The 142488-nt window shown below is 38.6% G+C and overlaps 10 protein-coding genes and 1 long non-coding RNA gene across 17 annotated transcripts; 7 read left to right on the top strand and 4 right to left on the bottom strand.

Annotated features, from left to right (window-relative positions):
- Window positions 1-23613: 23613 nt before the first annotated feature.
- On the bottom strand, window positions 23614-26436 carry LOC309693259 (E3 SUMO-protein ligase ZBED1-like). Its single transcript, XM_082512321.1, has 3 exons — window positions 25079-26436; window positions 24650-24902; window positions 23614-24486 (listed from the first exon to the last, which is right to left on the bottom strand). The coding sequence occupies exons 1-3, from the start codon at window positions 26194-26196 to the stop codon at window positions 24070-24072; spliced, it is 1788 nt and encodes a 595-aa protein (XP_082368447.1). The 5' UTR covers window positions 26197-26436; the 3' UTR covers window positions 23614-24069.
- A 5486-nt stretch (window positions 26437-31922) lies between these two features.
- Window positions 31923-38185, top strand: LOC309693126. Its single transcript, XR_014272581.1, has 4 exons — window positions 31923-31944; window positions 36915-37093; window positions 37175-37403; window positions 37476-38185. It is a non-coding gene; the product is annotated as an uncharacterized lncRNA (long non-coding RNA).
- An 8743-nt stretch (window positions 38186-46928) lies between these two features.
- On the top strand, window positions 46929-50400 carry cdcp2 (CUB domain containing protein 2; the record flags this gene model as incomplete). Its single annotated transcript, XM_082513830.1, has 6 exons — window positions 46929-47025; window positions 47225-47572; window positions 47988-48329; window positions 49317-49670; window positions 49786-49964; window positions 50095-50400. The coding sequence occupies exons 1-6, from the start codon at window positions 46959-46961 to the stop codon at window positions 50398-50400; spliced, it is 1596 nt and encodes a 531-aa protein (XP_082369956.1). The 5' UTR covers window positions 46929-46958.
- Window positions 50401-50525: 125 nt separating this feature from the next.
- tceanc2 (transcription elongation factor A (SII) N-terminal and central domain containing 2) lies at window positions 50526-53805 on the bottom strand. 2 transcript variants are annotated; one of them, XM_082514330.1, is made up of 5 exons: window positions 53776-53805; window positions 52050-52172; window positions 51832-51973; window positions 51369-51562; window positions 50526-51053 (listed from the first exon to the last, which is right to left on the bottom strand). In XM_082514330.1, the coding sequence occupies exons 2-5, from the start codon at window positions 52146-52148 to the stop codon at window positions 50865-50867; spliced, it is 624 nt and encodes a 207-aa protein (XP_082370456.1). In that variant the 5' UTR covers window positions 52149-52172; window positions 53776-53805; the 3' UTR covers window positions 50526-50864. The 2 variants fall into 2 exon arrangements, with proteins under 2 accessions (XP_082370456.1, XP_082370455.1); XM_082514329.1 differs by lacking the exon at window positions 53776-53805 and adding an exon at window positions 53660-53767.
- tmem59 (transmembrane protein 59) lies at window positions 52999-57030 on the top strand. Its single transcript, XM_082514328.1, has 8 exons — window positions 52999-53233; window positions 53456-53561; window positions 53795-53889; window positions 54181-54333; window positions 54467-54539; window positions 54678-54801; window positions 54932-55049; window positions 56283-57030. Exons 1-8 carry the CDS (start codon window positions 53078-53080, stop codon window positions 56433-56435), a joined length of 978 nt encoding a protein of 325 aa, XP_082370454.1. The 5' UTR covers window positions 52999-53077; the 3' UTR covers window positions 56436-57030.
- Window positions 57031-58233: 1203 nt separating this feature from the next.
- On the bottom strand, window positions 58234-61537 carry lrrc42 (leucine rich repeat containing 42). Its single transcript, XM_082513857.1, has 7 exons — window positions 60797-61537; window positions 60574-60705; window positions 60379-60500; window positions 60171-60256; window positions 59977-60090; window positions 58777-58861; window positions 58234-58699 (listed from the first exon to the last, which is right to left on the bottom strand). Exons 1-7 carry the CDS (start codon window positions 61183-61185, stop codon window positions 58410-58412), a joined length of 1218 nt encoding a protein of 405 aa, XP_082369983.1. The 5' UTR covers window positions 61186-61537; the 3' UTR covers window positions 58234-58409.
- A 118-nt stretch (window positions 61538-61655) lies between these two features.
- yipf1 (Yip1 domain family, member 1) lies at window positions 61656-65557 on the top strand. The gene is made up of 10 exons (XM_082513858.1): window positions 61656-61755; window positions 61934-62079; window positions 62195-62349; window positions 62433-62513; window positions 62604-62691; window positions 62851-62967; window positions 63759-63925; window positions 64104-64286; window positions 64898-64977; window positions 65274-65557. Exons 2-9 carry the CDS (start codon window positions 62046-62048, stop codon window positions 64955-64957), a joined length of 885 nt encoding a protein of 294 aa, XP_082369984.1. The 5' UTR covers window positions 61656-61755; window positions 61934-62045; the 3' UTR covers window positions 64958-64977; window positions 65274-65557.
- Window positions 65558-66714: 1157 nt separating this feature from the next.
- LOC309693761 (uncharacterized protein) lies at window positions 66715-67745 on the top strand. Its single transcript, XM_082513278.1, has one exon. It carries the CDS (start codon window positions 66986-66988, stop codon window positions 67742-67744), a length of 759 nt encoding a protein of 252 aa, XP_082369404.1. The 5' UTR covers window positions 66715-66985; the 3' UTR covers window position 67745.
- Window positions 67746-68130: 385 nt separating this feature from the next.
- ndc1 (NDC1 transmembrane nucleoporin) lies at window positions 68131-79587 on the top strand. 2 transcript variants are annotated; one of them, XM_082513275.1, is made up of 18 exons: window positions 68131-68273; window positions 70724-70844; window positions 70930-71031; window positions 71554-71728; window positions 71818-71944; window positions 72476-72584; window positions 74629-74680; window positions 74800-74932; window positions 75476-75568; window positions 75667-75748; window positions 76033-76194; window positions 76317-76568; window positions 76821-76933; window positions 77337-77387; window positions 77974-78037; window positions 78129-78229; window positions 78461-78621; window positions 78726-79587. In XM_082513275.1, the coding sequence occupies exons 1-18, from the start codon at window positions 68235-68237 to the stop codon at window positions 78787-78789; spliced, it is 2001 nt and encodes a 666-aa protein (XP_082369401.1). In that variant the 5' UTR covers window positions 68131-68234; the 3' UTR covers window positions 78790-79587. The 2 variants fall into 2 exon arrangements, with proteins under 2 accessions (XP_082369401.1, XP_082369402.1); XM_082513276.1 differs by lacking the exon at window positions 77337-77387.
- Window positions 79588-80870: 1283 nt separating this feature from the next.
- Window positions 80871-90018, bottom strand: dcaf8 (DDB1 and CUL4 associated factor 8). The gene is made up of 13 exons (XM_082513277.1): window positions 89744-90018; window positions 89170-89243; window positions 88975-89070; window positions 88156-88811; window positions 87486-87626; window positions 87298-87392; window positions 86933-87043; window positions 86658-86788; window positions 86110-86217; window positions 85855-85985; window positions 85202-85321; window positions 84306-84422; window positions 80871-83326 (listed from the first exon to the last, which is right to left on the bottom strand). Exons 2-13 carry the CDS (start codon window positions 89204-89206, stop codon window positions 83219-83221), a joined length of 1851 nt encoding a protein of 616 aa, XP_082369403.1. The 5' UTR covers window positions 89207-89243; window positions 89744-90018; the 3' UTR covers window positions 80871-83218.
- A 1710-nt stretch (window positions 90019-91728) lies between these two features.
- LOC309693534 (guanine nucleotide exchange factor VAV3-like) lies at window positions 91729-142152 on the top strand. Of its 5 annotated transcripts, none has more exons than XM_082512849.1 (28): window positions 91729-92230; window positions 95419-95535; window positions 103644-103702; window positions 104319-104384; window positions 104911-105028; window positions 106009-106098; window positions 106463-106531; window positions 106621-106724; window positions 107089-107188; window positions 107477-107572; window positions 111222-111290; window positions 111769-111855; window positions 113080-113165; window positions 113652-113784; window positions 117194-117303; window positions 119179-119280; window positions 119771-119862; window positions 121245-121288; window positions 122269-122293; window positions 123621-123751; window positions 127408-127473; window positions 127704-127738; window positions 127880-127996; window positions 133225-133312; window positions 133816-133945; window positions 137925-137978; window positions 139467-139615; window positions 140230-142152. In XM_082512849.1, exons 1-28 carry the CDS (start codon window positions 92027-92029, stop codon window positions 140269-140271), a joined length of 2583 nt encoding a protein of 860 aa, XP_082368975.1. In that variant the 5' UTR covers window positions 91729-92026; the 3' UTR covers window positions 140272-142152. The 5 variants fall into 5 exon arrangements, with proteins under 5 accessions (XP_082368975.1, XP_082368972.1, XP_082368973.1 ...); XM_082512846.1 differs by having other exon boundaries at window positions 137925-137984; XM_082512847.1 differs by having other exon boundaries at window positions 106006-106098.
- The last annotated feature ends 336 nt before the right edge of the window (window positions 142153-142488 follow it).

Here is a 142488-nt window from a genome sequence, read left to right as displayed (position 1 = left end):
CTTATGGTTGACCCACTAACTGCAAAGTGGCCAGGTCCTGTGGCTGAAAAACAACCCCAAACCATCACCTCCAGTCCTGCGCAGTTTGTGCTGATATGCTCTGGTTTTCACCAAATGTGGCACTGTGCATCTCCACTTTGGTCTTGTCTGTCCAAAAGACATTGGTCCAAAATTCTTTGAGTTTATTCAGATGCAACTTTGCAAACCCAAGCTGTGCTGCCATGTTCTTTTTAGAGACAAGACAGTTCCTGGCAACCCTTCTAAGTAAGTAATACTTCTTCAGCCTTTTTCTAATTGAACTTTAACCTTTAAAATGCTAACTGAGGCCTGCAGAGTCTGAGAAGTAGCTCTTGGTTTTTTTGCACTTTCTCAGAGTATTTCAAGGTCTGACCTCGGAGGGAATCTGCCGGCACATCCACTTCTGGGAAGATTGGTAACTGTGAATGTTTTCCACTTGTGAATAATCTTGTTCACTGAATAAGATTGTTTGGAAATCGCCTTATAGCCCTTCCTAGATTAATGGGCAACAGCTATTGCTTCTCTAAGGTCATTACTGATGTCTTTCCTTCTTGGCACCATGTTAACACACCTAAATACTACAGACTAGAAAACTGCCAAAGCTTCTGCTTTTATATGTACTCACACTTCCTGATGATCAGGTAATCAAATGTATTTGACAATTAGCACCTGGCTGCCTACCTTATTAGTTTATATGGGAACAGTAAGGTTGTACTTAGTTTTTCACACGCTGTTTCTGCATTTTGACTAAATTCTGTTTAATTAAAAAAAATGATGTGATGTAATGTGTCATGTGTTGTTCATCATCTAAGATTGTATTTACTCAATTTCAAGACCTTCTATCAATCAGATTGCTGTTATCATGGTCTGATACGTAAAACCTTATTATTCAAAGAGAATGTACTTATGTTTTACCAGGACTGTGTCTGCGATATTGCTTTGTTCATTATGTTTACGCCTACACAAACAACAGATTCGTAATATGCAATTGTTCCCACGTTATCTATTGGTCCAGTCTTTGTGAGAGAAAGGTGTAAAGAGAGGCAAGCATGGTGCATTGTGCACATGTGCAGTATGGCTTCACAACTGAACAACAGGAAGAGGCTCAGTGTTTATAGCAAATATGCAATGTTGATAGCAGGGTCAGTGGAGTCACGACATGAATCCATATGCCCACCAGATCTGAAACAAGTTAGCAAACTAATTTAGAATCCAGTCACATCACAATCTGGTCTTGTGGACTTGAAACTGAAGGAGGATGCAGAAAGAACAGACATTTCTTTGTTTCTATAGCTTTGCTTTTATATGTTGGTGCAAAGCTCTGGACATCTGGAACTTCAGTGTCAGCAGCCTTGCCAGACTGTCAAAAGACTCAACACGAGCAACAAGCAAACATGACTATCGTCAAAAAAGAGGAATTTGGAAGCATGTTGTACATTGAAAATTCAACTTTTCCCACTGTTGGCTGTCAAGTTTTACAAGATGGTGAAGGCTGTCGCCTGCATGGAGGCATAAAAATGTAATTATTAATTATTAATACGACTACATTAGTTACAGCCAACTTTATTGTTGGGGTTGACTCTTGCAGCGTTGTTTTTAGCCACAGCGGGGACCTGTTTTCAGTGAAAGCACTCTAAAAAGCCGCTGTACTCTACATGCAAAGCCACCAAAGACAGGACACATGTAGCTACTAGTACAGATATGTGAATATCAACAAAAGAACAACCAGTCGTTCTAGTTTTGAAATGCATCCATCCAACTGAAAATGTAACATGTCACTTAGTATATTATGTCCCATAGTTACAGTGAATTCATATGCAGAACAGTGTCTATATTTTAAAAGAGAATTATACTTTTGGAAAAGCACAAAAAGTGGATTTACAAGAATAAAGTTGAAGTAGACCAGGATGAGCAGTGTTTTCAGAACTTGGCTGAATCAATGACTTTAAGAATGTATTTTTTTGTGCTGGCTAGTGGTCCCCAATGTGGAGGCTATGGAGTGTGAAATGTTTTGTGCTTTCTGTCTAAACACTGAGCTGTGTTCTAGGGATCAGTGCTTTGTTCCAAAGAAAGGAAATTACTCTCTTCACTCTGCTGGATATATGCAAAGTCTCTGTCTTTCTTTCTCTCACACACTCACTGGCAGATTATTGATTCCCAACTTCCCATTGTGTTACATAGTGAAACTGACACCTAAGTCGCAGCACAGATTATGCAGAAGTCACTGCAAATGGTAAGAGAAAGTGAAAGATAACAGAAAGCGACAACAGCAAGCTGCTCTTCTTTGTACTGACCCTCCCTCGCTAAAAAAAAAGAATTGACTTGAAGGAGAGCAGACAGACTTGCTGTTTTATTCTTCCATTGCAAAAATATCTTGCTCATTATATGACTTGTTTTAAAAGATAACCAAAGGAAGGATGCGTTGTTTATGTTATGTGACAATCTATTCATGCATACTACGTTCTTGTATTTATCTTCTCTAGTACGACTAAAAGCATAACGGTTGTGCTATAAAGTCAAAATCAAAAACTGACAACTGCTGTGTTTTATGGCCAATTTATTAAGTAGGTTTGCCACCAAGACAGCAAAGATTTCATTGCATAATAAAGGCTTTAACACAAGACTGAGAACAGGAAAATGAGAATAGAGCTGGACAGACAGACACTCCTAAAACCATAAACCTTTACATGATAGAAGGTTTGACATTAATGCTTAACTAAATAGCTTCTTCTTTTTTTTTTTTACTATAAGCATGAACTGCAACATGCATCATCTATGCAGATGCTATAAGGTTGATTAAGCAAAGTGAGGCATTATTCAGGAATAAATAAACTTAAAGAAAAAAAGAAAGAAGGAAGAAAGAAGAAATTCTGTGTTCGTGTGCCAGGACAATATCATATAGCTTCCCATACCAGACATTCTTCCGTTCAGCTGGATAAGCACAGAGGTGCTTAAGTGTGACAGTATGTATAGTTGTGTTGTAGCTGACAGCATGTACTCTGCATCCACACAGGTTTGCATGCCTCCACATGCCTGTCTTTTTTCATGCACGGATCAGCCGGGACCCGCATATCAGTACAATTATGACCGTTAGAAGACATTGTATAAGAGCATTCCATGCAAAGCTCACCATTTATTTACTTATTTGTTTTTTTTTGTTAGAACAGCCCACTTGCGTGAGAGCATCTAAATAGCAGTGCATTTATGTATAGAAAGGGTAGGTGTCCGGCTTAAAACACGCAGTACAGGAGTAATTCTGCTATTACATCAGACGGCTTATAAAACCAGTGCCTTAAATGAGGCGAGAAAATGCACTGGTTCAAGAGCAGAGCTTTTTAAAAGAGACTTATCTAAAATAAATATTCATTGCTTATATAAAATCATGTCAGTGAATATAAACTATATAATTTAAAGATTAATTTGTGGAAAGTTATTCCTTGACATATTGAACAGATTTCTGATGATAAAATCATCTAGGCTTATATTACAACACTGTTTTTCACAAAATGCAAGTGTATTGAAAAGAGAAAAGAAATGAATACGCTTCCCCTCAGTTCTCCTATGTATTAAGGCTGGGTCAGGTTTGAATTAAAAACAGTGAATGCAGAAAAAGAATCATTTCACTCATTTAGTTCTGATTGTGTGGGTGGATCTGATGACTTGCAGTGCAAGTGTTCAAACTCCTCCGTGTATGAAATGTAGCATTGCCTCCGGGAGTATGTCTGCAATTCTCCCACTTATATAGTGTGGTTCTGGGAACACTGGTCACACAGCGCAGTGTCCGTGCACAGAACTGGAGCCTACCAGTTTGCAATGGAAACCAGTCCACAATAAAAAAGGAGACAGCAGGTCACATAGTGCCCCCTAGTGTCCTGCTCATCAAAAACAGGGAGAAGTGAAGGAGCTGAAGTTGAGTGACAGGTTGAAATACAGAGTAATGTATGCATTATCCACTCAACTTAAAATATCCAACATAGTCAGAATCTGGCATATAGTTTCAGAACGGAGCACAAGGTACCTTTGTAGAAACACAAAACATGCTTGCATATTCAAAAAGGGAAAACAGCACAACATAAACATTCACTGTAGAACATTTTCTCCTTCTGCGTCGTATGTGCAGCTGTTCGGGTATCGTCCCAACCACACACCCAGGTTGACTCATTTCCAAAAGCTGCTGTGCAGAATCATCCAAAGGCCGAGAACCCACCGTGGCTCGTGCTGACTGATTTCTTTATGAAATTCTAACAATAGTTTATTGAAGGAAAAATGAAATCTATTCCTACTCCTGTGATATCAGACAAAAAGCACAAATAGAGAAGTGTTCTCCAACCTGGACTTTCTGACTAGATTTTCCTCAGAGTCACTTTGATTTACAGGAGGCTCAGGAAGTCAAAAGACTTATGAAAATCTTCAAAGAATAAATTCAGATATCATCCTAAAAATTAAAATACAGCACGCACAAACAAAAAGAGATGGCAGATGTTTTAAACTAAACTTTGAAACAAAAGAAAAATTTAAAAGAAAGGGACCAGCAATTTGTCAGCCCAACACTTATGATAATATTTCTGGTATTTGATAATAATGTGACAATTACTGTTTACTGTTTCTCTGTTTTTTATTAAGCGTACAAAAAGTGCATTTTTGTTTTTAAAGAAGCAAGAAGCAATGGCAGGAAATTGTGGATGCTGACATGCTTGTCAGATCTAATTAGAGTGCAACAACAAACTGCCCTGGTGTGGCACAGTCCTGTAAACCCATCCATTTTGTTGCTAAGTTACATTTCTCATCTTGTGAGCGACAACAAAATTACAAGTGACAATTGTTGTGATTCCCTGGAAACTCTCGGATCAACTGATAATTGGATGGTTCTCCACAAGAAAAGAATAAGCCATAGTAACATCACATGTAATTGCTCTGTGTCTCACGTTGAAGATTCATTAATGCCGGCTGGCTCTGCCGCCACCCTGTTGATGGGTTCACTCTGTCATTACAAGAACGTTGTGATCACAGGAACATTTCTCTTTCTATATTGAAAAGAGCCATACAGACAGTAATTGGAAACACAAGGTTCTGGGAGCACTTGCTAGCGCTGGTTTTTCTTTGAGGGTACACTGACAAAACACAAAAACCCTTTCCAAGGACATTAACGACACATTGAAGCTCTAACTTACATCCACTCGTTGCAATAAAAAAGGATCTAAGTAAGAAAAAAAATATTTCACAAAACCCTTTACTGGCAGATATGTTCTAAGCCAGGACAGCAGTTACAATTTCATCTGCTTCTTTAGAGTGCTTTAACTCAACAACTGCTTGTGTAATGTAGCATGAATACTACAAATTACTACATGGGTCTACCTCTTATCCTCTCAATATTCGGCTGGTGCTCTTCTGAGTAGTCAAGGTCCTTGAGCATCCATTCTCTTGCACAGTAAATGGAGACCAACCTCACTTGTATGTCCCCTATTCACTCAACAAGCCACCTTGCATTTGTCTCTAAAATGACTGTCAAACACCAGCCACGGCAGAGCAAATTAACCTTTTTGTGCTCGATACATGTTGGCTCAGTAAGATACAGATATTTAGCATAAAATAGTTTCGTGAAACAGTTCTGTGAAAAATTTCATTCACCAGCTGTTGCTGTCATTATTCAAGGCACACAAGCGCAGGCTTCTGTAAGGAAAGCTTATATTTTACAATATGCATCACTACCAGTGCTGGTGGTGTTCGATTGACAGCAGAGAAAACACCCAGTTTGATTAAAATGAACACATTTCATATACATTTCTTAGCAAATTCACTAGATCACCATCCAGGTTTGTGCTACAGCTGGCTTAAATTAACAGTAATGGTAATTACCACAATTATTTTTCAATGTTTCTGTAATTATGTGCAAGCTCTTTAAGTGAAATTATATTTATAATGGTAAAATATAACTATTGCTGTTATCCATAAATGTTCAAATCAGCAGTTTTAGTAAACTACATTATTCGTATTCTTATTAGAAGTCCAGAGTGCCAGCTCAAATGTAGCTACATAAATGTGAATTCAATTTGTTATTAATAAATAACAATATTATTTTTGTGTTAAACGCATTTTTGACAGATTTCTGTGTTTTCTTATTTTCATGACAGATGGTGTAATGAATTTGCTAACCATTGTATATCAACCTACCCTCAAACTAAAGCATTGTGCAGACATGAAGCTTGTACCTGAAGAAGACAGAGGAATGACTAAACATTTAACAATTCATCTTGAGGGAGGAATGTGTGCCCATGCCAAATTTCATGGACATTCATTCAATAAAAATCAGTTAATATCAATCCATCAATTTTATTACGCTTAACCAATTCATGGTTGCAAGAGCTTATTTCGGCTGTTACAGGGCGAGAGGCGAGGTACACCCCAGACAGGTTGCAAGTGTGTCACAGGGCGCATACAGACATTTATTCCTATTTGCAGCAAATTAACTTGTGGGATGACGCTTGAGTAACCTGACCAAGTCCATGCTGCCATAAGGAGAATATGTAATCTCCATGCAAGAAGGCTTCACCCAGCTGGTGGATTTAAACCCAGGACCTTCTTGTTGCGAGGTGACACTACTAACCATGGAACCACTGTGCCACTGACAAGTTAATATATTTCATCTAAAACCAAATGTTAATTTTATGTTATCCTCAGAGATTAAAAACAAACAAACAAACAAACAAAAAACATAAAATATCCCTGGATCAGCAATGCTAATTTGTCCATGATTAAATTATGTGAAAACTATGAATTCTACCTTGTTTAGATACATTACTAATGTTATGACCAAGTAACACAGCTAAATGTTTTTCTTAGCTATAGCTCTGCACACACTAACAGGATGGATTTACAGAAAACTAGTTTCCAACTAAAGACCATCCTTCAGTGGCCTGACACCACTCGCTCTGCCAAAAGGTTTTTATACCACATCCATCTGTGATCTTGTTCTTTATCTTTAACTTTATAAAAGTGAGATGTAGCCATTATGGTCACATTGTATGGCAGTGGCACTATTTTGTTGACAAAATCTGTGCATAGACATTATGAGGGCTGTACTACTAAACAAGTTCAACACAGGAAAAATTACTTGTTTCTGTGTATTGGTTATTAACTTTCATTAGCTTTGATTAACATGGACTGCTTCAGGGTCTGCGTGCACTCACGTAAAAAGGAGAATTTGAAATGTCATTTGACTGTTGATCTGCACAAAAGTTTTTGATTGAGTGCTCCCTAATCCAATCAGATTTATAAAGAATTTATATTTTAATATTACAGCTACAAATAGAGCTCTGAAACTTCAAACAGGATACATTTAAACAACACTCTGCTGAGGTAATACAGTGTTCCACAGCCTAATGAAGGACACACGGTTGGACACATATTGATCAAAGCTTTCCTGTAAAAAACATTTGATAAAAATGGATTTCGATGACACTGGGATCTGAACAATTGGCATGGTACGCATCAAGTAGGTAAACACATGAGTAAAGGTTTATAGTGAAAATTAAAAATTACCAAGTGATATTCTGTACCAGTTGTTGTCTTTAAAGAGAGATTTTGCTTTTATTAAGTTCAAAACAATTATTCAGTCACTACCAGGCCCAGGATCAGTACTGGATCATCCACAGACAACAGATATAACTCACTAAACTCACTAAAATGAGTCTTACTGAGCAATGGTAATTTATCATCTTGCACCCTTTTCTCTCTGCCTTCTTGAATTTTTACATTTGATCCTTATTCTGCATAGTATAGTTAAAGACTTTGTAGGATTTCACTTGCACTGGGGACTGAGTGAGATTATTTAGCCGGAGGGTTGTGTTCAATTTAAACTTTCTGGTTTTCCTGGAAGAATGGAAAGACGTTCAATTTTGAAAAAGGCTAATAGTTCATCTGGATTTTGTAGAAGTGCTACATTAGGGATAGACCCAATTGAGGAAGGCATCATTACATTTGTCTGCAGCTTCTGCAGTGAAAACGTAAGACCTTCAGACAGGGCAGAAGGCTTTAGTGAGTAAAGATCCACAGCCGATAACTCAAACTTGCTACAACTTTTGTAATTCATCTATACAGTTTTTCCATCTTCAGTAAGAAGCGAAGAACTTGTGGTTAAGTGCAACAACCAAGGTAGAGTAGTCGTCAAGCTCTGGTGTGGATTAATACACAGCTAGTTTGGGTTTTTTACATGAGGTTTGTTGACAGTAAACACTAAGCTTATCACTTTTTGCACACGCACTGCACAAACTTTATCTATGATTATCTCCCAGGCTTTAAAAGTATTTAATCACCGATAAAGTCACCTTTTAAATTCCTCCGGGAAAGATGCTGACATTGCAACAGCTTTTCCTGCTGTCCCTTAAACTACACCCACACCCATACAGACACTTTCATAACACACACACATAGAGACACACGCATATAGCTCCAGTACACCTAAAAATGTGTTGTGATTGTTACTTTCTACAAATGCATCAAGAGCAATCTAGCAGCACAGAACCAGAGAAAAACATGGAGCCTGTCATCCTGCCTGGAATTACAATATGAGCTCACCACTGGGTAAAACACCTCTAGTGGATACAAATCATCTGCTGTGAAAATATGCATGGAGGGGTAAAAACAATTCAATTTGTGTGGGTTGGTAGGGATAACCTCTAATTCAGTGTTTCCTCCTATATCCGAAATGTAAAATGCAAATGTAAAAGAGAATAATAAATGGAGCACGATAAGCAGGGGAAATTGCTGATTAGGAGAAAATTGTAACAGAGACTAATGTGCTTGGAAGCCAGCCAGTTATTTTGTATGCAGCCATCTCATCTCATTACACAACCATTTGCTATTTTGATTGATGCATGAGAGCACTGCTGGCCACAGTTTACAGTGACTGTTGAGGGAAGGAGAAATTGAAATTGTAAAACGGGACAGCAGCTGGATGAAAGTACAATTCAAAATTCCGAGCTCTTCCTGGAAACCCTGGTCTGATGGACTGCTGATGAGAGGTGCATGTTGTGGCGGATGAGCGGAGGACAGAGAGAACCCACTGAGAGGTCAATAGTTCTGCGCTGACCTGTGAAGAACTCCATTATACCTCGATCACATCTCTGACTCACTCCCTTTTTCCAACTTGTGCAGCCAGCCAATACTGAAAAGTAACAATATCATTGTTGCCAACTGGACTACAGCTGTGATTCAATCACAACCCTGTACAGAAACATATCACACTGTAATCTCTTGCCAAAAGTTTGCAAGCACTTTGGGTGTAATATAGGTTGCAGTTTGATGATGCTTGAGTCAATAAGTCACCCTTCTATTTGAACTCAAACCCTATGTTTCAGAGAAGAAAAATCTGCAAAGACTTGAAGATCTTTTGAAGCACATCTATACTTTTGTAAGATTTATTATAGGTTATTAAATCTTTCATGATCCTGATGGTTGAAGCTCATTTTGTGAAAAAGAAGTGGAGAGAATATTACTGATTGAAGCCCATTACTTTCTGTTGGGGGAAGCAACTTGTTGTTGCTGAAGCGATGCTTTGTTCAATAATTGTATTTATTTCATCTTTACTTACCTACTTACCTGCATACTTTGAAACATTGAATTTACTCTTGGTCCATTGAATCTACAAATATTTATGCTTTATAAAATGAATGCATGGAATTGGACTAACAAAGTAAAAGTTTTACAGCATTACATTCATATCTGAAGAGCCTAAGCAACAACATTCTCACTGGACACTGTTGGAAACATCCTATGAAGAACATTCGTTATATTGTGATACTTCTCAGTATATCAGTAGACTGAACATGATATAGGGAACTGTGTGCAAGACTCTTACTTGATTCTGTTCCAGTGCTTTTCATAAATGCTGATCAGCCACAACATTAAAACCACTGAACGGTGAGCAACCTTGGTTATCATTATCATTGTGATACAATGTTCTGCCAGGAAACCTTGAGCCCTTGGATTTATGGGACATACCATCTACCCAAACACTGTTGCAAACCAAGCACACCACCAATGGGAAAAGTATTCCACAATCACACTTAGGAGATATCTGAGGACACTCGGAGATTACAGAGCACTCCCAGAGGTATCATGTTGATACTTTGCAGGGTTAGAGCTGCCTTGGCGTCATGAGAGGAACCTACCCAACAGTAAACAACTAGTTTTAATCTTGTAGGTTTCAATATATGTTAACACATTATTGCAGAAGACCAATGTCCATCCATCCATCCATTCGCTTGCACTTATCCTTTTCAGGGTCGCAGCTGTCATAGGGCGAGAGGCGGGGTACACCCTGGACAGGTCGCCAGTCTGTCGCAGGGCCAGACAACCATTTGCACTCACATTCACTCCCGCATCCACACCTATGGGCAATTTAGATTAATTCAATTAACCTATCCATACAAAGCGCATGTCTTTGGACTGGGAAGAGTACCACGCAAACACGGGGAGAACATGCAAACTCCACACAGAAAGACCCTGGCCTGATGGTGGAATTGAACTCAGTTGCTATGAGGTAACAGTGCTAACCACCGTGCCACCATGCTGCCCCATGCCCAATGTCATGTTTGTTTAACAAAACAAAACATGGGATGGCGAGAGAGCCTTACAACAGATCCTTTTTCTTACTTGCCAGGTTGATATAAAAACCCATCTTGTAAGGACATGTAGAACACAGTGAAAATTTTTAATATCCTCAAAGCCACAAAGGCACACACAATTATCTCTTTTTCAGTGCTTCTGAATAGGAAATTGCAGACAGCAAACTGATCCAGTGATGTCCACAGACCTACATGGCACAGGAGAATAGTGATTCATGGTGTTATATTTGTCTGAAGGGAGATGAGCCCATGGTAATGAATGAGCCTTAAGGAGGGCTTGGCCCCCATCATTAATCTTACAAGAGTGGGCCACAGAGAAATGCAGAGTCACTCTATTAACACAAAAGAAGACATTCTTTCTGTTACGCTTCGCTGAACTCACCTAAAAAATACGCAGACGGCTTTGGAGCAATTACACGATTCCAGTCTGCCATTATCTGGTCCTTTAGTAACAAATGAAAAAAAAAAACAACTCAAAGAATCTGAAAGATGAATAACAGGCTGGGGACACCTCCCAATGGGAAAAGTAACCACAATCACAAGCACAATACTGCATTCAATTAGAATTCAAAGCATTTTCTGTTGTATCAGAAAACTAAAGGAAAACTCCTAGAAACTTGGATAAGAGTAAACGGTGTCACTACTGAAAATATTTGACTAGGCACCGAGTTGTTTCAGCTACTAAACAATGGTGCTTATGGTTTATATCCAGTGTTGGGGAGTAACGGAATACATGTACCGCCGTTACGTATTTAAAATACAAAATATGAGTAACTGTATTCCGTTAAAGTTACCGTTTAAAAAGGTGGTATTCAGAATACAGTTACTTTGTTGAAATAAATGGATTACACTGCGGTACTTTCCTGTTACATATTGTCGCGGGTCAGGACTGTTTGGGTTTTGTTTGACAGCTACGTTCTGTTGTTCCAGGCGGCAGCGTTACGGTTGCCATGGTTACAGGGCGACGCTCTCTCTCTCTCTGCGACTGTGTGTTTCCTGGGTGAGAGAGCGCCTTTTCGTTGTTGTTGTTGTGCTAAGCTAACAGGCAGAATGCTACAAGCATAGCTCTAAAGAATGTAGCATCATGGGCAGTGTAGTCCGTGTTGCAGGGAGAATGGACTGCCATACACGTTATGGGTCTGTGAGCGCGAGGAGGGAGAAAAAGGGGAGTGGAAAGGTACGAGTTGTCATCGAGGAAAAACGGGAGCTGGAAGCATGTAAATATAATAATAACCACTGCAGCCAAGAAGAGTGCCTGACAAGCCCAGTTGTAAGTAAGCTATTAAGACTCGACTGTACGCCGTGTTCGTGTTTTCCTCCGAAAACAATAAGTTCCGTTGGAGCAGTCTTTCAACGCCTCTCTCTGTCTTTCGCAAGAAAAATTGACCCACACAACAAAGTAAAGCTATTTTTCGGCTACGAGCCGACAGGGACCCCGCCGTATTAGTCAGAGGTCCCTTTACTACAGTTCGGAGTCGCGGACCTTCAGTAATAGTAATAAATCACACAGCAATAGTACATTCACGTTGTTGTAAAAAGCATGATAATATATTAAGTAATCCAAAGTATTCAGAATACGTTACTGTCATTGAGTAACGTAACGGAATACGTTACAATATACATTTTGGGGCATGTATTCTGTAATGGAATACATTTTAAAAGTAACCTTCCCAACACTGTTTATATCGCAAGGTGATGGATACCACCATCACTGCACACCTAAGGTTCTTGAGATAAAACAGCTATCTTGGAAAATGCGCCTTCAACCTCGCGCACTGTGCTGGCGTTTTTGTGGCACCCCACACTGAGGGTGATGAGAAAACACAGACAAGGCAGTGACTACTTTCTTAACACTATGAGACAAGTACATCAGTCGCATTTCCCCCCCGCATTCAGGTTTTTACAGAGAAACGCTTGAAAACTTTGAAAACTATCCAAGGGATTCCTGAGGTATTGCAGAGAAAGCTTCATTTTTCAGGAACGCCTGAATATTCTTCATAATTCCCAATCCTCTCCGCCAGCTGTTATCAGTTTTTCAATTCGTTCATTTCAATTTTTCTGTCTAGGCTGCAATCCCATGATAGGCCTCAGACTGTGAAGTGCTACAAACACTTTAAAAAGTCATCAAGTGTTGTGATTTAGACAAATCAGAGGGCAAAGTATTGTTGGATGTTTCTTTTCAAATTTAAAAATACAGTATATGAGTCTTTGATGTGCTACCTACAGACCTGATACAGCTCTCATTTTATTCAGTAGCAGCTCCTCTCAGTTAATCCATGCAAGCATGTTTGACTGAAAGGCTGCTTTTGCTATAAACCTTGGATGGTACATTTATTAGATAGATAGCATATCATTTGCCCAGAGTATTGTACTGGAGCCATAGCACATAACACAAACATGTGTTCAAAACATAATTTTCTAGTAGAATTTGTTGATGTTGTGCTTTTGGCTGTAATTTTTTTCTGTTAAATCTATCAATATGAAAACACATTCCACAAAACGCACAAAAGAAAATGCCATTTTAAATATATTCTTATTTTGTTTTTGCTAAATGAGTGCAAAACAAGAATTGAAAAGTTTCACATTAGCTTAGACACAAAAATTCTAAAATACAAAAGTAAATATGATTCTGTGACCAGTGACCATCCAAAATGTTGCTTCATAAATTTCTCCTTAGTCTCTCAGTCCCAGTTTGTCGATTATAGCTTTCAGCTGCTCCCTTAGGTCATCACAGTAGACAGCTTCTAGCTTTGACTAACACAAGGGGGATTTTTGCCTCCTTCTAGGATAAAACCAGGGAAATTTCAGCTGTTAGGGGAACATGTAAACCACCACACTACGGAACAACTTATATTTTGTTTTAACTTGACCAGGCTGTCTTGAGCATGTCAACATAACTAAATGCACAGAGCTGCCGTCATGGGATTGGCTGATTATTTGGGTTAGTGAACAGTAATAACGTGGCAAGTGAGATTGAGCACTAGTAAATTTACTGAATTAGCCCTAGTACTGTTATAAAAACAAAAACATAATTAAAAACAAGCTAAACACTGATACACAATCCACTGTACACACACCCAGATGTTGACCAAACTAATCCAAGTTTGTGTGAATGATGCTACTTGGTAAAAATCAGCAAAAAAAGACTTTGTATTCTGAAAGGCTTGCATTAATTATTTGTTACAAAGGAGTCCTTGATGCCTTGAGACATCAACAGCCAACATTTTGTTCAATAAATGCCCTGATCATTCTTGTCTGAAATTGCCATTTCAGGACTGTGGACTTGAGTTTAATACACTCAACAAAAATATAAACGCAACACCTTTGTTACTGCTCCCATTCCCCATGGAATGGACGTAGAGACCTAAAATTCATTCCAGATACACAATATAACCATCCCTCCCAAACAGTGGTCACAAATCAGTCCAAATGTGTGGTAGTGGGCACATCTGCTATATTGAGATAATCCATCCCACCTCACAGGTGTGCCACATCAGGATGCTGATCTGACATCATGAGTAGTGCACAGGTGTACCTCAGACTGCCCACAACAAAAGGCCACCCTGGAATGTGCAGTTTTTTGTGCTATTGGGGGTCTGGGGACCCAGAACCGGTCAGTATCTGGTGTGACCACCATTTGCCTCATGCAGTGCAACACATCGTCGCATGGAGTCTATCAGATTGTCAATTGTGGCCTGTGGAATGTTGGTCCACTCCACTTCAATGGCTGTGCGAGGTTGTTGGATATTCGTGGGAACTGGTACACGCTGTCGTATACGCCGGTCAAGCACATCCCGAACATGCTCAATGGGTGACATGTCCGGTGAGTATGCTGGCCATGCAAGAACTGGGACATTCTCAGCTGTCATCTGCCCTGAACAATGTGAACCATGATTCATCCGTGAAGCGCACACCTCTCCAACGTGCCAGACGCCATCGAATGTGAGCATTTGCCCACACAAGTCTGTTACGGCGACGAGCTGGAGTCAGGTCAAGACCCCGATGAGGACGACGGGCATGCAGTTGAGCGTCCCTGAGACGGTTTCTGACAGTTTGTGCAGAAATTGTTTGGTTGTGCAAACTAATTGTTCCAGCAGCTGTCTGGGTGGCTGGTCTCAGACGATCTTGGAGGTGAACCTGCTGTATGTGGAGGTCCTGGGCTGGTGTGGTTACACGAGGTCTGCGGTTGTGAGGCCGGTTGGATGTGCTGCCATACTCTCTGAAACGCCTGTGGAGACGGCTTATGGTTGAGAAATGAACATTCAATGCACGGGCGACAGATCTGGTTGACATTCCTGCTGTCAGCATGCCAATTGCACGCTCCCTCATTGCTTGTGGCATCTGTGGCATTTTGCTGTGAGACAAAACTGCACATTCCAGGGTGGCCTTTTGTTGTGGGCAGTCTGAGGTACACCTGTGCACTACTCATGATGTCAGATCAGCATCCTGATGTGGCACACCTGTGAGGTGGGATGGATTATCTCAATATAGCAGATGTGCCCACTACCACACATTTGGACTGATTTGTGACCACTGTTTGGGAGGGATGGTTATATTGTGTATCTGGAATGAATTTTAGGTCTCTACGTCCATCCCATGGGGAATGGGAGTGGTAACAAAGGTGTTGCGTTTATATTTTTGTTGAGTGTACATTTTAAGAATTCTAACTTCAGCAACTCCAGCTTCCTTTTTCCGCTTAGCAGAGCTACAGTATTTCTGTCTCTAGCTTTGCGCAGTAATTCTGCACCAGGGACAGTGAATTGGGGTGGAGAGAGACAAGCTCAGGCTGGGAATTGTTACAATTACTTTCACTGTGAAAGGTGGTCCCTGTGGAATTAATCACCCCAGGGTTCCAGCATCTTACCTGTTTAATAACCAGTTTAATCCCTTCCTCCCACGGTTCACCACTCCTAAAAAGATACGAGCAGCTGATTTTTATTAACACACACTGGTTCCATTAAAGGCCAATTAGAAGCCATGAATCAGTTGTGTGTTTGTGTGCGTGAACGCATCTGTTGTAAATCATTTGTTTGTAAACAAGAGATAAGGCTATTGAGAGCGACTTAACATAAAATATTTGCATTAGCAGTATAATTTATTTAAAAGAAACAGACACAGTAGCGTGCAGCTCAATTATCATATGTTAGTTATGTATAATATCTGTCGTCTTGCATCTCTACATTTCTTCACTTGCTGTGTATGCTTCACAAACTATTTATCCTCAAGTGACTTGAAAGGCTTAACATTCAAACCAGGAACTATGCTTAAAAAAAGGGCCCTTCTCAAGGTCAATGGCACACTTACAACAAGACTAATTGAGAATTTGATCTAGTCGCTCCAGGGGGTGGACCGAGTGCTGCTGTGAATGTTAAAGATGAGCTATCAGCATTTGATCAGAAGTAATCAAATGCTGGCCTACTTTAGGTCACTACCTTCTTTACCAGCAAACTGTGCAGCAGACATGCATTTCTGTAACGTCTGTATTTAAGCACAGTAAAAATACAGATAGATTCTTGATCATCAACAAAGAAATAAATGAATAAATCACAAAATACACTCTTAGATGACTGGACAACAGAATAATTATGTAGCAACAATTTTCTAACAAAAGAAGATAGTTGATTACAGCTGCAGCGGGACGCCCCAGTGGGAACACTGTCATGTTATGATGATGTATACATGTGTGACTACAAATTCAGTTTGTGAACAATGATTTAGCAACAGTTAGCAAACAATACTTGTTTGCTAACTGTTGCTGAGTGAATATTTGGGGAGAGTGCTCACCTGAGCTTTGAGACGAGAATAATCATAACTGCAAAAGCCTGAGTGGCGGCGACCATCTGTTTGCTACACTAAATTTCATAATATTTCATCTAAATGTTGTTGTTCAGTCAAATATCGGTAATTTACTAACCAACTACAGACTGTCATTGCCAGGCCTAGAGCCACGGCATTAGCACAGTGAATTGCATGAAGCCTTATATAAGTTGAAGACCATTTACCTGTGTATAATTGTTTGAACTGATGATCTTGGAATCTACAGGGTTTTTTTTAATTTTTTTTAGCTCCAATAGATCTTCACGGTTTGTGTAAATCTCAGTCTTTTCCATTGTTCCGAGTATTGGTGGATCCATTGAGAGCTGTCACAGAGAAACTAGCAGTTCTAGTCAATCATGATCACTAATGACGAGTTAATAGGTCTTGGGTTTGTGAGATTAATTGACACCGTAGAACCATCAAGGCCACTAATTTGAGTGTATGTATACTGTTGAGCCTCTATGTATATTCTGACCTTGTGTGGATTAGAGAAAATCCTAATTAAATTCAAACTTGTGCACCCGGTTCATCAAAGATATATTCTGTGCAATCATTCCACCCAGGAAAAAGAAAAGTTTTTAAAAAAATCATCAAAAGCCCAAAATTACCATGACATTCATGCTCAAGATGAATCCATGTAAACCTCTGACCATACCTGTACATATTTAAGCATAAATATAGAATATAATGTTAATTCCTCCTAATATTACATTAGATAGAGGGCGTGTGCACAAACTCACATACATGAAATAAAAAATCTATTAGCGAAATGCAGCTTGTTTTCAGGTAAACAAGCTATGCAGCAAAAAGTGCTGTTGTGCTCTGATTAAAGGGAGAGAGCATTGAATCTTTCATTGCAGCTTCAAAATGAACTTGAGCGGCTTTGATGTAAACTTGCTGTTTCAACCAGTGGTGGCTTGTTTGACAGGCAGCAGCCACACAGACAAAAACAGCCCAAAGTTGTGCAGAAGAAATGTGCCCCGCTTCTACAAGCTGGCAGAGTGGTAATGATTAGCTCTCTAGCAGTATTCTCCTAAGGCGAGTGATTACGACATGCTCTGCAAACTATGACACCTCTTACCTCGGAGCCCAAACAAAAAAGAGCATCCCGAAATATTTTAGAGCGCTGCTTAGAAGAGTTTGATCTGAATCGTTGTTTCTCGCCCTCTCCCTGCAAGAGTTTGTGTTTATTATTCATGTTGAGGACTTGAGGGGAAATTGGTTTTCTTAATGAAAATTACTTCCTGGGAAACAAATGAACTGTAAATGCCAGCGACAAAGAGCTGCATACCTGCCTTATGCCTTACAGCTGGGTGATCGAGTTGGATGAGAGCTGTTGAGTATGAATCATTTTTCTCAGTGTTTTCTCTCTTTTGCCCCTTACCCAGGTTACGAGCAGCTCTAAGCCTCCATGAGAGGAATAACCTGAAATGGAGGAACACTTCAATGTCGCCCTTTCCTCCTCTCGTCCACAAGTGATTATACAATTGATTTTTTTCTACCAGTGGTTCCTACTATAGGAGCAGTAATAACAATTTATCTTGGCTCCTTGTAGCATTACTGCAGAGCTGCAGTGAAACCAGAGGAAAAGTGCTGTATTTTATGATTTATGGAGGCTATTTGACCTGTGCTTATTAGAGGGATCTACTGAACGTGATTCAGACTTAGGAAATAGACTATAGGCTTTACCCTGTGATGGAAGTGTGAACAAGATGGAATAGAGGTCCCTGATGATTGAAAAAGAAACATGGTCCAGTATGAACAGTGATGTTTAAATATGTACCAGCTTTGGTTCAGCACTTTAGATGTTACAGTGACCGATTACATTCTTATTACAGGTCAATACGAAGAAAATCTCTGATGTAATCTCTCCAGTGTAGGACGTCATTGACAAATCACACACTTACAGCCCGGTATAATTTGGCGTGGATGGAGGTAAATCTGTGACTGATACATATGATCATTAACTACTCATTATCCTGATTCCTGCTCGCTATTTTTTCCTCTTTTTTAAGTATTGCTCAGTGCCATGGTTCTTAGGAGCTACTGGCTAGCGCTCATTGATTGGCATTTATGAAGCATTTTAGCACAGCAGCTACCTCCCTGCCGTCCTTCACCAAATTCAGGCCTCTCTCCCATAGCTAGTGATAATATTTAACTGCTGACCTTATCTTCTCTCCCCTACATCTCCTCTCCACCACTAAAGGGGAACATGTTAATGTTTGACACAGCTTCTACATGTAGCATGCTAATCCAACTGTGGCCCAGCTGATTAAAGATGAATATCAGCGGGATTGTAAACAGAGGCATGCCCCAGGCATCTTCAGCAATGACTACATCTGTACAGAGCCATGTAAACGGTTACACTTCAGCCAGCTATATACTAATACAGATCTTGGGGCTAGATGAATAAATCAAAGGTTCCCAAACTGCAAAATGTATTTGAGTCTACTGAAATGTTTAAATAAAAATTATTTTGAGATAAATAGTGATTGATGTGACATATTTGACAGCACAAAAATTCTACTATATGTTGTTATTGGCAAAATTATCTATTAAATTTAAATGATTTAGATGAATTTTTTAATTTAACATCTATTATTTACAAAAATGAAGACATAAAAGTCTTAAAAGACAAAAAAGGGCAGGATATAATCATAAATGCTGGGGCTGAAGTTTTGACTTAAACCGATATAAAGTAAGTAAGTAAGAAACATGTATTCATATAATGCAAAAAAAGCAAGAAAACAGTCACAATCTGCTTTACAGAGGTAACAATAAAAATAATGACAATGTCTAAGGAATGAGACGTACACACAATATAGTAAAATTGCAAAGTATCAGTTAAACTAAAACTTTCTATGATAGTTTTTAAAACAACTCATAATATAAATACGCCATTATATTATAATTTATGTCACCACTAACTGCAGTGTTTCTTTTTTCTCCTTTTTCTGTGAAAGATGTAAAAATGTACAAATATGTGTATGTAGACAGTCTGTACAGCTGCAGTTCTGCACAGAAATGTTCCTATATTGCTTGTCTTGTGCATAAACATAATGCATGTTCAAAAGTCCTCTAGTTAATTATCTGAAGTAAATATCTGAAAGCTTGAGATACTGTTCTCACTTTCAGGAGATAAACGCCTGTGCTCAAACAACATAAACATATTAAGCTTAAGGAATTAAAACTAAAGCACTATAGTTTATGCGCTCTAGTTCACCCATAGGTTTCTCTACATGCTGTTACAAATGCCTGCTCCGACAAAGATAGAATATATGCTGCCTTCAGCTGATTGATCGTGGACCACCTGAGAGTTGTGCCCTTTCTTTGTAGGCAGAGCTGTCACCATTAGCTAGACAAGGAGCACAAAAGTAGGGAAAAAATGTTAATATTGTAGCCAAGTTGTATAAAACGCCTTTGAAATTTCTCGGTCTTTTTACTTTTTACTCTTGTTTTTTTACTGCAAATGATGGTTTGGTTTGTTAATATAATCAGAAGCAGTCATTATCTCTGTAACACCAGAAGGAAGAGCACAGTGCTCAGCATCATATCAGGTGTAGTTCTCTTCTCAAACAAGCCATGGGGTGGCTAGACAGGAGAACCACAGACTTACACAGGCAGACTACTAATGAATGTGAGGAGGTGTTTGCCATCACCAATGTGATCAGTTCTTACTCATGCCACCTTCTTCCAAAACTAAACATAATACTTTGCAGGAATGAGAAAGCAGTCACATGTTTAAGCATCAGAAAGATGCTAATCATGCTCTTACCTGGGGTTTGCAGTGACTGATATAATTGAATCTCCATTTCATTAGGATGAACATAGTGTGATGTATGTAGGCAAACATGTAAATATGAGCTGGACCAGGGCATTTGTCTGCAAAAATTAAATTCCTGCCATGAGTTTGTACTTGAAATCAAATCCCCCTTTTCTATTCTCTGTTTGCAAATATTACCTTGAATTGAAGAGCAAAGCCTCTTGACTGACATCTGAAAGCATACACAGATGCTGCAGTTTGAGAATTCTCGCAAGTCAGTGTTTAAGTAGGTTTTTCACTGCGAGTTATGGTAAATTTCTCCAGCAGTGTTAGAACCTATACTAAAAGAAAATGGGTTTATTTGCAGAAAATGAATGAATGAATTATTCTGAACATGAGAAATTTGAAATACAAGAAAAACACACCTTATTTGTGTTTCAGTCATGCTTAGAGGGACTGAGGAGTACACGCACAGTTATTTACATTATCTCCCCTTTTTTATTGCCGATAAAATGTCTGCCTTGTGCACATCACAAGAAAATTTAAACTGAGTTTTGCAGCAGAGAGCATCATAATGTTCTGGTGCGTGGGAATATAAAATTCAGTTTGAAAAAGTAAATTAAATCTGGGCATTATACATTGAAAATTGAACAAGGCAAAGCTAACCATATCAAATGGCCACTCTTTTGCGTTTAGTTGACACAACATGAAATGAACTGCTGTCATCAAAGTGGCTTTTACACTCCCACAGTGCAGCAGAGGTATTCAGTAGAGAATTAAGTTCAGTATTAACATACACAATTTACAGGAGATGTGAACTGAGCAAAGATGACTCATTCATTGAGGCTTTAATATTACTTCATCAGCAACATAACAGCTTTTCACAAAAAATAGCTGAAAAGGATGTAATCTATTTAATTTTACTTATATGTCATGGAAACTGCGCAGTAATCAACACTGAAATGTAAATGTGCCAGAGTTTACTAATACTCACTCATTTTAATCAGCCTTCATTTCAGAATGATAACTGGCCCTACCTGCAAAGATGAAGAGTCTCATATCGCGTGTTAATGAAACTGCATTGCCTGTCGCCAGGTATGAGTGCAGTTTCACTAAAGCTGTACCAAGTAAGCAACAGATCATTCTCTTTGTAATTAAACTAGCAACTGCAGTGTAATTTTTTAATACTTCCCAATGGACACTTTTCTTTGGATTAGTCCTATCTTTAACTAAGTTCAGCTACTTCTACAAAGGGTGATGACAGTTCACTTTAGATTATTGTTTTACACAGGGAAGTTGGTTTTGGATGCTAGTTCAGATACAGTACTGTGTAAAAGTCTCGAGTTGCCCTTGATTTGTTTACATTTTGCTGGGAAAATTGGAAATAGGTGCAGTAATTTGTTAAAACAAGTACAAACTTGAAGTACATGAAGCAAAAATAGAGTCTGTACTATTCTAACAAGCTTGAAAGTCAGCATATAGTAGGGCCAACTTTATATTTCAATACAGCTTAACCCCTCTTAAACAAACTTTCTCGTTATTTCTTTAACGAGTCTTCAGAAAAAGTTCTTCTTGAAGGACATTAAAAGTATTTCTTTTGCATGTCGGCTGCCTTTTGCTGCATTCTGTGTCAAGATGATGCCACGCTGCTTCAGTGATGTTGAGGTGCAGGTTCTGGGAAGGCCAATGCATGACTGATAATTCAATTCAATTCAGTTTTATTCAATTCAAAGCGCCAAAGCACAACAACAGTTGCCTCAAGGCGCTTTATATTGTAAGGTAGACCCTACAATAACACACATAGAGAAAAACCCAACATCATATGACCCCCTATGAGCAAGCACTGTGGCGACAGTGGGAAGGAAAAACTCCCTTTTAACAGGAAGAAACCTCCAGCAGAGCCAGGCTCAGGGAGGGGCGGGGCCATCTGGAACGATCAGTTGGGTTGAGAGAAAAAACACAGCCAGAGATTAATAACAAGTATGATTCAGTGCAGAGAGGTCTATTAACACATAGTGAGTGAGAAAGGTGACTGGAGAAGAAATACTCAATGCATCATGGGAATCCCCCCAGCAGCTTACACCTATTGCAGCATAACTAAGGGAGGATTCAGGGATGATAGTGTTCCATTGTCCGTGTATGCTTTTATTGTGTTGGCAGGGTGTTTGGAATCATTGTCATATGCAAAAATGAAGCTGTTATCAATCAGATGCTTTCCCAAGGTATTGCATGGTGGATCAAAACATGACAGGAGTTTTCTGTGTTCATAACAGCTATGGATCCATCAGTACAAGCTGAATGTAAAATACATCAAATGTAGATGTTGCACAGATAATTTCAACTTCAAAATAAAACGTTTGGAACATTATTATCTCCTTAAGTTGTATATATTTTTTTCTTCTTAGTAAAATTGCTTATTACGTGTAGACAGAGGGACAATAATGATAATAATTTGAAACACAGTTAATGTGTGCACAAAGCCTCGGTTTGAACACTGCTTTGATTTCACTGTAATTAATCTGTTTAAAATAAACTGTTTCTTAATGGAGGTGGTGTTGTGGTTGTCACCGAGCCCACAAAAATGTACCTTTAGCATCCCCTCTATGATGTGCTCTCCATTAATTTAAAAGCAGCCACCCTCTAGATACCAGCTGGCATCTGGAACATGACCTTCTGTTGGCGTTGGCAACCAAACGAGCCGGCTTTTGCTGTTAATTAGCCTCTCTACCATTAGGCCAACAAGGAGCATCCATGCCTCAGCGTTTATGCACTCAGCACAACAGATCACACTGCTTCATTTTCAGTTTATATTTCAGACCCTCACTTGTCACAGACTCACACACACACGTCAAAACCAACAGATGCCAATATCTTCAACCGCAGTTTAAGAAGGGGAACAGCATATTAGCATAAATAGAGATTACTATGCATGACTGTCACTTCAAAGATAATCAAACAAATTAGAAAACTGTTCAAGTGTTCACCAGTGTTGGAGTGAGTCACAATTACTACTCTTTTATTACACTTTTTGTTTTTTGTTTTTTTCCGTCAAGAGCATTTCATATGTTTATGTAACATAGACCCGGGTGTTTGTAAAGGGCAACAGCTGCAAGATGCATAAGGACACGCATAAAAGATGTGTCCTTAAAAGATATGGACACACACATATATATATATCCATAGGTCCCTCATCCTATTGATGTAGCCCCTTCCGCTGATACTGTAGCTAAGATACTGCGCAGGTCCCTCAAGCTCCCAGGTCTCTGGTAGAGGACCCGAGCTTGAAGGATAAACCGCCCGCAAGGGCGTGCTGGGTGTTGTTTTTTTTTGTTTTGTTTTGTTTTTTATATATAAAATTAGTGCTGTCAAGAGATTAAAAAAAAAATAGAGATTAATTAATTATGATTTTTAATTAATTGATCTAATTAATCTCTTTTTTAATCTCACCTAAAAATAGCTGAGGAAAGCCCTCAACTTATTGTGGCAGACCAAAAGACTGATATAACAAAGAAAGTGACTTTATAAACTCATTTATTGTTTAACAAACGTTAAACAGATGCAACCATTTACATACTGTTGTATTCTTTTGTAAAATAAGTGGAAAAATAAATACAAATAAAATCAAATAAATTAAGTGCTGCAAGTTAGCACATCAGAGTTGCTCTTTTCTGAGCAATACAGCACTGAAATTCCTCTGCTTCAGATAATGAAAAATAAAACTGACATTGCAGTGCTGCAAGTTAGCACATCAAAGTATTCTTCCATCACAAAAAAAAGTGCTGAACATCAAGCAATCTATTCTAGTAGGCTACAAATGACACAGCAGCTATGCTGACCACATGTGTCTCATTTCTTCTTCCTCAGCCAGTCGCTAAGACACACCAGCCTGGTAACATTTTCTGGAAGCAAGGCTGCCCTTTTCTTTTGCACTATGTGGCCTGCAAGGCTAAAGAGTCTCTCACAGGGTACAGAGGTAGCTGGGGAGGCCAGGTACTTTTGTGCTAGGACTGACAGCTTTTCATAGACTCCTGAGTGAGCATACCACCACTGCAGGGGACAGTCATCAATACTGATGCTGGGTTCTGCTCTGTAGCGCTGCAGCTCTCCAGACTCAATTCCATCTTCTGAGTCAGAGTCAGACCCCAGAAGGAGTTCGCTCCTCCTCTTCTTCTGAGCTGGTCCATCATCCTCTGTGGAGGGCTGGAGACTATCTGCTCTTCTGGGCTCTGCTGCCTGGAGCATATTCTCCAGAATGGTCCACACCTGAATGAATGAATGAATGAATGAATGATTGTGATTAAAACTAAGTGCTTTTTTATTTTATTTTATTTAATCTTGTAAAGAACTTTGTGTTCCATATAATAAATAAAAGTTTGATTTGATAATGAATTGGACTCATTAGTCCAGCTTAACCTTATTGTCCTACCTGTTCCCTCTTTTCTCTTGGAAGACATTTCAAATCCTTAAACCGTGGATCCAATGCTGTGGCCACCTCGAACCATATCTCGTTGCCATTAGCTCGTCGTGCTGCCAGATCCTTCTGGAAGGCATTCTTGAACTTCACCACGTAGGCAGGATCATCATCAGTAATGTCCATGACACGGTACAGATGGCGAAAAGCAGGCAGCACTACAGAGCAAGAGACGTAGGCCTCACCACCCAGCAGCTCTGTCACATACCTGCAGAGGTGGAGAGGTTTGCTAAATAAACCTAGCTGGATTCATTTAAATCAAAGTGTAACTGGTTTCCAATTTAATTGTCCTTAAAAGTTCCTTGTTATGTTCATTAATTTTGATTTTACACATGTAACAGTAGTTTATATAATTAAAATGGGAAGGTGTTTATTTGAACTTACTTGCATGGTTCAAGCAGGAGCTCCAGCCTCTGCAGTTTCGCCCACTCAGCTTCGGTTGGCAAGACCAACCTGTGGTTCTGTTGGTCCAACGTAGCCTGGACAGCCTCTCGGTTACATAGGAGGCGTGAGACCATTGCGAGAGTCGAGTTCCACCTGGTGGGTACATCCTGTATAAGTTGATCGCTCTTCTTTCCGAGTGCTACTTGTTGTTGGTTAAGTTCTGTGGTACTCGCAGGGCTTTGTTTAAAATGACCAACAATCTTGCGGCACTTTGCCAGTACACCGACAAAACCACTGCTATCAAGACATACCGTGATGGTCCTCTGGAGAATGTGAGCATTGCAGGCGATGTGCTCATATGGAAGTGCTCTCATAGCAGCCAGCATGTTTGCTGCGCTGTCTGTGCCAATGGTGGATATCTTGTTTTCAATACCCCAGTCATTTGCTACCTTGAGGAACTGTTCGGCGCATTTATCAGCAAAGTGCCTGGTTTCTGTTCTCATGACGGTCAGTGCAAATGAGTTGAGGTTCCACTCACTATCAATAAAGTGTCCAGTCACCCCAAAATAGCTGTGGTTGCCAGCTGAGGTCCAGTGATCTCCGGTTATAGCAACACAGTTGGGAGAATCCTCCGCCAAAATCTCAAGTTTGTTTTTCTTTTCGCCGTCGTACATTTTGCTGATTTTGGTCGTTACTGTAGTCCTGCACGGCGGCTTGTATGACGGGTCATTGGACGCAATTTGCAACACCTCTGTCAATCCTTCGTCCTCTACTATATTTATCGGCCTACAGTTCATCGCTATCCACTTGGCAATAACATTAGTCAGCCTGTCGGTCGCAGACTTGCTCATACGAGGGGTATTCTCTAGTTTTGTTTGGCGAAAAGCTTTGCTCTGGCTTGCTATATTGCTAATGTCTTCACTGCTAGCTGTTGCTGCACTCGCGGCTGGGTGCTTTGCGTTGAGGTGATAGGCCAAACTTGAGCTGCTTCGGTGGTAAGCAAACTCCTTCTTACACTCTAGGCAGACCACTTTACCTTTGTCAATGGTGCCGTCGGGGCGTTTATGAAATACAAATTTCCCGTTCATTGGGCCAACAACTCTCAGATGCGCCTCCATATCCACACTGTAAGCTAATCACCACTTCTCACCTTGACCTCACGACGTGACTCCACCCCCAACAAGTCAAGCACAAGGAGCCCAGCACATAAAAACGGATTTTATAACATAGCAACTCTCATACAAAATCAATGACGTCAAGAGATTAAAAATTAGATTAACGAGATTAAAAAACATAACGCGCTAAATAGCATTGTAATTAATTAATCGCAATTAACGCGATAATTTGACACCCCTATATAAAATTACACGTTCCAAAAATCCCAGCACTCCTACATTGTACAACAGAGTAAGCCGCTTCACTGTTGCAGCATAGTGCATATGCTATTACCTAGAAATCACAATATGTTACATATGTTTATGTAACATAGATCATATATATATATATATATATGGTCTATGTTACATAAACATATGAAATGCTCTTGACAGAAAAAAACAAAACAAAAAACAGTGTAATAAAAGCGTAATTGTGACTCACTCCAACAAGCAGAAAAGGCAAACACAGACAAAAGTCTAGACAAGGTAATAGATATGGGCAAAAGCCGATAATCAATGTACTTCCACTGCCAAGTGATCATTACAACCACAATCACAAGACAGACCTGAGACACAGAGCTGGATTTTTCAGGGTACGGAAGGATGAGGATGATGAAAAAGGCAGCAGTGGCCAACATTTACTCCACGATCAACATTACCTCCTGATTTTTACAGTAGCTATTGATTGTCCCATCAACAGCATAAAAACTTTGTAAAAGATTTTGGTGACGTAAAAAACATTAATGCCACATGTTCATCTTTTCTACCTTAGAAAATATGAGAACTTGGTGTACTTTTATTAATATTATTCCATTTTATAATATTGCAGTGGAGTATTTGTGAGTATGGGGACAAAACAAGCTTTTGCTCTCTATTTTTTGTTAAACTTTTTGCCCTGTCTGACATTTTATGGACTAAACCATCAACCATTAAATCAAAACTAAATCTCAACCAACTCTGTATATTTTTTTATATATTTATTGTTTACTCTATTTAATTTGTAAAATATGTATACACACACACACACACACACACACACACACACGTAGAAAAACATATTTAGTACACATCCAGTAATGCATATAGTATTATATATTGTACATATATTTATTAGGCTCAGATTTAGCCATTCTTATATTTTGCTTGTTTTACGTTATTGTATTTTTGCACAACTCTGTTGCTTGTGAAGCTCGCACACAGGAATTTCACTCACATGTACTGTACCAGTGTACCTGCACATGTGATGTGACAATAAAAGTGATTTGATTTGATTTGAAAAGAGGGATCATAAACAAAATACACAAAATAAAACATACTGAGTATGACTAATGTCCAGGAAGGTTAAGTTAGTTCAGTTTCTATTGTGATTTCTAGGTAACAGCTACATATACACTATGCTGCAACAGTGAAGCGGCTTACTCTGTTGTACAATGCAGGAGTGCTGGGATTTTTGGAACGTGTAATTTTAATGGCTAAACTTTCCGCAACAACTTCCCCCAGGCTGATACTGTAGTCTTACTCGATTAAATGTTTACAATATATGAAAATGAAGAACTAAAACATCCCCCAACACTGTAAACTAATCACATTCATATCTGAGAGCCGTGGGCCTCATCAAACAAATATAAAGTTTAATAAAGCCCAATGAAATGTGATTTTCACATGGTGCCATTCATTTCCATAAGTCCTGTCTTTACTACCCTCCCGTGGCGCCTCGAGGTCTCAGTGGGGTTGTAGAAACTGGGGCTCACACAGGAGAGGAACACTTTCACAGCTCCATTTTCATTTAGTGTCATTAGAAATTCAATTCCCAGCAAATGACTTTTTAGAATTTCACAGCAGTCCCTTAAGATGTTCTTGCATGACCCACTTTTGTCTCAAGCAGCCGCGGCTTTTCCTCGGTGCCACAGTTCAGAATGTGTACGTACATTCCTAAACACATCCTCTCAGGACTTGCGTTCTCGTTTACGCGTCGTGTTTTTGTTTTTGTTTTGGACTGCTTGCTGAGTCTGTTGGGCTCACTCCAGGGAAAACTGGTCATTTGATTTTAAATTTAAATGATAATTGAGGAATGCCGTAGCAACCAAATGCAAACGTTCAGTGTAAATGTAATACAACTGCTTTGTTTTAAAGTAAATCCTTCGACTGGAGGTCCCTTTTTATTTTTCTAAAAAAAAAGAAATATTACTACTAGTATTTCTAGTAATGCTATCACTACTACTATAATAATAATATGTTGCTAATATATTACTTTATCTAAGAGCAACTTTTAACTGGTAAATCCACATATATTTCTCTCTGGTTTTGCTGATTGCACATGTGCAAATACATTATACATCAACAGCTAAGCATGCTGGGATAATGTTCTGTGATGTGTCCCATCTGTTAAAACTCTCGTGACAAAAACAGCAGATCGATCTTGACTCCTCATTTCGAGATAAGTAGAAAGTGGGCACAGCTGACACTTTAAACTTTGAGCTTAAAATAAACACGCTCACTTTTCTGTCTGCAAACAAGGCTTAATAAAGACGATGGGCTATAAATCTGGTCCTCAACGTTTTTCAATTTCCTGCATCACTGAATATCCCGTGGTAGCGGGGGGCCACCTATCCTTGGGAAATTCCCATACATAGTGATACCATGAGTGTAATAATGTGACACATATAAGACACGCAGAAACAGTGATTTCACATTGGGGAATTTGGGACACTGACCTAAAGCAAATAAGAACCGTCAGCTAAAAAGAAAGTTGACTAGTAGGACCCAAGAGGAAAGACGGGAGACATGAGGACATTAAGTGAATGATGATTCCAACAGAAATCTCTCTATTCAGGTCAATTACATGCTTACCCTTTAAAAGTTTAGGGTTAATAGAGCTAATGAATGCACCACAATGGAGTTTATGGAGCATACAGGATATCCTTGAAGTGAAGTCTGCTGCCCTCAGCTTGATCTTAAGCATCATCAGTTGTGAGCCTGCTGGCTCTGACAGGTGGTCGTGTATAGGAAAGCAGGTGATGCCCCCTTGCTTCCCTCAATGCTGTCAGTCAGTGTGACAAAGGTGACATTAGGTGGAGATCCTGCCATGCTGGAAAGGGCACTTGCACAGCATGTACATCTTTTAATAGCCTCCACCCAGATCAGACTTGCAATAGAGACACGCAAATTTACCCACTTTTGAGTGGCTACACACACGGTAAGATACAGATTTTCTTTCTGATCTAAGCACACACACACACACACACACACACACACGCGAACACATAAATATGAACAAACACACACACAATACATGAATTTAAGAAGACAAGGTGCCCTTCCCAGAAAGGAGGACAGTTAATAATAAAAGTACAGTGTGTTCCAGAAAACAATGCGCACAAATAAGTCTTATGTCTAAGAGTTACAAGTCTATTTAAAACTATAACCTTCTTCTAAACTGTAATTTCTTTCACATTGCATTAAAAGATAAATAACTCTTTTCAAAGCCAACAAATTATTTTTTTTTAACATTTTTATGACTTTTTTTCAGCTAAATGATTAATCTGCCAACTCCAACATGTTAAGCAGTCCAGAGTCTGTTATGATATCTTTAAACTGCTACAAATGATTGTTAAGTTAGCCACAAGGTTCATAACATGCGCTGTGAGGGGTGCTCAGGTTATCATTTTTATATCCTCTGCCAGCTCTTATGTAAATATGTTCGGTGGTATGTTGTAATGGGAGGTTTACCTAAATATCCTGTTTTATTGTCTGACATCCTTTTTTGTTTTTATTTATTTTCTAATGAATTAAGGTAGCACAGAGTGGCGCTATTCCTGTTTCTACAGGAATTGTGCAGCAATAGCACACCAGAAAGAGGGTTCTCACTGGGAAAATTAACAGTATTCTTTGAAGAAATGTCAAATGCTGAAAGCTCAGAAAGAGACGCTATAGAAGTTTGCACTAAAGAACAAAATGGTTTGCTCAGAGTAACCACAGTAACCCCTTTATCTACTTCTTCTTCCCATCTAAAACTTCACTTTCACAATCAAAGACCTGCTATGGACTGTAATGTCTTTTGATCGCTGTCTCTGAGCTAATTGAAACAGAATCTGTGTGCAAAGTGGTCCGTTTGGTCAGGCTTGGCTTTTAACTGCAGCTAATGCATCGAGATTTTTGTCTGCGCATATGCTACAGTCAAAAGATAGTCAGTGACACAAGGGGAGTTAGGCAGTAATGGCTCTCCCTGGAAAGGAAAAATAGTAATAGCTATTTCACTTTCTTACAACATCCCCAAAGGAGATAATACATTTTGGAATAAGGATTTTACCCTTTTTTTTAATGGATGTCAGAGTTTGTTCTTTTTAACCTTTTTATTTTAGATTTTTTTTCTTTTTTATTCAAATCTGTAAGACATAGTCTGCAATATGATAACTGAAACCAGTAAGCAAGAGTTACGTTTTTCCTATCATGTACAAAAACACCAAAGGGAATAAGTAAAATATACTGTCATGCCTAACAGATTATTTGTGCATTACACTACATTAATAATTTATTCCAGAAGTGCAATGCTTTTAGCACAAATATAAAATCCAGATCAATTTTAACAACATTTAAAAGTTGAGATGTGTCATTTATTCTTGTTTTGTAATGACATATTGGCATAAAAGCCTTGTCCGAGCATCCAGTCTTACTTACTGTAGAACCATTTTCCATGGAATTTATTATCAATCTTCTCTTTGGTTACTACCGAACAAAAAGCAGGTCTTAAAAACATCTACACCAATATTTACAGAAAAACTTTTCTAGGCATTAAATTTAAACCCAAATGACTGAATGATCTTTTAATATTATGATCTATATTTTTGTCATCTTCACCATCAAGCATGCATTAGAGAACTAGAGCGAGCATTAACAGACATACACTTTGTGGCATTTAATTTCAAATACAGCTTTTCAAACTGCCAACACATGCAGTACATTGTTTGGCACACAAACATGCAATCTGTCTGCTGGCTAATGCTACAGTTGCTATATGTCCTGGGGGTGGGGGTTGGGGGGGGGGGGGGGGGGGGTGGAAACGGTAAAGTGTGATAACTTCACTCTCAGAAATGGAGGAAGATGTAAGAAGGAGAGGATGGGGGAGATAGATGACAGGCTATTTTCAAATCTAAGGTCTGTGCAGCAAGTGAAATCTGGAAAATTGGAAACTTAGAGCTTAAATGAAATGTTCTTATTAATTGTAGATTTATTTAATCTGAAATTGGATCTGAACATTATGTCTTAAAGAAGAATATATTATATTTAATATTTAATATTATGAAGTCTTGTTTTATTCAACATTTGTATGAGAATACTTGATAGTTCAGTAGAGGCTGAACTGGTCTGTTTACAATATTATGGTACAGTTTACAGTAACTGACTGTGTTGGACCGGTGTAGGCAGTCTGTGCAGTTCATTAGCAATGTGCAGATCTAGCTCGTTCCATTTAAGAGCCAAACCAATCCTTTGCTGTTCTGATCCAATGCTCACATGAAATAGACAGCCGATCAACCCTTTTGTCTCAGTATTGGTCATAAATTTTAATTTAAGATGATCATGTGATTTAGTTTGTAAACTGCACCTTCATTCTGTCTTTATACTGGATAGGGGCGGCAGGCAGATATGATACCTCAGACTACATGCGGTTGGATAAATCTATAAAGACCAGTAAACCTCAGAGTAACACAGGTCAGCTGATCCCAACCTGTAGACAAAGAACAATCTACTGTTGCCATAACAGAATTATTGTGTAACTTATTTCTAAGTGAGTCTTTTCCACCTGCTGCACTGCTACACCAACACTTAAGGTTCCTACAGTGGACAAATCAGACTTTAAACCCTATTTTTAACCTTTCCATTCAATTTTCCATTACTGCTGCTTTTGGCAATTCTACAGGTTAAGTATGACTGCAGCTTCAGGGCTGCATGGAAGCGTACAAACAGCAGTTGATTGACATGTCTCTCACTGTCCAGTTAGTTTTATACCACCAGTTTTGAGTCATATGATTCTGACTGTTAAAAGCACTTACATCATTGTTGTGTATTTGTTTGTATCTCACTGCACAGTTTTGACAGACTGTATACTGACAGCTGTATAACATAGCAAAACATTGTGGAGTGGTCTCTGTTAAGCTGTAAAAACTGTATAAATGCAGCATTAGGTAATAATAACTATACAGTTTTTGCTACACAGAGTTTGGTGGCATCAAAAAGTCTTTTATACAATATGAACCTGATTAGTTGTCTGTTCAGGCAGAATTGAGAGCTGAGATCATCACCTAAACATTGACAGCTCAGCAGTCAAAATGTAATTTGATTGTGGCCACTGAAAACGATATAAAACAGGATTCACATTAGCAGTCATTAGCATTCACATTTGCAGTGAAGAGCTGAGAAAGATGATTTTCTGTAGTACAAGCACCAGCCAGTCAAATGTTCCAGAACAGGCACTGACCAATCAAATTGTGTATTATGAGAGATTTCAGGAAGTGCAGTTGCAGCTTGCAGTCAACACCAAAATGGAAAAGTTGATCATTTTAGAGTAATCACCCCATTTCATGTCATTATACTTAGTCACAGGCAGTTAGCAAAGCTTATGCTACTTGAGGCAATATTAGCCTGCCTGGTTAGTTTTCAAAATGTTACTGATTGCAATGATAATTGAGCCGGCAGAGATAACCCCCAAAAGTTCAGGAATGGTCTAGATCAAGCAATGATCCAACACGTATGCGTGAGTGTTAACTGATTCCATCACATGTGCCAATGTGTCCCTAAAACAGCTCTCAGCAACACTAAATATATGTGCAGAGGTTATTGTTTGAGAGCAGGAAGGCAGAGATGGGAAGGGCATAGAGCTTTCCTTTAATTTTCTAAATACAAAATACAACATCCTACGCAGACCAAATGCTACACTCTTGGAATACTCCTGGATCGCTATAGTGCTTCACACTAGCTGGACTTGGAGCTGAGAGTAACAAATCAGGATAGAAAGCTAAAAAAATATTGATAAACAAGATAAGGCTTTATTGAGTTAACTCTTTTTACTGGATTTGCTTTCATTTAAGAACAGAGAGAAATCCTAGAGATGTTATTTAAAGGATCTGCGTGCACAAACCCAAGCACATAAAACCCAAACAAACAGGACAAAAATCCTCTGGGATTATGTATATATGCACAATCTTATGCTAGGAAAAAAATACTGAGGTTCATGACATCCTTATTTTCTCTTTTCAATACTGTGGTGTTTGGCCCATTTCCCTCTTTGAGTCAGAATGCACACTTTTTGCCACAAAGGACTAGCTGAGAAAACACAGCCAAACCAAGGGAACTCACACAAGCTTTTCTAGTGGGAAGTTGATGAAATGGTTATACAGTAGTGAAACACATCCGCACAAAAGCTTAAACCTATTTCTATATTCCAATTCCTGGAGACAAAACTGATTTGAATGAGGAAGGGACATGTGGGGCATAAGATGTAGAGTAGGGAATGGAATAATCTAAACTCAGTGACCATACAACCTTTTGAAAATAATAAGGTGACTGGAGTTGTCGGTAGGCAGGCAGGGAGACTGGCAAGATTTTATCACATGAGAATAAAGGCATATTAATCATAGTCTAGGCAGATATGAGCACAACAGTAAGGAAAGAGCTTGGAAAAGGTTAATGTGTGGAAACGGGTGTAATAACATGCAGCATTGGAATACTAAAATGGTACATTCAATATGCAGCAAAGCAATCATTGCACTTTGTCACATGTCATTGTACATAAGGCAATGGTATGCATAAACTGCTGGCAAAAAAAAATGATGGAAAAAATGTACACCATCTGCCAAACAGCACGAATTTAACAATAAAAAAATAATTTGTGCGTGGGAAGCTCTGCTGGTTGAGGCTGTCAGTTTCAATCTGACTCAGCCTTTACTGCATGTCATCAGCTCTCCCTCATATTTCCTACATCTCTGTATAGAAAACTAATTTCAAAGATAATTTGAATCATCAACAACAACCTACACTTTAGGCAACTAATCCTTAAACACGAATTAAAAACTTTTCAGTTACATACGGAAAACAACAAGATAACTATTTTCATTTCCTACCAATGACTCATTTATGACCTTGATAATGACAACAGAGAGCCACTGTGGAAGGAAGAAAAGCAAAGTTAGCACAAATTAATCTAAACTTGAGTGATTCTGCTAGGCTTCATTTTGACAGTCCAGCGGGCTACAAGTACCACATCTCTGTTTCAAATGGAAAATCAAAGAGACTGTGTACTCATCAGCAGGCTACAGAGCCCCCCATCTCCCTCATTGTCTCGCGGCATGGATATTTTGGCAGCTGGCCCTTGTACTCATGGTGTCATTGCTTTCCACTAAAAAATGCAGACAAGAATTCAAAGGCCATGTTGAGACGTAGCGACATAACTGAAGCATTCACTTTTCTAGACATGCCGTTTTGCTGACACAGACAAGACTTGAGAGAGTGAAAACACCCAGAAGAGCAGGTGAAAGAAAACATGGAAAAAGTATGTTTTTATCAGTGAAACCTCATCAGCAATTGATCTCATAAACAAACCATTTTTGCCTTTCACGGCATTTCATTATAATAGCCAACTATGTCATCTTTATTTGATCAAGGATGTTAAACACAGCTGTTTGGTTCTGTCAGATCAGGAGGGTTTCAGGTTACTTGGTTTCATTTCATAGGGGGAAAAAAGAAGAGAGAAGCTATCCAGTTTTATGATGTCTCAGACAGCTCATAAAATGATCCATCAGAGGGCTGGACTTTCTCTGACACAACCCCCAAAACAACTACTTAAATCCTTCCAAACAAGCAGATATTGACAGGTTGTAACCACTTGGCTGCTCTCACCTGAATCACCTGAATTAAGGGAGCTTGTACAGTTTACCAGACACAGTCCAGAGCCATTGTGCATGAAAGAAGTTGTTGTTTAATGAATTCCTAAAGTAGTCCATTGCCTAAGCAGTCATATTTAAAATATCTCTCTATATATTATATATAAAAGCAAGTCATTTGAGGCATTTGTCGATTTCACCATCATTTCAAATCTGAGCCTCACGACATCAGCATAGCAATTTCCATTTTCTGCGGTGGAAAGGTGTTGTAATAAGCATGTCGCTGGTTCAGAAAAACACTCCTAGCCTTCCGACACAGTACTGTGCAACATCAATCAGGACTGTGGGTACTAATGGAGCTTCAGTGGTCATCGGAGAAGGGCAGCCTACTGATAGATGAGGGAACATGGCACAAACAACCCCATGCACACGCAGAAATACACAAGCACACTCCCATCAGTCTGAATGCAAAGAATAATAATGTCTTATGAGAAGCACTGGCAATCAGCCCACAGCACAGATTCACAAACATGGACAACATAGGAGTAATAAAAATACGAGAAAGAACAAGTAATATCTACTTACAGTTTTATCACACTGAAAACATTACTGGCAATGGCTGGGAGAGAGGCGATTTAATTAGACCCCTATTAATCAAAGTAATTGGTCATTCTGCATCCCAGGAGTGTAACTGGCCAATAGCTGTTAACCTTCTGTCTCTATCACTGCTGTTGTCCCCCAAACTATTAATATACTGTTGGGCCTCATTTCCAAATGACACCAGGGAAGAATTTTCCTTGGTTCCCAATAAAGAGTTGATCATTTCCAACTGTTCACGCAAGGCGTATTATTCCTTAAGAGCATGAATTGGTTTCTTAGATAAACACTCACAGTTTGTACTGCTATGTCGTACATTGCAATATTTTTGACCACATTGCTTATGCTGTACTGCAATGTTATGCAAACTGTTCAGGTGGAGCACTGCCAGCTTGGCCTTTGACAAGTACTATAACTGGTAAATTTGGTTTTCATATTGTTGACCAATGTAAGACTTGACATTATTTGCAAATAAATATGGTGTGAATGTTGAAGAAAAGGTACATTGAGGGTATTCTGCATGTGCTCAGTCTGTACATACAGCTGGTGCCCCCCACAGACTAGGACATGACTGGTAGCACTTGACCATCTGTCAGGAAGTAAAGAGTAGATTCAGGTCCAAAAAGCCACCAAGGCCAAAAAGGGTCAGCGGTGATATGGAGTAAAAATGTGGCCAAAGACAGGTCGTTATTCTGCTCAGAATAATAAATAACCTTATGCATGGGTTTTTGTGTGTGTGTGTGTGTGTGTGTGTGTGTGTGTGTGTGTGTGTGTGTGTGTGTGTGTGTGTGTGTGTGTGTGTGTGTGTGTGTGTTTGTAACAAACCTAAACTACTTGGTAAATAAGGCAAATCCCTCTGAAATTACTATCAAAATCATAATTATAGCACATTTTGAGCTACTAGTTCTAAAGACGGATCAGTGCATTTTGTTGTGCCTGGCCTCTCTGGAGGAATGGGAACTTAATCTTAAACTCCTTAAACAACAATTCTAGAGTCTTTCTGAAGGTCTTTCAAAGTTTTCCTTTGGACACTGGCTGCTTTTTCCACTCATCTTCACTCCTGTCATGTCTTATTTTTAGAGGAATGGTGTTTGTTTGTTACACCTCTTAACACTGACCTATGAATCATTCAAGAATGAAATGGATGAACTACCTTTTGGTCCTTTCTTATCAGCAGGTTGTCACAAAACACATAATTTATTCCAGCTTCTTGTCATATGCTGTGGGAGTGTCTGGTCGGGTGTGGTCCAGGTTCCTGTTGTCCATCCCCTGGGGTGGAGTTGGCCAGCTCATCACCTGCTTCCAATTTCGGGGGCTCCATCTAGAGGGTTTTTAAGCCAGCACTGCCTGCCACTCCTCGCCAGTTCATCCTGCTACCACCCGTGGTAAACTTGGACTCCTCTGTGCTCGGACTCTGTGTGCCTGGATCGTGGGTTAATGTGTTCTCCATCTCCTGTGTTCTCCAGATTCATCACCCGTCGTACTCATCAGCAGCGCTGGTTCTGTTTCCATCCTGTTCTCCAGTCTGCCTAGAACCCTAGGACCATACACTCACCTTCTCCTCAGCCTGCCCTCCAGCCCGTACTTCAACTTCCCTGGACACCTTGGAACCTGGACCAGCTTCCCCACACTCTCAACCATCCCTGGGATGCTCCCACGGCAACCCCTTCCCCGCCTAATAGCCGGTGTTTTCAAGTAAGCACAAGATTCTCCACTAGTACCACTCACCTCTGCCCTTTAATTGTTTCCCTTCTCCTGTGTTTGCAGAAGTTCCTGCCCATGTTCTCCTTGTGTTCAACGTCCGTTTCTCTGCCCTCGGGCCTCCCTCAGTTCCTGCGAATGATTTCTGTTAGACCCAGTCTTGTTTAAGTCCCTTTTCCTTTCAATAAATTGTACATAGTTCGAGCAATTGAGTCTGCTCTTGAGTCCACTGCATCCTTGTTTGTGACACTTCTTTTGTTGAATCAGTCTGACAGACAAAATAGCATTTATGTGGCAACAAAGTAATTCCCAAACAGCTATTGCTGAAAACTTGGTATATCTCAGGGAGTACAGTGTGTCCTTAAAAAAATCGGACATTAATGTATTTGGCGATTAGACTCTGATGACCCATAATGGCAGAACAAAATCCCAACATCCAGAGAAGCTTTGAATGTCCTTCAAGAAACCTGGAAAAATATTCCAGAAGACTACTTATAAAGAAATTGCAAGAAAGCTTGTCTAAGAGGGTTCAAATGATCTTACCAAATACTGACTTTCAAGCTCATTAGAATTGGTGGTCATGGTTTCAAATAACGACTGTTAGTAGAGACTTTGTGGTTTTTCTCCTTTGTTCCCTTTGCTCCTGTACCTTGGTATCGATTCCACATATCTCTGGGTGTATTTGGTATTTTGGTCACAGCAGTAGAGTTGTGGTTCACACAGCAGTCCAAAATCTCAGATAGGTGTTTAATAAGTACTTATGCGTTCATACTTATCAGACCATTCAGAGCGGCACAGTGGGCCTCTGATATCTTGAAAGGCACCACCCTGATCCGAATGGAGATGTTTAATCGAAAAATAAAGACAACCACGAAGAGCAATTTCGTGTTGATTTGCAGTTACCAAGCAAATGGACAAAAACCACATGCACAGTGGTTGCTACAACTACAAAAAATCTTCTCCTTGTACTCTTCTTTTGGTGTATGCCACATAGTTTTGGGTCACACAGCGGTAGATGATTGTCATGATCTAGTCATTGTTGTGGCCAGCCTATCAGAATTGTTATTTTGTGAGTCCCACCCCTGTTTGGATCTTTTCCTCTTCTTGTCTTGATACAAATTCAGCATGTCTATAAATAAAATTACTCAATAAAATTACTGGAAGTTGATTGCATAATGTTAATATTCAGTGCACCTCTGTGGAAGCATCTGCATTTGTTGTTTTCACTCATTTATTCAGGTTTTCAAGTATTTGTAATCACTATGAATACAACGGGTTTTGTAACTTGGCTTAGTCATTTCTGGGCATTTTATGCTTGCGTTTTTAGGACAGCATCAATACAGTACGTACATCTGAATGAATCCAACATCATTCAACTCAAAAGATTAAAAATGTGTCATAAGCGATTTAATAATTCACATAACGTCAATACTCTTACATTTGTCATCAAGTATCTAAGCTTTTTGTATCATTTATTCCCTTGCACATCCACATCATCATTCCATTTGTTCGATTACTTTTTTAAATATCAATGCCAGATCGTAGCGAGAGCTGTTTTATCTTCTGATATAACTGATGCATTATGAGTCAGATATTTAGTACCCAGTGATTAAAGGGCACTAAAACAGCTTAATCAAGTGGTTTTGCTGAGGGCCAAGATTTAAGTCTGTTTGTGTGCCTGGGTGCTCCTCTCCTCCTATGAATTCCTGTTATCTGAAGCATTTACATGGCAGTATCACTATTTGAATGAATAAAAGGCTTTTGCCTTTTGCCCAAAACAACACAGCCGTCTAGAAAGCTCAGTTGGAACTGATACACAGAGCTCTGCTTTTGATGTCATACACTGATGTGTTTGCTGTGATATTTTTAAATACATTAAACAGAAATTTCACTTATTACTGATGGGAGTGCATCATAAATGGTGCCTTTCAAAATAATTTGTTTTTTTTTAGTAAAACTGATATTGAATGGTTTGTGTTTTAGGGGTTATTAATCAATTTAAAAGACTTCCAAACTTGCATTTTGGTAGAGACATTGCCATGCTGTTTACTGCAGACAGTGCTATAGGAGAATGTATTTTTGATTGATGTAAGAGCTTATTCCTTTGATTTATATTTATTTAAACATTTAAAAAGTGTTTTTTGGTATTTGGCACTGAAGATGTGACCTGTTTTACCCCAGCAAGCTTGGATCACAAATTTACTACAACAGAGATGATGAAATTGACTTAAAAACTGACAGAGCTAACTGAACAATACATTCTTCGAAACACGTCGTTAAGAGGGCAAATAGAAAATAGCAAAAAATGGCAGTATATTATAGGCACTGTATACAAATTGCAGATGTAGCCAATAAAATGTCATCCACTGGTTTGTGAACATAAATTTTGAAGCTTTTATTAGTAATATATTGACCATATTTGTTATTTTCATTTTTTGTTCTTTTTGAGATTTTTTTTGTGTCTTGGTGACTTCCAGTTAAAACCACAACAGAACAGATATCACAATTATAGACATTCCATACATTTAAAAAATAGACATCTTTTTATCAACAGTGAGTGAGAAACCTGATATCATCTACATATTGGTTTAACATTATACCTTGTACCTCTGATCTTACAGTAATAACATAATCACCATACAGAAAGTGGACAGCTGATGCTACAGAGCTTGGTTAACAAAGTGTATTCATATGTTGTATTGGTCCAATGTCTAAACACAGATATTATAGTTTCACTTGTACAATTAAGAGCACAACAAACAATTGTGTTGGTCAGAAAACAAAATTAAAACTACTTCAAAATGTACCAGCATCACATAAATGGTGAAGAGTTCAAGTTCAGTGTCTTCATTGTTAAGCCTAGAAGACAAGACTTCAGATACCTGCACTGGCACCACCTGCCAAAAGCTTCTTCTTTTTTTTTTTTTACACCATGCTATAAACATGTTTATTCCCACTCTAAAGTTGTACATTTTAATATGGCAGTCTGTGGACACTGAATTACTATTGATGCCAGCCTTGAGCTGTAATTCCAAAAACTAATCTTTCAGCACTTCTGCTCTGGCTTCAGTTTTCAGTCCAGAAGGTTAATGCTTGCTTGGATATGGACGGGTCTAGCAAACGACAGAGACACACAAAAACATGAACTTGGCTCATTTGACAACTCACTGGCCATGCAAGAACAGTTTCCTGGCAGATTATTTTGAAGTGGGAATGAGATTTCAACTGATTACTAAAAGCCAAAAACCTTTTAGGGAAACACATAATTATGATTTCTCTGACAGATATTGTAGTATGGAATTCTATTTGTAACATAATGTCAAGAATAATTTCAATATTCACAAAAAATAGATTACTAGCACGTGAAATAGATACCATCATCATTACTCTATTGTAATGGAAGAATAAAAAACATAAAGGATTGCTTTAAATTCTTCTTTCATTGCAGTTTTCCCCCATCGGCAGTGAATGTGACACAGATTTATTGTTCAGTCCTGCTCTTTGCTTTACATTCCGACAAAAAGAGAAAATGAAATGATTACTTTACATAGCACTATAAATCGTTCTGTGGTGTGACATCTGACATGACTTCAAATGAACATCTGTTGTCTTGAACACATCCATTATGTTGATGCTAAAAGCAATGTTTTTCTTCTCTTGAGGCACATACCACAGGGAAATAATTATGCGAAGAGGCTGCATGGATGAGAACAATCATCCTTACAATAACACAATCTTCATCTCTAATTGAGACCCAAGTGGACAATGACAGAATAAGCCAATGAGACCCACTAAGCATGGTAACGACCTAAAGGGGAACGCGGTATCCAATCCATTCTTCACCTTATGACCTTATAATTTACATGACAAATAAAAATAACACAAAATGAGGCAAAAATGACCAGTTACCAAGAACTTGCAAAGTGCAAACACAGTGACATTGCAAACAAGTGCATATGTGGGAGAGTAACAGTTAAAATCACAAGTGTTACACAGACTTTAGCTCAGGATGCAACTCGAGGCACTTTAGATGTTTATATTCACACAGTAACATTATAGCATGCCATCAACTCAAACAGAGCTCATACTCACCTCACTAGCCCTTAAGCAAAATTCTGGTAATGGGCCCTTCTGTCTGAGCCTCAAGCCATGTAAACCATTTGCCATTACCACCCAGTCACACCGGACACTCTAGGCTCTCAGTACAGTCCTGCCTCCTTTATTTTGCTTTGTGTGCCAGTCGAGGAATAAGAGAATATTCAGAACAAGAGATATACCCACGAGGCGGATGCTTAACCCTTTAATTGTTTGCTAGGCATCACCTCAGCTAATATGAGTCACTAAACTGGATTGTGCTTTTTGGTTTAATGCAACCATCTGCCAACCTTTATAGGAGATATGTGTTTATGTTTTAGGTGAGTGAAATTCTAGGATTTAACTGAAATGTTATTTACTCTTTGTAAGACGCACCCTTGGCCAGGGATACAGCTTATTAACCAAATTTGGTATTTAACCAGGAACTTGGGTTTCACTGACTGCACCCATTCTACTCACAAGTAGAGGCTTCAAACCACCAATCACTGCATTCATTATTTTTGTGCAGTGTAATAATAAGGTCATTGTGAAAGATGAGACATGTTTTGTGCTTTAAGTACTTCTCACATTTCTGTCAGCACGTTCGCCAACATTCCTCTCTAAACATTTTCTTTAAATTCTTTTTGTTATTATCCTTTTTTTCAGCTGGCATAACATTTCATTTACTGTGACAGACTAATAGTATATCATTTCAGGGCTGTCATTTGGAGTGGAGGTTAAGGTAAATTTGAAATATGTAACTAATATTAATATGTAACTATTAACAATAAGTTTTACTTCTATTTGTTTAAAAACATCTTATCAGTGGTTTAGTGTTCTTATTCTAATCATACTGACATACAGTGGGGCAAAAAAGTATTTAGTCAGCCACCGATTGTGCAAGTTCCCCCACCTAAAATGATGACAGAGGTCAGTAATTTGCACCAGAGGTACACTTCAACTGTGAGAGACAGAATGTGAAAAAAAAAATCCATGAATCCACATGGTAGGATTTGTAAAGAATTTATTCGTAAATCAGGGAGGAAAATAAGTATTTGGTCAATAACAAAAATACAACTCAATACTTTGTAACATAACCTTTGTTGGCAATAACAGAGGTCAAACGTTTACTATAGGTCTTTACCAGGTTTGCACACACAGTAGCTGGTATTTTGGCCCATTCCTCCATGCAGATCTTCTCGAGAGCAGTGATGTTTTGGGGCTGTCGCCGAGCAACACGGACTTTCAACTCCCGCCACAGATTTTCTATGGGGTTGAGGTCTGGAGACTGGCTAGGCCACTCCAGGACTTTCAAATGCTTCTTACGGAGCCACTCCTTTGTTGCCCGGGCGGTGTGTTTTGGATCATTGTCATGTTGGAAGACCCAGCCTCGTTTCATCTTCAAAGTTCTCACTGATGGAAGGAGGTTTTGGCTCAAAATCTCACGATACATGGCCCCATTCATTCTGTCCTTAACACGGATCAGTCGTCCTGTCCCCTTGGCAGAAAAACAGCCCCATAGCATGATGTTTCCACCCCCATGCTTCACAGTAGGTATGGTGTTCTTGGGATGCAACTCAGTATTCTTCTTCCTCCAAACACGACGAGTTGAGTTTATACCAAAAAGTTCTACTTTGGTTTCATCTGACCACATGACATTCTCCCAATCCTCTGCTGTATCATCCATGTGCTCTCTGGCAAACTTCAGACGGGCCTGGACATGCACTGGCTTCAGCAGCGGAACACGTCTGGCACTGCGGGATTTGATTCCCTGCCGTTGTAGTGTGTTACTGATGGTGACCTTTGTTACTTTGGTCCCAGCTCTCTGCAGGTCATTCACCAGGTCCCCCCGTGTGGTTCTGGGATCTTTGCTCACCGTTCTCATGATCATTTTGACCCCATGGGATGAGATCTTGCGTGGAGCCCCAGATCGAGGGAGATTATCAGTGGTCTTGTATGTCTTCCATTTTCTGATGATTGCTCCCACAGTTGATTTTTTCACACCAAGCTGCTTGCCTATTGTAGATTCACTCTTCCCAGTCTGGTGCAGGTCTACAATACTTTTCCTGGTGTCCTTCGAAAGCTCTTTGGTCTTGGCCATGGCGGAGTTTGGAGTCTGACTGTTTGAGGCTGTGGACAGGTGTCTTTTATACAGATGATGAGTTCAAACAGGTGCCATTCATACAGGTAACGAGTGGGGGACAGAAAAGCTTCGTACAGAAGACGTTACAGGTCTGTGAGAGCCAGAGATTTTCCTTGTTTGAGGTGACCAAATACTTATTTTCCACCCTAATTTACGAATAAATTCTTTACAAATCCTACCATGTGGATTCATGGATTTTTTTTTTCACATTCTGTCTCTCACAGTTGAAGTGTACCTCTGGTGCAAATTACTGACCTCTGTCATCATTTTAAGTGGGGGAACTTGCACAATCGGTGGCTGACTAAATACTTTTTTGCCCCACTGTACAAGGTATATATATATATATATATATATATATTGGCTATATATATATATATGGCCAATTTCCATCATATATATCATATTTTCTGTGTAAATTCTCTGTGGTGCGTTTTTCCACTCTTTAATTTTATATCAAAAACTATCACTAGCAAGACAAATCTCATCTCATCTGGTGCAGTTAAGTAATGATAGTATAGCCACAATTGCCAGGAGAATGTTAATCCCTTCTCCTTTTTGTTTCATAACCCGAATAACGGATTTCATTGCCCTCATAACTATAGAGGGAGGCTTAGCTCATTATTGGCCATAATCCAGTCTGAGAGTTCTCCCAATTGGCGGCGCAATAACAAATCAGTATTGTCCTTGGTATAGAGAAGGTGGAGATGTTAACAAAATCATTGCAATGGAGAAAAAAAACAATTTCTGGCTGAAAGGTAACACTGCACAGGACTACAGGGTACAAGGCTGTAGTGGAGTGTCCCTGTTTAAGTCCCTGTTTAATTTTGCTTGATCACCACTGCTTTATCTAAAATATTCATTAAGTCAAGAGGTAAAGCTCTAAGATTTAAATATTATTAATGCACCTTGATCTCACTGTTTCACCAAAAGTTATCATTAGATCTTATCTCTACAAATATACCATGCATTAAATGACATTAAAAGACACATTACGGCAAGAAGTCACTGGATACAGTTGTACATATCATAAAACTGTGGTGATTAACTGTTTCATGTAGTGTCACATGCAGAAATTCAATTTTTCCACAACATAGTCTCTGCAATCTAACTCCTGTCAAGATCTCATACTGAGTACAGAGGTGATGACTTTAAAGGCCATAGCATATGGATTACATCATTTTTATACCCATCAATTATGGTGGCATTGCCATCCTGTAAGAGCCCACTTTAAGTAGGATAGAGATGTTTCATTATGCAATGATCACTTAGAATAACTTTGGAATTACTCTTCCCTTTAAAGAAAAGGCTGGACTCCAATCATCAAATGCCCCACCGCAGCATAACAGAAACACCTGATTCCCACAATGATTGTTAATTTTTCCATTTAACTTTTCACCTGCTTATATAAATTGGATTATGTAAACTATAAAAACCATTCATCACAAACAGCAGTTACCACCATAGTCTTACAGCTGAGTTTGACAGTCTTCATTTGGAAAAACATGTTTAGTAAACAGATTTTTGTAAAACACACACAAATATAGCATTTGCCATTGTGTGGTTTCAATTAAAAGATGCTAGACAGACTGTGGAGTGTGCCCATCAACAACAGCATCCACTCTTCACAACTGCCAAATGTCTAAATAACCACCCACTTCTGATATTTACTAAAATTGCTTCTTTTTTTTAATGTTCCTGAATATAATTTTAACACTCCTTTCATGCATTTCTGGAACTAAATCATTGAATTAAACTCTTCAGTCAAACGTCTGCTTTTGTGCGACTGAAGTTCATTTTTATTCTGCGGGAATTCAGTTTCAACCATTTTGTTTTTTATAGTATTTACTTGCTAATAGGTGATTTAATTGCTCTAAACACTCGGTATCTTTCAGAAACACATTTCACTACTGCCCAGCACCCACATCCTTGAACAATGACAAGCTTTCAGAGAGGACAGAATTAAAATTCAAAGGCAAGGCGGTTCATTTTAGTTCCAGGAACCCCTGTGCAAAAACACTTGACTGATTTTAATCACATTCTTATTTATTTCAGCTTAGAGCTTGACATGACTTTTTAAAACCCAGTGTTGATTTTCACTTTATTTTCACAGTGTAACAGCACCATCTAGCAGGTTTCTTTAGGAATTAGTGTTGCTCACTGAAGCTATTAGACACGCTCAATCTAAAAGCCTTGCCTTCACGGCACTGCTGGAATAGTAAACATTTATTTGAAGAATAGGCTTTTACTAAGAGTACTTTATCTCCCTGTCTGCTGTGCAATCACATTGACTCAGGATTACTGTCTACATGTGTCTCCACCGCTCGGCTATAAGGCTGCAAAAACAGAAGGAATGACTCATGGAATATGATTGGCGTTTGGCAAATACCACAAAATCTCTGTCTGAGAGTCGCCGCATTACTCTTCCCATAAACAGAAATTAGAGTATAAACAGAATTTGCATTAAAAAGGTTTGCATTTTCTGAGGAAAATTACCTTACTCATCAGATACAATGCAGTGGCACAGTCTGTGTTTGTTTGAATTTAAAACAAGCACATTATTACACAAAAAATGAGCCCTTTAACTTATATGAACAGAACTGCCACAAAGCAATTATGAAGCATTTGTTGAGAATAAAAGATTTGATATGATAAAGTTCTCGTCCTCCTGAAACCCATTGTTTTAAAAATTGTGCTTAGGTACAATGAGACTATTCAAACAGAAGCTGCAGGTGTGAACCTCAGTAGTAACAGAAACAATAAACACTATTTCTGCGCTTCACCTCATTATATATACTCAAGTGCATTAAAATGCAAATGCATGCTTAAGCTGCTTTAACAAACACAAAGCCTGCACAGTGCCCTTATTACTTTGTGACTGTGGGATCTTTTCTTTCACGTCACATTAATGAAGCCATTTATATTAGTGACAAATACGATCATCCTTCTCTCCTTCTTACCTCTTTATTAACTCCATTTGCAGCTGGTGTTTAGTGTACTGGGGTGTGTGTGTGTGTGTGTGTGTGTGTGTGTGTGTGTGTGTGTGTGTGTGTGTGTGTGTGTCATTAAAAATGTATAACATCTCTCCAAACAGTGTCCTGACAAGCCACTCATGCTCATTGGATATCAGTCATTAAAATTTAGCGGAAAGGCAAAGCATGGCCTAGGCAGCTATCAGGTTACTCATTCAGGCTACGGATGAATTTTTCAAAGTCCTCTTACCTCTACAGGCACCGCTGCTGATGTCTCAAGGCTGTGCGCTCTGACATTGCCGTTGTGCGTTTCTGCCGTTATTGTAGCTGGGGTGTGACAAAAGCCAAATCAGCAATAACAACATGACTCTCAGGGTGACTATACTGATTCATTTAGTACTGCTCTTTGACAAGGCTGATTCTAAAAAAGGTGAGTTGCCATTCTTTATCTTGATGGAGCAATGCTGGGAGTGCTTTATCTTGCAGGTACTGTATATAGAGAGAATGGTGGGATCCAATTGTTCAATGTCAGCTTGTAATACACTTTCACGGTGAACCATGACTTCTTTCTCTGAACTGAAATGAAATGTTTTTTCTGTTTTGTTTTGTTTATTTTTTGTCATTATAAGGAGTCAAATGTGGAGGAATCCTCTCTGCTCCATCTGGCAATTTCTCCAGCCCAAACTTCCCAGGCCTATACCCCTACAACACACACTGTTCCTGGCTAATTGTGGTAGCAGAGGGCTCCTCTGTCCTCCTCACTTTCCACTACTTTGAGCTGGAGTACCACGCAAGCTGTGCTTATGATTACATTAAAATATACAATGGCATATCTGAGGATGAAGGGAACCTCCTCGGGACATTTTGTGGGGACATCTCTCCACCTCAATTCACCTCTTCTTGGAATGTCATGTCCATCATCTTTCATTCAGACCGCCATGTGGCCTACAGGGGCTTCACTGTTGGCTACAGAAAAGGTAGCTTGTTACACTTAATGCAATGTGACAGGGATAGTTGGCCAAAACTTGAGTTGATTTTGTCCGGCCATGTTTAGACAGTTTAAGTCGTGTCTTGTAAGTGAAATTTCTTGGTTTTGACCTCACTTAAATATTGTATATTATATTCAATTAGAACTCATACGGATCCTAGTGGCTGCGTAGATGAGGCAAATTTCACAAAACCATAATGCTCACAGTGAAAATATTATCGTGTTTACAATTTAGTTACTGTTTTATTTTCTAAAAGTTGCAGAACTATTAGCATGACTAGAAATGCCTGAATTGTTGCCTAAACTTTGGACTAACAGTTAGCTATAAAAATGCAGCACACTGAATAGAAAGCGTGCATGTGATTTCCAATGCAAATCTAAATCTGCATTTTTTTCTTCTCTAGATATGTGTGGTGGAGTCCTGACTGGACTATCTGGAGTAATTTCTAGCCCAGGCTACCCCCAGGAGTATAGCAACAATGCCGACTGCTCTTGGGCCATCCATGTGTCTAACACAAGTGTGGTCACCTTGGTGTTTTTGGACTTCCAGCTGGAAAACAATGAAGGATGTAACTTTGACTTTGTAGCCCTGTTTGACGGCCCAACAGTCACCCACCGGCATCTGGGTAAATACTGTGGGACAGATAAACCCCCCAACATCATCACTACTTCCAACCAACTTCTCGTAGTCTTCAAGTCTGACTTCAACATTGGGGGACGTGGGTTCAAGGCCTACTATTATTCAGGTAGGTGAATTTGATTTCGGCTTTCTCACATCAATATGCAAAGTCCTTTTGTATTTTTTCTCCTTGAGTGTTCATGTTTTTGGTGTAAATGCAGAAACCTAAAGGTAATTTTTTTTCAATTATCAACAATTTGACATTCGACCTAAAGCAAATTATGTTTAAAAACTTCTGTTCACTCACAGAACAGAAAATCTATCTTGAAACCCACAAAAAAATCTATTTCAAAAAGCTAAAGATCAACAGGGAACATTTTGTGAGAATGTTGGATTTTAAAAAACAGAGAACAATGGATTTTATTATTGGCTAAAGGTATTGCAGCTCGACTGAAACAAGCCACAGGAGATATCAAGAGCATGAAACAATATACCCTAACAATCTGATCAAATAGAAGCATTTCAGTTGCAAAGAAAAAAATCCTCTTTCATAGAAACTGGGTAAACACCACCATCATAAACACAAATGTGAAGGTCCTTGACTGGTCTAGGGACACTCGAGTTCAGTCGAAACTGCAGAGTAACTTTTAGAAAGCTGCTCACAGACTGTGCCCATTTGACCTTGTTGAGCATAAGCCAGCTGGCAAAAAGGATAAAAAAAAAAAAAAAACTTGAAGAGACACCTGTATAAATGCCGTTTATAACCCCCAGCCCATCACAGATCTAACACAGAGAGGCAGACAACCACACACTCTAATAGTCACACACGCAGCCAACTTACAGTCACTGATTAAATCAGTCATATAAACATGTCTTTGGTCTGTGGGAGTTAAACAGAACATCTGGAGGAGGCTCTGGTAATGTCATTTGCCCATTTAAAATTTATTTGCCAGACACAGTGACCAGGATCTTAAACATAAACTTTTAGTCCGAGACTTACATGAGGCTGCATGGAGAGGATGAAGTACAAAAAAAGCCAATCATAAAATGAACGCAGTGCAGCAAGCTAACATCTGCAATCCAAATGACTATCTGATTGGCTGTACTTTAATAGGTGAGTGCCAGCAGGTGCTGTCTCATGTGAGTGGCAACTTTAGCAGCCCAAATTTCCCCAACATCTACCCAAACAACATTAACTGCCACTGGAGCATCACTCTAGCCGCAGGCTACCGCATCAAACTCTTCTTCCCCTTAATGGACTTGGAGGACCGCAACAGTTTATCAGATGAGTGCGACTATGACTCTGTCGCAGTTTATGATGGGAATAGCCAGACGGACGCTCTGATGGGACGCTGGTGTGGCAGGGAGCATCCTTCTTCTCTCGTCTCAAAGGGCAACAAGTTGCTGGTCGTGCTCAGCACAGACAGAAATGAAGCACACAGAGGATTCACCGCTTCTTATCAGGGAGGTAAATATTCCTTGTACAGGCATATGATTAACTTCTAAAATATCTTTTTGTTAACTTTTTCCATATCATTCTTATGCTGCTCTTAAAAAGTGTGATTTTTTTTCCTCAATCCAAGTGGTGCCTGTAAATGTTAGCTGCACAAGATCAGAATTCACCATTGTGATACCCCAGCAGTCCTTACCTCAGCTGGACCGTGAGAGCATCTACTTAGGAAACCCGACCTGTACAGCGCAGTTAACGACCACTTCATACAAGATAGTGGCTCAGTTTGTCGACTGTGGTACTGCCAGCCAGGTGACTAACATGTTCTCATTTACTGGCACACTATAATAGGCAGCAATTTGCCCTATTTAAACTGCTAAACAATTGTTGCAGACACTTGCGACTTGCTTCTATTAATACTGTATCTAATGATCCCTTACAGAAACATCGGAACATCACCATGCTTGTAAACAAACTCTACATTGATTTCTCTGATGGGAAGCAGGAAAATGTACAAGAATATAAATTGCAGTGCGATGCCCTGCGGAAAATAGCATCAGTGTCCATCATTTCTGCAGAGGAGCGTCGTCTGGAGGAGCAGGCCCAGCAAACTGACAATGGTAGCAGTGGCAGTGAAGGGGATCCAGAAGCTGAGCCTCATGATTTGAGCGATATTGTCTTTATTAGCATTTGTGTTCTGGCTGTTATTCTCATGGTTATAGCTATTGTTTGGCTAGTGCTTCTTTAGATATATATATATATATATATATATATATATATATATATATATATATATATATATATATATATATATATATATATATATATGTGTGATTATATTAGCTCTTCTTCATCAAAGACAGGACTCCAGTGCTTAAGTTGTCATGCTTTAAATCATGTTTCGTATAAAAATGTTCATTTACAAGACAAAAAAACAATGCACCTGTTGAAAAAGAATGCCTACATTATTACATTACAAAAAGGAATAGCATTAATATCATCACCTACAGTATTCTTTACAATGATTCATGTGCAGTTGCAAAAAGTGCTAGGCTACTGATGTGCCACAAAAAGATTTTTTTTAAACTTCTTTACAGAAAATCAAGAAAACAATAAAAATAAAATGTAAAAAAATGTGTGCATAAAATCCTTCTCCAATTGTATTAAAACTATTTTCCATATACAGCTGGCTCTACATAGTTTATTATTCTGTTATTTTTTGTATTTAGAGACCAGCTTGTTGACTGCTATTGTGCTGTTCTTCACCTGAGTTCTGACCTCAGGGTTGTGTTTGAAGGCAAACACAAGTGCTCTAACAGTCCGTCTGTATGAAGTGCTGACCAGTCGGGAGCTCTGGTGAAACACTTCCCTCTCGATGTTGTCTATAAGACCAGAATCTTCCTGTAGGTGAAAGATGAACAGAAATATTTCAGGAATGAGTCAGACAGACAACAAGTAGCTGTAAGATGAACAAGCATTCAGATACTTCTTATAAAGAACATGCCAGTGCTGGGAATGGAATATTTTAAATTAATAAATGTGCATAAGTTAAAATACACTCGTAAACAGCGATCAATAAATCATATATGCTGATTTTCAGGCTTACATTCAACATGTAACATGATAAGGAAGGAAACGGGAAGAAACGAAAATAATAAAAAAAATAAATCTTTCTAAAGCCATGTTTCACGATTGCCCTGAGATTCTCCATCTTACCTTGACCTCTAGTGCTTCAGACATGAGCCTTCTAGCGTTGCTCCTGAGTCCTTCAGACTGTTTGTCCGAGCGCACTTCAATGGATGGCTTATTGGAATTCTCCTCGATGAACGTCCTCCAGTCCGTGTAAACCTTTGCTGCCATTGAACTTACTTCGGGATCCAGATGCTTTCGCATTTTGTTGACAGTGTGACCTTAGCAGAGAGATGTTTTGATTACGTATGTGAATATTGTGAATTTGACTGGCCTGGCATTTATGAGGAGAACACTGTTTTAATGAGTGGTTTGCTCTTCAGAGTTATAATTCTCATGTAATAAGAGAGTAAAAGCAAACTCAGCTCACATGTAAGCTGTTATTCATGTTATAAAGGTTGGTTGTGCAATCTTTGAACTAAAATGGAAACTTAAATGACTTTCTAACGACAGCCCATCTGTATAAAGAGTTATTAAAAATTGTGTTTACCTATTTTCGTGGACTTGAGCACCTCCTTGGAAGGGACCTTCTTACTCAGCTCTTTCAGGGCAGTCAGCAGGTTGTCTTTGCTCTGTTCTGGCAGCTCCAGCATTGACTTGTAACGCATGATGTCCTCAATAACAACCACTCGCTTTACGAAACACAAAAGGCAAGCAATTACTACATAAATGCGTTAACACACAATACATGCATGCCTAATGTCTTACCCGTAGAGATTCAATTGTAGTCTGTTTGTACACCTTTTCGTCTGTCTTCGATTTTTTAGGTGCGTCTCCCTTAGGAAACCGCACTACAAACTTGTCCATGTTCAAAGGCAAGCCAGGAAGCTTCTTTGTAGAAAGAATGAGATTGACAAATTTTAATACAACAGTTTGACTAAAAAGAAGCCGATTTCCTACGTGGTTCAGCTAACAGCTACTTTCTGCCTTTCGGGTAACGTTGTCTAACTCAAGCCAAATTTAACTGAATAAATGCTTTGCCAGTGTTAATTATGTAATTCCGCTATAGTCTACTAAAGGATAGCTCCATATTATCGCTACAACTGCGATAAATAATCTCTTTGATAGAGCTAACAGTAGCTGGATGGCTATGGTAAATAATAGCAGTGGCAATGTTGCCTTTACGTACACTCGGAAACAATGAATCTCTTCAGCAGATTAGAAAGATGTGGAAGCCCTCGTGTACAAAATTTCAGTAAATAAATGACCAACGTTTTTGTATAATATGAATATTAATTTTAAAGTAATATAATACTATTATTATATTAGTATCATCGCTGGTATTCTCAGTAAAATGTCTTTTGAATAATTTGGCCTTATCTTCCTCTCTGACTTTTCGGATATCAGTCTTTTTTTTTATTTATTATTTTTGCTTCGGAAAACAATACAAATGAACACATTGATTTTTTTCCACTATTTATTGTTTGATTATTGTTACTGTTAGGATTTTAGGTTTTTTTTAGTCAAAATATTATTGTTGAGTATTTGTGGATATAGTTTACAAAGAAAAAAAGAAGACGGAAAACACAAACTGTTTACATTGAATACAAAATAGAACTTCTCATGTTGGAACATTGTTTTCCAAACAAGATTTTAGGGTTTTTAAACTTAGCAAAGCTTAAATTTAGCAAACTCTGAAAAAAGTCTCGCGCGAGATAAAGTTCCCGCGAGAACACAACCCGATAAGGAGAACGAGGAAGAGGATCGTGTTATTTGTTTAGGTTTTGGCAGGCGAAATGGGGTCTCTTTCCTCAATTGTCTGCACTTTGGGACTCGCCGTCCTGTTCGCAGGCACCTTAGTATCTTCAGATGTATTTGACAGCGTCTTGGGAAACACTGCGTCCTGCCATAAATCATGTGAAATGACATACAGTTTGCATACCTATCCTCGGGTAAGTTGTCATATTGAAAAGGAAAGCGACTGCTGCTACCATTAGCTAGCTTTTGCGTTTAATAAGTGGACAAGCGTGTGTTTTTTCCTTTTTTGCAATGCATTTTTCTTCAGCGAATATTGTTTGTGAAGGACAAGTTTTGAAAGTGCGTCATCTTTCAGCTGGATATCCTTGTTTGTCGAGTCATTCAACTGGTCCTCCCGTTTGTTTTTTATTGTACAGGAGGAAGAACTATATGCCTGTCAGAGAGGCTGCCGCCTGTTCTCCATTTGTCAGTTTGTCCGTGACAGCGAAGATTTAAATCAGACCAAATCCGAGTGTGAATCAAGTAAGCTATGCACTGACCCAGTTAATTCACAGCTGTGCTGTCGAAGAGGTTTGCTAACTAATTACGTGCTATGCTCGTAACAATAAAGTATTTCTTACAATCTGCTTCCGTTTTAATACATCCAGTTCCATGGTGTAAGCTTGCTCTAGAGACTCTTTGTTCTGTATCCACAATCCAGTTTGATCTGTTGGCTCTATCATCTGTTATCGCTCACCTCTTTCAAACTTCTGCAGCCTGTCACGAAGCCTACACCCAGTCTGATGAGCAGTATGCATGCAACCTGGGCTGTCAGAATCAGCTCCCCTTCGCTGAGCAGCGAAATAAGCAGGTATGACTGTGTATAACGCATTCACGCAGTGGCTTCCACAGAACCATCTGCAGTATTAGTAGTTTTTTTCATAGTTAGTTCAGATTCAGTGAATGCATTTAACTAAAGTTTAAATGCAGAGACTTGAAATTGCTTTTGCAACTTTACTGTAGGGATGGCTTTGGTACTGGAGCATGCAGCTTTCATTTAGGTCAGCTGTTTGGTCTCTCTTGATTCTGTATTTGTTGCACTTCAGCTCCCACTTTTAAAATAATCCTTTGTTCAATATGTTTGTTTGTTTTTTTCCCCCAGTTGGAGAGCATGATGCCTAAGATTCACCTTCTGTACCCATTGACTTTGGTCCGAGGTTTCTGGGATGATGTAATGAGTCAGGCCCACAGCTTCATCACTTCCACATGGACTTTTTACCTCCAGGCTGATGATGGCAAAGTCATCATTTGCCAGGTAAGTAAAAGAAAACCAACCCCCTAATCTACCAGATGCAAAACAATGCACTTCACCCTGGTAATGTGCAAATGTAATGGAGCAAAATGACTAGGAAAAATAAATAAATAAAAATCTGCCCTATATTTAACAGGCTGTACCTGAAATCAAGTTCTTCTCCCAGTTTGAACTGGAAAAATATGTTAAAGAGGAACCTCAGAAGAGCTGTAAGAGTTTCATTCATCCTCTTAAAAAATAAATAAAGTAATTAGTTAAGGACGAAAGTAGTTTTGATCTCAAAGAATGTGTTAGGTTAAGGCAGACATCACTGAATATCTTTCTGAGTTTGGTTTCTTGTTTTCAAGTTCCTGGACTGAGCAGCCCTGTATTTAAGGACTACGAACGCACTTTAATCCAGGAGAGGGACAGAGACATGGCTGGGGACCACACCTATAATGACGAATACAATCTTTTCAGCTCTCTCTCAAGGTTGGTTAGCACATTTCTGTCTACATTGTCCAAGAGGTGCTGTTACTTAACTTGAACAGGATATTAATGGTATTGAGGGTCTTGCCTTTGTGCAGCTACATAACCTTGATACTTATCCTTTACTCCTCAGGAATCCTTGGCTACCAGGGTGGATCCTTACCACAACTCTGGTCCTGTCTGTTTTTGTCCTGATCTGGATCTGCTGTGCCACTGTGGCAACTGCTGTGGATCAGTATGTACCTGCTGAGGTATGATATCTGTTCTTGTTTGTTTAAGTGGTTTACAGCAGTTTGTTTAGCACACAAGCTTAATCTGGGCGTATCTGCTATGTGTGAATTTAGTTGCTGTAGTTCTGTTTTTATACTCCGTATAAATTATTTTTAAATGGATAATTGCTTATTGTGCTGTTGCAAAGTTAAATAAGAAACTTGGTTCCACTTTCCCATCTGCATAGTAATTATGAAGCTACAGCTACGAGGTGACTAGCATATCTTGGCACAAAGGTTGGAAATGCCAGTCTTGTCCAAAATCACCCAACCAGTATTTCTAAAATGAGGATTCTCAAATTATGCCCTTTCCAGAGCCCTCTGCAGAGTAATTGCACAAATCTACATGTCATTCATATGTAATAAATCCCATTATAATGTGGCAGCACAGAATGATACCAAAGGACTATTTCTTTGTTTCCAACTCGTCTTTATGCTTTATATGTGTGCCAGTCCTTTGTGGAGTCTTCAAGGAGCTACGTGGACCTTTATCCTCATGTTATAGCAGTGTACTGTCACCAGGGGGCAGCATCAAAATATTTTGTCTCCAACGACAGCTGGTGGCAGAGCTGCAGAGAACACAGAAATCATAACAGACAAATGGCTTCTTTACAGTGAAGAGAAACACTGTTTAAAAACAAGAAAATATGATATCCACTTCTGCTTAATTCAGTTTCTTATGCATACTTTTTCATACAGTGTATATACACTTCTTCCATTTTGTGCCAAATGCCACTGTTGCTCCCTTCAAGCAGATGTTTCAGCCAGTCAGTATTCTGCCTGCGCGTACCATCATTGTGTGTTTTAGAGAAGTGCATGCAAGCATGTCTGCATTGGTCGCATACTCAAAATGCTTCACTCTGTATCACCAAAGACTGGTCTCAAGAAATGTAATAGCCACCTTACTAGACTAACACGGGCAAAAAAGTGACTGAATGAACAGAATGCCAGCAAAAATACCAGACAAAGGGCACCTTACAAATAGCGGGTGGGCTTGGTGTGTGCATTTGGGCTGAAGTTATTTCCTGAACAGTCATTTTGACACTTCTGGTTTATATATAGACCAAACAATATGGAAGCTTTAGAGATCGTGGCTGGCAAAAATGTTTTTTAAAGAATTCCTTGAATAATGAGGTTTGTGTTGACAGAAAAAAAAGAATCATCAAAACGATGTTTAAAAAAAATTTCCTTTTTTTTTTTTTTTTTTTCTTTCAGAAATTAAGCATCTATGGAGACAGTGAATACATTAAAGAACAGAAACTGATTCCATATCCAGCATCCTCCCTGCTGATCATCACCTCCAATGGATCAGAAGAGGAGGCTGGACCACTCCCTTCCAAAGTGAACCTAGGGCAGTCTAACATCTAGAACCCAAAGGGGGTTATTCTCTTTTATGTATAATCTCAAGTTGATTTTTATCCTTTGGCTTAAGACCTGTCCTGATTGTAGTCTTAAGTCACTACTTTCAGAGTCTCACTACTTGCAGAACTTTTTTTTTCCACCCCTATTTTTTTATTTTTTCTCTTTTTGCCTCCTGTCAATCGTAGCTTTTAAAGTTGGAGTGATAGTTTTTCTGTATATTGGCATAATTGAGGCATTATAGCACAGTGACAGCAGTACAAGTCAACTAGGTTTTGGGGGGTTTATTGCAATTTTGGTGTGCATTAGCTCTCTATTCGTGTGCTTACTTTATTGAATGTTTAAATTAACTCTTTGTGACTTGAAGTGATGCAAGTTTCTTCCAAACCGTTAACTTTTGATAAAATAGGTTGCGGTGGTACTGCAGACTTACCCTGTTTGCTTTTATGTTTCTACTGGGGTGATAACCTAACGATATTGAATTTTACAGCAAAATTCTCTGCTCTTTATATAAATTGATAGTGATGGTACAAACAGTAAGTCCTTCCTGCTTAACTGTTGTCTCTTCTTATCATAAGTCAAATTAAATACAGAGTGAATCTAATGTGTTTTTTGTTCTTGAAGTTTAAAATGCCAACATATGACTCCTATTGCAATAGATAATAGTTTGCAAAAGGAGTCGTAGAACTCTTGCTCAATGCCTTCACACAACTACACAGGTAGATTTTACTTTTTATTATACCACAGTAATTACATTTAACTGCAGTGGTCTAATTTGCATCTCTGACAGTACATTGTAGTGGGCACAATGTTGCCTTTTTATGTAGTGCAAGACATGCAAAACTTTCTTTTGATCGCTTATTGCTACACCTCACTGTTTTCTAGAATGGCTCTATAAAAACTCTGAGGCAAAACTGAGAGTAGCTAACACTTCCTGTGTTAGTGTTTATCTTCAATCTCTGCTATGAGGTTAAAAATTGTATGATGGGCCGCGTGTAAAGTAATGCGCCTTCACACAGCTTTACAACTGCAGAGGGGAAAAAAAAACAGATACCAAGTTTATTTGAACATTTGCTTGTATGACTACTTTACCATTGGCCTCCTAAAGCAATTTTCTAGCTACCTGATGTTATAAACATTATAGAAAGACCTGTCAATAAAATGTCCTAGAAGACATCTCAAGAGACAATTACGTGGTGAATATAAGGGGAAAAATCATGACCAAATTTATCTGCTGCTCCCTCTCTGTGGAACATGTACCATTTTTCTACATTGAAAAATGACCGTGCCTCCAGGTTTTCTGTGTGATAATTTGATTTTAGGGGGGGAACTGCACAGACTTGACACATCAAAGTCTGTTTACACGTCTGGGGCAGTATTTCTGCAGTTACATGAAAAAAGTTGGACAAAACCTTTTGTGGCATTAAAGAAATGTGTGCAACATCAATATAAATCGCCCGAAGTGATTTAAGTTGAATCAGCACCAGTCGCGCATGGACTTCCAAGTTTGAAAATGAAAGAAGAATCTAGGGTTGCTTAATTTGAAAGAAGTGGGTTTCCCAGACCGGTGAAGCCTTCTCATCATCTCTGCTTAAAGCCTGAAGTCATCACCCCCCACTGCCATAACAAACCAGAACCTTTGAGTTGAGTTGCACTGTGTAAAGTCCAGAAAAGTAAAGTTCTTGCTAGGACCCATGAGCAAAAATTTCTTCCAAACACATCCCCAAGATTAGGCCCAGGACAATAATCCACCTTGTCCTGTTTAAAGTTACTGTTGAACAATAAAATAGATAATAAAGAAGACGAATGCAAAAACAATACTTTATTGTTAAAAAATATACAAACCTTATCAATTTAATCCCAAAAGACATTTTTGTATTATAACCAGTGGAAACCATCTTCCTTCCCTTGAGTCTAAAGGCAACCTATTCATTGACATGTTCAAGTAGCTCTTCAACCTGCGTGCTAGTTTGGACGCATGCCTTAATAGCTGTTCAACAAGTCAATGTCCTCTGCAGTAAGAATTGGTGAGGACGAACATTTTCCCGGAGGGCTTTCATTTGAAGTGTCACACGTTTCCGACTGAAGCCTCCTTTTTCTGGGATCATGGCAGGGATTCTCTAAGTCATTTGTCCTGGAGGGAACCTGTTTTTCTCTTACGTCATTGTTCGCCGGTCTGTAGAAATGGAGTCTCTCACTCTTATCCTCTTCCGTGCTCTTATGAGTCAGAGGTGTTGCATTCAGTACCGTTCTGACAAACTTCTGCCTGCCAACTACAGAAAAAACAAATTTTAAAAGTGTCCAATTATTTATTTAAAAATAGGCCATCGCTGTGTAAATATGAACTTACAAAAACGAAGTGCCGATGTTCTTGAGTCTTCAACTTTTTTCTGTTTTGGCATTTGTGAGCTATTCATTTCCCACTGGTTTACAACCTGAAAACATGCCAAACATTACTTCCTGACACTTGTTATTTAAAAAAACAAAAAAAACAAAAAACAGTTGTGATCAGAAGTTTAAATCCATTCATCATGGCATGAATTTCAGGTTATTCTGAGCTTTTAATTATTTATTTGAGCTGTAAAACAGAATATGTTTTTATAGCACTCATTGACTTGACCATCAGCAGAACAATGGGAAAGTCAATGAAGATATAAGAAGAATTGTGGATTTACAAAAGTTTCCAAGGTTTCTTGGAGCCATTTCTAAAGAACTGCAGATTCCAAGATCATCAGTTGAAACAATGGTGCTTTGATCAAACTGTCGCCCCCAGATGAAATTAAATTTGTTAAGATATTCAGGAACAACCCAGAAACTACCAATACCCAAGGCTGCCTTGAACTGGAAACGACTGTAACACCAGCATCACGGTCCACACTGAAGGAAGTTTTAAATGGCTATGGACCAAGACGGTGCTGACTAAGAAAGAAGGAGGACTGAATTTTGCTGCTCCCTACATGAACAAAACCAAATGCCATCTGGAGAATTTTTTTATGTTCAGACCACACAAAGATTGAACTATTTAGCCACAATGACAGGAGGTATGTTTGGAAAAATAAAGGTGAGGCTTTCAAACCCAAGAACACTGTATCAACTCTAAAGCATGGCAGTGGTAGCATTATGCTTTGAGTCTGTTTGCTGCCAGTGGTACTAGTACACTGCACAAAGTGGTTTAAATAATGAAGGAGCACTACCTCCAAAAGTCCACCTCAAATCAACAGCTAGACGGTTAAAGCTTGCAAACAACTGTGTTCCAACAGGACAATGTTCCCAAACACAAATCAAAATTGGTTTTGGTTGAGGTGCAACTTGCTAAGGGACATTTAACCAAATGTTGGTGAGGCTGTATGTATGAATGGAATACAGAAATTCCAGAATAAATTCAAACATGTACATGTTTTTTAAAGTTATTAAAGATGTGTACAATACAGTGATTCCACCTTGGGGGGGAAATATTTTACCATCATCATACCCATAATGAGTTTATGTAAACATCTGACCACTACTCTATTCTTCTATCAATGTCAAATCCGCATTTAAACATACTTACCTGTTCAGCCCAACCTTCTGTCTTGCATCTTGAGTGATCAAAGGCAGCCAGTGGTTTCTCAGAATAAATTAGTCCTAACAGGTTCGACATTGTTGCCTTCAATCCTGTGCCAAGCTAGAGGTATACATTACATTTAGATGTCAGTATAACAATGAGCCACAGATAAGTGTTACACACAACTATTGATGTTATACCTTCAAACTGGTTCCAGATACATCAAGATTTGCAAGTTTTGGGAGACATGTGAGGTATTCGAGAGCCCTCTCTGAGATATTGTTGTCTGGAAATGACAGATTATAGCTGATCAACAATTTTATAATGATGTGAGTTTTGAATACTTCAAATGGAGGGGATGGTATTTGTGCCATCACCATGAAATCAACTAATAGTTTGGTAACCAACAGGAAATATCCAGAAGCTGAAGACAGTCCAGTCCCTTGTGCATCATACGGATAGGTGCGGTCAGTCGTTGGAGGCCAGCATCTGACAGGCTGTTACTACCGATGAAAAGTTGAATCAGGCTCCTAGAGTGGGGAAAAAAATGTTAGCAACAGCTTTTATTAAATCTTTCATGTAATTTATTTAGGAATGCAATACCTTGCCAGTGAGGTGGATGTTAGATGTTGAAAAAGCTCATGATTGTCACCCAGTTTGCAGCCAAACAAATCCAGAGACTTCAAATTATGAAATGTTTTTATTTCATCCATTCGCTCGTGCAGAAGTGGAAACCTGCAGAAATAAAAGAGGAACAACAAATGCTAGCTGTCCGTGGTAAAGAAGAAAAGGAACCTCGCAGTTTTTTGGTGGCAGTCCGACTCACCTGTTTCGTAAACACAGTGATTCAAGTACCATGCTTCCATATGCATCACTGAATAACTGCAGGGCTTTTGAAGAAATTTCTGGGTTTAAGAATACACGATTTTCCTCAGCTGCTACAAAAAGTTTATCACCTATTTGCTCAGGGAAGCCAATCAGAGAGTCTACATGATGAATATTGTCAACTACAAACAACAAAGTGATGTCAAAGAGAGATTTTGTGGTATATCGCAGACTTCCCTCTTCATTGTAGGTGAATATAAAATGCTCTTTTCTGGGCACAAACGGATTTGTCCTTCTGCACGATAACGCTGGCTTTGGCTGTGCCAGGACTATGTCACTGACACGACGAAGACTTCCTCTTTCTCGGACATAAATGGTGCTATTGTCCATAGTAAGGTCGCACTATTAAGGGCTGCACGTTAAGTCAGCAAAAACTCGAAGTAGCTCACAAGCTAGCTATTAAATAGTATCATGTCCTTGGCTAAAATTAGTATAAAAGGACACCCAAACCCTGCAGTAAAACTCTTTTACTACTTTTTTGCTCCAAATATTTCACATTTTACGGCATTTGCTTTACTACTTGTATGCATTATGACAAATATTCCGGGTTTCCTACGGTAGCCGCGGTTCCTACAGTGCAAGCAAGTTACTGGCAGCTGTGCCTGCTCACTTCAAAGTAAAAGATGGTTAACAACGAATGCTTGTTTTTTTTAGGAACTTCTTACCAAATTGCGTATTCTAAGTAACAAGAATGTAATATGAGAAAACGTGTACATACTTTATAATGAACCTCTCAGGATCTCACCAAGTAGTAGTTTAAATGAAAAAAAAATCCAAACCCTTATTTTGAAAATGTTTAGGAAGAAGTCTTGTTTACATCCTTGATCGAGCCTGCTCCCGGAAGTGCCAACGTATACGGCAGAAATTAAGTGATTTTTATGGGTTTGGAAGGATAATTTGGTAATTGATTTTCCAAAGATGATAGCTAAAACATATTTTAAAAAGACTGATACTTTTAATGGTTGTTTTTCTGTCTTAATCAGATTTTACATAGTTGTCAAAGTTGATGATCTGCTAAGTGAGAACTTGGTAGCTAACTCAGCTAACTCATAACGTCTTTTTCCTTTATTGGTTATAGTGTGCGAAGTCTTAAACATTCCCCATATCTTCCTGAGGTTAAGTTGTTGCCCTTGTGTGACAATTAATTTCCTGTGCGTTTGAGACGGACTTCGCTCTTCGAATCTTTATAAATGGCGTCGAAAAATGATCCGTTTCAATTTCAGGGTGAGTGTCAATCTTCCACTGTGTTATGGAAATGTAGTTGTTTATTTTTGTGAAAAATTTAAACTCACAAGAAGCGATCGTTGACATTTTGCATTAATCCATGTCAACTAACTAGAATTTGACGAAGCTGGCGATCTGTTGGAAGCCAACAGAGATGCAACTACCATCAGCATCGATGATGAAGATGTGAAGCCTAAGCAAAGCACTGCGACTGGTTTCTCCACTGAAGCTGATACTGAGGATCCACTTGCCAATGATGACCAGGCAGAGGTTAGGACAAGCCTTTGAATTTAATATATTTTATTAACTTTTAAGATTTAATTTAATTTTTCCACCAAATCCTTGAATTTAAGCTTCTCTCAGGGCAAAAGAAAAGTCCCTCTTTTTGGTCTTTTGAGTACTACCAAAGGTTCTTTGACATCGAGACCCATCATGTAAGTTTTTTTTTTCTAATGACTTTTTGGCACCATTTTTGCTAGGTCTCATCAGATTCCATATTTAGTGGTTTCTAATATTTCTTTCAGGTAAAGGAAAGGATAATTGGATCAATGATGCCATGGCCCAGAAAGAACTTTATTAATGTCTACCTCCGTAGAAATCCTGATCTCTATGGTTAGCTCTTCATAGTTTTAACAGATATGTCTCAATCAGATTTTTTTTGTATGACACTAGGTGTATTGTTCTTTGATGTTGTATTCTATTGGTAAATGCTATTTTCATGGAAACCCCCAATAAGGAAACAACTTACATGTGTGTAACAACTGCTTTTAGGACCGTTCTGGATTTGCACCACTCTTGTGTTTGCCACTGCCATAAGTGGAAACATATCCAACTTTTTGGCCCACCAAGGCGATCGGGACTACAAATATACCCCAGAGTTTCGAAAAGGTTTGCTCCTCTTCACTCTCATATAGGGCTTTTCAATATGACCAAAATCTATCCCGATATGAGACATTTATCGTCCCGATATAAATCACAAAAATTTTACATTTTCTGAAAATTCTGTGAATTTTGGGGAGCTCGACTTGCGTGAAGTGTTTCCAGCTGGGCGTCCTTTACCTGGAGTCGAGTGTTTTAACCAATGCATGAAACGATACATTTTTAGACATAAGTTGTAACGGCCGCCGTTTTATTTGTGAGTATTTATTACACGGCGTCTTCTAACGTTTGAGTCTGTGGTTTATTTTTTTAGCGCCTGACTCCTCTTTTTTGCTTCTCATCCGTAAACACTCTGCATACTCGTTCACGTGATTCAGTTTATTTTAAAAAGTCTCAACAGGATCTTGAGCTTTACTGTGAAAGGTTTATGTGGAAAATAAAAGAGCGGACAAGCGATGGTTTTATCATCGTTGTTGCTAACGACAACGCATACAAACAGGCCAGTAGTGTGGTTATATTAAATATGAGAGAAAGAGAGAACTTTAAGAAATTAATATAGCCACTATAGTGACCATCAAAACCATCAATGATCAAAGCGATGAAAAAAAATTGCCGTAAACAGTTTATTTTGCGACACCACGAAACAAACGATAGCGTAAAATGAAACGATAGACGTTTTTTTATATCGTCACCCGATATATATCGTTATATCGAACAGCCCTACTCTCATACACGTTTACATTAAATATGGGAGGGAAACAGCCATTTCACACTGAGTTTTGATTCTTTATGTTTTCCAGTAACCATTGCTGCAACAATAATCTTCAGCTATGCTTGGTTAGTGCCTCTTGCCGTCTGGGGTTTTCTGCTATGGAGAAACAATAAAATGGTGAACTTGGTGTCATATGCCTTTATGGAGATTGTCTGTGTGTACGGCTATTCTCTTTCAATATATATACCTGCAGTGGTAAGAAATTTTGTTTTTTTGTTTTGTCTTGTGTTTTGTTTATTCATTTTAAAGTAGTAGTAACAAATGAAGCACTATACTAAATTTTAGGCATTTATATAACCCCCTAAAAGCAGATGCATATTTAATTACATGATTTGCTGGTTTCTAGTTTTTTAACTTTATTTTCTAAATCAAGGTTCTGTGGATTCTCCCCTTTAACTGGCTGAGTTGGTGCACCATTGTGGTGGCACTCTGCCTCTCTGGCTCAGTACTGGTTTTGACTTTCTGGCCTGCAGTCAGAGATGACCACCCCAGAGTTATGATAGCATTCCTGTCTGTGATTGTGTTGCTCAACATCCTGCTGGCTGTTGGTTGTAAGGTAAATATGGCTACTTTTGATATTTAATGACAAAATAGTATTTGTGCTAATCCATCTATTTCATAACGCTTATCCATCTGGATTTAGATAACAATGATTGACTCTTTCTAATGTATCCTCTGTGATGTCAGCATGGCCTAGTTTTGAACCCACCTCTCCATTCGCCATTCACAGATCCGATCACTTACACTGATATTTTGGCATTTGACTCCTCTGTGGGTTTTTGGGAAACAAATATACTTTATAGTGTCAAGTTGAATCCCTCTGGGGAGATGTGTTTCAGCGGAAACTATGACTACATTACTACATGGTGTGAGAAAGGGCTTCTAGTAAACTTCCTATCATGAATACTGTCCGGTCCTCAGGGATATCATATGTCCCACCACATTGAAGTAATTAGTCTTCAAACTAAGCCATGTCTGAACGCTTAACAAGATGAATGGCTTCCAGAAATCCTGTATTCTTTTCTCTACCCCTGAACATTTGCTTCACACCTACTCAGTTTGGATTTCGTGCTTACCAGTTTCTCATAACATGTCTTTGCCCTGCCAGTACTCCTTTGCACAAGTTCTTTGACACTTTTTTTTACTCATTTGGGTTTTCTTTTGCAGACCTACTTTTTTACTATTCCAGGGAACAAGACGGTAAAGCCAACAAATTCGACGACATGAAAGACTTGCATTGTCTCGAGGTACCAATAGTGACACAGAAGCTTTTTAAGCTTTTACATATACACTGAAAATCTGATATGTATTTATAATATGTATCTACATTGTGTTTATTTCATTTGTTGTTTGCATATTTACACTCAGTAGTGTCACAAAGGAGGACTTTAATACATTATTGACCCATTTTTGGAGCCTTGGCTCACATGTGTGTCATTTTGACCTACTAAATCTGACACAGGACTTCCTGTACATGATTTTGCCATGCCAAGGCAAGTGTTATCCCCTTTTTGTCTTTTTCTTTTTTTCTTTGAAATTGCAGGCTCTCGTGTTGCCTTATTAGAGAGAATCAAGTTGCTGTGCTGATGAAGTCATGCAACGTCTGAATTTCACCTGAACTCGTACATCCGGTCTTAACACCTTAACCCCTGTATCCTGAGTGCGTGTTTGGATCAGCTGTGTGACATCTGAAAATGCACAATAATAGCAAGCGTGTGGGTTTTGTTTTCTTTTTACGGGTGCTGGATTCTAAACTTTATGCATATAAATGGAGTATGGTTTAAAATAACAAAAAAGGTATATTTTAGTATGACCTTTATATTTCTATAACAACACATTTCATAACTGGTGACAGCATCGATGGCATGTATTTTTATATTCCTATAATGGGAAATGAATCATTTGTAAACAGAATTTTCTGTGTAAACAATTATAGATATGGTGTGTTAACCAACGACTAGCGTTATTACACTTGGAGCTGTTGTACGTTACTCTTAAGTTTCTACAAGTCCACCCAACTAATGCCAAAGACCTGTGCTAAACTTTTAAATGGTCATGTAAGTGTTTCTGGAATTAATTTGGTAATGTTTTTGATCGGAAGTGTGGAATTTATTGATTCATGGAGAAAATAAAACATGGTTATTGTGGGAAATGCTGTATTTGAATGTCATTGTTTTATATTTCTAGTTCATTGCAGATCTTTAACACAAACTGAGACCGGTTTCCTTATATTATATAACATAAGTAGTTGCCTAATTGTTTCTTGTCATGCCTGCAGAAAATTTATATCCATCTCAGGTGTCATAGGTCAAAAGTTAATATTAATTAAATACTAAATCTTATATAGTGCTTTTCTACTCAACTTGAGCACTCAGAGCACTTTATGCAACATATCTAATTCACCCATTCACACATTCATACAAGCACTTTTTTGTATGTCTAAGTGCTTTCTATCTAACAGTCATACTCTGAACTCTGGGTGGTTGCATTGGATGAGTGCTTAAAATACTTCATGTGATTCTTCATTTTAGGCAGCCTTGAGTCACCCCGGCTTTCACGTCCATGTGCAACGTGACTCATTTCTTTGGGTTTCTAACTACTTTGTTTTCCAATACATGTCAACAATTGGAAATTTTAAATATTTAAAGAAGAGATTGTAACTAATAGGTATAAGATGAACATTTCAAAGAGATTAACTTTAAAAGTGAGCTGCTGCTACCGTTTTCCAGCTCAACCATCTAAACTGTCACGTGGTCGAGCAAACCGATAGAATCTATCGTATCACCGTTTGGATTCGCAGATCACCTGCAGTGGAAAATCTCACAGTATATATCCAAAGCTGACCACATGCAGGCACACGGTGTGTGGTCAGCACTTTACATTCAGTGAACCTACGTAAAGACTATGCTTAATATTTCCACTAATTAAGTAGAGCTACTTTTTTTTTGATTAATTAACAAAACAGAAAAAAGTGTCACTTGAACCTTTGTCAAAGGGATGGTGGCGTCCTAATTAATGGTCATTCTAGCCCCAGCTTTGAGTTACACAGGAGCTGCCTGTCAAACAGGTAACCCTATTGGAGGAATGTCACCTGCCTCAGTCTCAGAAGTCTAGACAGCTGCACATACTTGTAGATTTATCAGCACAACACAGGAGGACTTGATTTGCTATTTGTTCTCATTTTTGGGGAATGCCTTTTAATTATTTTTTATAGCTATAGACATATATATTGTGACTTGAAGACCTTTCCATAGGATGGCCACTTCAAATGGCAAAGGTGAAAAAGTGTCCAAATTTGAGATGCTGAAACTTTTGGAGAAATGCAGGAATGAAAGGGACGATGCCATGCACAAAGAAAGCGTTCTCAGAGAGAAGCTCAGGCAGTATGAGTCAAGGATGCGTTCAACAGAGGCTATGAAACAGAAACTGAAGACTCTGGCTCTGGACAACAGGGAGCTGAGGAAACAGGTGAAGGCTCTTCGTACTGAAATTGGACTTGAGTGCAGCCCTAAGTTCAATGGAAAGACCACCAAGGACATAATCAATGACTTGCATGAAAAAGAACGTGAGTGCAACTCCCTGGTGGAAAAGGCTGGAAAACTGAGTCTGACCATTGATGGCTTGACCTCAGAGTTGGCAAATACAGTCACCTCTAAAACACTTTTAGAGGATCAAGTACAGTCATTGCAGCAAAATCTCAAGGATATGACAAATAACCAGCGTCGTCTGCTTAAGTTGTGGGAAGACAAGAAGTCCCAGAGGGAACAGCTTGCCCTCCCTGCAATAATACAGAAACCTGGACAGAAGCCACCCGTCCTTAAAGCAGTTCAAACCGACATGTCCATCAGTTCCACTCAAAAGCTTCCAGCCAATGCTTTTGAGATAAAGCCATTTTCACGGGACAGTGACAAAAATACTGTTTTGGATAAACACAGTTTCCCAGCTTACGGAAACGGCTATAGTCACGGAAAGAAAGCTTTCGTGCATGATGAAGCTAAAGGAATACAGAACTGACTTCACTGACAGCTACTGACTCTGCACTTGAGATGGCAACTAATTACTGGACTAATGTTACATAATGACAGAGTAAAATGAGACACAACTTTAAAGCTGATTTATGTTCTTGTGTAATTCCATCTTGTGACAATGTTGTTTTAATAGCATTTGCATAATTTAAACGTAACCTGATTTTTAGGATCGGTGAAAGTCGACCTTTCAGGAAAACATTTGTAAGCTGAGCTTAATGTAATGATGAAATTTAACGTAGTGTACGTGTGCCAGTCAGTGAGAATTTATATGTACAATCTTTAGTTCAAGACCCAACGTTAAATCCATATACTGAATGAATATGAAACGCTGGCAGCAGGCAGGAAGATGGACAGCTTTTAATCGGGGTCCTTCAGAGGTCCTTTGAATGCATGTGGCGCGATATGGGAAACTGAGGCGTAAATAGTTTTGATTGTCGTTTTCTTCTCAAAGAGAGGCATAAATTTATCTAAACAACATGTTTTCTGCAGAGCAGAGTTGCTGGTTTATCCGCAAGGTGAGTGTTTTTCTTCTGACACCAGATGACTATTTAGAAAGTGATTTTTCGTGTCTCCTAGCTTGCTAAACTTAGATCTGTTTATGCTAGCTTCTTTGAATGCAGCTAATGAACGTCTTCAGATTTTATTTATTTACAATTATCTTTAAAAGTGTTTACAGAAAGTTGAGAAACCGAGGTGCGAATGGAGGCTATTCAAATAAAAGAAAGAAACGCGAGCAAAGTAAAAGGGGGAAAAGTGTCTTTACAAATATGAAGTTAGTAACAACTATGCAGATATGTAAGTTTCACACGTTAAACCCGATCGATAAATAGCAACTTGAGTATAGCGTGTTTTCTGGTAGCAAAAACAATAAGGAAAATTAACTTAGTGATTATTTGTATTATTTGACTGAAATATGAAAATATTTGATTCACGCATGTTGTAAACATTAACGATAGGCATCTGGGGGCTAACACTGAAAGTATATAGGCCTCCGTAGTTTCTACCAAACAATGACAGAAAAAGAATTGCTGATGTTGAATTGAAATGTTTTCACTTATTTTAAATTTATGTTACATTGAATGAAGTGAAGATGTCGTGCCAAAAATTGACTCATGTTTCTCTTTCTTTTTTCTTTTAAATTTATTTATTTATTGTAATGTCTGATATTTTGTTTTTATTGGAAAATAGGCTGTACTCAATAGGATTTATGAAGTCGTTATATATATGATAGAGAAATGACCTGTTTTTCATGTATCCTAATGACTCTGACTTATTGTACCTACAATGTGTTCTAGATTATAATCAATCCATTTTTTTTGCCACCTAAATATATTTATAGAGCTGTTATGTTACGTTTGTTGCATTTATCCGTCCCCCTCTTGACCGGATCTGGCTTGAAAAGGAAAAGTTTAATGTCAGTAATTTTTTATTTTTTATTTTAGCTGGGGAAAATAAAGAATATATAAAGTGACTTTGACCAAAAATGATTTCAGCTTCTATCTTGTGGTAGGAATATTGTTTCCTATTCAAACTGATTTGATGTCTTTCATGTAAGATATGTCTGACAGATTATTGGACAATAAGTCATCTACTACAGTTTAAAGCGCTTTGGATGCCTTGTTTATAATGGAGCACTGTAACGAAAAATAATTTCCCCTAGGGATCAGTAAAGTATTCTGATTCTGATTGAAAAGCGCTATATAAATGCAATCCATTATTAAATATGAGTAACCTTTTTTTTTGGAAGTTACCAGTAATCACTTTTACCCCTAATGTAACAGTCATTCAAAACCACTTTTAAGTTCATACCTACCTTTTCCTATAAAACAAGCCTAAAGGGAAAAACAAACAAACAAAAACAAACCAGCTACCTATATTCAACAGAAGCCACTTCATTGCATTATTATCAAGACAAAAAACTAAATTTTGAACATAACACCTTTAACGAGGCATTAACAGTTCCACATGGGTATCACTCTTTGAGAAAATTGAATTGCAATGCAATATTGGGAATGTTTGCATCTTGGTTTCAGAATTTTACACCCCAGAAGATATTGTTTTAAATTACATGCTCTCTGGAGATTTCCTTTACAACCTGATTAGCACAGAACACGTTCTGTACATGAATGTGAAATTTAAGTAAGACAATTTAAAAAAAGAAAAAAAAAGACCTTTTCATATGGATTCAAATTTCTTTTTTTTTTTTTTATAGCGTTGAATCAAGTGGTTATTCTTTCCCAATACTTGGTGATCAATAATAATGATGATAATAATAATAATAATAATAATAATAATAGTAATAATACATTTTATTTGAGGCCACCTTTCAGAAACCCAAGGTCACCTTACCAAAGAGAAAAATTATTAGAAGGAGTAATAGTCATAAAATGCATAAAATAAGTAAAAATTGCAAAACAGAACTTGACAACAGATAAAATCAGCACTAAAGCGAATAAGCCAGTTTGAACAGATGTGTTTTGAGCTGTGACTTAAATGCGGGAAGAGAGTCTATATTTCTTATGGTTGGAGGAAGAGAGTCCCAGAGCCAAGGAACAAAGCCACCACTAAAGGCTCTGTTCTCCATAAGACATGCGGGCGGAACAGTAAGATGAATAGCAGATGAGGATCTGAGAGGGCGGGAAAGTGGTGATGTGAAGCGGGTCACACAAATAGGAAGGAGCAGATTTATGGATACACTTGTATGTGAGAAGTAAGATTTTAAAGTTTATCCTGGCTTCTATGGCTAACCAGTGAAGCTGCTGAAGAACTGGGGTAATATGAGCTCTTGACGGAATACGAGTTATGACCCGAGCTGCAGAATTTTGAAGAAGTTGGAGTTGATGAAGGGACCTTTTAGGGAGACCAAATAAGAGGGAATTGCAGTAATCAATATGAGACGTAATAAGACTATGGACAAGGATGGGCTATATAATGTCTATAATGTAATAATGACTGCTCTGTTCAGGTAATTTGTTGGAGAGCTGCAGCCAGTATTGCTTGGGCTGTACTGTTGTTGCCACCCAGCACAGCAATTTTTGTGTTCCTCAGCAAGTTCAGTGTTCTCCACCCCATCCAGACCATATCAGGTGAGTCACCACGCTGCATTTTAAGATTACTCAGAGCTGAGTATGAAGCTTACCGTACACTTTTTTTTTTTTTTTTAAATTCCAGAATGCTTCTCCATGCTAACAAGTGCAACTGCCATCTTCTCTTTCATCCTGCTGTGTGGAGTGATCATCATGGTTGGTTTCTTGAACTTTGAGTATTACACAGGTGAGTCACAGAGCACTGCAAAACTTCCCTAAAGATTTTCTTTACTACTAACATGTTACGTGGATAGATCATATGTAAATTTTCATTACTGAAGCTGGAATTAATGTCACCAGTTCAGTGTTATGGTAGAGCTTATAATAAATAAAATGCTATCATTAGTTTAACAGAATTAAGTAATTTGATTGTGGACTAATGTTGTCTGTTAAATAGGGAATAGTTTGTTGAATGACACCACAACATGAAAAACACACGATCCTTCTCCCTTGGATAAAAAGATTAGTGTTATGTTTTTCTTTAAATTGTATAATAAAACAAAATGAAAGTAAAATGAGTTAAGTTTTACTTTCTTTTCAGGACAACTAAAATACCTGATTGTTTAGTACTGGTTCAACACATCCATGGGGCCAGCTATTACTTTAATAAGCTTTACTCAGGTTTTAAATGATAAGATAATATAATGGGTACTCCACTAAAAAATTGTCTATTATGTAACTTCTTTGTTGTTACTGTTTTTTCTTTCAGTCATTCCAACTATTGCATGCTCGAAAATCGCGCTCTTTGGTCAGCTTCTCCACCCTCGACAGCTTGTCAACTCCCTGGTCCACTGTATCATGGGAATGATTGTAGCTTGGTGTTCTGCCGTTACCATTGGATTTAGATACGAAACTCTTGGCCACCCGTGTGCGCAGACCGATGGGTAAGTGACTACCACACTAAGCTTTGGTGGTGAGCTTTAAACGTTTCTTCCACAGTTTAACTGCCTTCATTTATTTGCAACCCTGACAGTTATCATCAGATGTGTCTGAATGAATATCATCTCATCCTTCTGCTGGGTGGAGCTTTTGTTGGATTCTCTCACAGTCTGCTGGGTGTGATCCACAACATGAACTATGTCTCCTTCCATACTGTTCAGGTAAACAGTGGACTTTAAAATGTTCTTTGTTTATCTGTGATTCTGCCTCACATGTGACAGTGAATCAAAATTAGTATCCTGACTGCGAATAGCTCCAACATATTTTTCTGAGACAAAACAAGTAAATGAGGTGGCTGTAGCTCAGGAGGTAGAGCTGGTCACCTACTGATCCGAACGTTGGAGGTTCGATCCCTGGCTCCTCCAGTCTGCATGCCAAGCATCCTTGGGCAAGATACTAACCCCAAGTTGCTCTCCGATGCATCCATCGGAGTATGAATGTGTGTGAATGTGATTAGATGGCGCTCAGTTTGGGGTCAGTGCTTGTGAGAATGGGTGTGACTTGGTGAATGTGGCATGTTGTATAGAGCGCTTTGAGTACTCCTGGAGAGTAGAAAAGCGCTATACGAGAATCAGTCCATTTACCATTAAATCTCCCCCCCCAAAAAAATAAAATAAATAAATTTAAAAAAAGTTGCAGCTGTCTAGTGTGAGTTAATATTTATTGTTCATGTTCACTTATTATTTCCCCAGCAATACAAATACCTTCGCTTCAAGGGATGTCTTCCTTTGGTGGTTAGGTGCAGTGCCACTCAGGCACTTTACTCTGTCAGGAACTTCATCGTTGTTTATTACTTTTTGGGTAAGTAACTTTCTTATTAATTAAAATGCCATTAATGAAGCTTCACCCGCTCTATCTCTCTATCTATCTCTATATACAGTGGCTTGCAAAAGTATTCGGCCCCCGTGAACTTTTCCACATTTTGTCACATTACAGCCACAAACATGAATCAATTTTATTGGAATTCCACGTGAAAGACCAACACAAAGTGGTGCACACGTGAGAAGTGGAACAAAAAATCATACATGATTCCAAACATTTTTTACAAATAAATAACTGAAAAGTGGTGTGTGTGTGTAATTATTCAGCCCCCTGAGTCAATACTTTGTAGAACCACCTTTTGCTGCAATTACAGCTGCCAGTCTTTTAGGGTCTGTCTCTACCAGCTTTGCACATCTAGAGACTGAAATCTTTGCCCATTCTTCTTTGCAAAACAGCTCCAGCTCAGTCAGATTAGATGGGCAGCGTTTGTGAACAGCAGTTTTCAGATCTTGCCACAGATTCTCGATTGGATTTAGATCTGGACTTTGACTGGGCCAGTCTAACACATGGATATGTTTTGTTTTAAACCATTCCATTGTTGCCCTGGCTTCATGTTTAGGGTCGTTGTCCTGCTGGAAGGTGAACCTCCGCCCCAGTCTCAAGTCTTTTGTGGACTCCAAGAGGTTTTCTTCCAAGATTGCTCTGTATTTGGCTCCATCCATCTTCCCATCAACTCTGACCAACTTCCCTGTCCCTGCTGAAGAGAAGAACCCCCAGAGCATGATGCTGCCACCACCATATTTGACAGTGGGGATGGTGTGTTCAGAGTGATGTGCAGTGTTAGTTTTCCGCCACACATAGCGTTTTGCATTTTGGCCAAAAAGTTCCATTTTGGTCTCATCTGACCAGAGCAGCTTCTTCCACATGTTTGCTGTGTTCCCCACATGGCTCGTGGCAAACTGCAAACAGGACTTCTTATGGTTTTCTGTTACCAATGGCTTTCTTCTTGCCACTCTTCCATAAAGGCCAACTTTGTGCAGTGCACGACTGATAGTTGTCCTATGGACAGATTCCCCCACCTGAGCTGTAGATCTCTGCAGCTCGTCCAGAGTCACCATGGGCCTCTTGGCTGCATTTCTGATCAGCGCTCTCCTTGTTTGGCCTGTGAGTTTAGATGGACGGCCTTGTCTTGGTCGGTTTACAGTTGTGCCATACTGCTTCTATTTCTCTGAGTGATCGCTTGAACAGTGCTCTGTGGGATGGTCAAGGCTTGGGAAATCTTTTTGTAGCCTAAACCTGCTTTAAATTTCTCAATAACTTTATCCCTGACCTGTCTGGTGTCTAAATCCAATCGAGAATCTGTGGCAATATCTGAAAACTGCTGGTCACAAACACTGTCCATCTAATCTGACTGAGCTGGAGCTGTTTTGCAAAGAAGAATGGGCAAGGATTTCAGCCTCTAGATGTGCAAAGCTGGTAGACACATACCCTAAAAGACTGGCAGCTGTAATTGCAGCAAAAGGTGGTTCTACAAAGTATTGACTCAGGGGGCTGAATAATTACACACACACCACTATAGATAGTGTTGTGGAAATTTTAATTACCAAAGCCTGCAGACCAGATGAGTTAAAACAACACCTTTATTTCAGCTATCTCATGCATAAGGAGGGCCGTCAGTCAGGGGGCACTGAAAGTCGTCTCTGACAATGAACAGTTCAGGTCTTTTTTTTTATACACGGTCACAGAACAAAAGGCTTTTACAGTTGCAGTTCACACCTTGGCTCTAAACAGACAGACTCTCTATCACCTGTGTGAATCTCCCCCACTCTGGGGTCAAGCCTTCCTGTGTGAGCTTCCGCATCCTGGGAGACATTCACCAGTTTCTCACCGCCTGTCCCAGCGTGAATGAGGTGTGAACCAGACATACTAAACTAAGTAACATGAAAGCAAGACAATACATTACAGGACAATGCACTAAAGAGAAATCCCACAACAATAGATACATAGATATAGATTGTCTGGATTTTGGCTTTCTCTGCACAGCATACTGGAAGTGTTCATTATTTAAATTTAATATCAACAGGGCACATTCCAAGAACATGGATCTGTAAAACACTGAATCTTCACTTGGGCAGGTTAGTGTTAGATCATATATGATTTATTGAAAATACTTAGCAATGCTTTTTGCCTGATCAGTAGCTCGCCTCGTGCAAAACACTGCATTATCATAGTTATGTGTGATCTACCCTTCCAGCTCTGCCCACCCTCTTGACAGCATAGCTGGATTGCTGGACCTCTCCCTCCTCTACCACCTCTGGATCAGTGCCACCTTTCTCCTCTTCACTTGGTACATCATGCTGCTGCTCTTTAGGATTTTTCTCACTGAGGTATGTATCCGTTAAAGGCAAAATTTAGATCTGTAAATATTTTAAAACCAATTGTGCTGTTCAGTATATTAAGTATCCTTAACAAGTCATCGAGGGAAGGTTGTTTCTTCCTGTTTTAATACTGTGATAATTACATTTCCTAAATAAAATAAATCCTATCTTGAGTCCAGTTCCTCTAGGAACTATTGACCTATTTCAAAATTGCCATTTATTTACAAACTGGTTTTTTTTGTTTTTAAGTTGTCAATTTAGGTGTGTGTGTGTGTGTGTGTGTGTGTCGTGTTATATATCCTTCTGTCATACAGAGGTTCTGCTGACAATTTCAAAATGATTTTGGTCAGTGGAAAACAGTACATAGTAACCACAATAACATCCATAATCAAGACTGCACAACTTCTATTTATATTTTTAATAACTTGGAAACACTAGGGGGCAGCAGTGTCAAGGCAATGGGTTTCTAAGGACTGAAAAGCATCTTGACTACAGTTTCTAATGAAAGATAGTAAATAAAATGAAATTAAACATAATACATTTCTTCTGTAGGGGTACAGTTTTCCTGTGCAGTCATCTTTTACTGAGGATGCAGACCATTGCCTTCCTAAAGTACTGACTGAAAAGCAGCCAATGCTATTAAAAGTAGGTACAAAACACATTTATATTCTTGCAAACATATCCATTTTAGGTTAAACCCCACTGATCACCAAATTCTGGTGCTCTCTTTTCCCCAATTTCAGTTCCTAGCTTTGCAGGACTTGGCTCTGTTGTCTCAGCATTCTCCATTACGACGGTGTGAAGTCTTCAGTCTGAGTCAACCAGGTCTGATCATAGTTTCTTTGCGCAAAAGAAGTTTTTATTATTTCTGTTGCTGTATAGCCCATTCTTCTGATTGTGACATCAGGCATATAATATGTAGATTTTGGTAGTCAACTGTCAAGCTCCTTCTGACCTCACGTCAAACCTCAAGTTAAATCAATCACAAACATCAAACATGCAAGGCAGGAGCCACAGTTCTTTTGTAAGAATTAATCTTGACGCATGTCAGATATTCAGATTGTGCTTTTATCTAGCTCAGAATGTATTTCTTATTTATTTATTCCCAGGTGGACATCCTCATAACTGGAATGCTATCAGTAAAGAGTGCCTCTCTCTGCTGGCTGATCTTACCCAGAGACTTGTAGCCTATCATGACACTGTAGCAACCAATGGCAGGGCCAAATCACTGTCAAGTGGGAGTGAAAGGAAGACCTCTTCTGAAACATCAGGTACATTAGTATCACAGAAGTGGCTGTCCATGTCAGCCAACTGTATAACAGTATATTAACATAGTGTGAGTGTGTTTATGGTATGTATGTATATTTTAATTTTTTTGTAATCCTAACCTCAGGTACAGAAGATTTCATGAGTCCAAGGCCTACCGCTTTTATGAAAACTCCAGCTTCAGTCTTCGCTCGGTCCATTGCTGGAGGCCAGCAGAGCCCTCTAACAGCCCCATTCACCCCTGATCTGGACAGCCCCTTTATGTCTCCTGCACTGCGGCGTCTTGCTGCTCCTGTGGAGCAAGGCTCACCTTGGTATGGCACAGTGCAGAGCCCCCACATCATGAGGCGAGTGCCCAAACTCTGGTCCACATCCACAGGTGAGTAGGGAATAATGGGAGCCGTCAGGTCATTCAGATCGTACAACTGCAATAAAATGCAATGTTAGACAAAAGAGAGAATGTGTTGACTGGTACAGTTCCCCCCCTTTTTTTTTTTTTCTTTTCTTTTTTTTTTTTTTTAATGATGGCATATTTGGGGGCAATGAAGTGATACTTTTTTTTACTTTGGTTGGTCTGATAGGTTGATCCATTTTTGGGTACATTATAAGCTTTATGCTTCTGTTGATACAGATTCCCAGGTTAATGGCAGTCCCCCGCCATCACCAGCTTCAGTTCCCAGTGACAAGCAGGAACCCTCCAAACCAAGTTTTCTGGCTCAGTTCCTCCAGAACAGAAGAGAACAGGTACTAAAACCTTGTCTCAAAGCCAAATGATAATGTGTTTTTGGTCCTGCACTGTGCTTCTGACGTAAGGCTTTTCACACTTATTAATTCAGGAATAATATAACAGGAGTCAAGTGCTGTGGTCTACTTCATCCAGCTTTTCTAGTTTTCCAAAAACCTACAGTCAGGGGTGGACAGATGTGAAAATTAACAGGGATATCACAAATTCAGATGTAAGGTTCTGGGAAATGTGCCAAATCGGGAGCTTGTTTATGGTTATTGTTAGAAGTACTGCTTTTACTACAGGGTCTCGACCCAGGGTTAAGTGTGAAAAGCTAGTATTTGTGTTAGTCTGTCTTTTTTTTTTTCTTCTCTTTTTAAACTTTATCACCAAAACACTTCTACATTTAATTGTCTCATTTAGGTTAAAAATTTCTTGGCAAAGCGAGTGCTGATAGTGTATTTGTTTAACAAGGTAAGAACGTGTGGCATGTGCATGCTGTCTCCCTTAAACTTCTCCACACTGGGGGGCTCTGGCATGCTCTTATCTGGCTTGGTAGATTTTTGTCTTTTTTTTTTTTCTTTTTCTTTTTTTAATTTTTTAACAAATCTAGCGTTCTCGTGTAGTAGCCATTACTAATTTATCTCCTGGTTCTGGACCTAATGGTGGAGGCATTACTAATGCATCTCTTTTCTATCCAACCTGCTCTTCCAGTGAGCATACTAATTACCTTTAGAGCTTGAATTAAGGGGTCATGTGACAATCAGTTTAGTGCTTGGAGTATATGCTTAGAGATTTCCTTTTTCTGATCACACAGTGAGATTATGAGAGAAAAATCTCACTACTTGCATTTCCCTGCTTCCTCTGTGTAGAAACTAATGTGGTTAGTCTACTTTCTGAGGTTTATGTATATTTCTTTTAACCACACTTGCATGCTGTAGTGCTGTAGTGTAGTCACACTAAGTGTGCCCCACTAACAACTTCCTAATTTAGCATTGTGAGTCTGCATCTGTTAATTTAAAGGGGAAAAAATCCTGCTAGCTAACATTGTGTGTTGCAGCTCCCAGAAGCCTCGAGTCAGGCTCTCTTTGCTGACAGTCAGGCCCACATCTGGGCTTTGGAAGGTAGGAAGAAACTGTGAATACTTACATTTGATTTGAATTCAATTTCCATCCCGCATATTAATTTATTTTCTTTGATTTCCTTCCATTACAGGGCTCTCTTACCTTGTTCAAGCCTCATTCTCTGAAGATCAGTTTGGGGTTGTGCAGACTACATTACCCAGCATTCTCAGCTGCATGCTGGTCTTACAAGAGGTAAATTACAGTATATTATTTTACCTATTCTGGATATACTTGCTGGAGATTTTCTTGTGCTCCCTTAAAGTAGAAACAGAAGAACAGTAGAAACAACTGTCCTAATGGCTTTTCCATTAGGATAAGGAGACCATTTTTAATAGGGCCCAGTTCACTATAACGCAGGTTGATTAAGCACAATGACCATTTTAAGTAGAACATGTACAGGACAGTTGTACTTCTCGTCTGCAGGCTGTCGATCGACACTTCAAGCTGCCCCATGCCTCCAGTAAGCCTGTCAGGTCGACCAGCAGCATGGGAGACTCAACATACAAAACTCTGCGCTTTGCTCTCAGGGCCACACTAAAGACTGCCATCTACAGGATAACAACCACATTTGGTGATCACTTAAAGTAAGGCTGCTTACAATTTAAAATCTGAGTAGTATTTTGTGTGATTAAGAAAGAAAACTGCATGCTGAGTATTATAACCCTTGGTGTTTTTGTTTGATCCTCAGTGCTGTTCAGCTGTCTGCAGAGCATCAGAAAAGATTGCAGCAGTTTCTGGAGTACAAGGAGTAATGTATTTGACGCTGGCCGTGCCTTGAGATTCTTATCGATGCATAAAGATGTCAACAAATGAAAGGCCATGATAGTGCCTCTTTTAATATTTATGTCTGCACTATACCGTGGGATTATATTTGATGGTTGAGATCACATCTCTCACATGCAGGAAGGAGCAGGAAGCCAAACAGACTGAAACGGGTTGAAGGACTGTTATCTCTTGTGTTTAGGAGATATTAATCTACCCTACAGTAAAAGAGGCTCAAAATAAATAAATAAAATTTTTTCCTCACAAGGAAATGTGAGAAATTCATATATGACGTTTGTTGATTGGGATGAGTTACAAAGGGCTCTCTGTGCATCATCATCTTTGGATTTCATATTTCAGCTGCTGTCCTCTTGAGTAATATTTTTGGTGTTGAAAAGAGATGGCACGAGGGCTAACGAAGAAGCTGTCTTTGTTTTGTAATGAGCTTTTTTTTTTTTTTTTTTTGGCTTCACGGGTGTCTGAAATGGATCCTAAAAATGCATTTTCATAGATCTGGTTTTGAGTCTAATCACCTGCCTAGAAGAACTGATCATCTGTCTGCATCAGCTCAGCAAAATACATTTTCAAATTAGACACCAGCTTTTGTACATGTTACCAGTTTGTATGATTTTTTTATTTTTTATTTTTTTTATTTTCATGATAAATGACGTTATCATATGAGAGGAACAGGTTTGGTGCAGCAGGTTTTAAGCCTGGATAAATGTTGTCACTGCCAGAATTTAAGTTTCTGCTCAAAAAACAGTTTGAATAAAAACACGTGAAGATCCTTTCTCTGGTTTGGAGAAATGCGTGCTTGTCACAGGCGTAAGACGGAGAAGGCAATTGAAAGGAAAGACCATGCCAAAGTTGTCAGATATATGATGAACAAAAAGTGTAGGAGTGGAGACTTCAATCAATGCTTTCTGCTCAGGGCTACTTACCTCAGTACTGAACCCTCACACCAGAATCCCAAATTATACATTAGTCTATGTTGGTACTAATTTTAATAAACTTGAGTACAAAAGAGAGGAAGACACGCTACAATCAATCTATGAAAACAGGTTTTTATGGATTAAAAATTATATTTGGTTTTCATATGTATGTATTTTCAGTGATATCAACTTTAATAACAGGAAATTAAGTAGACAGAATTATTTTCTTTCTCTTTTTTTGCTATCTGTTTTAAGTATATTTGACAACAGCATAAGAAAACTGGAAATTCTGTTATTGCTGTGCTACCCCAATATTTTTAGTGGCCACCCCTATGAAAAAGTTCTGGAGGCAGCCCTGGTCCGTAGCTGGGAATCTCATCAATGTAGAAAAAAATCATGAAGAAAAGAGGATATCTTATGAGTCTGAAAGATCTTTGAGTCAGCAAATATGGTCTAGGTCCTCACTTTGTCTTCCTACAACAAAAAAAACACATCTAGTATGTTTGGAAAAGTTGTGTTTAAAAGAAATTCTCTGTTTAACATAAATTTTTCAAAGGCAGGCTTATAATTCTGTCCTCTGTGCATCTTATTTTTTGCAAACTGTTTAAGATTCATTATCAGTTACAATTTTTCATATTTTAGCAACATTAATGGCAATTTAAAAATCAATCTGTTAATAAACAGCATGATATTCATGATTGTACTACAATCATGTTTTATGCCCTTCTAAAATCTATGGAGCCATGGACCAATTTACCTGAATATAAGAGTCAAAGTGATGATATTTTAGATTGTCTGTGTTATTTTCATATTTGACCGAGCATCAATGAAGTGGATGAGTACATCATTAGAAATTAGTAAACCTTAGCAGTGAACATTTAAATGAGACAGTTTAAAAAAAGAGCAATAGTGATTGAAACATTCAAAACCTAAACAGGTCTCTGTGTGTCTTTGCTGGGTTCACAAAGCTGGTGTACAGCCCCACTGTTTTTTTTAATCACCCTCCTTTACAACCACCAGTTTGCTACCACAAGACACACAAGAAAGGTCTCTGCAAATCCAATGACAACATTTTAAACACAATAGGGCAAGCAAGTGTTTTAACAAATGCAAAAGAATGAGACCATAAAATGACAACATCAAGAGCACTGTTTTTGTTTATTGCACGAATCGTACTTATTTCCAACTGAACTGGTAGAACGCAATATTAGGCAGTGGTGGGGAAAAAACTGTTCATCAAAAGCTGTAATATGTATACAAGATACCCAAAATAGCCAGTGGGAACATCTGGATAGAACTGTCTCAAATCATGGATTGATATCTAGAAAGGAAACACTGCTTTTTGTTTCTCTGGGAAGAAAAAAAGAAAAAGTCAATACTTGAAATGATAGCAGTTCTGTTTATAACAGATGTCATAAGAAGAGGAAAAAAAACAGAAAATGGTCATGTCAAGACATGTTTTTCTCTGGATTTAAAAGTATTTTGTCCTCATATAGAATATAAACCTCTGGATCATTACCAATCAAATGTTCTGACATTTTTTTTCTGAAGTCGAACAGCATTTGCTAAAGTCTTTTTTTTTCTTTTTTCTTTTTTTACAGTTTTAATATATATTTATATATATACATATAAATTCAACTAACTACAGTTCTCATAGAAAATGAGAAAAGCTGGACTTTTATCGCTCTCACACAACAAATGACTGGCAAGCATATTGACTCTGCTCCTCCCCCCCATCCTCATCTTTGAGCTGCTGTCAACACAGCACAGAGACAGGAGTGATGTGCTGGCTGCTAACACCTGACCTGGCTCAGGTGGAATTCATTTTAAACCTTTTCTTTTGTTGTTGTTCTTGCCATAAGCTAGATGATACATTGGTCAGGCTTATTAAATATACTAAATGTGAAGCTAACACCATCAGGTACTTAGCATTGTTTTATACAAAGGGGATGCAACCCAGGGATGTGGCTAGGCTGGGTCTGTCCAGATAACCAAACCAACTAATAAGCACTAAGTTATAACACTGTATGTCAATTTTTTAAGCCAAATCTCAAAGCCTAGAAAACTTCCTTTCTGGTTACTCTCCACCATCCTCAGTGACAATTAAGATTGTCATACAGCTTAAACAAACATAAAATGTGATAAGTGGAGAGATTCAAATGTGCTGCTATGTGGACTGAACCAGGCTAGCCATTTCTCCCTTGTTCAAGATTCATGGCAAGAAAATGAAAGTTAATGTCCAAATTTCTTTAAGGAACCACATAAACATCTGCAGCCCTTTATCACTCCCATCTCTATTGGCTCTTAGGCAGTGTTTCAACTGCAATTAATCCAGGTCGTTTCTGGCTCTTTAAAATGACAAATTCCCCAACAGAGCCCCAAATCAGTCCTTAATTCCTACACATATGCTGAACACCTTCTACCTCTCAATTTCTGTGATCACTGAGAGGCGAACTAAATAGAGACTGAGGGAGGAAGAGGAAGAAAGAGGTGAGGAAAGGCTGGTCAAAACAAAGGAAACCACCTCTTCTCAAGTCATGAAACACTTAAGTGCAAAACACCCCCGTCTCAGAAAAAAAAAAACATTATAAAAAAAACCCCAAAAAAACCTAAACTGGATTTTCCTATCACACACTCAGTGCACATTTTGTCTGTCTCTCAAACTAAAGCATCCCTGATTCAAAGTGCACTCAGTAGTGATGGGGGCAGATGATGGAAGGAGGAGAGGAGGGAGTGGCTGAGGGCAGCATGTAGGATAATGCAGCACGTAGAGAGTTAGTACTTCTCTGGGAGCAAACAAGTGATAGATGCAATCAGCTGTTTGAGCTAACAGCCTAAGAATCAGTATGATACTGGGAGCGGGGGCCGCTGGGCTCTCCCTCAAAGTTCAAATCTTAAAGGAAGTCACATTTAGGGGATGGCTTGAGTGTATAAACCCCTCCTCAACACAGAAAAGTCAAAAGCAAGAGGTGTGTTACTAAGAGAAAGGGGATTGTGTGCTGGTGATGTATAGCTTACTACAGGTTGCCTAAAGCTGGATGTATATGTTGCCATATACACACAGTACATCATTCTGGGCCTAGACAGAGCATTTAATTGATGTATGGACAGCCAAGGACCTCCAAATGGTTCATAGGGGTGTAAAAGCAGTTACTAACCTCACCTCTTTGAAAAAGTCTCAAAAAAACAAAACTAGAAAGGGATTCTGGAAGTGTGTCTGTAGTTGCCATATGCACACTCGTAACTGCTGAGAAACCTGGTGCTAAGCATCTCTGTCACTATCACTCTGCTTCAACAGTATGTTTAAGTAAATGTGTGTTTATCTGTGTTTGTGTGTTAAAAAAGTCTGTGGCTCGTCAGTGTTTGAATGTGCCAGTGTGTCAATAGTGCTTGCCTATGTGCATCAATTCAAGGGCAATAAAGTGTGTTTATGTATGTGTGTGTGTTTATGTATGTGTGTGTGTGTGTGTTTATGTATGTGTGTGGCTCATGATGACATGCACTGGACGTGATCTGGACCTCCGTCCTCTTCATCTGAGGAATCTGGAGAACTCCAAGAATCATCTGTGTCTGCATCTGCACCCTCACGGCGGGCCTGGATTTGAGCCAGAGAAAAGTGACAATGAGCAAGTTAAATGAGTCACATGCAAACATCCTAGGGCTGTGCGATATGACCAAAATCTCATATCCCGATATAAGAATTCCATCGTCCCGATAACAATATAAATCACAAAAATTTAACATTTCCTGTAAATTCTGTGAATCTCAGGCAACTCGACTTGCGTGAAGTGTTTCCAGCTGCGCGTCCTTCACCCGGAGTCGAGTGTTTTAACCGATGCATGAAACTATACATTTTTAGACATAAGTTGTATTTATTACACGGCGTGCTGCGGGTTGCCTGTTCTAACGTTTGAGTCTAAGGTTTATTTTTTAGCACCTGGCGGCTCTTTTTTACTTCTCATCCGTAAATCATCTGCTCTTTCACGTGATTCAGTTCATTTTGAAAAGTCTCAACAGGATCTTGAGCTTTATTGTGAAAGGTTTATGTGGAACATAAACAAGCGGACACGCGATGCTGTTACCATCGTTGTTGCTAACCACAACGCATAAAAACAGGCGCTTGTCCGTCCGTAGCGTGGTTATATTACATATAAGAGAAAGAGAGAACTTTAAGAAATTATTATAGCCACTACAGTGACCATCAAAACGATGAAAAAATATTGCCGTAAACAGTTTATTTTGCGACACCACGAAACAAACGATAGCGTAAAATGAAACGATAGATGTTTTTATATCGTCAAACGATATATATCGTTATATCGAACAGCCCTAAAACATCCCATCTGTTCTTTTCAGAAAACTGAAACATTTTCAACATATTGGATTGTTACTTTTTCAGATTTTCTTCCAACAACATTATTTTTGCAGAGACATTACATAGATGTATTAGAAAATTGCTTCCCTAAAGACACTTTTCATAACTTTTTTCAAAAATATTAACTCTTCCCTGTCAATCCCTGTCCAACCCCTACCCCCCAAAAAAGAAAGTAATTTTGGACTTGTTGAGATCTCACCCTTGCAGGTCTCCTGTTTCTCATGTGTCTCATCAGGAACCACAACAGCTGGGTGTCGTACTGATCGCCGTGGCGCACACTGTCCTCGTCACGCTCCCGTTTGTTTTTCTTCATTACCTTCTCAAACAAAACAAAATGAGTGTGAATATGGAGGACAGAGAGGGTGTAATATTAGCTAACATGTCCATGTCCTTGATGCAAAGAGAGTATATGTTATAAAGTAAGATTTAATACAATTATATTACCACTGAAATTAATTTAAGACCAAGAGTAGCTGTTTTGTTACTGGTTGTTTAGCCAACATTCATCTACCCATTACAGTAGGTTAAATCCTTCATTACCATTTGTGAACCAAGTAAATGTCATTTGCTGATCTCTTTCTAAAGAATTGGTGTAATGCCTCTTCCAGACCAAACAAAAAAACGCAGCGGCCTAACAATGCAGTCAGATTTCCCGGAAGGAAGGTCTAAAGGTACTGTATGATGAAAATTTTCAATTATCACAGTGACTAATAAATAAATAAATAAAACAGTTATAACATATCTGTTTCATTCTGGGTGTGAGGCTTCCATGTTTCAACGTTGGTCCTCTAATGCTAAACAATGGGGACTTTTTACCCACAGAGTGGACAAAGTGGAGTTACACAACACACAAGCGGTCGGCTTCTCACATAAATAGCAACTGTACAGATGAAATTAGGTCTGTACACATTAGGTTTTACAGTCAAACAGGCAAATGTGTTGGGGCACATTTACTTCCGTTTTCACTTTCAGTAGTTTAGATAAAATCTTAAACTGGATTCATTAAAAATCTGTGTGAGTATCTGCAATATCACAATTACATCATTGTAAAGCATTCATTTGTCTGAATTCACACAATAAAACAGGATACAATACCTCTTTGAGACCCTTGAGTCCTGTGGGGGTTTCAGCTGTGGGGGCCCACAGTTTGATGTCATGATCCAGCCCACTGGTAGCCATACCTGGCAGATGTGGATGTGGCTCCAAACAGTTCACCTGTGGTTTTCAAAGGTCAAACGTACAGCAGATAACACATTGATGTTCTAATTTATATATAAAAATGAAAACTTAAAAGTATAAATACATAAGTCTGATGCTGCAAATTGCTACTAAAAACAAGTTATTGGAGTGAAACCTTCAACATCTAAAGCAGCGGTCCCCAACCTTTTTTGCACCACGGACCGGTTTATGCCCGACAATATTTTCACGGACCGGCCTTTAAGGTGTCGCGGATAAATACAACAAAATAAAACTAGTATCGGTACCAAAAAAAAAGATTTATTCATAACACACGCGAAAAGACTCAGGAACACCGAGTTAACGATAAAAACAATAACAAAATAACGCTGAAAATTGATAAAAACCCTGAAAACCATACATTTCAGACCTGAGCCTCAACTATCGCGGCCCGGTACCAAACGACTCACGGACCGGTACCGGTCCGAGGCCCGGGGGTTGGGGACCGCTGATCTAAAGGGTCTTACAAAGTTGTCTCATTCAAAAAAAATCTGTGGTACTTTCCCACTCACCACTCCTCCTCGGTCTCCCTCCATAAACTGGACAATACGAGCAGAGTATTTGTCCCATAGATAGATGTGCCCACAGTCGCTGCCACTGACCACAAACTCACTGCATGGCCCATAGAAATTCACCCCCTTCACTGTGAGCAAGAGGACGGTATTATATCAATGCCAGAAACTCAAAAATGACCTGCTGACAGCTTTATTTTGTAGAGTTGTCTATACCTTATACAGCTTATTTAAAATAATTTTAAAAAGTAGTACCTGTGGCATTATTGCGGTGACCCTTATATCTCCTGAGATAGTCTGCCCCATCACTGTGGTCGGAGTCAAACAAGTAGATGTCTTCATCATTGTAACTAGCCAGGAGCTCTGGACATACAGAAAATGTCAAACAGCCATTTGCTTAATTTCCTTTAATGCAATAAAGGCAGAAGTTAGTCATGACTTTCATAACTTTTGACTATGCACACATCATTTATATATGCCAAGCCAAAAGTTGATAAATTGGTGTCATTGGCACTTTATCTGACCTTATTGGTTTTCTACAAAAGATACACATTTCAGAAGAAGAAAAATCCTAGAATTTTAGTCAGTGAGCTAACTCCTAGTTCTATTTCAATGTCACTGAGATTGCACAGTGGTTGCATCACATCACACAAGAAGGGAAGAGGTTTGAACTAAAAAAAAAAAAGGAAAGAAAAAAAAAGACTAGATCGAGGAATTATCAAGGGTCTGTGTCCTTATTTTTAAGAAATATTTCTAAAAATGTTCATAATAGAATAAGAAAAGAATGAGAAAACTTATTTTACCTGTGCCATCGTGACTGTACACAAGGCAGGTTATGTTGGTTTTAGACTCACTGGATACCAGATGTGAGGGACAAAACTTTTTCAGTACACCATTGTTATCATTTTCATTAATCTTCCTCTGGTCATAGATCCTAAAGAAAGTGAAAACAAAATACTGTCAGAAGAGAAAAAGAGTCAAAGAATAACATTTAAGTGACAAAATTGTATCATACCACAATGATAATGGATTCTTTAGAGTGGGGAAAAAAGCATTTTTACTATTCCCTGGTTCATACCTCACATACTGATCTCTCCCGCCAACAGCAAAGTGGTGTGTCTTTGCTGGGTTCACAAAGATGGTGTACAGCCCCACTTTTTTATCACCCTCCTTTACAACCACCAGTTTACTACCACAAAGATACAAGGAGACACAAAAGAACACCAGTATTACCACTGATCAACCTAAAAAAAATTTTAATCTGTTTATGTGTTTTGCTCACATGGTGCGCAAGACAGTTTTGTCAATCCACAGCAAGTCTCACTCTACACTCACTGTGACAAAACTAGCTGAATGTGAAACTTAATAGTACTTAGCTGAGAGCCATTGCACAGAATTCAGTTATGTGAATACATAATGATAATAAAAAATCTTGACTCTTACTTGGCAGGGCGGTCTAGACGCAAGTCAATACCAAATACAACAGCATCCTCTCCAGCTGACAGAAAGGAGCAAGGTGAATCTGGCTCAAGGGCCAGCTAAAAAATACAAAACAAAAAATTGATATGATACCAATTCAGCTGTCTCTAAGAGTCTTAAACACCACTGGACAAAGATTTCCTCTCACAGACCTTGTGTGCAGCGCCTTTATGCTGTGCAACCCGTTTCGTGTTCTTGCAGCGCTGTGTGGCAGAAAGCTCAGCCACTCTGATCTGACCATCACGAGCACACATGGCCAAGGTGGAGTCCCCACTGTGAGGCAGGAACTTTGCCTAAATTAAAGCCAAGGGTAGCCCAATCATGCATTTTATAACCACAATTTAACTTGATTAAATTATGCTCATGAATTAGTCACTTCAATCTGTCTTGTAAGTTTGGTTTTTTTTAATAATGGATTATTATAAAATAATAAAAACAATAAATAAATCATCAAATAGCAATTTACTGCTTGTCTCTAACTTAGTCTTGTTTCCACATTCTACTTTTTTATCACTGTTTCTGTGGTATAATGATTATAGCTTCTTATAAGAAAAAGTCCCAGAAAGCTACTTATTTTGTCTCAACAACAAACAATCAAATAAGAGAAGAAGAGAATATTAAAAAACTACTCAATAATTTAAACATCATCTTATTAACTCTTGAAGGAAACTGAAGTTTTTAGAACATTAAAAACCCCCCACAGATTTTTCCTTCTGCTGTATCGAACACTAACACATTACTATTACTAACATTTATTTGGAAAAATAACTAAAGGACTAACTAATAATGAACCTCTACCGTAGTCCTATTTTTGTGTTTTACCTGAAAGACATTGCTCTTGTGTCCACTGTCAAACTCCAGTTCAGCACGCCGGATGGCCCAGTCCCAGATCACCACACGCAGGTCATCGCTGCCTGATGCCAGGCGTGTGCCTGATGGATTGAAATGCAATGTGTTGACACAACCTGTATGCCTCTCTAATCGGCCTTGGAGCTCCAGCCTTTGCACGAGGCCACGAGCCCCACACACGCGCCTCACAAACTGGTGTGAGTCCCTGCCGATCTCTCTGGAGCGCAGCGAGGGTACCGCCCGCCACACAGGACCACGCATGTCACGGAGCTCTGCCCCGAGCCATGCCTCCATAGCTTCATCATCATCGTCGTCGTCATCATCATCTTTCTGTTCTTCTTCATCATCATCATCGTCGTCGTCATCATCATCTGAACTTGAGGAGTGGTTAGTGCCGCCGCCAGGTCTGTTTCTCTTTCTAGCTGCCCTTTTCCCACCATCTTTTTCTTTGGCCTTCTCTCGCCTTCCTCCCTCGCTCTCCCTTTCACCATCCTCAGTTAAAGAGTAGAGGCCGCTGCCGTCCATGCTGTCTGTATCTTCATCCTCTTCTCCCTCCCTGGTTGTGCCCGTCTCTCCTTCTACATCTGGCATAGATTTGTCTCCAGATGCTTCGGCTGTTTCTTTGGGAGCTATGGAAATAGAAACGCCCAATATAAGGTTAAAGCAACACTGTCACATAGGGAGATTCATAAAATACATAAAGAAAAAGACAAATATGTAGATGGTTAGTCATATATAGTAGGAAAAACTCATTATGAAATTTTTCCACCATACTAAAACTATAAGAGTTACCATTTAGAGAGGAAGACTGTGTTTGCCCCTCTTTGCTTCCAGAGGCATCCCCCTCTTTGTGTCGGTCTTCTCCAGGCTCCTTTTCTTCAGAGCCACCTATTGAAGCCAAACATTTTCTCTGATGAACTCTGATGACTGCTGCGGAGTATGACACCATGCACTGCTGTCATTAGTATATAAACTGACTTGTTTTACCGTTAAGCACCGTGGATTTGCCGTCAGCCTCAGCCATTGTATCTGTGAAGTCCTGCGTCGACCCGAGGTACAACCTCGTGTTGGACACAAAAACAAAATTAATGGTGCATTGACAACTACTCAAAATCAGACTGGACAGTTTGTGTGCTATAAACGAGGCGACGCCACGGCTTTCATTTGATAAGCTCTTGCCAAATAGCGACTTGACACTATTTGCAATAGGGTACAAGTTACCTGTTAGCCCCGTAGCTTCCAAACTAACAGTCTGGCTAATTTTACAAGCTATACACCGCTGCATGTAAAGATATAAACAAACGAAGTCGTTTGTTAGCCGAATCACGGGCCTGTTTTGCTTTGTGATATTTAACTATGTATTGTCCTGTATAAAAGAACTGCTTGACTGCCTGACAGTTATTACCATAAGCTAATGCTACCTAGCAAACTCGAGGCTAACAAATGTCGAAACTAAAACACAGTTTTCTAAGTTGTGCTGCACAACTAACCAGCTACTGGTCAAAATGCAAACAAGCGGCTAGCATTGCTTATACTCGCTAACTAGCACAGCTAGCGTTACCTGTAGTCGAAGGCCCGACGAGGCGTACTTCTTAGTTTAGTCTTAATCTTTATTGCAGATTTATTTGCTCCACCTCGCTACTCAGCAAATGAGCTAAGTGCCTTGACTAGGAACTCTATGACGAAAAACACACGACATGAGGAATGCGTGCATAAAGCTTTTTTGAAAAGTCAGACTATATTGCGAGCTAGCTGCGTTCACATAAGATTGCCTGCTCTGTTTATGTTTTGACGGTTCAGCTTTTTCTTTTTTTCTTTTTTTTTCTAGTTACATTTCCGGTTTCGTGCTCGCATGTTTTTTTTTCTACCGGAAGTTTGGTACGCAGAGATTAACCATCGGCATCAACAACGACAATAATAATAATAATAATAATAATAATAATAATAATAATAATAATAATAATAGTATGAACAAGACGATATGCGCAAAAACCTTTGTCCTGTAGTTGCTGAGACCACTGGGATGGGTCATATTGACTAATTACAGTACAAGAAACAGGCAGAATCTCTTCTACAGCACACAAAGTGAGATTATCTTTAAAAAAGCCAGCAATACAATACAAGCTAGTGGATGAGAACAAGTTATATTTCATATCAACGCTTCTTTTCCTCCGCAACAGTAATAATAATAATAATAATAATAATAATAATAATAATAATAATAATAATAATAATAATAATAATAATAATAACATTGATGATGATAATAAAAATAAGAACACATTAATAATACTTAAAATTAGTTTATATTTAATTCAAGTGAACATTTAATTTATTGAACATCAGCAAAACGCAGAATTTGCAAAACACTGAAAAGAAATTGCAAATGTTTAATTATTTCATTTAAATGTTTTTCTATTGAACAAAATGTAAAGGTTATTAAGGTCAAGACCAATTGCAAACAGCAAGAATAACACCGGAGGCTACAAGGTCATATTAATAGCCTAACAAACCACTGAACACCCCCCCCAAACACTCATTCACACACTTACTTACATGTGATTCTTTAGAGCACAGAACAAAGACTGCAATGATCCAAGTTCAGTCTAACGATGATACTACTAGCACAAGCGTATTCATTCATTTATACAGTTCACCGAGATGCCTGTTGTGAGGCGACTGTTGAGTGTATGTTGCTCAGTTTATCCATATTAAATTTTCCACATAATGTAAATTAGACTCAATCCATCATGGTAGCCTTAAATTTCCAAGTCTTCTGGGTAGGGGAACTTCAGTGCATGTGGCTGATTGGGACTTTTTAATTTTGGGACCTTTTTGGTTTTCACCTATAAGGCCAAGGGATATGTGTCCACAAAGCCCGGGCTTACAAATAACACAACTGTCATAAAATGACAATTATGTCGAGTAGGCTGTAATCCACAATGATTTTGAAGAAAGCTTGTACGTTTCTGGCGCCCCCTACAGGTTGTTGTAAAATGCTCTGGCGTTATCACGGCATAAAAATCGCGATCCTTGATAACTGCACGCATGCTTATTGAGTTCTGACAAATTTCCTACCAATACTTTTGATGCACAATGGAAGCCACGTCTTTTTATATTGTTCCCTATATCAGTGCATAGCCGTCTGGCCAGTATAGGGCACTGACTGCGGTCGTCTGACTTTTCAAGTGGTGTTTATGGTGGCAGAAGAACTAAATCTGTTTCAAGTGATTTGCCCCTTGCTCTAATTGAAACATGCGAATGATCACTGACAGTTCCTCAAATACAAAGAAACCAGCAAATCTATGAGTAAATAAGAATATTTTTATCCGTTGCCTGCAACTTTAGTAGAGAAATTAAAGTTTTAAAAAAAGGTGAATCAATGTTCTTTCACAAAGATGTGGCGAACAGGAGAACATTTCTGCACAGACGTATGATTAAACAATTTCTCATGTGTTAAAAGCACAGACGCCTTACAAAGACCTGATTTTCCACAGCTTTTTTTCGTAAAATTCTGCACATGACTCTTTTCATAAATAAGGGGACATAACTAAGAAAACAAACAAACAAACAAGCAAAATAAGACGCTTAGGAACGGAAAGATTACAAAATAAGGAAGAGGAAGTTCACTCAAACACAGGGGGTTTCAGAACAGCCACCCCCATCTGTGCAGCTTTCATAAGTTGTAGCGGCTCGTCTGTCCTCCAGAGGCGATGCTGGAGTTTGAAGAGACATGAGGATGGCTCAGGACACAGCTTCTTCCCCATGCCGTGCACAGACTTCATAAGCGGACAAAGTTTTTAAATTTAACATTGGCCTGCGGTTTATTCCGCTCTTCGCCAACATGGAGTATTGGAGGCAATGTGCGATGTGGCTGATCAGCTGCAACGTGCTGCCTGCGAACCACCGGGTAACTGCGGACACGGCGCAGGTGTTCGACCTGGCGCAAACCCTGCGGGACGGGGTGCTGCTGTGCCAGCTACTCAACAACCTAAGACCCCACACTATCAACCTAAAGGAGATCAATCTCAGGCCACAAATGTCACAGGTACATCCATCATTTTATGCGCTACTTTACGAATTACTTGTAAAAAATATTGTGAAATCAAATTCATGCGTTCACTAACATGCCATAAGCTAAACCTATAGTGGTGTCCAGGAAAAGTCAGTTTATTAGCCCAATAACCACTGGTAAAGAACCAAAGTAGTTCCGCTGGTGAAAGAGGACGCCTAATCAAAAATTTGTGAAAGTGGACAAAGACATATTTGCAGCTCCTTATTAAGAAGATCAAGCTGTAGCAATTTTAAATAAGGTTCCTAAATACATGGAAGAGAAATGGTGGAAGCTATATTAGAGCGTTTTATATTTTGTTGTTCTGCCTGCAAGGAGCTACAGTAATTAGGGTACAGAAGCCTGTTCCAGTTTTATTAAAGGTTAGACTTAGGTGAGATTTTCCCTTTAAGTTATTCCATATTTTCAAAATAAAACCGCAAATTCTAAGGATTTGCAGCTTAAGGCGAGCTTTAGATTATTTCCATCTGTTACACACCGTTTTATTTGTGTCCTGTCTTATTTGGCTTTGGGTCCAACAGATAAGTTTCACTAAAGCCGTGGAGTGGCCTCTGACAGATATCTTCACCCTTTTCTTTTATTGTGAAGATGATGTTTCACTTTCCGTGTGCTGTTCTGGTGTCTTGATCTTTGTTTTTTTCTGGATAGGAGAGAAAGTTCTTTAGCTTGTGTGAAACTTGTCTGGTTTGGGAAACACTAAGAAATCGTCCAAATAGACTTCTCCTTGCTCATGCAGTAACCCTTCAGGAGCTGAAGGCTCTGGAGACATCTGATAAAATCCTGCCTTTGATCCACCCATTAGTTGGGAAACTACATTTTGTGCAGTGGCTTGCCGTTTGGTTTGATGGCATATGACATGTGTAATAAGCCAATTTTAAGCAAATTTTTATTTAAATCTCTTGCATTACTGTCTTGGCCAGTTAAATAAAATAAAACAAAACATAACAATTTAATGTTTTAAATTAAAAGCATCTTCCTTGGTGTAATATATGTATTTGCAGGTGTGCCTACAAACATAAATAAAGCCTGCCGTGGTTACCAATATATTTATACGTTTTCTGTGCTCCTACGTTACTGTAACAGCAGCACTTCCTGTTCAGCAGCAGACTCAGGCAGGTGATTAGATCTTTCTGCATCTAGTTGAAAGAGTAATGAACGATTAAAGTCAAAGAAACCGTTAATAATACACCATAAAAGGACAGTGACTTGATGCACACACACACACACACACACACACAAGAACATAAATACATTTTATGATTTGTTAGCTGACATCAAATAGTTAGGCACTAAAAGCAAATTATATACAGTTTGGTTGAAATGAGCTGTCACCATGATATGATCATCATGATGATATTTTTTTTGTAGTGATAGATCTGCATGAGTGATTGGGCTCTGTCTCACAAACTGTACTATGCACATGTGCTATGCTTTGCACTATCTGCTTCACCAGTGCCTATGTGCTTTTCTTTAATATTTTTTAAAAGAGAGTTAAAGCAAACCCAGGGCATAACAGGCCAAACAATGGATGGACATAGCCTGTAGCTGTAGGCCACTTGGCAATGGTTGCAAAAGGCATGTGTGTCAGTGGGCTCCATATTTTAAATGGCTCTTTCATTCTCATCTACTGATGGGCTATCTTCGAAAAAAGAAACAAGGGCACTGGTGAACACGACTAAAGTGTACACTGATGAAAGGTTACACCCAAGACCCGTGTTGTATGCTGAGTTTTGGTACAAATTCAAATAACAATTCACATAACCATTTTGACTATGTCAGTCATGAACAAATATGAACAAATACGCATTGGATACGCAAATACCCACTGCCTCTCTTATTTGCTTCCAAAGTTATACAAAGTAAAAGCTTTTTAAAGTAGTCTAGTTTAAATATAACAGGAAGTAAACTTAGCTAAACAAATCACAAACAGGCCACTATTAACTGAAAATGAAAAATGAAAAATAATAAACTTAAAAGGTGTTTAAAAAAGTATTTTTATTATCGTGGAGCCAGAGATTCTGGGTGTTACTCTAAATGTGAATAAAAGAATGTGCACCAGGGCTGTGACTGTGTTCAAAAGCATGAGGCTGTTGGTGGTGCAAAGCCATCATGTTCTTGCACTTCCTCCGTAGACAAACAGGGCCCCTGGGGGCGGCGGAGTGATTACAGGCGTCTCCATGATGAGCTGATGTGATAAAAAGAAGCCTATCTGTTCTCAAGAATTCCCTTACTTACTGCTTAAGTTATTAAATATTCAGTTTCTAAATCAGCCATTTCTCAGCAATGTGTTTGACAGGAAAAATGAACTGAGGCGATCTAACAGTGCTGTATACGTTTTCTTTTTAACTGAAGTGGCTCAAACTAGACAAAGACGAGTATCTTGAATTCTAAACCATAACTTTATGTCCAATGTTCCTGTTGGCTGCTGTCTTCCCACTAACACAAAGATCCTAATAGGAAGTGACACCAACAGAGAACATAGTTGGCGGTTTCATTTCACAGTATAAAACTTTCATTTTTCATTTTCAGTTTGTAGGGGCTGTAGTTTACTTTTATGTTTAGAAAAGGGACTTTAAATTCTTGGTGCTTTAAATTATGCTGTAAATTAAACTTCATTTACATTACAAAGGAGGTTAAAGACTTTGTTTTTATTTTCCAAACAACGGAAAGTACACTTTTAATGTTACTGTGGTATCTACTCATGTTGGTAGTTTAGTTTTTATTTGACTTAATTTTTGTCTGCTAGCTCTAGATTAAATGAGATCCCACGTAACTAATTCAACAGCGACAGGTATTTTCAGAAACAGCACGACTGTTATTCTAGGAAAAAACGCAAACAGTGCTGTCAGCAGTTTCGGAACATAAGATCCGTTTCTTCAAAATAATTCCAAGTAAAATTGTTTATTTAAAAAAAAGTCAGATTACTGTACTTTGGTGTTAGTTTTTCGCTATGATGAGTGTTAAAAATCTTGTGGAGATAAAACCCTCTTGAAACCTGTAATTTGTACTGAGTTCGGGTTGAGATAACCTTAAAAACAACTTTTTATGTTTTCACATATGTATTTAAACAAAAACTAGTTACAAAAAATGTAAACAATGTAAAATGAAATCTATCTACATACAACTTTTTATGTTATATAACAGTCTGTTTCTGCCCTTTGCAGTTCCTGTGCTTGAAAAACATCCGGACATTTCTGGCCTCTTGCTGTGATGTGTTTGGGATGAAGAAGAGTGACTTATTTGAAGCCTTTGATCTCTTCGATGTCCGAGACTTTGGAAAGGTAGCACCCATTTCTGTCATTATGATTTTCTAACATTGCACTATGAAACAGCCCAGTAATTTCATGTATCATGACATTCTTCTCGCCTTTCATACAGTTATTAGAATCATTTATAAAAGTCTGTAAATTAGTTTGAGTGAATACATTACATGTCACAGCACTATTACATTTGAACTGGTAATAATAACTGTGCAGATTGTCTGTCTCAGTTAACCAGTTTACAGTTTTTCTCCATTGCTCAGATATTAGACATAAGTAATAGTTCAGAGTAAGTGTTATGATAGATTTTGTCCAAACTTAGACATTATCCATCTAAAAAAAGAAAATCATTATGTAAAAAGTCTAAAAAGAGAATTTTCTGTAACGGATCTCTTTTTTTAAAGAAAGAGTCAAAGAACAATTAATTGACAAAATAATTTTTCCAGTGTTTTACAAAACAGCTTGAACAGATGATAACGTTTTCAAAACAAGCAATACGCTTGTGATGTTTCACTGCATTATTGTCTTCGTAGCTGACTTTTGGTGTAAGTGATGCCACACCTGCTCTGTTTTTCTGTCCTAATTGATCTATAAATCCTGCCAACTCTTTAAAATACAAGTCTGAGGTATGATGGAAGCATAGTGTACGTGTGCTTCTTCTCTGTGTGTGAGTCTGAAAGCGTTCGCTGTTTGCCTACCCTAGCTTTTTGAAGGGATTGGCTGACTTCTTTTTATTGCTGTGTTATTGTGGGACCTGTTTTCAGTGTGTGTACACAGCGTTACCAGGTCAGTGGGTTTGTAGTGCGCTCTGTGCAGCCACTCAGCGGACTGTCGCTTAAAGCACTTCGCCACGGAAAGCACACTTACTCTGAGGAGCCTTATTCCCACATTTCCCTATTTAAGTACACCATTTTACCTGGGGGCATTATGAGTTGTCTAAGCACTGAGAGGCTTGAAGAAAATTATAGTTGTTTTTTTTTTTAAATAAAACTATTGGAGCATATGTATTAATCTATGCTGAATGTATTTTATCTGAGTTTTTTTTTTTACCTCTGAAGTACATAAGATTGTGCTATCCATCCATGCGTTTTCTTAACTCATTATCCATTTCACTGTTCCAGAAAGGCCGGAGCCTATTTGACATGACATGGGGCAAGAGGCAGGGCAGACCTGGGCCAGTTCGCCAGTCTATTGAAGCTTAAATAGGCTTGTTTGTCTCTTTTTACATTTCTTTTACATTTAGTTGTTTTGCCTGAATGCTTATCGTGTCTAAATAATGTATACGGTATCTCATGAGTTTAGTTTGGTAAAGTAATACCATATATCTTATATACATCATAACTTAGGCATACTATATATGATTGCAATAGTGAATTCACCTCCCTCTGTAGAATGGAAGTGGTTATACGTGAACTATGAGAGTGCATACCAAGCTGTGTGTGTAATTTCTCATTCAGGCTCTCTTTTCTTTCAGTTCAGTGTTTTGTGCTCTAAAGAAGCTTCTAGTTAATCTGGCTGCTGATAATCCCACAGGGGAGGTAGGGCTTGCAAATATGTACACTACATCCAAGCCGGGCTGCATAATCTCAGCCATGTTCAAGGGTTGTCCATCAAACAAACAAGCCTCTGGAGGATAAAGATTGCACCAGATCATTGCTTTTTTTTATTGGCAGTTAGAAATACGGGTGACTGTAGGTTAAGCAGTTGGGTTGGATTGGCTCCATGAAGGGCTGTATGTCTAAAGAAGAAATGCTCAATCTCTTCTTTTTTTTACAGAAAAATCCAAAAAAGGAACATCTCAAATCTCAACCAGTGTAATCCACTTGGGGTCGAGTTGTGCCAGCTCTGCCTGTGGACTGAGTATTAGTCCACTGAATATCTAATGAGAGCTCTGTAACCTACATTTCTCAGCTGAGTTACTACAGGCTTCACTGCAGGGAGTCAAACTGACTGCACGTAGAAGGCTGAAGGCTAGAGAGATAAAGCAGAGGGGCAAGAATTGTGTTTATTTCTTCCTTCAGTATAAACTACTATTAATATTTTCACAAAACAACATTATTTTTGTGCGAAGTTCATGCAGTTTTTCTTTTTGGGAAATAACTTCACACTTTCTTCCTGAGAGTAAGATAAGAACATTGATAACACATGTCAGCACATAAAATATAATCATATTATTAGCAACCTGTTAGTTTGGCTTAAGCTAAAAACATCGAAAGACGTCAGTAAAATTCCCTACCACTATAAATAATTATCATGTTACGTATTTATGCATGGTGTATTCCTTACCTGCCTACCCCAGAACTGCTGTATCTATACATTATTATACATTCTAAACATTATTATTTGAGCTTTTTGACAGATATATTTTACATTCAAATCTTTGTAGAAATGAAAATAAAGTGTTAACAGTCTCATTTCTGGCCAGTGTCAGTGTTGTTGAGTGGTATCGGCATATCGGCGAACAGGATCGTATTCAGCGATATCAGTTTTCAGTGTTTATCTGTTGCAAAACATCAATTTTGCAATTGCAAATTTTTTGAAAATTGTGTGATAAAAATGTGAAAAACACAAAACGATTTAAACCATTCAGGTTTTTGTTATGAAAGAAATACGCTGATAGCATATGGATAACTGGAATTCTTGTCGGGGAATTGTTGTTTTAAACTTAAATGTCCATATCTGCCCATCATTTAATAAAAAAACAAATAAAACATTTATTAATTTAATTAATTAAGTGTAGGTAGGTGGACGTTACATCAAGCGATCTGTTTCACTGTTCTGCGCTAAGCTAATATTTAGCGTTTAGAAATATGAGCGCTGTCGGTCTTCTTACCTTAACTTGCGAAATGCAACCTTCATGCACAGATTATCACTGTGTGATCAGTTGGTACCATCACACACTGAAGAATGCGAAAATACCGTTTTAAATGTGTGCTTTGATGCTTAACTCTGCAAAGCTCACATTAGTGTTGGTAAAAACTAAAGTAGCCCCTTCTGAAATGTTACATTTGCATAACCCATAAAGTCTGACAATTACCAAAAGCCTCAAAAAACTCTCAACAATAATGTGTTCCTGATTATAATTTGTGTTAACGACACTACATTCTCTTTCTGGCTGTATCTTCGTAGAATCATCCTTGGGGTGGCTAAATAAATATCAGAGCATTCTCAGAAAGTTGATGGACTTTAATTTTGTTTTGGGAAGCTAATAAAAAAAATGTATATTTTGTACAGTGTGATAGACGGGAACAGCTTGATTATTATTTAAACAACTGAATATATTTACAAATTGACCATTAAAGTGACCATTAGTAATTAATTAATTAATTAAGTAACACGTTAATTCTGCACAGAATAATCTGCAAATATACCAAAAAATGTATTTGTTTCTCTGCTGTTAAATATTGAACAAATAACTTGGAAAATAAAAGAAAGAAGTAGAAAGAAATATCAGAATCTCCGTCTGCTACCAGGAAAATTATCATTTTAAACTTCGGTGTCTGTCTCAGCACAGAATTTCACAAAACAAAAGAAATATGAATTTCATATATATATTGCCAAAACGATGAAATTAACATGTCTTTTAACATGCTTTTCCTTTGGATAGAGCTACACTGTCACACTGCCTGTTCCTATTTCTGGGTCAAGCTAATATTTAGCATTCAAACTAGACAGTGGTATCAATCTTCTTGCCCAACCTTGATTATTGCAAATATATGTATTTCCTGAAATGTCAATCTATTCCTTTAACCAAACTGAAAATCTGTCATGTAGAGATTATCACTGTATGGTCCATTAGTACCATCACACCATGTAAAGTTTCACCTTTATATTTAGTGCCGTTATTTCTGTGTTAATAATAATGAAAAATGATCATTGTCAGCTGCACTAGTCAAGTAAAGTCAAAGTTTATTCTCTCTCTCTCCCCCTCTCTCTCTCTCTCTCTCTCTCTCTCTCCATATATATGTGTGTGTGTGTGTGTGTGTGTGTGTGTGTGTGTGTGTGTGTGTGTGTGTGTGTGTAAAGGAGTTTTTAAATAATTTAAGAGTTTCAAACTGGGCAGATCTTATGTGAAAACAGGTTGTTCCAAAGATTAGAGGGCCCTGCTGAAAAGGCTCTGTTACTTCTGCTTTCAAGCCTGGATCTAGGAAGATATCAAGAGCATTTGGCTCATAGATCTCTGGTATGTGGATTTTCAAAAGATCTATAATAGAAGGTGGTGCTAATCCATCGAAAGTCTTAAAAACAAGAAATAGACTTTTTAAATGGATCCTGAAATGGACTGAAACCCAGTGTAAGGAGGCAAATAATCACCTCACTGCTAAGTTGCTTCTCCTTTATGAAGTTTCAATCTTTTTACTTTTGTGCAGTTGCATAAACAAGAGAGCATTTACAGAAGTTTGATGGACCGTCTATTTTATTTCGGGGACTCAAAAACAACACAGGGCAGAATGTGTGATGAATTTATTTGTACTTGCTAAAATTAGAACAAGTTTCACAGAGAAGTGACTGCATTGCACCTGCAGAGTGGCAAACATGAACATTTGATTTCTTATCCGATGCTACAGCTCTCTGTCTTTTTCACAGTGCTCCGGGGATTTACGATAGACATCGTAAATAGGCCACACTAACCAAGGCGGTTGGTCTTCAGCTTAGCTTGTGGCTTTGCTTCTCAACTCACATGTAGCTTCAGCCAAATGGCTTTCAGACATGTCAGGTGTGAGAACAACTTGTTTTTTAAAAAAGACAGCCTAGAAGGATTTACACTTCACTAAATGAATGTGATTTAAACCAGTGTTAGATTGTTCATTTCATGTATTCACAAGAGAGCTTTCTTCTTTCTTGTGCAAGTTACACTGAATCCATCTAAAAACAGTTTGGCTTTAATATGTTTCTTTAGATTTTCAATCTTGTATTCAGTAGCTATCACTATCACTAGAAGTAAACCAGCTATGATGTGGACAAAGTGTGCAGGAGCAGGGTTACATTTACATCAGTGGTCTTAGATTTTCGAAGAAATTTCACAGAGATCAATATAATTGTTTGCATTGTGGAACGTTATGCTGCACTATGGCATCTAATTTTTTTAAGTGCAAACAGTGATGCAGGGGAAACAAACAAACAAACAAAACATTTCCAGTGCTGCAAACATCACAATGTTGCACTTTTAAAGCTGGGTACACTTTACAAACAGGCCTCTTTTCAAGTCATAAGCACACCTGGGTTTAGCCAAAGCCACAGGACTTATTCACACAGGAAGGGGAGATAAACTCAAGAGTCAAAGGGTGCTATATCTAACCCAAATAACTATCTTAGCTGCAAATCCAAAAATGTAACTTTGCGAACTTTGCAGCTTTGTCACTGGATAATTTATCATAGAGAGAAACTATGATGTGAATGAGATAACTGGTATTTATTTTACTTTTCTGTCGTAATTGGGACATTGCATTACATTGCAATGTTTCACTTGTAGAGACTTCTGACAGCACTGTAAGCTTTGGCAAGACTATATATTGACACTAACTACAGCAAGTTTAAGAAATTAATCATCTCATAATGATCAAGTACCTCAGCGGAAAGAAATAATGATCAGTGTCCATGAACTGATCTTTACAGGTCCTCTTAAAAAAATATAATTACACAGTTTTAAGTGATTTTTTTAAAGTGATGTTTCCAATCCTTTTTCTGAGTAAATATGACAAATACTTTTCTGATAACAATGTTGCACATGCATTAATATTATTAGGAGTTTACATTTTTATGTTAAGGATGAAAAGCTGCGAATTACCTGTATTTATGTCCTTGTCATGTGCAGGGTGATCATGTATTTCTGTAGTTAACATATAACTCAAAAGTGATTTAATGCAATTCTGCACACACCCTTACAGATACGCACTGTTTGAGGTGTCAGTGTAACAACATTTGTACTAATTTGACACACATTTGACTATTTTATGGAACATTACAAAGTGTAACACATGGTGTGAGTTTAACGTTCCTTCCAGAGAATTCATCTCCCTGTCACTGTCGGCCTTTCCCTCATACATTACATACACATTAAAACACATAAAGTAAATAAATAAATACAAAATTTTTTAAATATAGGCAAAGAATAACTTGTAGTTTGCGCAATGCTTCTGTGCACAGAGACTGCTATTAGAGAGTAAACTGTTACAAAAAATTCTCACTTTATGATGTGAGATAATTTAACAACCACAGAAGATGGAATTGAGAAAGAAATGAAAATCAAAGAAACAGTGAATCTGACAGCTCGGAACAGCTGCGTCTGTGTCATGTGTATCTGTCATGTGTCATGCGCTGACACATTTTGCTACTATCATGTGGTGTTTAACTAGTAGGGACCCGTTTCTTAACTTTTGCGGGTTTGTTCTCCTTTCAGCCATATAGAAGAGTCTAATAGTTGATAATTTTACTGATTCCTATCACAAGGCAGCTTTTTCCACCTGTTCTCACCAAGTGCTTTTTCACTCTGGGTTTTCTTTCTTAATATTGACTAACAGGGACCTTTAATGAAGTTTCCCGACATAATTGTGTGAATTGAAATAAAAAAATCTAATTGAATGAAGCTAACTTTTATTTTGGTGAAGGAAACTGTTGTAACTGCCACGTATACGTTAACGACTGCCTTGCTAGTACGTGGTGGGGTCTGACTTTATCTTAAGAACTGCCTTAATTCTTGATGACATGTTCAACATTCGTCATAAATTTTGGAAAGCCTTGGCGTGATAGCATCACAGAGTTGCTGCACGTTTGTCAGCTGCACATCCATAATGTGAATTTTCTGTTTCACCGCAGTTCCCAAAGATGCGCTATTGCACTGAGAGCTGGTAACTGTAGGCTATTTGAGTGCAGACAACTCACTGTCGCGTTCAAGAAACACATAAAGCGATGGACAGATGTGGCGTTTAAATGATGCTCAGTGCTTCACACCATTACATCATTAAAAGTGGTCAGTGAGTTTGGCTTACAGCTATTTACTGGTGGTTTTAGTGTAAACTTTTACTTGTGGGCAAGTGAGGTTTGTTCACATGGTCATAACATGATCTATTGTGCAATTCCATGTGGCCTCTTTCTTTTTGTTTGTGCATTGGTCTTTGCTGCGTTCATGTCAAAAGATAGATTTTAGGGATGGGATAGATTTGTATGCGTATTAATTGCAAGTGGAAAACTCATCAAAAATGCTCCTTCATTAAAGATTGTGATTAATGACACACCCAAGACATTGACTGAGTAAGCTCCAGGGCGACATAACCTAAACTCATAGTTCACTAGGTTTGTACTATAAATATAATCAGCTATTAAAATTGTGCTCCAAGTGTTGTAACAGGTTAGTAGTATTACCTTTGTGGTATTGCTGTCCTGCTTTGTTCATAAATAAATAAATGGTGGAATTACCTTCGATAGCAGAAACCATTTTTTGTTGTCTTCCTTTTGTTTGTTTTCTTTACTAAAGCCAAAAATGTTTCCAAACAGTGGCAATTTTTTTTTCTTTGGGACAAACCCCTCAAGTTGTGCATTCAGCTTAGTGTGTGAGTCTTCCTTCACAGAATAACCCGGCAACTGCCCATTCGTCCTTAATATTTGTTATATAAGAAATGCATGGGCTCAGTGTTTTCTTAAAAGCTACATTTTGCCCCTTTATGTTGCTATGGGAACACATCCATACATAATTTAGTAAAAGAAGGCTAGTTATTTAATTGTATGTTTTTGTGACAGCTCCTCTGTCTTGGTTGAAGTACACAGTGTTGCTTGCGATTAGACCCTGATACATCTTGTTTCCACGCTGGAACATTTGGATAAAAGTAATTAATTATGTGAAGCACCCATATTTGTTTCGATTTGGCTTGTTAACCCTGCAAGCTGGTATTGTTATTAAGCAGGAAATCTATCAGAGCTTTAAATCTGACTTTCATATGATAATTAAAGCTTAAATTGAAAGCTTAACTCAGTGAATCCGATTTAATTCTGAAACTGGGAATCACAATAAGTGTCATATATTTGCATTATTAAACATGTATATATATATCTCTCTCTCTCTTCAGTCAGTCCTCTCTTTCTGTCTCTCTATACCAAACCAACAAATGTAATTTCACATTTTGTTTCTCCAGGTTATGGACACTCTGTCCAAGCTTTCTCACACGACAGTTGCTCAGCAAGCAGGATTCAAGTAAGTCATCAAGTTTTCAGTAAATAGCTTCTAAGTGTTATTTCTAGGAAAAAAAGGTCATCTAACCATGTGAACTTTCCTTTCACTTATATCTTATCTCCTCCTCCTTCTCACCTTACCCACACTGCAGGCACATTTATAGCTATGTCTAATTTCCATCTTTAACAGCTGTTTTAGTTAATGATTAAAAATGTTTCTATTTATACTTGACTGTGCAAACAGCAGTGGTATTAAATTAAAAGACAAGATATAATTGTTGAGTAAGTATACAAAATCAATATGTCAAAAACAGAAATGAAGCACAGGCTGCAAAGTAGTTAAGAATAGATACTGTTGATCTCAACGATCAGTTCAGCAGTTCTAACAAGTGATCATTAATCATTTTTTAGTGTAAAATATATTTTAAACAATTGCAAGTCTTCCTCTTTTGAACAAAGTACGCTTGGTTTTATAAGTTTCCATCTTTTTCTATTAGACTGCTCTTGATATCTAAATACATGCTGATTTATCAAAAGTTATTTTCTTGTCCTAAGTTACTCAGCAGTGCTTTTCCCCCCGACTGGAGCATTTATTCTGTTAAATACTGAAGCTTATACTACTTTACTGTCACTTCCAGGCCATTTCCAACGGACGAGAGCCTACAAAATGAGGACATTTACAACAATCTGGAAGACATGATTGAGTATGTATGAAGCTTCTCTCTGTGGGCCCATTACTAGTGTTGATAGAACGTGATTATTTCACTCAGTAGCAGAACCAGCTCTGCTCATCATCCATGCTCTCCTGGGGTCTGGACACCCACATGTTTTGTTAACTGGCTTGGCTCCGTTTCGATGTTACTGTCAGAGGAAATGAATGAGTAATTCTACATGTTTTTGCTGAGTGCTTGCACACCCACATCAGGGATCTGGATGGGTGCTGCTGACAATGTGATTGATCGACAGAGAAGAGTAATCACAGGTGTATAGAGCAATTTTTGCATTACGCTCGTAGCAAATAATTTAATAATCTCCAGAATTTTCATTTCTGTGAATCATTCCTTTTGGAAATACATAATTCCTGAATGTTAAACGCAGTGATTGTTATTTAATGCTGAGTTACTCAACCGGTGTAACAAAGGTTACTTCTTGCATCTCTTGTGAATGCAAAAATTAACTGATAATCAGCAGATTTCAGTGGTGTTTTTTTTTTTTTTGTGTATGTCATAGTGAGAATGTTCCTGAGGACGAAGATGACTTGTATGCAGCGGTCTATGGCCTAGAAGACGATTATGCTGGTGGCGAGATCTATGAAGACCTCATGAGAACGGAGCAGCTTCCCCCACTGGTACCACAATTAGTCAGCGCTCACACACACACCCCTCAAACACCACACAAAACACTGAATACCTTTAACTCACATGTCGAATAGTTGGTGGGCGTTGTTGGAAACAAAATCCACAAAATCCTAATTACTAAAAGTTTAGTGCAGCTTCTTACCCGGTGCAGGATAATCCTCTAAAACTCAGCATTGCAACATCTTTACTGAGCAAGACTCATAATTTAAATAACTTACACTTCCACAGTGTAAAAAAATGTTCCAGTCATATACTAATATATAATGAGTTAAGAGATATATATGTTATAGTAGTCCCTCTGCAGCCCCTAATCTCTATAGAGTCACGTAGAAAAATTTCATGGGATTGTAAGTCCTGTGAAAAAAAGTACTAACCTGCTAACCATAAGTACTAACCACAACCTAATTGTAACCCTGACACTGAAACCACATTTTGAGCCTCAAAAATGCCTTCGAACTCGTGAGGACGGGCATTTTGTCCCCATAAGTGAGTGTGGGGCCCCACAAGTAAAGAAGCATGACAATTTTCTGTCCTCACAAAGATGTCTAAACATGTACACACACATGAATGACTAAATTACATTATAAAATAAGGTGAGATACCTTACTAGTCTGTTATTTAAATCCTACTACTTAGAATAAAGAATAGAATAAATCTAACTATTGAAACATTTTATATGGGTTATACTTGCAAATCGAAAAATCCTCCTAATTAATCCTAAAATTTAAAGCATATCAAAGGCAGATTCTTCCGATTTCTTGATAGTTTTAAAAGTATTTTAGTAAATTTTGGTTTGAAGGGACCTAATTCTGTTCTCTTCATCTATTCACTTGCCACCTGCTGCACCTTACTCTCTGTTTGGTGGCTGTTAAAACATTGCTTTCCTGTCTGCAGATAGAAATAACAAAAAGATTTTCTTTTCTTTTAAACATTCAAGCAACAGTTTCTAAGATATCTGTCTTTCTAGAAGCAAGCAGAGGTTGATATCCGAAGCTGCTGCCTTACAGAGATTAAACAGACAGAGGAGAAATACACGGAAACCCTCGAGTCAATTGAGAAGGTACTGAACTCTTGTTTTTCCTCTTTTGAACTAACAAATGATGGATTTACTGCATCATAATGCTAAATCTAATCTCAGTGACAGTAAATGCTGTAATTGTTATAATTTTATACAACACACGGAGCACAATATTGGGGTTTTTATGGGGAATTTTGGGGAAATCCCCAGTTGCCAATTCCCTAATTTGTTTGCTGTCAAACATCCTATGTGACGTGTGTAAATGGTTTCAGTATGAGTTATAAATTATTTACAAATTCACTTTCACGCTGTTTGTAGTTTCCAGCTGTACAGTAAATAAGTAAAATGGCCTAAGAAGAGGAGCTGAATTCAGTTTCATTTAGGTTTTCAATGCTTCTGTCTCCAGTATTTCCTGAACCCACTGAAGAAATTCTTCTCTACTTCTGAAATAGACAAAGTTTTTGTAAACATTCCAGTAAGTCACGCTAGTTCTCACTCTTGCCACACACAATTGAAAGATACACTTTTCTGTTCAGATACTGACGGCTTCTTTCTCTGATGCAGGACTTGGTTAGACTTCACAAGAGCCTGATGGCTGAAGTGCAGGATTCCATCTTAAACAAAAATGCCTTAAATCTCTACCAGATTTTTATCAGCTACAAAGAGAGGTATGTGAGGAATTATGAACATGTTGCATGTAACAAAAAAGAAAAGTCTCAGTTATTTGAGTTGAACTTTCGCTTGTGGAAATATGCAACTACAGAAGTGCTGATTTTTGTAGTAATTTAATTTTCATTGATTGCTATCTGCAAAATTTATATTAAAGCTGTCAGTGTTGTGTAAAAATCATTCTTTAAGCCCACACATTTTAAGTCCTTAAACTTTGTACAGGTGTGTTTCAGAAAGGTTCAGAGTATATACAGCTGTTTGAGAAATGATCCTTAACAACATGTGTGGCCCTCCGTGCACACCCAATGTCCCTTCCTGCTAGTCACCACTCATCATGACCTCATTTCCATTGAATTTTTATAGATTGCTCATTTATGGAATATACTGCAGTCGAGTGGAAATTGCCATCGCCGTTTTAGACCTCATTTGCAAAGAGAAGGAGGATGTCCGTCTGAAGCTGGAGGTGAGACATTAGAAGAAGCGGGCCTGTCTATAACATGCAATGACCACCGATATACAGATCAAGCTTTCAGTGACCTCTAGTGTATACTGTTTTCACTACACTTACACGTCTTTAGATAATGCATTATGCGCTTCCTTTGCTTCAGCTTTAACAACAATGATACTAGAATTTAAAATATATATGTTGTCATTCTTACTGCCAGTCAGAGTTACATCAACAGGACACTTAAAGTGAATGTATTTGATGCATTCTAGGTCGTACTGTTCAGTTACTACATTTTTGTTCCAGGAGTGCTCCAAAAGGGCCAACAATGGGAAGTTTACACTGAGGGACCTGCTGGTTGTCCCAATGCAGAGAGTCCTAAAGTATCATCTCCTTTTGCAGGTAGAGATGTTTGACTCACGCAGTAGCATAAAAATAACATGTGACAGAAAAGTCTTTGTGGCTTTGTCACTTTTTCTTTGGGTTAACAAGTATTTGGTATTATTTTAATATCTATGACTCACTTATCACTTTATATACATCTACATTTATACTGAGCAATTTCAGTGGAATAATTTATGTTTATGTGTAGCGAAAAATTAGTTGATTGATCCCAGAAAAGAAAGCAAAAATGTCAAATTGAAAAAAATAGGGTTGTTCCAATTTTCTCATCATTTGCAAATATTTTAAATACTAAAGCATTCATCAACTGGTCATAAAAATAGTTGTCAGTTGCAACCCAGCTTCTTGCTGGGGTGCTTGCACGGTTACTTGTTGCTATGGGAGGAACGAACATCCAGAATTTCCAGATGTTGTTTGGTTTTTCTATGTGTGCCCTAGAAAAATCCATAAAAAGTTTGATGTTTATTTAATACTAAAAATATTTTTTTACATTTGGTGCAAGTTTTAATCACTTCAGAGCGAAAAGGGCTTTTGTCAACTTTATGTTAGTTGCTCCAACTACCTTGTAGCATGTCAGTGACCACTTGAGGGCGACATCCTCCACAAATTTGATTCATTGTTCTCTCCCTTTGATATCCCAGAAGATCCACACTCAAAAAAAGTCTAGGTTATTATTTAGTTCATTATGTTAGTGCATTTTGATATATTCTCCTTTTTCCTCCAAAATTAACTGAACCAAGATTGTTTTAAATCATTCTCAGAATTTATGTAGATTTGTTACACATTTTGCAGGACGGTTGTACATAAAGTATTCATTCACATACTGGATTCCAGACTTCAAGCTTGTTAGATTCCCACAGATTTCACTGCATACTGATTTACTGTATGACACCATCTCCCCAGCTCAGTATGAATCAGAGGTCAGACTACAGCTGGCAGGATAGATGAGGGCTTTGCCTAGAGAGCTTTTAAAAAAAATTGTTGTGGAAGGTAAAGCCCTCCATGGTGAATGGTGTTGATCCTGGGAGTTCACAGACACCCCTGAGGAGAAACTGTGTGATGGAGGGACAAAAAAGAATGAAAGGGGAAAAGAAGTGGCGAGGTGGAAATTAAGTGAAAGAGGTTACAGCACAGTTAGGAAAGAGCATTGTGCCATACACGGCGCAGACACACCAGTTTGAACAATAGTCAATCTCTTATTGTGTAACGTTACCACAGAGCTAGTCACACCGAAAGTCATTCTACCACTTTTAATATTAAGCACATATAATATACATAATGCTGTAATAATGATTAAATCTTGCTAACGCAGTTTTTCTGCCACGAACATCAAACACACACAGCAAACAGAGTATCGGCGGCATGTATTTTTAACTAGCAGCATCTGTCTAGAATTAAAAATAAAATGTCAGCAGAAAATGAAGCACAATGCTAGCAAACACGTTTTCTGTTCAAGTACGTAGTCTTATTTGCTGTGGAAACAATTCACTGTGGTCTAGAATTGTTGCATGTTTTCTTTATTGCTTAACAGTTGTTTTGATGGTAATGAACCCAACGTCTTCCATGGGAGATTGTGGACAGGTTTCATCAACAGATTGATTCCCCTGTGCAGGTTGCGCTCACAACAGTAACTTCCATGTGATTAAAGAAATAGATGTTTCTGTGTGTGTGTGTGTGTGTGTGTGTGTGTGTGTGTGTGTGACATCTTTTTCTTCCTGCACTTTAACTGCTGACATTCAATAGTATTTGAATGTCAGCAGTGCCGTGTATTCATATGAGTTTTGTTTATTGCATCTAGGAAGAGAAAAACCATGCGTGTATTCATCTTTATACTTCAAGCTTGAAGAACAGAAGAACTTTAAAATTTAAAACTGTTTTATGAGTGAGTGCGAAGAGTTGTCTGTGTCTATGTGCTAGACTTGCGACCTGTGACAGACTTGTGACCTGTCCAGGGTGTACCCTGCCTCTCGCCCTAAGACAGCTGGGATAGGCTCCCCCTCCCCCGCGACACTGAAAGAGGACAAGTGGAAGCGAATGAATGGATGGATGGATGTACACTTTCAAATTTACCTATATAATGGATTTTATGAATATATTATGGAATTAATTATCTTTATCTTTACATTACTGATATTTAGATAGTGTGCAAAAGTCTTGAGCCACTCCTCAAGTCTTTATATTTTCCTTCCTCATTTATCTTTGGACATTGGCTGCTTTTTCACTCATTTTGCATCCAGTCCTTGTACCTGACCATTTTAAAAATTTATTTATTTATTTTTCTTGGCCAACTCATCAGATGAGTCAATGTTGTGTCTACACATAACAGGCAACTTAGCAAAGAACCTATTTTAAACAGTGTATTTAGGCACTTTGTTACTTGCAGCTTGTTGCAGAAGCACGCGATTTCTTGTCTGTGTAGGATCCCAGACACCTTAACACCCACTCACATCCTGGGCCTTCTGACCTCAGGAAATCACATGATAGCATGGGGCTAGGTTTCACAATGAGTTCACCCGAAACCTTGGCTGATTGTGACCTACACCTGTTTTCACACCTTGGTTCGTGTGATTAGGTTAGAGGATCACTAGGGGTCCATTGTCCCTCTTGGGGGAACACTCCCACAGGGCTTAAGTCTGGGACTCTCCAAAATTTGACCTTAGAACTGAAGAAGCTTCTTGGAAGTCTAGACGCTTTTCTTTCCAAACGCCTTAGACCACATAATTTCTTCCCGAATTTCCCCAAAATGCCAAGGTTTAGGCATAAAAAGTATTTTTAGTCGTTGAAAAGTATCTGACAGTCAACAAAGACCTGACACAACACCTGAGAGATGCAATACCATTTGAAAAGCAACTGCAACAGCATAAAAATGATCCCAAACACACTACCAATGCAGTAAAAGCATACCTGGATTCAAAAACACACAAACATTGTCAGTTATAGGCTTCCTCAGAGCCCAAACCTCAACATTAGTGAAGCAGTGTGGACTCAACTTCATATACAATGGAACAAAAGGCAGCAGCAGCCGAAGCTTGCCCACAAGATTTTAGGCTGTGTTGAAAAATAAAGTTGATCTTACCAAATATAAAATTTCATGTTCATTAGAACTGTTTTGCTTTGTATACTTTCCATGAATATTTGAACATTTCAGCGAATCACTGCACTATCCCACTTTCCATGTAAAATATAAAGTAATGAGGAACGACTCAAGACATTTGCACAGTATTGTATTTCTAATTGTTCATTCTGAAAGATCATGGACGAGAATTAAACTTACTTCATTTGCTTCAAATGATATTTATACTTTGATAAATCCCATAACCAGCCTTTGCCGAGAAGCTTTTTTTTTCATATACTCTGAAAATGAAACAAAGCAGAAGAAAGAAACCCTCCCTTTCTTTCTTCATTCATTTAATTTTGATTTCAGAGTATAATTATCTAATTACCTGATGCTATCCTGATGTTTTAACAGCTGTCCTCTGAATATGAAGGGACCCATTTGGTATAGGATGAATCTTGTCTTTCATACAATTTAAAAGTGATCCTTAATATAAAATCAATCCATGTAGTGATGCTAAATGTGCTTGCCTATGCAATTGTAGTTCTGTTAGTGGATGTAGTCTGCCACTTATTTTCTTTTCCTCTCTAACAGGAGCTAGTCAAACACACTCAGGATGCTGCTGACAAGAGCAACCTGAAGATCGCTCTTGATGCCATGAAAGTAAGTGCAGTGCTTATGGTAAATGGTACGTAATCATAGTGATTTTAGACTGTTAGCAAAAGCAGGCTGATTCAGCAGATTATTCCAAACGGTCTGTGCCATTCAGCTATCAATACCTATTAAATAAAAATAGGAAGCAAACTCAAACACACACACACACACACACACACACACAACATGACATGATGGCTTTTCTGACTGAAGAAACAAACAAGAAAAAGAAACTACAATACAAACACACATTTATCCATTTAAAGTAAAGGTGTGGAGAATATTGTCATTCACTTTGTCTCCCCATCTAATTCTCAGCACTGAAACATGCAGATATTTTAAATGGGCGATTTCCCCCAAAATGTAGCACAAAAGACATGATACTATCTTTACAAAACGATTTGATTTACATGTTTAAATTCCTTCAGACTGAACTTACAAAGCATAATATGTGTGTTTTTGTGTCTGTGTGGGTCTGTATTGTCAGGACCTGGCTCAGTACGTCAACGAGGTGAAGAGAGATAATGAGACTCTAAGGGAGATCGACCAGTACCAGAGGTCTATTGAAAACCTGGTAAAATAAAGATTTTTTCAACAATTAGCAGCAGCTGTTAGGATTGACCACATAAGAGTGTAAAATATCACTGCAACATGTTTTTTCTTTTAGAAGACATTCAGTTTTCGCAAGTGCTTAAAAAGTCCAGTCTTTGTCTAAATTTAATGTAGTCTAAGGGAATCCACCACGAAACAGAATTCAGCTCAAACATGCACAATGATAAAAGATGCCACTATATACGGCTAATAATAGAGGTAAAAAGTGTATTTTATGTATCTTTGAGGTCTTAAAAATCCCGCCTTAAACCATATCAGAGATTTAGAGAAAGATAATACCATTTAGAGCTGCAGTGATGACTATCCACAGAAAATGTATTGGGTAATAGCTTACTAAATATTTCAGTCATTCTTCTTAGGTGCGAGATGTGAAGAACTTTTCTTTTTTTTTGTAGATTTTTCAACTGTGATTAAAAACAGAATCATAATAAATGTCTGATGGGATAATAAAACATTTTAGATAAGAATGATTTAAAAGTAATCTGCATAATTATGGATAATTAATGCAATTTAGCTGCATCCACTGAAATATATTTATATTATTGTTCAGCATTACCGCTGACATTAAAATGTAAATTATGTTTTTACATTTCTGAAGGTTTCAGTAGTTGAGAGAAGCTGGTCAAAGAAAAAACAGGGAGGTTACAGAGAGTCGTGAAACCCAGCAGCAGAGACAAGAGAGCTTGTCAGATTACAAAGACCCTCATCCTTGTCTTGACCTGATTGCACATGAATGAACTTTAATCAGTGAATCAGGTGGCAGGAATCAACTGATCTAATCAATTGAATGTCCAAAAACCTACCTGATGTCTTATTGTGAATATTATGTGAAAATTTATTTGCAGAAGTTAATATTTTATGGGGATTTGATTCATATTAGTATACTTTTAGGTACTTTTATGAATATATATTGCATTCCTGAAGTAGCTGTTAGGTGTGATTAAAACCTTTTGCTTTCTCAAACTATCTTCATTTATTTTTCTCTTCTTTTTAACTCTTTAAATTCAACTTTCGCTTGGATTCCAGTTGGTAGGTCCCAGTTCTGCATCAAAATGTTGAATTAATCAGATATGATCCTTGTATGTTTTTCAAGCCTTGAGAAAGATTAACCTTGACATTTTAAGAGTTGCTTGATCTCCAAAGTGTATAGTCTAGCGTTTTTACCTCCTTTGTGTTTTGTTTGCAGAACACGCCGCTAGTCACCTACGGCCGGCCAAAGGGAGATGGAGAGGTGCGCATAGTCTCCAGTGTTGACAAGAAGAAACAGGACAGGTTGTTGTACCTCCAAGTTCATTGTTTGGGAAGGAAAATTAGGATTGCAGACAGGAAACACATGCATGTTAAATTAATTTTAATGAAATGGTTTTCAAATTTTCAGAAAAATGTGGAATTTGGAGTGAAAATAAGTTGGTTTCATTTTTGTAAATAAAAAAAAGAAAGAAAGAATCAGCAATATTGAGTTTACTGACTTGGGGTCATAGGGTTCTTGTTTTGTTGGCAACAAAAAAGAACCCTACCCTACAACAAAAGTTGTGGGATACAAACACTTTCAGGCATCCAAGAAAACGTCAGACTAAAACTGTGGTATCTGATATATTTACCTTCAGAGTTAAGCCAAATACTGGTGTCAGCTTTCTTAACCTCTAAGGCAAGAAAGTAACAACAATAAAAACAAACCTACTTTGCAACAACTGTACGTGACATATATACTCATGTTAATAATGAAGCAATGTAACACTCTGTCTTCTTATTTCATAGGCACATCTTTTTATTTGATGTGGCCGTCATTGTTTGCAAGCGAAGAGGAGACAACTATGAGATGAAAGACATACTCGACCTCAACTACTTCAAGATCACAAACAACCCCACACCTGACAGAGAGGGTAAAAAGGTCAGACACGGTGTACTATATTAGTATTTTTATTGTGTCATCTTTTATTGTGAAATGGATCTTTATCTGTCTGTAAATTACGCTAATGAATACACTAAGGAATGTTGTCATTCAGTTTGGCTGTAGCGTTTATTTGTTTTTTGGCAAACACGGATGTAGAAGCCCGTAAGGTGCATACAGTTTACACACGATGCTATCTTTCGGCTTGTGGGAACATTTGCAGGCCGTATTGTAGTGGAGTGGACTTGTTGATGTCTTGTTGATGTATGCCCACAGATGGTGTCTTCTCACTCTGCTGCTGATTGCTAATGTGAAAGTGACAGCTTGCCAGAATGAAATGGCTCTGTGGTTTTTCTCAAAGAGACTCTATTATCATCCTCATTTACTCTATTGTCTATTTTCCGTTTGACAGTGATTGGTATATTTTAGATAGGATTATTCAATATTTCTGAATTAAAAATCTCGTCTGAAACATGCAGTGACATAAACCCCTTAATGATTCTTAACATGGTCGGATACATTTCTACCCGTCATTTTTATCCTGCTTTCAACCTAAAGCTCCATCAATCACATACGACCTTTATTTAATGCTGCACAAAATGACACAGACACATGTGTAAGAATTTCTTTGTCGCAAGACTTGCACCCAAAAGCCAATAGTCAGAGAAAGAGATACTCTGTACCTACCCCCATGAACACACAAGACAGCGATATTAATATCAGGTGAAGGATGTGCGCAATCCTCCGAGGCCATTTAAAGCTACAGCCCATTTTTTGGTAGATTTCATTGAGCGTTGTGACCACCGAGCACCCTCACGGTTATCAATGATTTAACACTCAGAAACTCTTAGGACTTTTCAGAGCCAGTCACAGACAGGTAAAGCCCAACCACTTTTCCTGTTATTAAATATGATACAATCAGCTGAAGCAGATTAGACTTGAAAAAGCCAAGAGGTTTGGGAAATGATTTAAAAAGTCCCTTAATGGACCCATGGGCAAGGCACTTAAACTGAAAGTGCTGCTGTGGAGCTATTTAGTAGCTAGTGGTTGAAAAAAAAAAATGCATTTGAGGATAGCTGATTAATTGAATATGCTTCTGAAGACAACAAGCAAACAGTTGTCAGTTTAAAATTCAGAAGACGTGGTCAAGATCTGGTATAGCTGGCTGGTTTCTGGCCTAGAAGTTATGTTCTGAAATTTAGGACTTTCCGAAGCTTTCTAGTTTCTCTAAGAACGCTCTGTCTCAATGTTAACACAGCTTAAGTCATTCAGTACTCTCTGTGCAGAGCACGTGTTAAAATCTTATTGCTGCTGCTCTCTTGATGCACTGATCTGTGAGGCTGGTGGCAGCCATCTTGGCACAAAGACGTCAGTGGAGACTGATAAAAGCGTTATGGCTTTATGTTAGAAGGGTGGTGTCTGCATTTCTTTTTGCCTTGTCATTCTTTGTCTTTTTCTTCTCCACCTTCATCATCTTCTTCTCTTCTGTCATACCAACAATCTGCTTGTCCTCTTGTCACTGCTTCTCTAAACCTTTCTCTGTGGTCTTCCTCTTTTTGTCTATCTTGTCATGTCATTGTTTGAACTAAAAGAAATGTGTGATTGGCAAGATTACAAATTACAAGGTGGTTCAAAATGATGCTAAATAAAATTAAACCCAGACTGTATTTTAGATATTTTGAGATTACCATGATTCAGTAAGCCCTTAGTTGTCTTGGTCAGATACAAGGCATAAATGCTGGTGACGAGGAATAGCACCCATTTCTTAATGTGCTTATTTTCTTTAGACATGGCTCGTGTGTGATGGAACAATAAAGGAAGAATTTGGCATTTTGGTGAATGGGTTTATTTCCCCTATACTGCAGTACAGGCACCACTCTTATGTCTGTATGGCAGATATGAAGCTAATCCTGATCGACTTATCACATACACTAGAAGCACTGTGTCTGTAGCACTTCTGGTTGCAGTGGTTAGCACTGTCACTTCACAGCAAGAGGTTTCCTTGCATGTGCAAGCTTGGCAACAGACCACATGAACTGGACAGGCAACTTTGACAGGGGGGGGGGGGCATTTGGCTCAAGTGACTTTGCTTTTTCATGAAAACAAAAAAATTGCACTTGTACTTGCACTGGCACATACATGCAGTACAATCATAGATAAATGTAGCTATAGTTATAACAGTGCAAACATGGTTGTCTTTGATTGCAGAGGCAAAATAGAAAAAAGAAAAGAGAGACATTTTCTGTAGGTGCAGAAATGGATCAGGGAAATCACCAACGACTGTGAGCACACAGTGTCCTCAACACATTTCCAACGTATTTGTAGTTTTTGAGTGAAACAGCTTCACAAGCTAGTTTTAAAGCGAGATAAGGGGTAGTTCTCAAAGTCTGACCTGCCCATCGTCCTCACTTAGAAGCAACTACTGGGAGCTGAATCGATTGAACTCACACTGCAGCTTATCAGCAATATGAGTCTTTAGTTTTTCATTGCCACTTTGTATGGGTTTGTGTAACTTACAACTCAAGTGTCACTGGTCTCACTAGAGGGGCCCCAAGGACTTTATTGGGCAGGTTTGGACCCTCGAGGTCTGTCAATGTGCAGACGGTGTCACTGTGCCTGCATTGGTTTCTAAAGTACTGTATGAATGTATAGTCAGAACTATAGTTGCAGCAGATGGCATATAAGTAAATTGAATTGAATTATAGTCTAAATTAAAAAATGAGTGTAGACTAACTGAAGCTAAGGTGACTGTCTCTCGACTTGAGTTTCATATTTAATAATGTAAAAATTGTCCTGTTTTTTTCATAAAAAAGAAAAAAAGGCCTATAAACATGTTTTCCAAAAATGAAGCGCTATTTTATTATTATCGTATGGTAAACAATAATTTCAGCTTGACAAAAGACCGTGTGGGCATCTGCATTCCTAACTTGAATACAAACTCACAAACTGGAATATATGATAACCAGTAAAACAACAGCATCGGATGGAGTCACTCAGAGTTTACTTGGGTGTATTTTATTTTCCCTGAAGGTTTTTATTCAGCTGTTTTAACAGCCAGTAGCTCAGTAGTCATTCTCTGGTATTTCAGACAATGCATCCATCCCAATTACAGAGCACGATGCACTATTTACAGTTAAACGGATAACTACATTGCAACAACCTGTCATGGTATTGGGGATTTATGACATAGATGAAAAGTTTGTTCTTGCTGTGAAGAAAGATTTTCACCAACCAAACTACTGTGTCCCCCGCCACGAAAGTGTTGATTCTGTGAGGTAATTATTCCTGTATACATTTAGTCAGTTTAGCCCCACACATAAATGCTTCTGCACCCAAAATGCATCAGAAAGAAAAAGAAAACAAAACACACTAGTGAATTTGATTATTTCCTTCTTCTTGAACCCCACAGTGGTGCTACGGGTTCTATGTGACACACCAGCAGGGGCACACGGGCTTTGAACTCTTTTTTAAGACCAGAGAGCTGAAGAAGAAGTGGCTGGATCAGTTTGAAATGGCCATGTAAGTATACAGAGACATGAACACCACAGCGGTGACAGTTTGGTAGCCGTGCTGCAGAAACGTAATCACACTGGTCTTATGCGTGGGTGTGTACGCTGTTTATTTGTCTTTGTTTGCATGTGTGTTATTCCAAGGCCAAAAGAGGTGTTGACTCTTTCATGTGCACTGTTTGATCAGGTCTTAGCTGTTACCAAGCACACACTGCTGACAACAGTAAGATAACACACTCACACACACATATACAGCTGCACATAAACTGTTCCAGAGAGCTGCAGAACTACAAAGAAGTCACTCTGCCTCGATGGTTTTTCAAATCAGTGCTTTATGGAGATATATCTTTCATATTATTTTGTAACAGTAGGAAGCTTTTGCGGGCAGATATCCCATCCACATTCTATTTTATGTTGATTTGGAAGAATACTGTCTTGTTTTGACATCACACTCTGACTGAACAAATGTTTTTTTGTTGGGGTTGTATATATATGTGAAACCCAACTGTATGCTGTGGCCTTTCTAAATAAACTTCTCGGTGAAAGTATTCTTGATATGTTTACTGTACCAGCAATGCAAATTGTACAGTACACAATGTGCAGTTTTAGTACTTCTCTGTCTTTCCTTGAACTTAAACTTTATGCAGTGACGTATGAATTTCTACACTTCCATTACCATTAAGCCCCTGGCACTAAAAACTGAATGTGTAATTTCCAAAATTTAAAAGAAAAGGCTGTATCCATTTTCACCCCAGGTTTAAAACTGTTTTGCCGCACGGGCAGGGTTTGCACCTGAAAACAGCGACTTGTGCCTCTGTGCATTGAGTAATGACACCAGAAGGGGCCAATTCAAAAAGTGAAAATTGTACCTACCTAAGAGGATGTGGGCTTTTGATGAAGGACTCACTTATGGGAGCACTCAGTCTAAGCGGCTTCTGGATGGCGTGTTTAATACAAAAATGTTTTGTGTGTTTATTCACGTTCCAGAAAGGCTGCCTATTCCTGCTATTCACGTTTCCACCTCTCATGGTGCAGATACACACATGCAGATCAAAATTAGATTTGCCTGGGCTCATTCAAGTCCTCTTCATTTATTCGGATGCGTGCACTGTAGGTAAAATTGCTTTTATTTCAATCAGCTGAAGGAATAAACTAAAGATTGTTCTTCCCCAACAAAGTTGCTCTGTTTAGTTGATGAAGAAATTATTAAGAATGAATTGTATTTGAGTAAACAGGAAGAAAATTGTTCCCACTACTGAGACGCCCACTCATACAAACGTAGTTCTTACATGTTTTTAGCCATATGAGCAGCATGATCCTGGGGCTGTAGTTTGTGTTTAGAGACAATTAGCAAATATTAGCATCCTCACACGTTTAACTAAAGCTGTTTGTGCATATTCAATGCAGCTCTGGATTTTTTTTAAGCCTACCTGAAAAAGGTGCATGGGAACCATTTTAGGTGGTTTAACCTGTCGACTTCTTCAAACAAAGTATGTCAGGTGTTCAATTTCAAAGTAATGCAGGCAATGTTGTGGTCACAGCATTCAAGTACTGGCCAGTACTTGGCTAAAAAAACAGAATATTTCAGTAATAATGTGGCTGACATGTGCTAGCTTCTACTGTGTGCTACATGTGAGGAAGGACAACTTTGGACAAGCTCTAACCTGATTGTTTCAGCATTTTCAGAACACTCATATGTGAAACAGCTTACAATAGAGGTTGTGGTAAACATGAAAGCCGCAAAGCATATGGTAGCATTGTGATCGTAACCATATTCACATGCATGCTTGTTAGCATTAACGCGCTCTGGTTAAGCACAACCATGCAGAGCCGCTAGTTCATTTTAGTGTTTAAGCAACGTTTTGCTCATTTTTCTTTGTCTTAGATCAAATATCCGACCGGAGAAGGCCACCCACAACTCCCACCATTTTAAGATGCACACGTTTGAAAGGATCACTTCCTGCAGCTTCTGTCATCTTTTGCTTAGGTAAGATTAATTGTCAGTGAGCTCTTTTTGTTTTTTTTTAGATGATTATGTTTTTGGGATGAAGTTCAAACACTTGTGTACCTGAAACAGGGTTGCCATGAACTCGAACTACATGAATAGCTCAAAGATAGCAAACCATCATGTGTTATTTCACTGATAGCTCTCTTAAGATAACTTTCAAATCTTTTTTCCATTGAATGCATGAAGGAACATAATGACCCATTATATATTTTGGCTTTCAGTCACTTTTTCTGGGGAAAAGAAGGTTATTTTGAAATGAGCTTAGTTTAATTGTTAGTAGTATTATTTTATCAAGAACATGATACTGAACTGAATCTCAGTGTTTGACAGAAATCATCAGTTTTAAAGCTGAATGGTACGTGCTGTACCATTCCTCTTATCTTGAGGGTGTTCAGAGCAAATTCTAAATGTCAGTGTGTTTCTTATAAGGGCGCTGTTGTACATGAAATATATTCTGTGTTGTCTCCAGGGGCATCTTTAACCAGGGTTATCTCTGTCTAAAATGTGGCCTGGGGGCTCATAAAGAGTGTCTGGGTCGACTGGGAGTCTGTGGGAGAACAGGTGAGAGAAAAACCTCTCAAACCAATTGTTTTGCTCAATCCCACATTTTGGGTGACCCTTGTCATCACCATCATGCCACAGTTTTGATTAAAAACACACAAAATATAAACATCTAAAAGGCAAAAAAAACCATGAAGTCGACTGAGCACATTTGTGCTCCTTAGAGAAAGTCCTTTTAACAGTTTGGTCACTCTTTTGAGTTTTTTTCTGGTATAAAACACTCGTACCAGATTTGCAACTGTATAGAAAATTTACAGCCATGTGGATTTTCACAGTCATGTGAAAAATCTAAGTACACCTAAACTGCTGCTATAAGAATTAAGAGAGAAAGTAGAAGCCAGTTGCTGCTAATCAAAGGAACTTAATTAACTCATCATCTTTGTCTTAACACAATGCCACAATCTTCTCAGGAGTGGCAAATTCAAGGTCAAGATCAGACCGTTTAATACCCAAGAGAAATTTTGAAAAAACAAACCCAACCCAAAACAGAACCCCAAGAGACACATCTCAGAGACACATCACCTTTTTACGATTGGAAAAGACTAAATGAGTATGGCTCCTTTGGGAGAGTTGACAAGAAAAAGCACCTTTTCTCTAAAAAGAACATGGCAGCATGGCTTAGGTTTGTAACTTCTGGAGCGGTATCCTTTGGACAGACAAGATGGAGATGTTTGGCCATAATGTTGATGAAAATGATGAAATGACCAAAACTGGGTCATCTAAGAGGACAATGATCCCCAGAACATGAGCAGATTTCCAATAGAATGGCTGAATAAGAAATGAAGTTGGCCCAGTCAAAGTGCAGACCTCAACCTGACTGAAATGCACAATCTCAGTGAACTGAAATAATGCTGTGAACAACAGGGAGCCAAAAATCCTCCACAATGATGTGAGATAAACCAGTCATTTAAAGTTGTTGCTGCTAAAGGTAGCTCTAAAGGCTACCGATTAATTCGATGTACTTAGTTTTTCACACACTGTTACTCCTCTGAAAAGGTACAGATTATTTCTCCCTGAAGGAAAATCTAAATTCTGTATTAGTAGCAAAGTAGCAAACAAAGTAGCAAATTACAAATATTTATATTACATATAATTATATATATTACATATATAATTGTTTGCTTCATTTAGTACTTGCTGAATCTTATTCCTATGTCTAGTTGTGGGCCTGTGTCACCATTCTGGTGCTGTAGTTTGAGTTCTTTACTCTCCTTGAATGCACAGGCTGGCTAAAGCTAGCTGAGGCCTTTGACAAGCCTTCTTAACAGAAGTGCTGTGGTCTTTATGCATTCAGAGGCATGATGAGGGCTAGCAGAGGTTGACAGCTGAGGTTGCATGTCAGAAAGCCACCACGCACTCATATTGTATTCCTCTCACTGTAGCTGTTCTTCACCTCACTGCAGAGCCTGTCAAGTTGAGACCCAAGGTAAGACCCGGTCTGTTTCTCTTCTGTGACTTAGACACTTAAGCTAACATAATTATGGAGACAGATGAACTGTAGCGCCGAGCACAAAAGCACTCTCATCTATGGACACATATAAGTGAGGAATGATTTTGTGCCCATGTAAACTGATATTCCAGTGAGTTGGTCATACTAGTGAACAGTTTACACTTGTTAAGTTGATAAAAGATGTTGGTATACAAATGTCAACTCCCTTTTGAAAACTTTGCTTAAGTGGTAATTTTATTGTTCCTCGTCTTGCAGCAACATTACACTGATTTAAAGACTCTCCTTAATTGAAAGACTTGTACAGAGTGTAGCGCCTACAATTTGAATGAAATACAAGGCAGAGCACTAGCATGTAACAGCTGTCCAATCACAGCAGCTGGTGTATCTCGCCAGTTTAGTCTTTATTGACTATTTAGATGGCAGTCTTTATGTGTCAACTTTGAAACAGAGCCTCAATTAAGAAGTATAGGAGTCCATAGCTAAATCTGTGGCACGTAACAGCCAACTGTTTATGCAGAAAATCCTCAAAAATATCCTTAAATGGCCAAGTTTCATTCTCCTTCTTCAACTGCAATTGCAGAATAAAGACATTGTGTCCACATAATTTGCAGACAATCTATTGTAGTCATAACAAGGATAAAATAATACAATATTTATGTCTTTTACAGTTTTTATTTGGTTATTATACTAAAAAGATGAAACCTTGACAATTTACTCTTGATTTCCGTCTTTAACTTTTCATATTGTTTAACTAACCACCTTAAAAATAGAACACTCACAGAATGATGTATTAAGAATGTGACTCACTGTGCAGGTCAGGCTGATCCTACACAGGGAGTAAGAAACCTCTACCTCTATATTTATCAATCTTTTCCTTCCTCCATATTTCTTTCTTCCTTTCTTGGTTTCATGCTCTTTTCTCTCTCTTGCATCTTGCTTTCTCTTTCCATTCACAGGACAACACAACACCAGCGGACCCAGGTCAGTATGGCTTGACCACTTTTGTGAACCTGCTAAGGGCTTTACGTGGTACCTCTTAAGCTTCTTTCATCTCACTTCTGTAGCAAAACAGAAACGCAGACAGGATGAAAAGGAGATGGTTAGTCACAGGCCAGAGTGAGTTTTGTAACAGATAGAGGGTGGTTTAAAGCTAACCCTTCAATGCTGTGATTCGCTTTTGATCACATATTACTCAACTGAAATGCTTCTTTTTTTGGCCACAAAAAATCCTCAAGATTCTTCCTTAGAAATGCACTTCTGCACAAATACTCAAATCTCTTTTGCTCACATGCATGCAGTGTTTAAAGGGAGGTAATGAACAGCAACAGTTTCCTCTTGACAAATATACTTAAGCAAGAATAACCAATGAATAATAGAATGCAGAAGAAATCCTTAACCAGACCACAGAAACCTCTTTCTCACTTCATGCCGTGATGCTTAAACTCTAGACAGCACCGAGATGAATTGGTGTGGGTGGAATCATTATGAGAACCATGGCAGGAGAAATGTCGGCAGAAAAACACTTCCAGCAGTCTATATGCCTCAGCCTCAACTGCTGAGCTGTGCCTTTGTGATAAATCAATTTCCATAAGGGCCTTTATGAGAAAGACATCTGTACTTATTGTTCTTATTAAAAACATGAATGTGAGATATTCCATTCATCTGAGGTCAGAGCCAGCTAATAGTTTCCCCAGGCTGGTTTGCAAGGCAGTTGTGGCTGGAAGGGAGATGCGACTGAGAAGTCTAGATGTGTGAGTCAGGAGAGAGTAAGTGGCTGTGTCTTTTAAGTTGGCAGGGGTATTTAGTCTTAGCCTTAGCCCCGTGCTCATGGCTGTATTTGTCTGCCATGCCGTGGAAAGATTGGTACTGAGCCATTCAGGAATCAAAGAGATGAATTTCCTGCAATGGCAAATTGTTGCTTTTGAGAATAGTGACAGTATGATGGTTTAGAGGTTAGAGATGGTTAGAGAATGTGCTTAAACCTTCAGGGTAAGAAGAATACAGGAAATTTATTTTGGGCATTTTAGTGGTGAAAGTGGATAAAATGATGGAATGGGTGGTTCACTTGAATTTCCCCAAAAAAAGGTGTATTTTCTCATATCTTTCACTGCATAGCCCAGGTCTGCTTGTTGAGCAATCAACCAAAAGCACCTTTTTCATGACATTTCTCGGTCATGTAGCTGCACTATTTATATCCCTTAAATAAAATGAATGATCACAATGTATTAGTTCTCTATGTTGCTCAAAAAAGTCACACAAAATGTTTCTAATTTTGAGTGTTAATGTCTTTACGCTCCCTGTCTGCTAGGTTTGCCCAGGATGGTTGTGATCAGAGACTACAGTGGCATCCCCTCTTCTCAGTGTGCGCCCCCACTGAGCATTCACGTGGGGGATATCATTGAACTGATGTTTGCCGACTTGCACAGCTCTTGGTGGCAGGTGCGTGTCACTCAGCTCAACCTTGTTTTATCTCAACATCTGTGACTCTATGAAAAAGTAACATGTTATGGCTGACTAGGTTTGGTGTGGTGTACGCAATGTCTTTGCACTGTCATGACTTTGAATCTGTGCTGTATGTTACATCTTCCTTTAATGCTGGATGATGCCGTTAGGTGACAGAAAAGCTTTCAAAAATGTAGATTAATGTGGTGACTTCAACAATTTATCTCCCTTTGGCCGCCGTTTGCTATAAATCACTAATTGCATTGTTGTTGTTCATCACATCGGGTGTCCTATCAGGTGAGCCGCAAATGTGACAGTATGATGAGGTCAGCTCCAATTAAAAATATCAGCTGAAGATTTGTATGAGCTTCACTGGACCCCTGTTACATTACAAACGGGTTATTTGGCTGTTCTTTCACTCTTTAGATTGAATTAGAGGCTACATCAGATGATCTAACCAATTAGTGGCTCCACTTGATTAATTGACTGCCACGGCGAAACAATAAAACGGCATACAGCTCAGGCTCTGGAGGACGTTCTAATGGTGGTGTGCAACCTCGGGGACCGGCACATTAACAACCATCTCACGAGGTCAGCCAGCGGTTGAGAGCATTTGACCTTTTCTATTTTTGAAGGGATGGCGATTTATCTGGGGTCTTCCGGCAGCCTCCTTAGCTTTTTCTCACTCTGCTTTATTTTGGTGCTAAAGCCTCATCCTTCTCCTCTGGTACAGGTCCAATCGTACTGCAGTCTTTGCCAACAGCGCAGCTGGAAGTAGGCAGTTAGCCCGATTTCCTGTGCTTCATGTTTCTCTCTGTTGTGACAGAGCACATAGTGGAGGGTGAGGACATGAATGCCATGAGACTTCATGTAAGCTGATAGAGCAGCGACCAGAATGTCATGCCACAGACCTGATGGCACTGCATTGTTTGCTACCATGGTAACCCTGCATGTTGGAAGGGGATAATCACAGGAATTATCTGATAAAACACATTTGTGTATTCCTGAGCTCTGCATAATGATAATGTAAATAGCTTAACTAAAAGCTGTCCTGTTGACTTTATAACCAACAGTGGAGCAGTATTTGATAAGCGGATTCCTGTTATGTTTGTATCATTTTTTTTCCATTGGTTTAAATATGAAGCTGGTTTCCACACATGCACTGACACAGAATTTTTTAAAGCACTCTATGAAAGCAGGGAGAAGTGGCTACACAAGCAGTTTCCAGGTTTATCAACACCCGCCTTATTGTAATCAACCTTATTGTAATATGACTGTACAAGTTTTCAAGTGGTGTGAATGCATGTTTCAAGAAATTCTTTTACGGAAGTTTATCATCTATCAGGACTGTGTAGATTCATTGGCATCCTGGTATTGGCAGCCTTCAGAAATTGAAAAGAAAGAAACTGGACTTCTTTAGGGGTTTTTTTGCCTCTTATCCAAGAGGGGTTGGAGGAGGTTCTGAGGTGTGTTCTGTGAGCCAAAGTGTGAAAAAAGGCATGAGTCATTCCTGTCACCGGGGCTGACAGGTGAAACCACTGTAAGACATTGTCCCACTCCAGCATCACATGAGCTATTGAGGTCACCTTAGGCATAGTGTGAATAGGAGTTGACGTACTTGGGAAGGGATCTCAGAATTGGATTGCAGGTGGCTGATAGTTGGTGTCGTAAGCCATCACCTGTGTTCAATGCTGATCATTCACAGTGGATGTAGATGGCCTTTTTTACTGTTCTTTCAACCCATCTGCCATCTTTGTCCATCTTTGTCCATCTTTACTCTGAGGTCACCTCTCTGCCACCTGAACTACGGCCACCCTAGCTGAAGTTTGTCCTGTTAAGGTGGCTTTCTTATGTTGTGCCATGCATTTGTGCAGTCCCTGTTTGGTTTCTGCTATGTAGACGTCCAAACACTCCTCACTGCACTCAGCTCATAAACTGTTTTTTACCCTGTGTTTGGGCGTTCTGTCCTTGGGATGAACCAGTTTATGTCTGAGGCTGTTGCTCGGTCATAAAAATGCACCATATTGTCACACTTGGAGAACGTTTTTCTCTGACAAGCCTGCTACATAAGGGAGAGCAGATGAAATGAATGCTTGAACAAAATCAACACTGTAAAGAAGAATGGACCAAAATTCTTTCACAACAATGTGAGAAACTGATCAGTCACACAGAAATGATTATTTTGAGTTACTGTAGCTAAAGGTGGTTGTTTTGAATAATGATGTGGGCCTAGTTTTCCATGGGATAAATTCCTCTGGAACTTTTACCTCTGGGCCATTCTGGTTATCTGGCATTCTGCATGCAGCAAGGATCAGTTAACCACGCTCATTCATTTCAACACTATGTCGATCAGCCTTTTATTCTGTTCTTCTTCTTCTTCTTCTTGTTATTATTAACTATATAGCCTCAAAATGTTTATTTTTGCCTCTGTTACTTTTTACATTTGAAGAAGAGGTCTGTGATACCTATAATAAAAGAAGGAATAGAAGGTTTTGTTTTCAGTAAGTTTGTGAGGTCTTACAGTCACACACTACATTTTGGAAAGAAACCCTGAATCCTAACAAAGTCATGTTTGCTTACAATGAAAACTCCACAGGGTATCTTTAATCTCCAATGTCCCCAGTGGCGCCAGAGGATGGAATTACAGAACATTGAGAATTCATATCCCCTGTTACCCAGAAGGCAATTATCCCCCATCCCACTGGCAGAACAATACAATCAATCACTGTAATTTCATTTGATCCCTTGGCTCCTGCCTGTTTATGCCAACAGAGTAATAAGTTTAATCTTTATCATACGCTTATCGAAAGCATAACAAATAGAGAAGGGCTCTCAAAAAACCTTTGATGAAATGTTATTACACAGAATGAATCATAGAGATGGGTAAAGATTTGCTTTCCAATCTAGTTACTTTCGGGGCTTGCACGGTCGCAAAAAGCATTTTATACTCTAATAAGGAGGAGTGAGTAGGAAAGCATAAATGGGGCAGGAAGGCGAATGAAGAGCTCCACATGCCTTCACCACTCAACGTCTTCTCAGATTGGCTCAATGGACTTCAAATTGACCTCTAACTTGGAACTGGAAACTCAGATTATCTTCAGCTTAATGCTGATGCATATTCTTATTACTGTCTGCCAGACAATGTACATAATAGAGAAACAAGGTTATACAATAAACTAAACAATCCAAGTAGAGACAAGTCTATGTAAAAAAAACAACAACAAGTAATTTGTTTGACCAAATTGGTTTATTTAACTGGACAACAAAAGTCTGTTACTCCATGTTTGCTGGAGGAATTAATGATTTCACATAAAGCCTGTTGCTTCAGGCGGGTTAGCTAAAATGCAATTGTGAGTCTTTAGCACCAACCCAAGAGATCACGCTGTTTGGATATTCAAAGACCAGAATAAGATCCATTATTTAGTGTTAAACGAGGCTCTTGTTTTGATGTAGTACAAATCTAACTGCCGGCAGAGTTTGAACCATAATTAACTCGGGCTACAAATTAGATGCAGTGCTTGTTGTGTGCTAATTGCTGAGGATTTATTGAGGCAAGAGTGGGAGGGGAAGAGAAAAGGAAGAGAAGGAGAGAGAGAGAGGTGCAGTTGCTCCCAGACAAATATAATGCGATTAACAAGCGGTTGCCTTTGCAGGGCAAAAATCTGGCTACAAGCAAGATTGGCTTCTTTCCAAGCGATGCTGTGAGGCCTTGCCCGTGTGTAAGTGTGCATGTTTATTGTGATCAATAAGACAAATTTAGTATCATTACAATGCATTCAGTGTATTGATGTTTTGGCAGAAGAATGTAGTGCTTTTATATTGCAGTTTTCTCACTGTAGAAGATGGATTTTAGCTATTAGATATGCCTTGAATATCACATAAATGACCTCTACCTTCTGATCTGACTCAATCAAAACTCAAAATAACCACAATTATTTTTCTATGCCAGGTTCCAAAACCTGTCGATTATTCTGCCCAGCTCTGGTAAGTGGCAAAAATAAATGTCTAAGGATGGCCACAGTTCATTCTTACTCCAGATTATAGATAATGTTGGCTATACATTGACTATGACAATGCATTGTGAGTGGATCAGTGCAATTACAGTAGCTGTTTATGGATGTTGAGGTTTGCAGGGCCTATGGAAAGATGCCAAGCTGAGGTCGCCCTCTTGGACCGGGAAAACAGCACGTATCTGATTCGGCACAGGAGTAAAGAGTGCACTGAATATGCAATCAGCATAAAGTAAGTGACATCTTGCTTTCTATTTATTTTCTCCGACATTTTTCACTCTTTTACCAAAAAAATAAAAATGAAATTAACACAACACATGCTGTCAGCACCAGTCTTGTGGGCAAAAACACCTTCTTGCGAGAGACGGATGGTGGGAATAATTCAAGAAAACAAAATGCCCACATGCAAATAACTCAGAAAACAAACAATTCATCAAATGTTGAAGTGGATGGGCTGCAGCAGAAGGAGATCATGCTATGTTCCAGTCGTCACTGCAAAATAAGTTGTAGTGACAGCAGCATCTAGTAACTGAAGATTGACAAAAAAAAATCATGTCTGGTGTAATGAGTCACAGTTTATACTGAAGTGCAAACGTTTGGAAAAGCAGTGTCGCTTCTAAAGGTCTAAAATGAGAAAAGAAACATTTCTTAGGGTTTGTTCTAGCAATATAAACCTATTTGGTCCAAGTTTTGAAGTGTCTGCTTTCACCCTAATTTTCTAACAAGCTTCTAAATGTTGACAAAATAGTTGGGAGAAAACATACTGTTCCCAGCCCTCCTAGTATCTAAATGCATCAGTGCTGACTGTTGAGGTAGCTAATTTCCTAAGAGACCATCTTATCAACGAAAAAATTTCACTATTCTTGACACAAGCATCCAACAAATTAAAAATTCATTTTCACAGTGGAAAAAAAATCCTTCACCCAGCAAAAAGTGCCGCCGTTTGCTCTACAGGCGTGAAGAAATAAAACTGAATTCATTAAATCCTGTTGTTGCTTTGTTGGTTAAAATCGGAAGAGTTTCGTCCTGGGGGATTTTTCTATAACGCTGTCTCTCGCTGAAATGGATCCAGGGATGCATCTTGTTATGGTTTTACACAGTTACTTAATTTTGCACTTTAGTGCGTTTGTGGGTTAAATTTCATCAGTTTATTTCATGCAACAGTTATTATTCAAGGTTACGCTAAACTGCATTTGCCATTGTTGTGGTTTATTTTACAACTTTTCTATAAGGACAACAATTAATTAAACTTGGCCCTTCTCTAGTTATATAATTATAAATTTATATAATAAAATAAGGTCAAGTTAGAGCTTACTGGTCTCTTAATTAGAAATATAGTACTTGCAGTACTTAGAAATATAGTACTGGAGATAGATAAATGAGTAAATACAAAATAAAGCTTTCAAAATGATGATTTCATGTTGTAACAGAATAAAGCCATCCAAATCTATCTGCCCCTATGTGAAAAAGTAATTATCCACTAAATTTGCAGAGGGTGGCACAATCTGGAATCAAGTGTTTGCGATATCTGGCAATGAGTCTTTCACATCACTGTGGAGGAATTTTGGCCCACTCTTCTTGGCACATTCGTTTTAATTCAGTCACACTGCAGAGTTTTTGAACATGAACGGCCTGTTTAACATCAAAACAAAGCCTTTCAATCTGATTTAAGTCTGGCCACTCCAAAACCTCAATTCTTTTATTTTTGCCATTCAAAGGTCAACTTGCTGGTGTGTTTTGAATCATTGTCCTGCTGCATAACTCAAGTGCGCCAGAGCTTCAAGCCACAAACTGATGGCCGGACATTGTCATTCAGGATTTTGTGTTAGAGAGCGGAATTTATAGTTTAAGTAATTAAAGCAAGTCGTGTCAGTCCTAAAGCAGCAAAGCAGCCATAGACCATCACATAACCACCATGTTAGACTATGGGTATAACATTGTTTTTAATAAATGCTGTATTAGTGTTATACCAGATGTAATGGGACCCAAACTTTCCAAAGTTAAACTTTTGTCTCATCAGTCCATAGAATATTTTCCCAAAAGTCTTGTAGCTCATCAAGATGTTTTTCAGCAAATTTGAGTCGAACCTTAGTGTTTATATTGGTTCGTGGTGGAGTGGTTTTACCTTGAATCTCTCCCATGAATGCTGTTTTCCCCAGCGTCTTCCTTATTGTTGAATCACAAAAACTTTAACTGAGCCAAGCGAGGCTTGCAGTTATTGAGACGCTGTTCTATTTAAGTGAATCAGCAGGTGTGGGAGTAACCAGGCCTGGGTGTGGCTAATGAAATTGAACTCAGATTTCCAAACAACCAAGTTAATCACAGTTATTTCATTATTTAACAAGGGGAGCAATTACTTTTTTGCATTTTTAACCAGGTAGGTTTGTATGGCTTTTTCCCCTTAATGAATGAAATCATCATTGAATAGCTGCATTTTGTATTTGTACTCTGATTCTCAAACGCCTGTAATTGTGACAATATAGAGTTAGATTAACAATGTTCCTTGAAAGACACATTTTTCAATTGTCACTGCTAAAGTACAAAATTCTCAAAACTTTTCTAGTTTTAGTTAAAAACATTTTTTGGTGAAGGAGACCTTGTCCGGCATTTGCACATCATGCCTAAAGTTTGTAGAAGTTCATTTTTGTTATTGTATGACAGTTATTCAACTGAATATAGCATGGGAAAGAGGGGGAATCGAATAGTCTATTTCACCATCTGTCTCAGACGTATATTCAACGAAAACTTGATAGCGTTGCATCAGACTGTTTGATGCTCTTCAGTTATCAGTCTGTGTATTTCAAAAGATGGCTAGAAACACACTTGAGTTGTAGATAAAACATACTTCCCTTAAGGCCTCAACAAATGACTGCTTTATCTACAAGATGAGTGCCTGCGTACTCCTCTTTTCAAATACAGCCCTGCCCATTTAACTAGTGAATACGTTTCAGGGCACATCAAAGCTTGTTCACTCTGTTAAAAAAGAAAGGACTATCGAGTCCCTCTGACCTGCCATGATGGCTCCAAGAGATTATAACAAGTGAAGGTGCACTCTGAAATAGTGTTTGGATGTTAAGACTATTCAGACTGTGACACACCATTCCAGCCCATTTGGTTTGGTGGACTCATACCGTTCCTCATTCAAAGCTTTGATGTACAGGGCCAGTTTCTGAACACTCCAATCCTAATTGCCTGTCTCAATGCTTAAGATCATTATCAGGATGGCCATTTGAGATAATGGAGCTTTACACAGAGAGCTGCTACTAATCAACTGGAACTGTCTGGTGTCAAACACTACAAGCGGTCAGTTTGTGTGTGCTGAATGCTGTTTGCATGTGTGTAACACCTTGGGAGCCTTTACGAGGGAAGGAAACATCTTGCCTTCACCAAACGGGTTATCTGTCTCTGTGTGTTAGGCACCCTATGACTGCAAATCAGTAACATGTTACTTACAGTACAGTCATACATTTAGTACATCCATACAGTCGTACATGCAACTTGAAAATATTCTTTTCATTGGTTATACACTGCACTGAGAGATTTTCAGTCTGCCTTCGTTTAATATTAAGGACATGTTAGATACAGCACACTACAGGAAATGGCTCAAACTCCCAACTTACTTTCACTACCACTTCAAACACTCCTACATTAAAACATAGAACTATATATAGTATTATAATCTCAAATAGATGCAGTGTTTTATTGAAACGTTTGCAAACATACATGGGAATACAGTCTACAAGGCAAAAAAAAGGTTTGTCCAATTTTAACAAGCTAGAGACCACACTTATTCTTCAACAAAGCCTGAACTATCATACGCAGGCTTTCTTGTATATTCTTTAAGTAGTCTCCAGGAATAGTTGTCCATGCCTCTTGAAGGACATTTAAAGCTCTTCTTCTTCTTTTTACATCACATTAATGTTGAGGTCCTAGCCCCGGGGAGCCCAATCCATGGTAGATCACATTCAATTGTTTGTTTTTTCTATCCAGGTCTTCTTTTGCTGCATTGGCAGTGTGTTCGGGGTTATTGTCATGCTAGAAGTTTATCAATCAGATACTTTCCAGATGGTATTACACACCGAATCAAAATCTGACAATAGTTTCTACATTTATAATTTCATCACTTTTGTCAAGATCATCAAAATTTGACTTAAGTGCAACTCCAAGCCATGACTGTAGCATTTGTCCTCTGTCGTACTCTTTTCAGTACATACTGTATGATAACTATGCAACAAAAATGTAAAGTTTTGATTCATCAGTCCATAAGACCTGGCCAGTGATTTTTCAGTCCAGTTCTGTGTAATTTGCCATACTTCAGCCTGTTTCCTTTAATTAGGAAACGCTTCTTAACAGCTGCTCTTTGACTAAGATTCAATGTTATATGACGTAGTAAAAAATATACAAACAAAAAGCATTCCTCTGAAAGCGGTCAGGTTCAAAGACTGCACTGAAAATGAATGAATAAATGAACCTTGGACAGCTGTTGAAAAATATAAAGAAATGAGAGATGGCTCAAGACTTTTGCACAGCACTGAGTGATGATTTAGTCGTTTAATCCACAATATCACTCAATTGCAACTGTTATGTTTTACATTTGGTTGTGATGCAATTGTACTAACTTTCAGTGTGGCAAACACACCAAGTCCATACAATCAGCAGCAGTAATTAGGCAACTCTATTGCAGAATTCACATTCCTTAGTAAAAAGAGCCCATACGGAAAAGAAATAGTAAAAACTTATATGTGATTACTCATGAAAGTGGCCACTTTCATGAGTAAATCATATAAGGCTTACATGATTTACTCATGAAAGTGGCCACTTTCGCATTACTTTCATACATTGTTTCAGTAAGTATCCAAAACATACAAGTTTCATTATATAATTTTTCAAGGGATCTTATATCTGTTTTCACACTTATATGCTTTTCATACAAGTTTCACACAAGACAGATACAAACTTTATAAGATTTACATATATCTTTTCCATATGGGAGGGCACGCTGTACTTTGGTATTATGGTGGCTGTCAAAAGCTGACACTCTTGTTATTCTGTCTATTTGTGACTGGCTGATTAGAAACTGTTACGGAGTATAATTTATGAGTAAAATAATTACTGTTGTCTAACCCTGAGCACAGTTGTGACACTGTTGTGTCAGCTAATGTATTTAAAGCTGGGGTAGGCAACATATTTTTGGCAGCACTGAACAAAGCCAGCACCGAACAAAGCCCCTGGCTTCATTTTTTAGTTTTTCTACATTTTTTGTGAATTATAATAAAAGGATCAGTCTAATTCTGGCATAATTTTGACTATACGGTGCTTTGGTAAGAGATAGAAATTGGCTCAGCATAGTAACCAACTCTCAGCACAGACAGACCTTAGTGACAGTTCATCATAGAGACTGGACTGATGCAGAAGCATGTCTACTTGATTAACAACCCATGTCTTATTCATCCTCCACAGGTTCAATGATAAAGTCAAGCACATTAAGATTCTGACCAAGGATGGAGGCTTTTACATTGCCGAGAGTCGGGTTTTCAAAACTGTGCTGGTAATGCCTTTATCTTTCTATGGATTTTTGCAGCCTACAATCTGCTATAGCATTAATAAGCATAATCATTTTTACTTTCCACTATTTTTGCAGACCTCTCTTGAGAAAAATGCAATTTCCATACAAGTAAAAATGTACTTTTTAAAATTAAAATTATATAACTACCACTGGTTTATTTTGACATGTTTGTACCCACTTAGAAAGCCACAGGGACATGCTTTAAAGCTGTGGCTTTGTATCGCAGCAGCTGATATTCAAATGTATTCAGTGCTTGCACTTGACATTGGTGTAAAAAAAAAATACATTGTGGTACGCTGGCCCATGGACACTTTCTCTGTAATACTCTCTGTATTTGCATTGCTTGTACTGTCAAGAATAATGAGCAGCTAACCTTTCAACTTGTCCTTGCATTCACTTCTATAGACTTGTGCACTATACAGTCTGTATTTTTATGGCTTAGCGGTGCTTTGGGTACATTTCTTTTTCTTGTGTGGTTGACACAGGACTTGGTGGAATACTACCAACAGCACTCTCTAAAGGAGGGTTTCAGCAGTCTCGACACCACTCTACAGCACCCCTACAGGGAACAGCCCAATGGAAACGTGCCCACGGCCATTACCAAGGTCGGGAGTGGTAAGTCTGCTTTGCAAACATTCAGGTTCCTTTCCTGATGGTATCTGTATGACAGGCTGAAAAGCTCCAAGTTCAGATCAGAGCTTTATCCAGTTGTAGCTGAAAGATATTCTGCGCGTTTGTTTTGACCTGTTTGGAGGACCAGAGGGTCAGACTTTTGCTACAACAGACCAGGTCAGATAAAGCAAGGCGAGTAGTATTTTTTTTTTCCCTGGGAAGTTTAGACCTGTCTTTATGATGGATATAGTCAGTGGTCTATATTTCCCATGCCATCTCATAGACACAATAAAACACTCTAAACCCCAAAACCATTTGCTGTAATCAGTTTCTCACCTACTACACAGTTTCTTACATTACAGTCAAGTCAGTGTACTATACACTCTTGCTTTATATATATATATAAACATGCTGACAAAGCAGTTGTTTCATTATTAGACACTTAAGTGTCTAATACCTCTGTCTTGATACCCAAGGCTGTCATATTCCTAACATTTGAGACATGTTAGAAACACTTAGTTCAGCATAATGAGCTAACATGATTCCCCTTGGAATAGCATAGCATAGACAGCAGCAGATTTATCTTCGAACCTCTTTTTTTTTTTTGCTTGGTTGGTCTTCTCATGTCATTTAAGATTTAACTGCCTGATCGGTATATTTAATAGGCATGCCATTATGGCCATCTGCCTAATATTGTATTGGTCCACCTTTTGCTGCCAAAACAGCCCTGACCCATTGACGTATGGACTTCACTAGACCCCTGAAGGTGTGTTGTTGTATGTAGCACCAAGAAGCTGCATTGCACACAACAAACTGCATTGCACTTTGTATTCTGACACCTTTCTATAAAAACCAGCATGAACTTTTTCGATTGTATGTTCAGTAAGCCTGTTAGGGTCCGCTTGGGTCCCATTGACGTAAATTTCGTCATCAGACAGCGAGCACGAGGGTCCATGTGACCGTCGGTGTGCCTGCCTGCTTTTTGTGACTGCACAGACTACTCCGTAGAGAATTTACATTATAGTACAACAACTACACATGTGCCCCAGGTGGCGGACTTCAAAGAAGTAGTCAGCAGTTGGCTCTCCAGCTGTCCTTGTCTGTATCAGCGGTGGTGTATAATCTAGGTTTTAAATGAAGAATATAAAAAACATGACTTCATTAATTGATTCTGTGCTAATTATTTGTTCAGTTTGTCTTCAGTGAAGAAGGAAGCATACACTAGAAGTAGAAAGTAGAAAATCGAAGTAGAAAATGTGGATAGATGTGGATGTGGATAGGCAAATAGTACAAAGGGATGTGGAGTCAGAGAGATAGGAGAGGAAAACACAAAAGAGAGTCAGAGACAGCGAGTGAGAGAAATATAAAAGAGCCTCTGTAGCTCACCAGGCTTGGGAAAGCGAGGTCCCAGTTAGAGCCCAGTGCCCGAGGCAAGCACCAGGAGCCTGCTACTCCAAACGTCACACTCCGCACTCTGCTCAGCTCTGAGATGGCTTCACAATTTTCCTGACAGGACATGACATTTTACTTGGGCTTGCCGTGGAAAAAAAACCTGTGACAGCCGCCTGCTGACACACACCTGGGGGATACCCCTGGTCCAACCGAGAGACCGTGACTGTTTCCGCAAAAGTGGGAAAAGTTTGCAAATATGATCTGATGTAAAAGAGCAGGAAGCAGCTGGAGGTAAACTGTCTTAACTTAAAGAAAGGTGTATGTGTAAACAACCATAGCTGCCGCAAGAGTGGCAGAGGCAAGCAACTGAACACAGGAACAAAGTCAAAGTTAGCCCTTTGTGTCTTTTCGGATGTAAAATTCTGCTACATCCTTGTCCCTCTCACTCCTTTGTCAGCATCGGTCTCCTAGCGCATCAAGCTTCAAAGCAGCTCTGCAAGAGCCGTGTTTGTGCATTGCTGCCATTCACCGCGCCGCTGTCTCTGAAAAACTCTTGACAGACCTGCCGCTGCCTCATTGCATTCTGGGATAGATTATTATTGCCTTAAGTCGTCCACCCCCATAGACAGACTTAGAGTGGGCACCGTATTCTCTGTCTGGTAAACAGCCTCTGTGGAAAGACAGATGTCATGCCAAAACAACAACAATCTCAAAACAGACACCTCATAGCAAAGAAAATAGAATGCAAGGCTGAGTAAACAATCACAAGATGCAGAACTACTGTAAAGCCATCAAAACTCTGGAGTAATTTGCTTGGAAAAACCCCAGCTAGAATTTTTAATTAAGTCTGACTGAGTGCATTTCCCTGTGTGTGTGAAAGCTGGAGTTGGGAACTAATTAGCAATGCAATGATCTTGTGTTGTCTGTCAGGGTAATCATTTTGTCTAACTTTTACTGGGACACCGGAGTCTGTTATCTTATATCAATATCATTAAATTTGATGTATAATGTCCTGAAAATATTTATGACAGAATTATTGAAAGAATTTTAAGATACTCAACTTGTGCATTCACCTGAAAACATCGAATACATCAGGCCTGCAATACATTTTCACAAGGTTTCTAGTATTCAGTTGCTGTAGCTTTGTGGTCATTTCTCTGGCCCACATTGATATAAATAGCATATTTTAAATAATAGAAACTCATGTCACCCTGTGCACGGTCCATGCACATATGTTCTTGTCTAAAAGAATCAAAAATATTTTCATGTAAAGTATAAATACTCATGCTATATTAGTATGTTAATAGTTGTGCGAACTCTGGTCAGACATTTGACGCATGTTGGTCTCTGCCTGTACGGTACAAAGAGAAGGCATGAAACCATACTGCTGTGCTGACGGGAGTTGTTTTCTGAGCATGAGGGTCTGCTGGCTCAGGTGAGATTTCATATGGGAGCAGGAGCTCTTAGCTTTGCAGTGTGGAATCCCAGATGCTGCCTTGTCACAGCACCGTGCTTCTGCTCAGACGTATACTTACACACAAGCTGCCGCTGCTTTTTTAGTTGAAGCTGAAAAATTTGCTATTGCTGATTTTTATGCAGTGTAACCAGCACAAAGTTGAAGAAAGCCACATTATGTAGCCAAAAGACTTATTATTCAGCATAGTAAACCAAAAATGATGGACGTTAATAGGCAAAGGGATTCTTTACAGAAATTCCTACAACAAGTAGATCCATCTGTATACCAAAATAGTCTTTAGTATTCAGACCAGCAGTCCTGCTCATACCATCTCCAAATTAAGTGTCTCCCATCAATTTTTCATTTTCACTGGGTTAGGTCCTTTGGTGAAAAACACATTATCATTCATTTTATCCTGCTATATTAGTATGCCAAAGCAAACTAAATTATATATTCTGATTATTTTTGTTGAAGTTTTTCTCTTTTAGGATTGGACCACAATTAGAGAAGAAGTGGTAACCAAATAAAGGACTTTATACAGCATTTTGTGAAATATCTTGTAATGTCTTGATATGGCTGTGGCAGTTTTGGCAGTTCTGCGTAGGACTGCCACACTGTAGTGCTCCTGTCTCCACATTTTTATCCTGAATTAGGAATGATACTTTCTCAGACTTGTTTTTGCTACGTCAAAAGCACACAATTGTCTTAAATATTGGTCCATTGCCTACCACTGACATTTTGCTGAATTGGTACTGAGGCATAAAAAGCAACATATAAGTGTTTAAAAAAGTCATACCTATACTGACTTTCAGGCATCAAAACGCATTATAGGCTCACTCACTTAACCCACCTTACTGCGGTTTGTGCTGTGTAAGATTTTGTGCATGTGCCCGGGGCAGTAACAATTTGTCTGATGGTTTCACTGTTTTGCCCTCCTCTCTCACTGCGTATCCCCAACCTTATTTGCTTTTTTGCTTGTACTTTGACTTTGACAACTTTTACTCTTTCTCTCTCCTTTACCCTCACACAAACACGCTCTCTTTCTGTCAAACTTGTGTTTACTTTGCTTATGTTCTCTCTTTGCTCCCACTACGGCCTGAACCCCCTCCCATCACTCGCTTCGTTTCTCTGTAGTTTCTCCTGGCGGCTGCAGCTTTGTTCCTCCCTCCTCCTCGCCTTTCTGGTCAGGTACAGGTACAGCTTTTCTACTCTCTTTGAATTCCCCCCGCTGTATGTCCACATTTCCACGTTTCTAAAGATGAGCTGTCTTGTTTTCTTGTCTCTTTTAAATAATGCATTTTTTTCCTTGGTAATTACACAGAGTGTATAAGTCACCCCGTTGGGGAAAAATCCTCACATCAGTCTTCTGGAAATTAAATATCACAGATGTTATGAATTTCTGCCGGCTATGATATCTCCCATTTGGTCAAGATAACTGCAGAAATGTCAGCAAACCACTGGCAAAGAGCTGCAAAGCCACCATTGCTGGCATTTACATTTTACTACATCCAACAATAACACTATCAATTCAGCTAATTAAAAAGATGACATGCGCTTTTGTTTGTATGGTTTCACTTAATGAACTGTGACAAATATGTTACACAATAAAACAGTTAATTGAGCTTTAGTATCCATTAAAAGTTGTGACTTTAAGGCCAACAGTGGTGGTTACCCTCTTGAAATAATGAGTAAGGGCTCCCGAGTCAGAATAACTGGAGGTTTTTCACATTTTCGTGTTTCCAGCAAGACACGAATGCAAAAATTTTAGTTTATTAAGAATATTTAAGAATTAAATGATCTCTCTCTGTGCTTACTTTAAGCATGTGTGTGTGGAACTGAGCACCTGAGTTGTTGTGATGTGGGTTAACTTTGGATGTCTGTGTGCATGAGAGGATAGATGTATTCCTTTCGTCCAGCATATCTGCACAGTCGTGTCATCTGTGTTTTCACAGATAAGGTAAACAAACCTATGCACAGCCGTGTTCACGTGTGATATGAGCCCTGACCTGCATGCGTAGGAACAAACTTGGATAACCTGATAAGTGCTGGATGCATCGCTTGAATTCACCTTTAACTTTTAATAAGATGAACACATGACCATGATAACCCAAGTTCTCTCATCCTGGCTGCGTGCTTGGACCCACCAAGCTGAGCTGTCGGATACATTTCTCCTCTCTCACCCGCGAACCTTAAGCATTATCTCATTTCTGCCTCTGCGGTTTTGCTTTTACATGAATCAAACCCATGAGTCAAGGCTTTTTAGAATCGCTGCCCTATCATTCTCACAAAATGACATAGTCAGTTTACTACGATTAATACCTGTGAGGAATATGTTTTATACTTAAAAAAAAAAGAAAAAAATCAATGAACCATAATAATTTTATATAGATGAACTGAATTTAGTTTGGCTCAAGTTCTCTCTTGATCCTTGTTAGTTAGTTTTCTTACAGTAAGTGAGCATGAAAGTTTAATCTCACCCTGAAAACAGCAGTACATCTGTAAACTTTGTCTTTAAATATTAAATTCAGCTTACATTTTTGTGAGGAGTGTAACTCTGATCTGTAAGTGTGATATTTCTTGCTGGATCAGTGTCAGCAGATGTTTTCACAGAGTCTAAGATAAGGTGAAATTTTGTAAATGGGTCCAAAAGTAATATAAGATCTCTCTCTGTTTCAGTCTTTTCTCCTAGAGTGGTGGGTTATGCAATTGCACGCTACGACTTCTGCTCCAGAGACACGCGGGAGCTTTCTCTGCAACAGGGAGACGTTATCACTATCTACACCAAGATGCCCAATGGGTGGTGGAAGGGAGTAGTCGGTGGCAGGGTATGTCTTTGACAAACTTGCTCTTTGCAGCTGGCAGGATTTTTTTTACTTGTTTCAAAGTGGGACAACAAATAAATATTTCACAAATATTTTGTATTAAAAATTAAATTAAAAAGGGTGAATCAGTAAATGGCTGTGTTTGGCAGGGAGCTTGTGAGTGTGCATGTCATGAAGGGTGAACCACTTCATCCATAGTTAAATGGAAAAAAGCTCCTTAGTTTTAATGGGACATGTCACATTGGCACAACAAAACGTCTGTCAGTTAATTTATTATTTTTTTTACCAGGTTTGTTTAGCCAAAGTATCAGTTGTTATGCATTTCGATGCACAACGACTCGCCACTAAATTTGCTCACATCTGAGTATGGCACTGCTTGTGAACACACTTCTCCAACCCTGCCATGCAGGCACAGTATCACAGTTACCACTCATCCTAGAGTTAACAATGAATTATCTCTTGTACTCACCTCCAAATTGTCAGAATTATTGACCCATCCTGATCAAGACTACATATAACAGTCTGTACATTGTGACAGGAGAAGAATTCTTCACAAGATCAGCGGAGGTCTGGTTGAATTTGAAATGCTGATCTAGATGCTACTTTTCTCTTCTTAGGTGGGATGGTTTCCCTCTACTTATGTGGAAGAGGAGGACTGACTTCGCTTGTTGGAACGTGTATTCAGCACCCATTCAGGCTGAAACCCTCCAGTGAACGCCATGCTGCTCTGCCACTGTCTGGGCCCACAGTCATATCTCTCTTTGATAAAAATCCAGAGACTTGGACACAAGAGGAGGTGGCAGTGCCCTTAAAAACCTTCTCCTGTCCTCTGACAGACTCTCACACAGAAATGTCAAATCACAGATTCCAGGAGCGTCATGCCATATCTTACCTCTACGCAGTCCTGTCTGCCCCTGCGGCCCACTGGGAAGTACATGTGCTGTGCCTAGATAACCCTCCCCCTTCCCTTCCTCTCCCACTCAACTTCTCTTATTATTGATGACTCCATCATCTGGTATGAGTCTTGCCTTTCGTTGTTGTCATGTATCGAGGTCAGCAAGGCTCAATCATCTAGCTGGACCACAGATTCTGCTTATAGTGCCCTGCTCAAGTACCAAATTAAAGTGAAAGTGTTGAGAAGTTTTCCTGGAACACTATAGCCCTCATGGCTGTGTCGATATTTGCGTTCAGTTCTCTTTAATCTTGTTTTTTGCATTCCAAACTGCGTGGACACAAACCTTTGATAAAACTGTAACTGCCAAACTTTGAATTTGACCCTAATTTTAAAAAGGGGTGGAACATGGAGAAAAAGGATGGAACCATGATGGACTGATCTGTCAGTCAGTGGACCTGTGGACGCTGAAGTGATGCACATCTGCAGAGAAACAGCTGATTATGTGGCCATAGGACGCCACTGATAAAGCTACATCTCCCAAATTAGATTCCTGTCCTTTTAAATACTGTTTTATTTAAATAATCACCTCAACTTTAAGTGCAGCCTTCAATAAACATTGAGTTGATGAAAATCATTAAAAATCTGTTTAGCCTGAAAAGCTATAGTTTGACATTTTGAGAAATGTACTTATTTGCTCCTTTGGCAAAATTAGATGAGAAGGTTAATACCAGTCTGAATTTAGTCTGTTTAATATAAAGTATGAAACAGTCATTGGCATAAAGGCTCACTTATTGAGAGGTTAGAATTCATTTGTTCAATTTGTAATAAAGCAAAACTGTAAAACATTCAATGTGCGGTTTTACTTGTATATGTGTTGGACTTTCTTGTCAGTGGGGACTTTTTTATGTCTCTGTGGGTTGTCTGGCAAACCCATAGTGATGACGAGTGATGTTAGAGAACTTAAGAGGGGCTGGTAGGTGGGTATTGAAATCTCCATAGCAAGTTGGGTTATTGAAGCCAGTCTTTATGCTAAGCTAAGCTAACCTCCTTGTGGCTGCAGGTTCATATTTAGTGGAAAGACACAAGAGTTATCAGTCCTCTGTTACACTCACCAAGGAACTCTATAAGCATTTCCCAAAATATCAACCTATTCCAGCCGTGGTTATTCCTGGCCTACAAGACTACAAATGAATATGGCAACTTGTCACAGTGAAAAAGGTGGTTTCACAGTGTTCCCATTTGATGACACTAGAGCAAATATAATGCCCAGTACTCATACATTTTTAGACATCAAAGAGAAAAAGTGTATGCATAAAAGGAATTATAAAGCCAAATACATTTTAAAAGTACATGTGTGGTGTGGATAGGTCTACACTTCACTATGAGCTCCTTGATCTTTTGATCATTTACTGTGGAAACCAGAGAGCCCTTTTGCATTCCACGGATTTTGTGTTTACCTCAACTCTCTCTCTTTTTTTTTTTTTTGGTTTCAGTATGAATGATTCAAGGGTGATGTAACTGCTGTTCACTGTAGAGCAAGGTAGCACAAGGGCGTTAAGTGATGCTGTTTTCCTTCAAACATTAATACCCCACTAACCATGTGTTTGACATAAATATTTAATAAAAGCACACTCTTTGAATTGCACTTTTAAAATTGGATAGGCTATTATTCCCTCTTCGGACAAATGTTACATTGCAGGAACAAAGGCTCTGCGAGGTTGCATCACAAATCACAGCTGTGTCTGATATGGTTTTTGGAGGCGCAGTGGAGAACAGGCAGTGCTCAAATAATGTCCAAACAAACAGAACAGGGAAGACGACTGAAAACCGTTATGATGTAGGAACATGTAGATGTAGAACAGTATTTTTTTTTCTTTGCCACACTGAAATTTGGCACAAAATTGTACCCCCTTCAGCAAATTTGCATTGTACAGGCTAAAATTTGCAACATATTTCCTCTCTTGGAAATTATATTTGTTGA

This window comes from Aulonocara stuartgranti (assembly GCF_965226115.1).
Source record: "Aulonocara stuartgranti genome assembly, chromosome: 18".
In the NCBI taxonomy this organism is placed as follows: Eukaryota; Metazoa; Chordata; class Actinopteri; order Cichliformes; family Cichlidae; genus Aulonocara; species Aulonocara stuartgranti.
The sequence above is the reverse complement of the archived record's forward strand: the minus strand, read 5'-3'. Positions and strand labels throughout refer to the sequence as shown.

Excerpts from the sequence above, each read along its gene's own strand:
- LOC309693259 (XM_082512321.1), bottom strand. The coding sequence starts at position 26,196 with ATGGAGGCGCATCTGAGAGTTGTTGGCCCAATGAACGGGAAATTTGTA. Across the intron at positions 24,903-25,078 it reads CTCCTGCTTGAACCATGCAA|GTATGTGACAGAGCTGCTGG; the intron begins GTAAGTTCAAAT and ends CCACCTCTGCAG. Across the intron at positions 24,487-24,649 it reads CAAGAGAAAAGAGGGAACAG|GTGTGGACCATTCTGGAGAA; the intron begins GTAGGACAATAA and ends TCATTCATTCAG.
- yipf1 (XM_082513858.1), top strand. The coding sequence starts at position 62,046 with ATGGCGTCGAAAAATGATCCGTTTCAATTTCAGG. Across the intron at positions 62,080-62,194 it reads TGATCCGTTTCAATTTCAGG|AATTTGACGAAGCTGGCGAT; the intron begins GTGAGTGTCAAT and ends TCAACTAACTAG. Across the intron at positions 62,692-62,850 it reads TAGAAATCCTGATCTCTATG|GACCGTTCTGGATTTGCACC; the intron begins GTTAGCTCTTCA and ends AACTGCTTTTAG.
- ndc1 (XM_082513275.1), top strand. The coding sequence starts at position 68,235 with ATGTTTTCTGCAGAGCAGAGTTGCTGGTTTATCCGCAAG. Across the intron at positions 76,569-76,820 it reads ACTCTGGTCCACATCCACAG|ATTCCCAGGTTAATGGCAGT; the intron begins GTGAGTAGGGAA and ends CTGTTGATACAG. Across the intron at positions 78,038-78,128 it reads CCACATCTGGGCTTTGGAAG|GGCTCTCTTACCTTGTTCAA; the intron begins GTAGGAAGAAAC and ends CTTCCATTACAG.
- LOC309693761 (XM_082513278.1), top strand. The coding sequence starts at position 66,986 with ATGGCCACTTCAAATGGCAAAGGTGAAAAAGTGTCCAAATTTGAGATG.
- LOC309693534 (XM_082512845.1), top strand. The coding sequence starts at position 92,027 with ATGGAGTATTGGAGGCAATGTGCGATGTGGCTGATCAGCTGCAACGTG. Across the intron at positions 106,099-106,462 it reads CCCTCGAGTCAATTGAGAAG|TATTTCCTGAACCCACTGAA; the intron begins GTACTGAACTCT and ends TTCTGTCTCCAG. Across the intron at positions 113,785-117,193 it reads CTGACAGAGAGGGTAAAAAG|TGGTGCTACGGGTTCTATGT; the intron begins GTCAGACACGGT and ends TGAACCCCACAG.
- lrrc42 (XM_082513857.1), bottom strand. The coding sequence starts at position 61,185 with ATGGACAATAGCACCATTTATGTCCGAGAAAGAGGAAGTCTTCGTCGT. Across the intron at positions 60,501-60,573 it reads ACATCCACCTCACTGGCAAG|GAGCCTGATTCAACTTTTCA; the intron begins GTATTGCATTCC and ends TCCCCACTCTAG. Across the intron at positions 58,700-58,776 it reads AACATCGGCACTTCGTTTTT|TTGGCAGGCAGAAGTTTGTC; the intron begins GTAAGTTCATAT and ends TTTTTTCTGTAG.
- tmem59 (XM_082514328.1), top strand. The coding sequence starts at position 53,078 with ATGGGGTCTCTTTCCTCAATTGTCTGCACTTTGGGACTCGCCGTCCTG. Across the intron at positions 53,234-53,455 it reads GTTTGCATACCTATCCTCGG|GAGGAAGAACTATATGCCTG; the intron begins GTAAGTTGTCAT and ends TTTATTGTACAG. Across the intron at positions 54,802-54,931 it reads CTTTTCAGCTCTCTCTCAAG|GAATCCTTGGCTACCAGGGT; the intron begins GTTGGTTAGCAC and ends TTTACTCCTCAG.
- dcaf8 (XM_082513277.1), bottom strand. The coding sequence starts at position 89,206 with ATGGCTGAGGCTGACGGCAAATCCACGGTGCTTAACG. Across the intron at positions 86,218-86,657 it reads GTACAGTCACGATGGCACAG|AGCTCCTGGCTAGTTACAAT; the intron begins GTAAAATAAGTT and ends CTGTATGTCCAG. Across the intron at positions 85,322-85,854 it reads AGGGAGACCGAGGAGGAGTG|GTGAACTGTTTGGAGCCACA; the intron begins GTGAGTGGGAAA and ends TGAAAACCACAG.
- tceanc2 (XM_082514329.1), bottom strand. The coding sequence starts at position 53,761 with ATGATAGAGCCAACAGATCAAACTGGATTGTGGATACAGAACAAAGAG. Across the intron at positions 52,173-53,659 it reads TATTAAAACGGAAGCAGATT|AAGCTTCCTGGCTTGCCTTT; the intron begins GTAAGAAATACT and ends CTTTCTACAAAG. Across the intron at positions 51,563-51,831 it reads GCTCAAGTCCACGAAAATAG|GTCACACTGTCAACAAAATG; the intron begins GTAAACACAATT and ends CTCTCTGCTAAG.